Below are 141,059 nucleotides of genomic sequence, written 5' to 3' on the forward strand. Positions count from 1 at the left end.
GACAAGTAAAAGACGGACGACAGGAAATGACAATAGCTCATATTTGCCCTGAGAATTCACTGGTTCTTGCAAACGGATTCAGAAAACAAGTGGCGAGAACAGGAGCACAGTTGGTTCTCATGAGAATGACGATTGTCTTTTGACTACCACATTCGCAAAACATAACCTCTATATAAACCAACCGACCAAGCTCCATCCTTCCGAACAAAACAATACAACCAATAAAAAACCAACTGATATGTAACAGGTTTCATAGTATCTTTAACAGATAAATAATGTCTTAATCAGTATATAATTTATTTACACTATTTTTTATATTTTACATAATTTATCATTTTCTATCCGCCTGAAATATGCCACATGCTATAAGAACCTTTCATGTCATATGAAAACCGGTTATCGTTTTTGGAATCACGTGCCACCATCGATACATGGTATAAATAGGTAAATTCATCGCGAGTAAATCAATACTTTTGACTATTTATCATATTTTTTTTTCATTTTATATACGTTACATTATTTCGTATTAAGTGTAAATACGCTGCGTGCATTGCAACCGAAAAGAAAGAAAATGACGCAGCAAAGAAAAACTCACATCAAAACGCTTCTGCGCTTTATGCAAAAGAAACTGAGCTATTCGCAAACTTACAAATCTTACTATCAAGCATTATATTCCTAAAGGAAAACGAACATTGAATATTTCATTGTGTATTGGTGCCATTATCGAATAAGTAAACGAAATAAAATATGAGCACGGAAAAAGTCTTAACTATTGTGAAAAAGAAGACCAGGTGTTTCATACGTTTTGCAGCAACACTTACAAAACGCTGACAGTACCTTTTAAACACATACATGTCTTTCAAATAAAACCATTAATTATCTCAACGGAAAGTTTGTTCTTACATAAGTAACAACAAAGGAAGCAGTAAAGACTAGACTCTATTATTCCTGGTGTTCAAGACATACATTTAGTTCATTGTAATATGTATATAGTGCATGTATCTTAACACAGAAGCAAACTGTGCAACCTCTAAATCAAACATCACACAAGATGTTGGACAGTTAAGCGGCAACTAGGAACATTTCCTATGCCTTGTTATAAATATTGACATATGTTCATTTTATTTGATACCATTTTCTTACGTGTATAAGTTTTGTGCTCCAGGTCATGTTTTTCTCTGACTGTTAATGACGTCGTTACACTAAATTCATTGGATTTTGGATGTGTACTGATTGATATTTTAGTCGTAATAGCATGATTTTTTTATTAGTTGTTTATGGCTTTGAACTAGCTTTCAGTAACTTTGAGTACTCTCAGATCTATACTTAGTGTCTTTTTGTTGTTGGGATGTATAAATACCCTGCCACGTCCACCTTGTCCTTTTGTTAGATGTATTTCTATTTGTATCCATCTGATGAGTTAAGCCTTTTTCAACTGACTTTTATAGTTCTGATTTGTTCTTATGTTATAGTGTTACACCACTTTCCCAGGTTAGGGGAGGGTTGGTGGCGTCAAACTTGTTTAACCCCGCCATGTTCTGTTTGCTCCTGTTCCAAGTCAGGACCCTGTAATTCAGTGGTTGTCATTTGTTGCTTTGTAACATAGTTGTTTTACGTTCATTATTTTGTACATAAATTAGGCCGTTAGTTTTCTCGGTTGAATTGTTTTACATTTGTCATTTCGGGGCTTTTTATAGCTGACTATAAGGTATGGGCTTTGTTCATTGTTGAAGGCCGTACGGTGACCTCTTGTTGTTAATGTCTGTGCCATTTGGCAATCTTACCATATTTTCTTATTTGTATATTTTTATATTTGCTGTCGTCGTTGATTTTTTAAGCAATAAGAAAGGTGGCACAGTCATCCTATGCTCCCCTAATTAAACATTATTATTGATGAAAAAAATTATTGTTATCTATAAAAGCTAGAATAGTTAAAAGATAATTTCGACAGAACCCTTATATGCAGAAAGTCTTTTGGAGCATCCATGCACTTCGAAAACCTTTGACAAGGTTTTATAGTACCAGGTCGAAGGAGGAGACCATGCCCAATTATTTTATTCTAAAACATTCCTATTGTAAACAGGATTCGGGGGGGGGGATTTTTGCTATCATATATTAGAAATGCACGTTCAAGACCTCGAGCTTTGCTTTAAAGACACTCTTTTTGGGAACAAATTGGACTGTGGTTCCCCTTACTATGTCTGACATGCGTGACAACTACCTCATAAAAATAATCTTAAAAAAATGATAAAAAGTATTAGTAAAGATATTTTTAGAATTTCAAAAGCTTTCTCTGTATTTTTGTAACTGTGAATGTAACTTTTGCCCTATTAACACCAAGAACAACATGCTTTGTCCCTTTTCTACTATCCACCACTGTTTTTTTTTTTTACATCCGAGATACAAATTACACCCCATATTTGTAATTTGCAGTGTATATTTATCAGCTGTGACCTTAACAGTAAGCCTCAAAACCATTAGGGTTCTTTCCTTTCCTTTTCATCTAAATAAGTTTCCTTTTCAAACAACAACAAAATTCAAGTTATCATCCAAAACATTTCTTTTTTTTAGTAATTCTGGTCTTGAGATTAAACCTTTTGGCCCAAAATTAAAAAGGCCTCTTCTACTGATCTATATCTTTCACGGGGATTCATTTTGTTTTAACAAAGCAGGGACCTTCAATATGTCATCCGGAAAGCCTTTGTTTCGAACGAAAGAACAGACAGACCGACATACAAGTTTTGTTATGTTTGAGGAACATAGTTATATATATATGTATTTTGCAATATTATCTGAATTCAACATTCTTCATTGTGTGACAGTGTACAAACATGATAAACTTTAGAGACTTAGTAAGAGTGAATTGTCAACAACAATTTACACGAATTATAAGATTTGTAAAGAATAGTTTTATGTGTATTATTACCTAGTCGATATTGGCTGCCTTTTGAATTTGATGATTGTGGTCCTTTACCTAAAATAAATAAGAGATATATTTAAAAATTATCTCAGTTTATGGAAGCTTATATTTTTTCATCTCATAAATGAGGGTCTGGATGGAGGTTTACATTTCTGTAGTCATTCTTTGCCATTCTTTATATTTTTGCACCCTATTATTCTATATCATTTAACCATCCAGACCCGCACAAATCTAACATTAAAATTAACCAGTCTTGTTCTAAGAAAACGAACACACATTTGTGACTTTATATAAGTAATTGTGTCGTCAAACTCTTCAATAAAAGCAAATGAAATATGGTTAGGGGTAAACGTTGCGTCATTAAAATGTCAACACATTCAAAGGTTGTTATATTCAGGATCCAGCATATCAAAACGACCGTCCCTAAAAATAATTTTACTCCGGGTCTGGACAACTTCGAATAAATAAAGTATTGTTTTTCTGCAAACTCCGAAACAGCGGTTACGTCCTCCTTACTGACGCTACGTTATGATAGTTTAGCGAAGCAACGTCACCACTGTTTCGGAGTTTGGTTTTTCTGGTGTTTCTAGTGCCATATAAGAATACCAATATAACAATAACTTCCAAACAATACTCATTGGTAATCTCAATGTATTAAATTAAGCATATTTTAGCATTATTTCTCATATATAAAGAATTAAAATAAAACACAGACAACTAATCAACTTACAAGAACAAGCTGGACATCCATTCACCTTGTCCACTGAAAAACAATCCTTTGGACAGGTAAGCCAGTCGAGGCCACATGTGTGTCCCACCACCTGAAGAAATATGTTCTTTAAGTTATCTTAAAATTAAAAAGGAGAAAAATCAATGATTGGCAGACAAAAATCATTAAGCTCATCAAAATAAAGTTTTATTTCCCAATAAAAGGCAGCATTTCATTACTGTACATGCTCTTTTTGACAACGTTCCAATGCATTTGATAATAAACGAACAGCTTCAAATTAATTGGTGAATACAATTTCATGGTTAGAGCATAAAATTAAACTATCTGAATGTATGCTTCTTTTTATAAATTGATAGTGTCGTAAAAGGGTTGACCGCGGGTGCACTTTTTGTATAATGCGCTTTGACAACTAGGGCGTCGGTCAATGCTTGTATACCTCATGATGGTTAAAAAAGGAAGCAATTAATTCTTAGTTAGAAATCCAAGAATGTAAACTGGAATATACCATAACAAATCAATTTTGATTTACATAAAATTGGTTGATTAATTAATTAATTCGATATGTCATTTTTCTCTAGTGAACTGGTTGTATCACCAGCCAGTTAACGCTGAGGTTGTGATTTCGAATCCCGCACGGGACAGATGCACTCGACTCGATTTAGAATATCTTTATTGACTAGGATTGTCAGTTTTCCTACCGAAGGTCGGTGGATCTCTCCGTGCACTCCAGCTTCCTCCACCAATAAAAACTGACCGCCACGAAATAGCACAATAGTATTGAAGGGGCACCAAACACCAATCAATCAATCAGTCAATCTAGTGGACTGATATCTTGTTTAAATGTTGGCTAGTGACACTAGAAAATCACCTTTCTGAATTAAGTTTCTTAGAAAAATGTTTTGTTGAGTGATTTTGTCAACTTATAACCTACGGTCTTAATTTTCTTGGAGTTCGGTAATTTTGTTATTATACTTTTTAAAAGAACGCATGGGATCATGCGGTATGGGCTTTGCTCATTGTTGAAGACCGTACGGTGACCTATAGTTGTTAATTTCTGTGTCATTTGGTCTCTTGTGAAGAGTTGTCTCATTGGCAATCACACCACATTTTCTTTTTTTATATATAATTTAGGACTCTAAAGTGCGATGGTACTCTAAAGTGCGATGGTCACGCTAAAGTGCGATGGTCTACGCTAAATTGCGATGGTGTCAGACGCTAAAGTGCGATGGTTGTTTGTTTTTTTAAGTGCGATCAGATGACATGCTAAAGTGCGATGGTATGACATGCTAAAGTGCGATGGTATATGACACACTAAAGTGCGTTGCTTTAACACGCTAAAGTGCGATGGTGTAACGGGAATGGGGTTCAGGTAATAGTTTTTTTTTTTTGCTTTGTTCATATTAGTTTTTTTGTCTATTGTATTGTTTATAAATCATGCCGTTGTCTTTCTCTTTTGAATTGTTTTACACTAGTCATTTCGTGGACCTATATAGCTTGCTATGCGACGTAAGCCAAGGCCCCACGTTGAAGGTCATAATGTTATTAGGTGCATACATCAACAACATTTGGTCTATGGTGGATAGTTGTTTCGTTGACAAAATACACCGCATATTTTTTTTTGTTTTTTTTTTTGCTTTGTATATAGATCAGTTCGTTATTTTTCTCGTTTGAATTGTTTTACACTGGTCGTTTTGATACCCTTTGGTCGTTATATAATATTATCTGCGGGGTTAGCCATACGGTAACCTATAGTTAATAGCCTTGGATAGAAACTTGTCTCATTGGCAATCATATTATGATACTGCACCTCTGGTCGTTATGTTACTGTCTTGTTGACTAGTAATCATCTCTTTCACAGGCATGACAAACCATATTGTAAAAAAATGTTTTATAAAATAGTTCAATTAGAAAATTAAAAAGTAGATTTTATTTCACGCAAGTAAATGACATGGGATTAAAAACATAGAAGGAGTTTCTAAATTAAATTTGGACGGGTTTTTAAAATACTTTGACACTTGGTGTATTTTGCCGTTTTCGCTCTCTCTTACGGTATACACTTTCCCCTAACTATCGTCCGTTTCTATGTTTATGAGAAGTCCCTTTTCCAATATCTTGACAGAAACACGTTTGTCCCCGCCGACACCACGGGATCAAAGGTTTGCATTTCTGTTACTGTGGATGATTTTTTGGGAAATAACTCCTCCACAAACAAACTCTTTTAGCACCGATCAAAAATGTTCCGCATTGGGATCATTTGTTTCTCTTTTCTTGTCTAGTAAAAAACCGTCATCTGCACAAACATTATCGTTTACAGGCATGTCCGTTTTTGTTTCTACATATTGCTATTTAACGTCCATACTTTCGCGAACAAACACACTTTCGCGGAAACACGCACTTTAGCGTATCGCGGCATCGGACTTTAGCGTGTTTCATTAAATAGCACAGATCATCGCACTTTAGCGTATCAAACCATCGCACTTCAGCGTGGGCCACCGCACTTTAGCGTGACCATCGCGTTTTAGCGTCCCCATCGCACTTTAGAATCCTACATATATATAATAGATACAAATGTAAAAAAAATAGGGGTACAGCTGTCAATATTGTGTTAACATTTTAATCACTATAAAAACAAACAAATATGCCAACATAGACAAAATGCCATATATACAAAGCTCATAAGCAAAAATGAAAGACAAGAATAAACAAAATGACCACAGTACGACAACACATTGGCGGGATGCATAAGTCATGTAAGTACCGAGCCACACCTAAAGGATATTACCAAAAATGGAGTAAACAGTAAAGGTTAATAATTTACAAAGACAAATAAAAGAGCACTATAACATGTAATTAAGATGATAAACAACATCAGTACCTAGAATCTGTCCTTCAAGACCATCATGTATTATTTGTGAAGTTGATATGGAATATTTATCAACAAGGTCTTGCTATCTTCCGATGAACTTTTTTTAGAAAAAGGACGAGACGTTCTTTGACATTACCCTGGTTCATTAACTTTCTGCTCAGACAATGGTGACATTTTATAAAGTCTGGGTAGCAGCTATACGCTCTTGAATACCGAATCAGTTAGAAAATGTATATCCCATATACAGGTGAAGTTAGTATACTGCTACTATTGTGGGGAAAATTGATAATTTCAAACTTAAAATCGTCTCGTTTGTCATAGCTTCTGGTATTGAGATGACCTCTTATGTCAAATTACAGGTATACGTCTAAAAATGAGGCGGAGGAACCCACGTCTGCTGGTCTGCTGTTTCTTTAATATCTAGTGCTGGAGGATATATTAATTGAACCCATTCAGAAACGTTTATGGAAAAAAATATCATCAATATTTCTAAATGTGAAATTAAGTAATCTGGCTTATTTGATCTTCTCGTTTTTGACAAGTGTCTGAAAGAACTCCGAGGCAAGGAGAGGTGCACAGTTCCCATATATACATAGAAATGATGAAAATTTGTTGAAAAAGCCTACTTCCAAATTCAACAAATATTTTGTCAATAAGAAACTCCAGCATACAGATCTTCAGTTCATCTGTGTAGTTTGTTTTACTTTTTTGTTCACTATTTACAAAATATGCCGTATGGTATCCCAAAGTAATAAAATTATAGCGTATGCTACCTCTTTTATATTGAGAAGCATTGTGGATTATGTCTTGTAGACGATTTTCAATTTTATATTGGGAACGGTGGTATACAAGGTTGATAAGTTTTGATGGAATTAATTTCAGAGAAAACTATCTAGAAGTTCTTTAGAGTTTTATTTTAGATTTACAGTATTTCAGAAGACTGCGGATAGCATTTTTGCCAATCTAATAGTCAATTCTTTTGTGGAACATGCAGATGAGCCGGCAATGTACCGTTGTTTGTACCGAATTTTGTGAAGCTTAGGTATCCAATACAAACAATGCTGTTCAAAGTAGTGTCCATTGAAGCCATGAAGGACTGATGATTCGCCAAAATCTCATCCTTGACAAATGATATGTTTTTGTATGTTCGATTACCAAAGTGCTCATTTATTCATAATTGTTTTACAAGACACTCGTAGTAGTACGATTTACACACAAAGACAATATAATTTGAAGATTTGTCCGCAGGAACAACAACATATTTATCGTGAAGAGATGATAGACATTTCACAGCTTCTTTATCTCTGAAAATTGATTTTGGTCGATCATTCATACAGGTTTTCAACTTATAAATTAAACGTTTTATCAGAGACCTGAATGTTTTGATTTTCAATCTACATATATTAGGCAGTTTACCTAATTCACAACAACATATTCATAATACTGCCTTTGACCTTCTATATCCAAATTAACATGTTATGAACTGCCAATATTCCCAAGCCATAATTAGTTTATATTTGCAACATGTGCATCCGTACCAAATCTGCAGTACTTTGGTTATGATATTCTTATCGTATTTTAGAAAATAGCGGACAACTGTGACTATAAAAGTAATTATATCCCAGGAAAAAAACTACCTTTTTCCATGTTCTGGTAATTTCTTTTAAAAAATTATCAATACACGTGTTACCGTTATAATTAACATAGATTCGATTCTTCATCTTCTCCACTAATTATAAAAATCAACAAGATGCCATTTGAATATTGTTGTTCCACTTGTCTAGTGGCACCATATTTTCTAAACACTGCGATTTCCGTTTTTGACCATTTTAATTTGGTACATCCTTAAGCTTAAACAGAAAATACGGGAACCTCGTAAGTGGTTGTCATTAATATAACCTAAATGTTTTCGGGATTTTCTGTAGTCTGGGTAACAGTTTCGTTTTGGGATACATAATAAAGAAAACAAAACCAAAATTATAAAAGAAATTCAGTATATTGATAGACAAAGAAATATGCAATTTAGCACAATACAATTTGCATTTCAACTTTCGGAGGTTCATTTATGTAGTATAAATCTCCATTTCACACAAGGATAAAATCTCAGGATACCATCCCTTCACGATCTGTGCACGGACAAATCGTCCAATTGTATTCTTCTGGCAAAACATATTCACGCTTTCTCCCGTAAGACCGGGTCCCTCGAAGATTCCACAGATCCCAGGAAACGATGCACCGTCTAGACCAGCTCTCACTTCAACGTCATGCAACCTGTCACCTGTAAAAACAACAATTAAATCAAATTGACAACTTTTTATCTCGTTTATTTGTAACTGCCCTTAAGAAGAACATTGATTGAACTGTTTTTAATTAAATTCACTGAAATATATATATATATATATATCGTATACAAAACTTCTGGATATAAGTCATCGATCTTTCTTACGATGGCGCTGGATCGTAACGAGTAACGATACATGTACACAATAAATGAATTATATAAACGCCTAAATAAAGGCAACAGTAGTATACCAGTATTAAAAAGTGTACAACACTAATAATAAAAAAAGGAAACATTAAATGTAATTATCTATAAATATTTCGGATAATAGATATCCTTCATCAGAATGATTATGATGTAAAATGAATCACATTAATCTATTCAGATTTAACTATAACAATCTTGAACTAATACAATTAAAACCGAACACAAAAACGCTTGGACAATTCTAAAATTTCAAAAATGACGTAGGTTATATAGGTATTTACAACAGAGTCTGCATGGATAAAATTATGCTTCTAATAAAAATAGTACTGTGCGATATGAACTGGTACATTTCTAAAATTTCAAGGGTGACGACAGTTAAGATGTTACAACAAAGACTGCTTGGAAATACATTCCCAATGAACAGCACTGACCGATCTAAGCTTGTATATTATTTCAAAGGAGTAGGTTCGATAAGGCCCAAAAAATGGCCCCCTTTTTTAGCTTAAATTTCAAATCAGGATTTAATGACCAATATCACAACGAATCATAGCTAATACAGTGACTAGATAGGAAATAAGCCTTTTTGTTGAAGATTTACGTTCCTGCGTTTTATTCACGACGTCACAAATAGTACTCATTTTGATTTTTCACGAAAAAATCAATGAAAATGGTTAAATTTTCATTGATTATTGGACAGAAAACATAGTGCGCATACGTCGACAAAAAAGATCTTCTAAAATAATGTTTGTAAATACATTTTACAAGTCGAACTTGAATATTTAGTTTGTCGACGCCTGCGCTCTATGTTTCCTGGTCCTAAATGTGGTTGAAATTTGGTCGATTTTGTCAAATTTCGCTAATTTGGGATGTAAAAATCAACGCTTTAGAATAAAACTTTGACACAAATAGTTCTATTTAACTTTCTCACATGTCTTTAAGTCAACTTAAAACAATTTTTATCGTGTAACATTGAACTTTATAACCGGGGCCAAATATGGTCCTTACCGAACATATTCCTTTAACAACGTTAAAGTAATAACAACAGAGGCTGCGTATTTAAACATCCCAAATAATAAGCAGTTTGGTAATGAGAAAAACGAAAATTAATTTTGGCAAAGGTTAAGTTATTGAACGTGGCTGCGTTGAATATTCTGCCAAAGGTCAAGGAATGGCAACAGAGACTGCGTAGTAATATGTAATATAACCCAAATGAAAAGCACGGCGCGAATAAAAACTACACCTTTTCATTGATCCCGTTTGGTGCCAAAGTTTTTAATTTTCTTATCCAAAATCTTTCTCGAGCGAGTCTATCCTCCCTAGACCAAGCAGTGTTGTGGTCTTTGATTGTAATGGTCAGTCGATTGAGATCTGCCTTAGTATGGCCAGTGGGTCTCAAATGTCAACTGAGAGGAAGGTCTGACTTGCATTCATAGTCGATACGATGGCCGCTCATTCGTTTGTGAAATGGCTGTTCTGACTCGCCAACATACTGTTTACCACACTTACATTTTTTGTAGAAGATACACAGTAATTGTAGTCTTGCAATTTACATAACAAAAAATGGTGTATTCCGTACCAGTGGAGTGACTGTTAAGAATCTGGGTATTCAGTATTTGTTTGCAAGTCAGACATCGTTTGTGTTTGCATCCCTTGCAATAGCCCACAGACAAAGAGCCTGCTTTAGAGGACAAATCAGCTCTCACCAGCAAGTCTTTAAGGCTTTTGGGACTACAGAAAGCCAGTACAGGTGGCTCGGGAAAGATTTTGGATATTTAGGATGTTTTTCGATTTCTTTCCAATTTTCGCGGATTAGGTGTGATACTAAGTAATTTGTCAAATTTGGGATGGTAAGTGAGCACAAACGGCACTCTTTTGTTAACCTTTTTGTCTTTATATTGTAAAAGTTCATCTTGGTTGATGTTGTTAGCACGAGAGAAACCTTAATCAATGTCTTTTCTTTTGAAGCCCCGATTTTTTTTATGACCGCAAAGTTCTTGTAGTCGGCTTTTTTGCAGTATCATTGGTGTGGGGCAAAACCGTTTTTTTTTTAATGGCCTGGCTGTAGGGAATGCTCTTGGTGCAATGTTTAGGATGACAACTCAAAGAAGAAAGATATTGATATTTATAAGAAATGTGATCTTAGAGTCAGAGATTTCATAAAAGAATTTGGTATTGAAGGCTGAGCATTGTTGGCATGCTGAATGAACAAATTTAGTTCTTGTTTAGTATTATCCCACTTCATGTCAATATCGTCGATGAATCGGAACCAATAGAGAGGTTGATAAAGAGAAGAATTGAGAATTCGCTATTCTAATTTCCCCATAAATATATTGGCATAAGACGGTGCCATCTTTGTTCCCATAGCTGTTCCATTAACTTAGAGGAAGTGTTCACCATTGAATGTGAAGTTATTGCATTTCAATACCGGAGTTAGAAGCTATATATATATAAATTCAAGTACCTCTTTTCATGGTAAACTACAAGTACCTTAACCTAAAACTTTATCTTGATACGAACTGACAATAAACAGGCGAATTGGCGAAAAGACAGACAAACATAATGTCTCCTTTGAGAGGTGAGAGGTTTAGCTAGCTATAAAACCAGGTTTAATCCACCATTTTCTACATAAGAAAATGCCTGTATCAAGTCAGGAATATGACAGTTGTAATAATCCATTCATTTGATGTGTTTGAGCTTTTGATTTTGCCATTTGATTAGGGACTTTCCGTTTTGAATTTTCCTCGGAGTTCAGTATTTTTGTGATTTTACTTTCTACTATAGTAGGCGGGTCATAAAATCTTCATTTTTAAAGCTGCATCAGCATATATATTCACTACAGAGCAAACACCTAATATCATGATCACTTCCCTCACGATAAGATAACATTACACTGTTGTTTCCACTTCTACCAGCTCAACGATTCCGTACTCATCTGAATTCATTTTTTTCCATACATTTATATTCAAATAACCAGACACCATCTAATTATACAATAAGATTAGCTCCAAAGACTGCCGACGATGATATATAACCTGATTTATACATAAAAATAAATAGATAGCGAGCACGTGTAATCGGATTTTCCTTGGTCTGTTTGATTTCATGTTAAAGATATATGTTAATCATCGTTTACCTGTAAAAGAATGACTTATTATGAGCCGGTCAAAGAAATAGTTATTCCTGGTAGCTCCCTTTTTCTCAATTTTCAATGTTGACATTTGGTGAAAAACTTATTAGAGCTTACCTTTATGTTGTTTGTCAAATATTCCGAATCCAAATAAAGTTTTACTTATCTTTTCTTTTAAATGAACGAACCACATGATGAACAGATGCGCACCCATGTCCTCTTTAGGTCAAATTAAAAAGTTGCATGAATACGGATTCAAACGAGTTGAATTACTGACTTGCAAGTGATGCTTTTTAGCTTATTTTGACGAAATCGAACCAAACTAACTGCTTATAGCGAAATACTTTTTCTGTTTTCCGCTTTTATAAATTTGTTGAAACTTTTTTATTCGAATTTGTAGCTTATGCCCCTTAGAGAGTGATACATGAATAAAACAGATATGGGATATTCACCAAATAGACAGCAAACAAAGGCAAGACGTCAATAAAAAAAAAGACTGCCGACAATCATATATAACCTGATGCAAACATAACTAGAGTGATATATGAATAAAATAGACAGCAAACAAACGAAAAGATTTATAAAAAGTTATCTAGAGGGGTCAGTATACGGTCTTCAAGAAAAGACGATTTCGCATGCCATATGTCATCCTCTAAACCACATTAGGTATCCCGATCCGAAACCGCGTAAGGATTTAAATCCGGAGTAGCATTAAATGAAAAGTTTGTAACAGCGGGGGAAGTAAAATCAGAACCCGATTTCCATTAATTGATCCTTGGGATTTGGATCCCTCCGCGGATTTCGGATCGGGAAACACGATGTGTAAACCGCCCTGAATGTGAAGATATGAATAAATGAAGCTATTAGACAACAACTGAACAAACATAAAAGGCATCGAGAGGTCAACAATCGGTCTTGAACCACGTGCCTATGCAATGATAGAGATATAAAATGGTGCTGTAAAACAAAATAAAATTATCTTGTGTATCGTTACCAACCAAATCTTGCCAAATATTTTACCATGTCCATCTTGTCTGTTAACCAGGACAACTTTCTTTATTTGAAACGTATCCCGAAGGTCAATTCTAAGCCATGGTGTAAATTCACCACGTGTATGCGTACACCAGTATCCATTTTGAAGTTTAAGGACAAGTCCATCAGTCGCAAAGGTTGCACCATACGTTCCTACTACTTCAAACGTAGAACTCTGAGTAGCGGGCTTTAACAAAGCTACGTTTACTTCGCCTGATTCTATTTCTAAAAACAAAACAGCAAAATGTTAATGGCCACGGTCTAGTCATAAATGATGGTCTGGAAGGGGGATCCCTCAAATCTAAATTCTTTATGTTTTGCCCATCATTCACTTTTCTTTATATTTTAACACCACATTATTCTCTATTCTTTATTGTTTGTCCATTATTCTGCTCATTATCTCTATTATGTAAAACCCCATCCAGACCCTCGTAAATATTTAATAATATTTAAAAAAGGTTTGTTTTTGCTTGTCTCTTTTAGAAGTTTGCACCCCCTCCCCCCCTCTACTCCAATACGCAACTGAAATTAATTGAAAAATGGATGTCCCTATCAACCAAATTTTCCTATTTAGTAACTACAATATTTTTTTGTCTTATTGAAACAAATAACTAAATCAATGCCATCCACAAAAATTAATTGAACCCAATTTTCAGTAACACAGCGGCTTATGAGGGTCACCGTCACTCTGGATGGAGAACTTTCAGTTTTATCTTTTGTTTATACTGTTGGCTATTATCCTCGATTCTTTATATTTCAACACCCCATTCTTTATCAATTTGTTGGCCCTTTTTCTCAATTATTTATTTTTTTGGTCCATTTCTATGTAGATTTGGTCCATACTTCACTATTCTGTAAACCCCATCCAGACCCTCATTGATGGCTGACACTTTCTTCCTCTACCCTTCTTCATTCTTATATTTTTGGTCAATTTTCATTAACTCTTATTTTTTGTTCATTATTCTTTTAGAAAAACAAAGGATATGGTTCTGTATTCTTGTTATTGCAGTACCTTAATATTTTCTATTCTATATTGTTTTGCCAATTTCCCCGTACTAAATTATCTATTCTATAAACCCCTACCAAACCCTCTTCTATTGACCCATAATCGATACATACCATAAAAATCCCAGTCATGATTTTGTGTGTTTTGATGCTCAACAGCAGACGTTAACCAATTACACTGCTGCGTCTTTTTGTTGAAGAAAACTGATGTACAATTCCAGTATACACTACAATGCATAATACAACTAACAACCGATGGATGAAATAAAACATCACCTTCGATTTTATTGTACCCGAAATCAGATTTTAACATAAATCTTGAACTTGCCTGCACAAAGGATGCATAGATATAAACTGATAGAATTCCGGATTCAAACATGTCACCTATTTGCACAAGCATGTAGACAACGTTAAGACAACATACTCCAAAGGGTAAGTATATATCCACGCATGTCTAAGCTCATCAACGATATGAATATGAATATTTAAATACGATGAAACCGATACCAGTTATTGTCATCCCATCTTTAATATAAGGTGTATGAAATGATTACGAGGTTTCAAAATTTTAATTCTGGAATGGTTTTATTGCGGCGTAAATATCATATTTGTTTTAATTTTTTATGCTCCCGCCACAAGGCGAAGGGGCATTAGGTGTTCACCTTGACCGTCCTTTCGTCCGTCCCATTTTCGTTTGAAAAGCAAGCTTGAGCGGGGGGATTCGTGTTCTCAGACACATTCTTCTTTTTTAAAGATATTTTTCGAACTTTCAATACTATTCAAAATATATATCAGTAGGGTCATTCAAACTCAAAAGTCGAAAATAAACTGACAAAGCCATGGCAAAAAAAAAAAACGTTAAAAATTAACAGATAACAAAACACAACATTATACTAGTTCCCTGTCCTTTATCTAGTTGGCTCTGATACCCGTATGTTGCAAGGGAAAAAAACACCATAAACACAACATGTGGAGTTATGGTGTTGATAGTATCACATTCTACTTTTTTTGGCCCTGTTTCGTTCTTTTTCGGAAATTCCTTGTGTTTTTGATTGGTACTTTCAACTTCAGACATCCCAAGAGGAGAATCAGCAAATATAAAACTGCACATGTTACAAATTTATATCTTGTAAACATTACTTTTTAAATCATATCATAAAAACCGGTTAAATAAACTTGTTATACACATTTAAGAAGGAAGCGGCTAAGAAATTACTTTTTTGTGCAAATAGATGTAGATTGACAACTATCCATTCGTCCGAATGAACCAGGCTCCTGTAAATGGCGTTGGGTTAAGCAACTTTGGACATCTACGGGTCCGTACTGCCTTCAAGAATGAACTTACCTACATCGTAAGGTCAGCTAAAGAAGACCCCGACATGACCAAATAAGAAATATTTCAAACGAAAAAACCAAAGGCCTGATTGTAGACTACCGTCAATAAACGAAAAGCGAATAACAGACAGCAACACGCGATAACCAATTATAAGTACAGGCTCCCTACTTGAGTCAGACACACATCAAATGTGGCGGGATTAAACATGTTTGTGAGCGCTATATTGGTATATTTTCACACCGTATAAAAAAGGACCAAAGGAAGTTCCGAAACATCATCGTCCCAGAAAGGAAAATTAACAATAGGGAACGAAGTCTCTTTTGTCGCAAATTTTCGTTTTGATTTAACATGAATGGAACTGAACTATCAAAATCTTGAAAAAATTATTGTGTTGTTAATATTGGTTCAATTAAGGACATATCCCTCTGGAAAATTTCAGCAGTATAATTACAGAATTCATGATTTTTTAAAGCGAAAATATCATCATGGTTAGGTGTCAGTAAACTTAGCATTTAATGGAATTATAGAAAAGATTTTTACTGAGTTTAGCCTTAACGGTTTTTTTTAGAACAATAAAAGAACAAGTCTGCTATCAAAGGGGCGCAATTGGTGCCCATAGGAATACCTACACTCAGTCGATAAACTTTATGAGCGAAACGTTCATGGATATTGCCGAATAAAAAAAAAATACGGCTTAAATCATCTCGTTGGACCAACTTCCCTTGCAGTTGTTTTACTCGTAAGGAAACTTTTAAAATTCGAATGTGAAAGAGTCTTTAAAATGCATTGGTTTTTATTTTTGTTTATACAATTGAAACCATATTTGACCAATCTTAAGTGTTTTATTTAACTCATTTTCTTATTCAGCGCGACGTTTTCATGTTTAAGACGTTACAAGTTACTACAATGACATGTTTCAAAACATTTTGCATCGAAAAGCACATTTATTAATGTTTTTTCTGAAAGACAAAATATAGTTTTATATCGGATGGGTTGGGTTAGACTTTCCTTTTTGTATATATAAAAAAAAAAACTCAAAGTTCGCTTAAACCCATTAGACTCCCAGCTTTAAGCTACTAGTATCTTAATAGGCATTTTAGTGTGTTGTTATGTTGAGAAGTAAGACATATATTGCCAGAACCTCAACTTGTGAGGATTTCGATTTAAGTGAGGACTGAAGGACTTTTAAAACTGGCCTTTGCATGTACTAATAACTTCAGGGGAAATTTGACTAACCCCATAAAATACGACTAAAATCGAATTTAATTGTGCGTCGAACGAAAAGACAAGTGCATAATGAACTTTTAAGTTGTCATTGCAGGTTCTAACCTCATTATATCATTGTGTAAACGACTCATTGGGTCAAGTGGGAATAATAAATGTGATAACGAGGTACATTATGTGCCAACCAACTTATTCGTATTCTAAATTGGACGAAACTTATCGAGATTTAAAATTATTCGCATATTATACATTTGTAGAAATCAAGCTGATGAAGATAGATAGACAAAACTGTCTCGTTAGATCTACAATAATACACTTGAAATTAGAGTGAAGACATTAACAATTAAAGGAAGATAGATCGAATTGGTAATATAGAGACAATGATCTTCTATTATTCATTCCTGGCAAAATAATCAATATCCAAGAAGGTTCTATGGTGTCAAAGAAACTATGATTCCTTTTTGAAGGGGAAATTAATATGGTTCTCTTTAAAGGAGATATTATGGTGTTCTTTATAAGGATTTATAAATACATTCACAACCCTGAAATGCCACGTTTTGCTTTCGGTCTATATTAAATTATTGTGTTTGTCCTAGACTTCTTGACTCTAAATAATGTTGACATTCGATGGACTCATGTAAGAGTGCTCGCCTCGAGTATGTGGAGGTCGTAGATTTAAACCAATATTTTTGCACTTGATATTTTTTATTCTTCCGCCAATCATGCGACTCGGTAGTAAGAAAATTGTTTCTTAGAAAGGTGCTATGTCTTTCTTCTGGCTGTTACTTTGTGAGCTAGCATGTCAAAATTCGACTCGGCGTAGACATGGTCTAGTAAAAAGCAGGTCATATCTCATTAACATGTTTTCGACCTGGATATGCATGGAATACTTGTCGCTGTGGACGTTAAAAATGCACCAATCAATTTTTCGGCCCTGAACATTCATGATGGAAGTAAACCAAATACGCTAATCGAACACACCTGATGAAAGTAAAATCAAATAGGCTCATCGGACGCAGCAAACTGGTACTTGTCGTTGAATTTTTTAACCAATACATGAGGGTCTGCATGAGGGTCCTTTATTTCTTTATTCTTGAATTTTTCAGAATATTTTTCTCCTTTCTTTTTTTTATTTTATAAAAGAAAGAAGATGTGGTATGATTGCCAATGAGACAACTCTCCACAAGAGAAAAATGACAAAGAAATTAACAACTATGGGTAACCGTACAGCCTTCAAAAATGAGCAAAACCCATATCGCATGGTCGGGTATAAAAGGCCCCGAAATGACAAATGTAAAACGATTCAAACGAGCAAACTAACGGCCTGATTTATGTACAAAATAACGGAGGACAAACAAATGTGATACAACAAACGACAACCATTGAATTATAGGCTCCTGGCTTGGAACCGGAACATACAAAATGTGGCGGGGTTAAACTAGTTTGAAGGAGCCAACCACACCCCCGTCCCCTTACCTGGGACAGTGGTGTAACAGTACAACATTCCCCATTATGCTCTATATGTTAGTACCCATCATTCTCTATTCTTTTGTTTTTGTTTTGCCCCTCTATTCTGCACTGTTTATTCATTATTCTCTAGTATGTAAACCCACTTCAAAACCTCATAATTGTTAAACGGATATTAGATTTTTTTAAAGGGGTTATATGGCGTTTAATGTAAAAAAAAAGTGTGTAATCGGCCTAATTTTCGCGATTTATCCAAGAAGGTTAATATGAATACTGATTCGAATCATATAATCAATGGCGGATCCAGGGGGGGGGGGGGGGGGGGGGGGGGGGTCGGAACCCCCCTTTTTTTGGACGATCAATGCATTTGAATGGGGACATATAGCTGGACCCCCCTTTTGAAAATGGCTGGATCCTCCCCTGATAATTATACTTTAGCCCCTTTTCAAATGTACTAAAATATTTAATTGAGCCATCGGCTTGTATGGGTAAGTTGTGTCAGTAACCGAACGACACTAAAACTACCCGGACACCTAGATATGGCATATGACTTCAACTATGGAAAAAGTCGAATACATCATGTCAAGCGATATCCAAGCCCTGAATAGTAACTTTTATATCAAAGTTTCGAACTCGTTTTCCATTTGAGTCATTTCGGTCAAAACGTCACTTTAGAACCAGAGTAGAGACTTTCAGACAATTTGACAAACTTCAGATGAAGTTCAGCGATTTGTAATGACCAAACTTAATATCCTCAATATGGTACTATTTCAAATCCTGATTTCATAACTAGCAAGCATTTCGTCTCGCATCTGGCCTTTGTTAATATAAATGTTATAAAAAGAAATAAAGGAGACCTATTTGGATAGCACTATATATGGTTGCTTGGTTCTGAATCCGAATAGTCAGTAACTAAATTTGTATTGTATAAGACGTATAGGTTTCATTTCATGATAAATAATGTATACACCAGAAACATTTAATACAATTGTGGCAGTGGCGGATCCTGGGGGGTCCGGGGGTTGGAACCCCCCCCCCTTTTTTTCTTGACGATCAATGCATTTGAATGGGGACTGGATCCGCCCTTGATTATGGTATATGTCTCTGTATACACTTAAAGGAACAACAATGAGGTTGTGAGTTCGAACCCAAAATGTGGCAGGTGCGTTCGACTCCAATCTTAATTGACTTGGAATTGTTAGTTTTTCTGGCGAAAGTCGGTGGTTTTATCGCAGCGGTTTTATCCGGGCACTCCGGCTTTCTCCTCCAATAAAAACAGGAACAGTTTGATGTCGTTGAAACATTTATACAAAGATCTCGTAATGCACGTTTGTTATTGAAAAGAGTCGCTGCGTTTGCGGTTTGGCTCAATCTAGGTTCTTCCGTAAAAACTCAAAGATACATACGGGCCTTTTGAATAAATAAACACGTTGGGACATGAATTCTTAAAAAAAACACAAACAAAGTAACACAACACAACACAAAAAACATCTGTCACAAATTGTCCATTTATTCTATTATGAAGAACTCCACATCTTGTCGTACCACGATGACTCCTGTGCACTTAGGCCATCTTTCTGATTGGTTGAAGACATAGCAAGCGTCTGTTGATAAGGACGCGATTTCTGAAATTAGTAACAGATATATTTAAAATGTTTGAGTAGTAATTCGAAGGTAAATGGTACTATTTAATTCTTTCAATGATTTCATAGTTACTCCAAGAATGAACATCCAAATAAAAAATAACAGAAATTAATACGGAGTTATGCAATATTAACTATTACTTTTTAACATCTATCATGTGTCTATACGGGGAATATAAATAAATTTAAATAATTTCATATGACTTTAAACCGTAGTTCATTTTCAGCATAAACTATATACCGAGACGAAAATCAGTGATAAAAAAAATGATCGATCCTTTTAAAAGGTACTCCTGGTAAATCTATTACATTGTAATTTCAAAATCCAATAGCCTTACCCTACATGTGCAGATCATCCAATCGTGTGATATTCGAACGCCATAAAACTATTTGAAATTATAGGTGTCAACATTGCTGTTAAAACATTATATCTTACCGTTCAACGTACAGATTGGGCACCTGTTTTCATCTATCTTCGAAAATCCCCGTGGACAGTCATCTGGAAACGGTAAACATGGCGTGGCCTCTACAAAATACGATATATAACTTCAGCTGATAAGGTACGTTCATTCAAAAGATCTCATATACATTGTTACAACACTGTTTTGCACATATTGGATCAGTGGCATAAGAAATAAAAGAATATTACAATGTGACAAGTAAAGGAGGGACGACAGCATTGGCAGATCCAGGGGGTTCCGGGAGTTGAACCCCTCCTTTTTTCGATTTTTAAATTTTTCTTATTTTATTTTATTTGTTTAATTATGTGAACGTTTCATGGCGTTTCGGGGGTTGGAACCCCCTCTTTTCAAAATGGCTGGTTCAATGTCTAGACATGTATTGGCAATAGCTCAGATTGGTCCTAGAGGTCAGGTGGTCGAGTAACAAGAACCCGATCACGTTTCGGCCCCACTAGTGGAACCTGTCATGACAAAAAACTCTCCTCCAGCTAGGATAAGCTATAAATTAACAAATGAGGTTTGACAAATGGATAATATCAATGATATGTCACGACAAGATATTACTTGACGGCCAACCAAGTTAAGATGGAATCTAAAATTATAATAGACTTTACTTCAACTTCATCATAAATATTGGTTAGGTGGTTACCTTTTAAGCAGCAATCATTTATCAAGGCAATCCCGACACGAACGTCGAGCTGTGGAATGTCTTTAAAATTGGAGATAAATCCTTCATTTGTAGGTAATGCTACGATTATGCTATATCGAAAATATAAAGTTCAGAATGGGAAATATACCTTCATCTTTTTTGTGGGAAAGATTAGTTCTCTGTATCTTTGTAATAGTTCGAGTTAAGTTGGATAGGTGCGGTGCAATACAGATATATACTCACTCGGTAAAGTTCTATTTGTTCAGTACGAGGACTTTATCTATTCAGCGAGACAGTTATAACAATTATAACAAGCTTCTTTGATTTTTCTTAAGAAGCCCCTGTATGCAGGTTGTCGCATACGGATACAGGAACAAGTCGCGAGAACAGGAGCACAGTTGGTTCCCATAAGAATGACGATTGTCTTTTGAGCAACACATTCCCAAAACCAACCAAAAATGTTGACTTCCCAATTAGCACCTAGCCCCACCCTACCAACCAAACAGCAACCAATAAAAAACAAACATACAAATGCCACAGGCAGTTTCGGATGCATTTAACAGATAAATAATGTATATTCCGATTACCGTGTCTCAGTATAGTACATGTATACTAACAGTAGGTATTTATAGTTTACATCATTTGTAATTTTCTATCGGATGAAACATGTCACGTGGTATTGTCAGAAACTTTTCTATCGTATGAAACTGGTCACTTATTTTGAAGCACGTGCCATAATCGATATCGTGTGGGGGGGGGGGGGGGGGGGGGGAATTACCAAGCACTTCATGCAATTTGCAGCAAATTAAGACGTACAAACACAGACAGTCCCTTTCAAACGCAAACATTATAATAACATCTTACCACAGGAGCAAACTGTACAACCATTATCATCAAATATCACGCAAGATTTTGGACAGTTAGGTGGCAGTGGCGAACATTTCCTCTGTCCTGTTATAAATATGGACATGTATTCATTTTATATCATTTTCTAAATTTGTGTACGTTTCTTTTCTTTGTCTTTGTTTTCGTCATTGTTTTTTAAACAAATAGAAAGGTGGCACAGTCATCCTAATGCATGCTCCCCATATTGCACATTGATGATGCTCAATAACATAATTCTATTCTAAAAATTATTCTATGGAAATTTCAAAATACATGTAGCTATCATATATTAGAAATGCATACTTGCCAGTTCCGTGAGGCAAATGCACCATATAAATATTCCAGGAAATAATCAAAGTACTGAAGTACTGAACATCGGATGACTGCAAGTTCTTGTGGATGGTCACGAGCACTTGTCTCAGAAAAAGATCACATCTCTATACCTGAAAGTGAGGTTAATGTACAGATATAATTTTTTTTCTGAGACAAGTTCGTGCGTGGATGATAAATAAATGACAGGGAATTCAACCTCACCGTAATAAATATGATATTGAAGTGATACAAATCAGTGTACTCTGGTTTGTTGTTATATATTATATTAATATTTGTATATAACAGTTACATATGTATATATATAATTTTCATCCATTTGTATATCATTCTATTCTACTATATTAATAATAGTGCAGTGCAAGTGCATGATGGACACTCTTCTGTAATAATTCGAATTTTCTAATAGATTGGATTTGAGACGGCATTCATATTTTCCCGCCAAACTTTCAATCTACCATGCAGAGTTATCGGTCCTTGAGAGAGAGCGAGAACCGATAACTCTGCATGGGAGATTGCAAACGTTCTTGAGATATTCTTCCGCATGCGTTAACACACATCTTCTGTTCGTGGGCATAGCTATTAAAGATTTGTTACTTATATATATATTTCTAACGACAAAACATTTTCATATTATTAATTCATGTTCTAAAAAAAATATTTTTATGAGTATCCATTGAAAAAATGAATTTATAACAAGCGATAAGGAATGTTATTTTGCACTCGATAATGTCCGCGTATTTATCATGTTTATAGATCGGTTACAATCCCAACACAAAAGTTACGTAATGGAAATCTAGGCGACAGCAATACACCGGAATGCCCTCACGGTCATCCGATGTAAAAAGCTATTGTGAAGAGATTTTAACCAAAAACCAAGATTTATTTTGCAATTCTTTATTGTGAATACTGTAGCGGTTATTATGCAATTCTTTATTGTGATTACTTGAGCGGTAATTATGCAATTATGTTATGTAAATAGTACTGGAGCAGTTGTTATGCAAATCTTTAATTTGATTTAATCGTTTACAATTCGTTTTTGTAATAACTGGAGCGGTTATTTAGCAATACTATCAGCATACTTTGTCGTTTAACAGTTTTCATACATGATCAACTTTAGAGATTTAGTGAAAATGAAATGGCAGCAACAATGTATACGAACTGTATGATTTGAAACCTTCGTAGAGGATAGTTTTATGTGTATTATTACCTAGTTGGTGTTGGCTGCCTTTTGAATTAGACGATTGTGGTCTTTTACCTGCAATAAATTAGAAATATATATATATATATAAATTAGCTCAGTATTTTTAAGATCATCTTTTTTTAATCACATAAATGAGGGTCTGGATTGGGGTCTTCATTTCTGTTGTCTTTAATTTTTAAGCCGTTGTTTTTCTCTATTCTTGATTTTTTTTTTGGCCCATTATTTGCTATTCTTTATATTTTAGCACCCAATTATTCTATATCATTTAATCATCTAGACCCTCACAAACTAACATTGACGTTTACCAGTCTTGTTCTATAAAAACGAACGCACATTTGTGACTTCCATATCAGATATTCGATCGTCAAACTCTTAAACAAAGGCAAATGAAATACAGTTAGAGGTTTACGTTGAGCCATTATAATGTTAACACATTCTATTGTTGTTTCAGCAGCAGTATGATATTGGGAATCTAGCACATCAAAACGACTGCCCCTAGGACGAATATTACTTTGCATCTGGACAACTTTGAACACACTTTGTATCTGTGCTATGTCAGATAAGACTGTCAACAAAACAATATTTTAAAGTCAATATCTTTTATAGTGACTGTATCAAATATAGCTTATCTTAGGGGGTACCAGTAAACAATATTTTGAGCTTTATTTCTCAAGTAAAAAAAAAACTTTCAAAAACTAAACAGAAATAAACTCACAAGAACAAGATGGACATCCGGTTACCTTGTCCACTGAAAAACAATCCTTTGGACAGTTTAGCCAGTCCAGGCCACACGTGTTTCCCACCACCTGAAGTAATATATTCTTTAAATTATCTAAAATTGAAAAAAAAAATTAATATACTGTGATAGAAAAGACAAATGCACGTTTCTAAAAGAACAATTGAATTCGATATTAAAAAAAATCACAAAATTCATTGTTTGAAGATCAGCTTAGTATTCCTGCATGGTACAATTTCTTTACATGTAGATGTTTCACATGATTTTCTGAAATCTTATTGGTTGACAACTATCACGAGGCTTTTTAAAATTAAAGGTTTTACTTCCCAATAAAATGCAGCATATCTATTACTGCACAGGCTCTCCATGACAACGATACAATGCATTGGAAAAGAAATGAAAAGCTTCAAATAAATTCGTAAATTCATGGTTAGAGCATGAAAAGTAATTATAAAAATTGTATGCTTCAATTTGTAATTTTGTAGGGATGTAAAAGGTGGACCGTGCATACTTTTTTAGTATAAAGCGCTCGATCCGGCTGAAAACTGCGCTTCGGTTAACGCTGGTACACCCCAAGATAATTACAAGAAAAAGCAATCAATTCTTAGATCGAAATCACATATAAAATTTGAACTGGAAAATAACAGAACAAATAAATTTTCATTAAAAAAATTGATTGATTGTGTGTTTGTTTTAATGCACTGGCGCTGCACTAAATGTTTGGCAAGTGTTACAAGAAAACCACCTTTTTGTGTTCCACAGAAAAATATTATGTTGAGTGATTCTTTAGAAAAACATTTTTCATATTATGTCCTATGGTCCTAAATAAACCGATGGGAACAATGAACTTAGCGTATCAATATAGAAACTGATAGTTTTCTATCAATGCCAAGGAAAACAGCAGTACCCTTAAAGTATTACATGTACCTTGGTTATCTTTAACAGATGCCTGAACTTGGTTGACTGATCCTTGTATACTTGCAGATCCTCTGCCACTTTGCACACTTCCTTGCAGTCCGCCATTTCCAATCAAATTTGTCATACTTTTAGAAAACGGATTAGTCATCGAGTTCATGGAATTTGAGGCTCCACCACCAGAAAGCATGGTTTGCATTCCATTGCCTTGCTTGGATACTGAAATACTGTTCTGTCCGTTAGAACTACTCCCTATCAAGTTTCCAGAAAGAGGTGTGCCGCCATTTTGCATGTTGGCATTTAAAATCCGTCCCTGCGATGACCCACCTTGTGTATTCATAGAACTCGACTGCCCCGTAATTCCCGTGTTCATGAAACTCAATAGTTCAGAATTTCCCATCGTCATCCCAACATTTTCACTATTAGACTCTGTGTTTTGTTTAACGATGGCAGCCATATTGGATGGGTTATAACCTCCATTGCTGTCGATGCTTTGTTGCTGTTGATATAATGTAGAGGTCAAAGTATTGGACTCTGCCTTCTGACGCAGATTATTATATAGAGTCTGTGATTGTCCGGACTTTTGCTTCTTAAGCATACAAGCTAAGGGTAATCCGTGACAATCTGTCATCATCTGATCCAGGAACAGGCCTGTAAATAAGACGGAAAAGAAGGAACTTGGTGTGTTAAATTTATAACACAAGTCCCTATACACGAACCTGACAAAACTAAGGCTAGGAAAGAAACAGCACTTTTATGGCTGTTCTTAATTTCAAAGTTTAAACGAGGATTCCAAAACTCACAACTCACTGCAAATTTTACTCGGATAGCCCATGACACCGGTTTTAGTTTAAATTGTTGGCTAAATGACGAAAGCGGTAAATCAGTACACTGATTGACGGGCTTAAAATGCCAAAATATATGATGACACATCAAATAATCATTTATTTCTGTTTCGGTGGATCACTTCAAAATAAATGAATGAAATAAAGTGAACAAAAAATGAATGACGGAAGATCAAATACAAAAAGAACGAAATCAAGATGATTACGACTCTTATGAAATAAATATATAAATAACTAATGCAAAATAGAAGGCCCTGCATGCAACTTTATTGGATTTTAAGCCTCACCCTCACCTGTAATGAATGGTTTTATGTCAATCAACCTCATGCTATTACAGGCAAAGTTCCTAATTTTGAAGAAAGAAAACCTGAAAAAAGTGAATCCTGACGAAAAAATTACTGATGACAATTACATTGCTCATGATTTTTCTGTGCATTAATACCTATTATGAAAATGACTTTGAATACTTTTTCAATTATAATCTTACCTGTTACGATATTTAGCAGACATAATACGAAATATATTTGACCTGACATAGCCCTTCGTACTTTTTGTTTTGGATGTGCCGTCACAATATTATCTCCCTTTAACGCGACATCTGCATATATATTATCTAGTCTGAAGATAACAAGGTCTGCTATCGTAAATGAAAGTCATGTATTACATGCCCTGCATTTTATATCAACATTACACTAATTCTTTTTTTTTCTTTTTCATTTCACTAATTCTAAAAAAAGTGAAAGGGAAATCTTGTTTTCCTTTGTTTTTTAGGCAGATAACATTATCAGTATATATAAACCATCAATTGACGATTGATGAATTAGATCATAATGATTTAATCTCAAATGGCAATTTTTATTGATATTTCTTAATTAATCTTTTATCGTATTTATTTTCTGTATGCTATAAAATGTTTTTTTTTTGTGTTTTAAATTATTCTATAGTTTGTATTAACATTAATTCTTTGTTTTGAAGAAAATTTATTCATTCTCGTTTTATGTCTTTGCAAGGATTTTTATGATCTTTTATAGGATAAAAAATATGATCTTTTTTTTAATTTTTCAACATTGGTATATGTTACAGTACCTGTCTAATAAATGTATCATTTACTAACTATTCCGAAATTGTTCACTTCTCTTGAAATAATGAACAATTCAAACAATGTTAATGAATAATTGACAATGTTGATATTTGTAACATATTCCCACGGTTGCAATTAATCATTACGCAAGAATTTTCATGAATGAAGTCTGGTCCATCATTGGCGAAAGGGGTGTGAAGATTTGGAAACTAATGTGAAGTGCTATTTTAACTGTTAACATTTGATTGTGTGTAATAAATATGCCCTGTATATTGATGAAAGAGGTGAAACTGGAGCGTTGATAATCCCAATTTTACAATGAAATTGTTTGAAGTTGAAGGAAGGTCAGTTCCACTTCCCTATCACACGACATAAGCACGTGGGACAGAAGAATATTCCAAAAGGAGTGCTGACAGGTAGATCTGTATTCTTATGCAAATGCTCGGATTGAATTCTTCCAATCAACAGGTGAGTATTTATGAGTACATTTATTAAAACCAATTCCCGCCGTTTCATTTTCGGAATTGACATCTTCCCACGGCTGCTGTTCATTTCCTGTCCGTGAGTCTGCTGCAAAACAGGTCATGGTAGGAAGACAAATATTTAGTGTTAAACATTTTCAGTTAACTGTTTTAACTGACTCTTTGAATATTTATAGAATGGGTGTCGAAAGAATTAATCTGTCACTTTTTACCGCATGATGATTTTATATTGAAAAATTGATGTAGACTAATGTCATGAAAAGAAATTTTGCTTTCTCCTGTTGTAAAAAATCAAGATGGTCCATAAAGTATGAAAATGTGTTTATAGCCTAACATATGGACCGTATATAATTTAGGTGCACTCGATTGAAATAGATATATGTCATAATACATAGTACTGGTAAGTTTATCAACGCGTTTCAATTCTTGGATAAAAATACAGATACGATTCTTCATGCAGTATATTTTAAAGCACAGATATTTTGTATGATTGTTATTGAAAATAAAATTATCTTTATATGCATGTACATGTAAACCAGTTCTCCAATTAATTTTAGTTTTCTTCCATCTTCAAAGTTTTATATTTACCTTTAGCTAAAATGGCTGTGTCTACTCTTGAATACAGACTGGAAAGCTAATATTAAGGCATGGCGTATAACCTAGATAAAATTCTAATGCATTTTATGTTTCAGAAAGGAAAAAAACTTGACTGGATTTAGTTGTGCATTTTTTTGGTACTGCAGAAGATGATTTATTTTTTCATTGTTGGAATTGTCAGATTATTCAATTTTCTATTTTTATATAGTGGGTCTCATTGGGGTGTAAGCGTAATGCGGGATTGGCCAAATTTTTTTGTAAGCCTGACAAGTGAAAGTCAAAGAAAACGGGGAACAAAGTGGGGCAGTACACGTAAAATTACAAGCGCTATTATTACAATGATTAGCAGGATAAGGGATCCAGGATCAGACCCCCCCCCCTTTTCCCCAATTAGACCCCTATATACCACATACCTAACACCACTATGCCTTTATTACCTTCTTTTTGGTGAAATACCATGTACAATCACCATGTAGCCTAATCAATGAAAATAATGGAATCTTGTGGAAATGATCAAATGTTTTGGTTTTGTATTTATGTTTGCAGGACAAAACAGTCAACTTTAACCTACCTGAATGTAATTAAGTACCTGACTTTATTTTATTAGATTATTGCCCGTTTTTAAGATTTTTTTCCAAAAATACTGTTGCAAGTTCCAGAGATGCAAATTAATGCTTTTAGCAGATCTGAAATCTTTTATCTGTCTATGGTGTTTATGCTTGTGCTCTTCAAGATTCAAAAGTATCTGCACCTACAAAAATGAACCATAATCTACGGTTTTGTGTATATTCGTCTTTATTTCAAAAATTTTCAAATGTTGCGGGGGACATAGAAATACAGGGCGTTTTACTGTACGTCCAGTCTTGTTAGCTAACCATGTGTACAATTCTTGTCAGATTTTAATTAAACTGATATCATAGGTTTATATCAACAATGTCTCTGACAAGTTCGAAAACCAGTGCCCTTGGATAGACAAAATATGTGCAAAGCAGGAGACATTGGAACTCTTTCCTTATATTATTATTTATTTTGGTGCTTAGTAAAGGCAAATTTGAATTTTATGTGGTTGTACACCTTGTATGTACATGTATGATGGCTGTAAAGGGGCATTAGCTGCACTTTTTGGACATTATTCTCTATTCTGTAAACCCCATCCAGACCCTCATAACTATCCTCAAGTTTGAAACGACAACAATCCAACGGCCTATTTTGTTAACCTTTGTTTTCCTACTGTTGGCTGTTTACCGACGACTCAAATTCTTATATTTGATTTATAACTACTAAAACGTATATCCAAATTACAATAAGTCTAAAACAATTAACAATGCATGGACTCATAATATATATTAGCATTTCGTGTGTATTTTAGTCTAGACGCCATCTAATTAACCAATGAGATGACCTCTGAAGACTGCTGACGGTCATATAACCCGATATAAACATAAGTATAAATATAAACAGATAGTGACCACATGGAATTGGATTTTTCTAGGTCTGTTTTGATTTCATTAGTCATTGTTTTTACCTGTATAGGATTGAGCAAAATGAATCACCCTTGTTTCACTTTCAGTGTTGACATTGTTTTCCTTTTAATAGCTGAACACGCCTAGTACATGCGTAACCCACCTCCAGCAAAGGGGTTAAATTGAAGTTCACATGAATACGGATTCACATAAGTTCAAATTATTCAGTTGCAAGTCAATTATATATCAGTGATGTTTTTGAGCCTATTTTGAGAGATTTGAACCAGACTAACTGTATATTATGAAATATTATTTAAAAATTCTGCTTTTATTAATACTTGAAACAAAAAGATAAGTATTTTAAATTTTTGTATAAATCATAGCTTATACCCTCTGCTGTTAAATGGGTACAATGGATTAGGAGGAAACTTCATTGGGAAGTAAAAAATAGATTTTCACATATTTAGAACTTGGCATACAGGTTTTCTTCAAACTGCAATGGAATACTTAGTATAAAGGCATTTAATAAAAATAATTGTTTATATCTAACAAAAATAAACAATCATATCAATAGAAGCATGTGACATTATATAAAAAAAACATTTTGAATAAGTGACAACATGCCTCCTCCCAAAAAAACTAATATTAATAATTTGCATTTTTGATCGACAATTTTTCAAAAATCACGAGGCGACGTTGGGGAATTTTACTTAAAATCGAGGGCAACATAAACTTCTCCCTGGAGCTTCTCTAAGAGAGAAGTGGGGAGTCCTAAATGACAAAGTCTCTCACTTCGCCTGGTGTATAATGACCCCTTGATATTATTATATATTGAGAAAAGGGATAAAAAGGAAAGGCTCCCTACCTCTAGCATGCCATGATAATGAAAAAAAATAAAAAAATAGACGTTTAATTTATTTTTAAAAGAATTGAATGATTTTATTGGGGCAAAAAGTGTGGACCGAAGCACGTTGATGGAAACGCCTTATTATATACTCACGACTCATGTGCACACAACCAATACTACAACACTATAAATTAAAGTACAGAAAGAAGCATTCAATGCATATAATTACATTTTATTCTATAAACTTGAAATTACGAATTAAATCAAATCTTTAATACTCTGCTGAACTAGTATACATTTTTGTTTAGGGGCCAGCTGAAGCCCTCCTCCGGTTGCCGGATTTTCTCGCTGTGTTGAAGACCCATTGATGGCCTTGGGCTGTTTTCTGCTCTTTGGTCGGGTTGTTGTCTCTTTAGCACATTCCCTGTTTCCATTCTCAATTTTATTATTGTCTGCGGGAGCATTTACTGTCATGGATGTTTAAATTTATGCAGAAATATAATTTCATTTTCGCTATGGTTGCCTGCCAATTAAAATTACAGATTCCCTTCTGAAAAGAGAAGGTCTTCTGCAAGCTTGACAGTGGTTGTGTTGCAGCAAACTTGAATTTGTCTGGAATTAAATGCACATTATTTATAAGATGAAGAAATATATTTAGGTTGATAACTACATTCACATTTATATTAATATTTCATTTCAATATATATAAAAAAAAAAATTGTTACAAAATCATAGTTTTATTGATATGTGTGTATAAATGTCGTGCTACCCTGTCATAATCACAGGTCCTTAATCAGAACAATAAAAGTTCTTTATTCTTTATATTCTTCAAATTAAAATAAAATTTGTTTTCATAGGATAGGAACTAATGAGATGGGTTGAGCATGTTGAGTAAAGTGGTCTTAAATTCAAATGGTATTTTATTATCTTAACATTAGTGTAACATTCATTTCCTTTTAAAAAAGTTTGAATCTTAGACTTTTATAGATCTCTGAAGCTACATCTGTGTTTGTGATAAATTGACCTGAATTCAACTGAAACATTGCATTTATTTTCACAACATGTCTTCAGATAATAATTTATTGGAATGTAATTGAAGACCACCTGGTTAATTGGTTTGACCATAGGTCAGTGTTATTAGGTGGTCTGTGTCTTCATGGGTTATTGATACATTTTTACATATGGTTAATTGATCAAACATAAATTATTGCTTTTAAAGATATTTTTTTTGTCGACATTAAATTTCAAAAACTCATTATGACCTATGCATTTAATGGTCTGCTTTTATTCTTGATAATTTTTTATTGCTAATCTATGTTTTTGGTAATTTTATAAAAGTTTGAGGCCTATTATTATTTATTTCCTGATAAATTAAAAAAAAAATGGTTATTTCCTAGAAAATGGAAGTCTACCCAATATCGGCCCTTTTCTATTATACTTTTTAAAATACTACATTTATGTCTTGCACAACGTGGTAACATAAGAAAACACAGATATAGATTTAAGCCACAAAAAAACAACCTTTGTTTCAAATAACCCTACCTACTCTTGTGAATTATTTTGGACAATTTTGAACAAGCACAATTAAAGTCAGACGGTTTCCCCTTTATAAACCAGTTAAAAATGGTTTGAAAAATTAAATTATTTGCCTACCTAACCTACCTTATCTATTTTTTTCCAGCATGTTTGCAAAAACACCGACATTTTCTTTTTTTTTTAGACCTTATTATATTTACTATAGATACAATGTATACTGGTAACACTGCAAGCAATATGTGAGAAAAGTAATTGAGAGAAGTTATTATATATTTTTAACCTGTAATTCTAATTTTCTCAAGGAGTTCAAATAAGTATGGGTAAGAGGTCTATGACCTGTCTATTCCAGGAGGGGACTCTTCATTCTTGAATTATAAAAATCCGGGGCAACCAATACTTTACACTGATGCGCTATACTCAACCTTTGACTTTCTTAACAAGGACCTATTATACTTGTAAATTCAAATAGTCCTAGCATAGACCTTTGAACCCCTGAGCTCATTCCCCTTTGAAATATCATTTTTGAAGCAAATTTAGATACAGCAAATACAAGTTTGTATTGATTAGGTCAATCCTGAGTTTTCTTCATTAAGTGCAAGGTAAGCTAAAAGACACAATTTCTATATATTTTTTGTAATTGCCTTATTATCTGTAAAGTGATATGTTAGTTGTCTTTGGCCTTATTTTCATGGTTCAGTGAATGTAATCAATTGTAATTTCAGTTATTACTCATATATATATGTTAGAATTATTTATAAATCAAAATAACTCTTGTCAAATTTTGTTTCTCCCAGTGTAATATTAGGCAAAAAAATATATATATGTGAAACAAACCGGGATGCGGTATTCAGTACGTAGGTGAAACTGGACGATATTTAAACGCACGCAAGAACACCTGTATCGTTTTAAAAGACCCAATAAATTCAAAAGTATCATTTATCAACATCTTAAAAAGCACAATCATCCTATTAAATATTTAACAGTTCAACCTTTAGAAGTAGTAAATAAACAGCCTGGTGAATCTGATTCACGATCACAGAAAATAATTGAATTAAATTGGATTAAAAAATTACAGACAGTCTACCCTTGGTCTTAATGATAATATCATGGGAATTGGTAATATATCAAGAACCGATTCTGTTAACATTTTGGATGTAGTTTCTAAAACTGTTCGTAAAAACCGTTCTCATGGGCGTAGAAAAAATCGCAATCAAAGAAAATTTCAGACCAACCATACAAATATTTCGGACCTTAAATTTCTATTTCAAAAAACAACGGCAGACATTATTTATTAACCAAGCTCTGTTCTTTACCTATAAATAAATAAAATAAAATTTTAGAGGATTGCAACACAATTTCATATTGCAGTCCTAAGTATGAAACCGTTCAAATTGTAATGGCATATTGTTATTCTAAACTGTTTCCCAAAATTGATCGCCCTGAAGATCATAAAAAATATTTTATTAAAATAAAGTATGTCAATAAAGGTTTTGATTTTGTAAATATTGCTGGTATTTTTAACGACCATTCTGTTAAAGAACAAATTCCTGGATATTTTGATAATACTGAACTCCCTCTTATTTGTTATATTTACAAGAAATCTACCCGAAAATTTGTGTTTAATTATAGCCAAGTCTGTAAAGATGTAAATATCAGTGAAAATACACTTCCGTCATGTAATTGTAGTAATTCCAAATACACTTATGGCCCCATTTCCCATGTTATAACAGGAGACCTTAACATCGTTCGAGACCAAGAGTTAAAATCATTCCTCAGTAAAGGACCTAAATATCGTCCCCCGTCAATTATTAATTGGAATGAGTGTTGTAATATCATCCACGAGTCACTTCCTGCTTACTGTTTGAAATGGATAAAACGGGAAAAAGCTGACAAAAAATCTTTGGACTCTTTTTTTTAATTCAGTAATGAAGATTATAAGTTGATATACGTAAACAACATTTTAAAGAACATTTTATTCTTAACCAACCATAAAAATCCTATTTCTCGTATCAAACATAAACTTAAAGAACTAGCCAAGGAATTTGTTTTTGTCCTGGCTGGTAAAGCTGCTAATAATATCATTATAGTTTGACGTAAATTTTACATTGAGGTTCTGCAAAAGGAAATCACGAATTCACCAACATTCCAACTGACTTCATTTTCAGAAAACGATATCTGTAACAAACATAAACTATTAGCTACATATGTACTTCTTTACAAGCAGAACCAAATACAATGAAAGTCCCAACTATGTACTGGCTTCTGAAGCTACACAAATCACCTTACAAATATAGATTTATTTCGTCTTCAAGTCATTGTTCCACAACTAAATTGTCTATTCTACTTACTAGTACACTTGGTACAATCAAAAACCTGATAATAAATTGTTCAAATAAGGCCTTTGAAAATAGTGGAATTAACTTCTTTTGGAGTGTCAAAAACTCGTCGGAAGTACTTGATAAATTGCATGCATATATTGGTGATTTTGAATCTGTTCAAAGTTTTGATTTTTCTACCCTATATACCACTTTGCCTCATATTCTTATTAAGAAAAAATTCACATACCTAATTAAATGGGCATTTAAAAAGTCGGAATGCTAATACATATGTTCAAACTCTTTTAGGTCATTTTTTAGTAGCAACAAACAAAAGAGCTATGTCAATTGGACATGCTTTGATACTATATCTGCCCTTGAATTTTTACTTGATAACATTTTTGTTCGCTTTGGAGATTCCGTATATCGTCAAGTTATCGGAATTCCAATGGGGACTAACTGTGCACCACTTATTGCGGACCTGTTTTTGTATTGTTATGAGTTACAATTTATGACTAAAATCAGCAAAGACCCATCGAAACAACATCTGATACAAAAATTTCCCTTGTCACCATCTTATGGTGTTTATATATCTCAACTTGTACGATTCGCTTGTGTATGTAACAACGTATTAGATTTTAGCGAGAGAAATTTATGTATTACTGAAAAATTCTTACACCAGGGTTTTCGATATCATAAACTAGTCAAAACATTTACTAAATTTTATCATCGGTATAAGCACAAAAATGTCAGTATTCACCTCAAAAGCTAACAAAACCTTTAAACAGACTTATTAAGAAGGGATATAGTTACGATACTGTTGTCAGGTCATTAAAGATTGCATATTTTGGCTTTAATATTGATTCACTTGTAGGGTCTTTGCATTGGAATTAAACATATTTATTCTAAAACCAGTTGTTGGCATGACACAGGTTATGTTCTTCTCATATATTTTATGATGGTATAATACTTAACCCCTAACAGGAGGGATTGTGTCTGATATTCATATGATGAAGACATAATCTTTCAATCAGTTTAATTGAGGTCTGGAGCTGGCATGTCAGTAACTGCTAGTAGTCTGTTGTTATTTATGTATTATTGTCATTTTGTTTATTTTCTTTTGTTTCCTATTCTGACATCGGACTCGGACTTCTCTTAAACTGAGTTTTACTGTGCGTACTGTAGTACGTTTGTTTTTTCTACATTGGCTAGAGGTATAGGGGGAAGGTTGAGATCTCAAAAAACATGTTTAACCCCACCGCATTTTTGCGCCTGTCCCAAGTCAGGAGCCTCTGGCCTTTGTTAGTCTTGTATCATTTTTAATTTTAGTTTCTTGTGTATAAATTGGAGTTTAGTATGACGTCCATTATCACTGAACTAGTATACATATTTGTTTAGGGGCCAGCTGAAGGACGCCTCCGGGTGCTGGAGTATCTCGCTGCATTGAAGACCCATTGGTGGCCTTTGGCTGTTGTCTGCTCTATGGTCGGGTTGTTGTCTCTTTGACACATTCCCCATTTCCATTCTCAATTTTATTTCTGTCTCCTTGCTTAAAATTACTTTATCAACTTGACCTTATATATTTAGATGTACATTTAGTTTGGTATACAAATTAATAAAGAAAATGTCAGGAACATGTAATTGAGACTGCAACCCAACAACAAAAAAATCAAATATCTAGATGTTTGCAATGGCCCCTAGTAAATCTTTTGACTGTAATACAAAGAAAGGATATAGGGTATCCATCCATGACAGCAAAAAACAAAGGAACAGTGCTTTTATTGCTGTTCTTCATCTCAAAGTCATAGTGAGGCCTTCAGCTAGGAGCCAAAAACCTCACCTCAATGCAAGTTAAAGACAGCCCCTAGCACCTGTTTGAGCGGAATTCTATGCAAACTGACAATCACGCCACGACTGTGATTTGAAGAACAAAGCTGTGGAGTATTATCAATAAAGTAAATCTGGCAAAGAAATAGCATGTACTGTCATTATTAAGCCCGACAATTAGTATGTTTAATGACCTGGATACGGTAGACTTAAAACACATTAAATTATAATCAGTTATTCAGGCAACAGGGTTGAAATTTGCTTTAAAGAATAGCCCAGGCCTATTTGAATTTTTAAGTGAAAAGCTCCCCCCCCCCCTGAAGAAATTAATTGGTTCTGTTTAAAGCATTAATGCAAAGGACTGGAGAAGACAAGTCCTGGAACATACTCCCACACTTATTTGAACAGCCTGGGCAAAACATTTCACCATCATTGGCTCTTGTTTATTTTATTTTCCTGAACTCTTAACCATGTTAACAGCCCTCAACATAAAGACTACGAGACAGACACATATTATAATGTTCAATTTTTTTCAGAACTCTGACCTACCAGAGCTTTTAGTGTAAAAGACCGCGAGAGAGAGATTCTTATTTCTTTTTCTATTTCAGAATTCTGATATACCATCCATCAGTGTAAAAGACAATGAGACAGGGCTTCATGTTCATTTATATTTTTCAGAATTCTGATATACCAGCCATTAGTGTAGAAGACTATGAGTCCCAGATTCATGTTTATTTTTATTTTTCAGAATTCTGATATACCATCCATCAGTGTAAAAGACAATGAGACAGGGCTTCATGTTCATTTATATTTTTCAGAATTCTGATATACCAGCCATTAGTGTAGACGACTATGAGTCCCAGATTCATGTTTATTTTTATTTTTCAGAATTCTGATATACCATCCATCAGTGTAAAAGACAATGATACAGGGCTTCATGTTCATTTATATTTTTCAGAATTCTGATATACCAGCCATTAGTGTAGAAGACTACGAGTCCCAGATTCATGTTTATTTTTATTTTTCAGAATTCTGATATACCAGCCATCAGTGTAGAAGACTACGAGGCACAGAATCACTATCACAACGTAGACCTCTTCAAAAGTATAAATGCTCTGTTGAATAACACGCTTGATTTGTCTTCCATTACGGGGATGAATATTCCTCAGGAACAACAAAAACGTAAGTCGTGGAAATATCAAAAAATTTTTGGCAAGACTTTTTGTTGACTAGACCCTATTTTACTGTTTAGGTCGGACTGTTCCTGCACTTGAAACTTGCATTATGTTAGTGTAAATACAAGTATGATATAATTTGGCCTATATGCATTTTTGGATTAAGGTAAAAGCAAAAAAGAAAAAAATGGTAAATTTACTAAGATCTGACATAATTGATAATGTTCTTTTGTCAGAAATTTCTTTTTTTTGGGGGTAAATAGTTTTTGCTGGTACTGTAAATTAAGAAATTATTGTGTGCATGTATTATTGGGATATTTGAAGAATCGACAAATATGTTAGATTAATTTTAGGCCTATTCAATTTCCTAAAAATAAGAACTTTAAGTCCAACATGCAGATATTTGTCACCCATTATGCATGCATGCCAGTGTCCCCGTCTTTTTGCCAAGTACAAGATAAGACCCAATCGTAAAATGCGCAATAATTTCATGCCAAATTACATAAGTGAAAACCATTATCATTCATATAAAACACTTTTACAAGTATATGTCACAGCCTGCAGTGTTAGCCACTAGTCCGATGCCCCAGACTAGTAAAATTTTATTCGGACTAGTAAATTTTTGCAAAACTTTGTTTAAATATATAAGGAAAATTTCTGAATATTTGTCTTCCAGCTATTTGTTGGAAAAGATTTTGGTGAAGACTGGATGAGTCTAAAAGATATTTATTTACTGCAATTTGATAGTTAGAAGAAAAAAAACCTGTTTTGTAAATCCTATTTCACTCGTAATCATAATCTGCTTGAAAATTCCGATTTCAAAACTGAATGATCAATACCTAAAGAATTTGCAATTTCAAGTAAAAAAAATCATTGCAGATTTAAAATGTTGCATTCTATAAATTATTCTTCAACTCTTTTACAAAAAAAAGGTACAAAATGTCATACAGTTCATGTAGCAAGACAATTGATACAGATTTGTTTGTAATGACATTTGAAATAAATTTGACAGTTTGAAAAAAAAAATTCTGGCTCAACAAAAGCAAACTTTGCATTCAAAAATTTCAAAATCCTTGGTGTGGGTTATATGTCAATCAGACAGCAACCTCACAACAGCTGTTGAGATGTAAATACAAGACTTGGAAAGACTATTTTTACATTTTTGTACAAAATTGTAAATTGCAGGAAAAGCTTTTACTTATTAGCTGTAAATTTGAATGTTTATTTTGAATCTTTTGCTTAGAGGAGTATTGTTTACCTAAAAAAAAGGAACAACAGTCTGCGACGTTAAGCGGTAGCCCGAAGCCCCTGTCTAGTAAAAATTTCATCAGACTTGTGCAGAAGCACTGGTGTTTGCCCGACCGGTCTTGTGAACATCTGAAATCGTTTGCGAAATTGTAGCCGGTATTTTATTGAATCTATGAAAAACAAGTTACAAATTTGTCGCCGACCTTGTTTTCTTCCGTTAACTGGTATCCCTATTTAATTATATATGGTTGTTCCCCCTTCTTATCAAAGGGAACCAGTCGTCAACGCGATATACCCAACGAAATCGAGAACGAGGCTCGACCATGTGCTTGCAATAAACACAATCTATAAATACCACTCAATGTAAACAAACAATCAAGGATTCGATCTCATTCGATTCTGAAATGGAAACAGGGGGCTATCCCAGGTAAAACATTGAAAAGTTGAAAATGCCTTCATGAATAACCGGAGAAGTTTCGAGTTTCAAGTTTCGAGTTTAAAAAACCTATGCAGAAAATGATCTAGGCATTTTATTATTTTAAACAAAAGTCAAAATTAACGGCGAAAGTGAAAATAAAGAGGGTGTTGATAGGGGTTTGTGAATAGAGAATAATGGTAAAAAAAACGTAAAGAATATTTGTTTAGAAAAAAATTGACAAAACATAAAGAATTGAGAAAAATAGCATAAAAAATAAAGAATACAGAAATGAAGGCCCCTTCCAGATCAAAAAGAAGTGCCAGAGAATTTACTAAACTTTGACATTTAAGAATCCTTGTTAAGACTAACAAAAATATGAAAGAATATTAGGAATAATTTTAAACTGGTTGGGATCATCCATCAATGACAATGAGGTAATTTTTCCCCAAAAAAGTAACAATCCCTAAGTTGAGTAATAATTTAATAGTGCTTAAAATGTCTTTTTACTTGAAATGGTACGAGTTTATGGAAAAAAATTTTTTTTTTTTGCAAAAGAACTATTTTAATTTTTTATTGGAGAAAATGAGAATTTTACATTTGACCTGGAGAAAAAAACAACAATTTTTGATAAGTTATATTCACTTACAGATACAAAAATATAACCTCAGAATGCAGGATTTTACATCTAATTTTCCAAAGCTAGTGCTTTGAAAAGTTTTTGGCACAGACTGGGAACAACTAAGTAGAATTTGATAGAAATGTTATAATTAAAGTTGTGTAAATTCAGAAATTTGTGTGCACATTTATTATTGTGATTGTTGTATGAACAATGCACACAACGCGAAATTAATTATTGCGATTTCAGGAAAGGCTACATATAAATAATGATATTGAATTTTAAAGTGGATGTTTTTATTTGTACAAAATATATATATCCTTTCACAATTTATACAGTAATAAAAACATGGAAATAATTTATAGATATACAATTGTATAATTTTAATGTCTTTTTTTTTTAGCAACTATGCCGCAGATGCCGCTACAAATGCCACAAACAAGTCATGAACAAGTTCCTGTTTCATCTTATGATCAGAGTCTCTACAACAACATGTCTGCAATATATCCTGGTAACCTTGTTTAAACACTAACACTACTTGTTAGGGAATTTTGTCTTATATGAGGCAGGGATCCAGACTTTTTTAAAGGAAGGTCTGGGATCTGTATTATTATTAGACTATAATGGTTAGGGCTGTTCCAGATTTAAATGCATGGGGGGTGGGAGGCACTCAAATTGATAAATATAAATTGTGGGTAGTTGCATTTTCTTGAAAATTTTGCAAGAATTAAAAGTAAAATGAAAATTTTATATTATAGGTGGTTGGTGCCTTAAAAACTGCCTCCCACCTTCCTATGCAATTGAATAGGAAAATGTTGTTGTCTTATCCAAGACATGGATCCAGCCTTTTTTTAAGGAGGGTCTATGGGATTTGTATTATTATACAAGACTTAGATAATTGTATGTGGTTGGTGGTCTACCTAATTTTTGCCAACTTTTTTGTGAACAAAAAGGAGTTTAAATCCTTGGAACCATCCTCATAACCCTCCAATGCTGGTGCGTATTCAGACAAAGGCGCGCCTCTCCTAAAAAGAAAAAAAAAATGTGATTTTTAGGTAAACTACAGCAAATGTTTAATCAAAACATGGTCCTCTAACTCTTAATTTTAAGGAGCACCCCTAACGTCAAATCTTGGATCGGCACCTGTAATTCTTATATCCTCTTTGGAAAATGATTGAGTGAAGATTCAACTACTTAAAATCAGTATTGACATATATATAAAGTAGAGTGGTTTGAGATGATTTGACTATGATTTTAAATTTCTCATAAACTACAGCTGTTTAAATATTGAAAATATGTAATTTAAAAGCATTTTACTTTTCACAGCTAAAACTAGACTAAAAATGTTTTTACACAAGAGCATAAGAAAGTCACAATATCAAAGATCATTCAGGTTGTGCAATCAACTGAAATTTATTTATAATGCTAGTATCAATCCCTGCATAGTTTTGTCAAATAGATTTTGACAATTTATCCACTAAAAAAGCACCAGAGAATTTTCAATGTGTTCTTACCAATTGTTCTTGTATGAAGCAGTTTTTAGCTCACCTGGCCCAAAGGGCCAAGTGAGCTTTTCTCATCACTTGGCGTCCGTTGTCCGTCGTTAACTTTTACAAAAATCTTCTCCTCTGAAACTACTGGGCCAAATTTAACCAAACTTGGCCACAATCATCATTAGGGTATCTAGTTTAAAAAATGTGTCTGATGACCCCCGCCTGCCAACCAAGATAGCCAACATGGCTAAAAATAGAACATAGGGGTAAAATGCAGTTTTTGGCTTATATCTCTGAAACTACAGCATTTAGAGCAAAATCTAGTGGGGGGGGGGGGGGGGTTAATGTTTATCAGGTTAAGATCTATCTACCCTGAAATTTTCAGACAAATCAGACAACCATTGTTGGGTTGCTGCCCCTTAATTGGTACTTTTAAGAAAATTTAGCAGTTTTTAGCTCACCTGGCCCAAAGGGGCCAAGTGAGCTTTTCTCATCACTTGGCGTCCGTCGTCCGTAAACTTTTACGAAAATCTTCTCCTCTGAAACTACTGGGTCAAATTTAACCAAACTTGGCCACAATCATCATTAGGGTATTTGGTTTAAAAATGTGTCCAATGACCCAGCCAACCAATCAAGATGGCCACCATGGCTAAAAATAGAACATAGGGGTAAAATGTAGATTTTGGCTTATATCTCTGAAACCAAAGCATTGAGAGCAAATCTGACATGAGGTAAAAATGTTAATCAGGTCAAGATCTATCTGCCCTGAAAATTTCAGATGAATCAGACAACCCGTTGTTAGGTTGCTGCCCCTGAATTAGTAATTTTGAGGAAATTTTGCCGTATTTGGTTATTATCTTGAATATTATTATAGATAGAGATAAACTGTAAACAGCAATAATGTTCAGCAAAGTAAGTTGTACAAATAAGTCAACATGACCAAAATGGTCAGTTGACCCCTTAAGGAGTTATTGCCCTTTTATAGTCAATTTTTAACAATTTTTCGTAAATTTTTTTCTTTTTCTTTTACAAAAATCTTCTCTGAAACTACTAAGATGAATTTAACCAAAGTTGTAAACAATCATCATTAGGGTATGTAGTTTAAAAATTGTGTCTTATGACCCCGCCCGCGAACCAAGATGGGAGACATGGCTAATAATAGTACATAGGGTAAAATGCAGTTTTTGGCTCATCTATCTAAACCCAAAGCATTTCGAGCAAATCTTTCAAAACAAAATTGTTCATTAGGTCAAGATCTATCTGCCCTTAAATTTTCAGACCATTCAGGCAACCCGTTGTTGGGTTGCTGCCCCTGAATTGGTAATTTTTAGAAATTTTTTCAGCTTTTGATTATCTTGAATATTATTATAGATAGAGATAAACTGTAAACAGCAATAATGTACAGCAAAGTAAGACCTACAAATAAGTCAACATGACCAAAATGGTTAATTGACCCCTTAAGGAGTTATTGCCCTTTATAATCAATTTTTAACAATTTTCATAAATTTTGTAAATTTTTACAAAATAATTTCCACTGAAACTACTGGGCCAAGTTCATTATAGATAGAGATAATTGTAAGCATCAAGAATGTTCAGTAAAGTAAGATCTACAAACACATCACCATCATCAAAACACAATTTTGTCATGAATCCATCTGTGTCCTTTGTTTAATATGCACATATACCAAGGTAAGCGACACAGGCTCTTTAGAGCCTCTAGTTGGTTATTATCTTGAATATTATTATAGATAGAGATAAACTGTAAACAGCAATAATGTTCAGCAAAGTAAGATCTACAAATAAGTCAAACATGATCAAAATTGTCAATTGACCCCTTAAGGAGTTATTGCCCTTTATAGTCAATTTTTAACAATTTTTCTTAAATTTTTGTAATCTTCTGAAACTATTGGACCAAATTTAACCAAACTTGGCCACAATCATCATTAGGGTATCTTGTTTAAAGAATGTGTCCAATGACCCCGCCTGCCAACCAAGATGGCCGACATGGCTAAAATTAGAACATAGGGGTAAAATGCAGTCTTTGGCTTATATCTCCGAAACTAAAGCATTTAGACCAAATCTGACATTGGTAAAAATGTTCAGCAGGTTAAGATCTATCTGCCCTGAAATTTTAGATGAATCAGACAACCCGTTGGGTTGCTGCGCCTCTGAATATAGGTAATTTTAAGGAAATTTTGCAGTTTTTGGTTATTATCTTAAATATTATTATAGATAGAGATAAACTGTAAACAGCAATAATGTTCAGCAAAGTACGATCTACAAATAAGTCAATATGACCAAAATCTTCAATTTACCCCTTATGGAGTTATTGCCCTTTATAGTCAAATTTTTAACAATTTTTTTTCGTAAATTTTTTTAATCTTTTACAAAAACCTTCTCCACTGAATTTACTGGGACAAATAGAATTAAACTTAGCCACAATTTTCAATAGGGTATCTTGATTGAAAAATGTATCCAATGACCCTGTCATCCAACCAACATGGCCGCCATGACTTAAAATAGAACATAGGGATTTACTATAGAAGTCTAAGGGAAAATTGTAAAAAAAACAATTTCAAATGGTCACAACTTGAAAACTACTTTAAAAAATGATAAGGGGTCTTCAGTAACTACTGTAAGTCTAGTTACTAGTGGGATGACCTGCTTTTAATGTAACTACTGGGCCAATTTAAACCAAACTTGGCCTCAATCATTATTAGGGTATCTAATACTAATTATTATGATTTAAACCTTATTTTACATGATTTCCAAAACCACCGAAGATACAGGTGAGTGACACAGGCTCTTGAGAGCCTCTAGTTATTACCCTTAAGGCCAAAACAGAAATAACAAGTTTGTGTTAAGGGTTTCCTTATCTACTCTTTTGTATGCTTTAAAATAGTATTTATTGATACCTGTAATAGAAGAGGGCCTGGATGGAGAGTGTTCATTTCTGTATTCTTTAATTTTTAGCCTTTATTCTCTATTCTTTATTAGTTTTGCCCAGTATTCTTTGTTCTTTAATTTTTTTGGTCTATTTTTTTTTCTTTTTTCCTTTTATTCTCTATTTTTGCACATTTTTCTCTTTATTTGATAACATTTTTCTGTTATGATCTGTAAACCCCATCCAGACTTTCACAGTGCAAGATGACAAAACTTCTTAATACTGTTAGTAAAAGAAGATAAAAATTAAAAAAATTAAGATTCTACCCACATACCTACATTATTTTGTTTTAGGAGGAAAATCTAACGCCCATACTTACTGTTTGGTCTAAATGTCAAAGTGGCTGACTAGAAATTAAGGTATTTCCTTTACATTAGTTCCTGCTCAAGGTAGTCGGTTGTCACTGGGCTCTCTGGCTTCCTCCACCATTAAAAACTGACCGCAACGAAATGGCCAATAGTGCTAAAAGTGGCATTAAACACCAACCAAACAATCAATCATCCGTTACATTAGACTTTATACAAATTGTGAAAGCTAACATGACTTGAATATTAATGCAATCATTTTATAATTTCCAGGTTTACATTTATTTTCTGTACCAGCCTCCCAACAGCAACAACAGCAACAACCCCAAACAGTTCCTCAATCCTCGTTATATAGCTATAAACCTGCAGACATGTATCAGACACCACAAAAATACTCTAGGGCAATCAAAGGTCCAGATAGAAGCCCAAGTACACCCAGGTAAGCTTAATACAGCAGGTATGCATTCGGCACTACAGAAACTCTAGGGCAAGTAAAATAAAGTAAGCTTAATATAGCAGGTATGCATTAAGACACCACAGAATTCAAGCCCTAGTTCACCTAGGTAAGCTTAATATAGCAGGTATGCATTAGACACCACAGAAACTTGAGGGCAAGTACACCCAGGTCAAGTTGATACAGCAGATATGCATTAGACACCACAGAAACTTGAGGGCAAGTACACCCAGGTCAAGTTGATACAGCAGATATGCATTAGACACCACAGAAACTTGAGGGCAAGTACACCCAGGTCAAGTTGATACAGCAGATATGCATTAGACACCACAGAAACTCTAAGGCAAGTACACCCAGGTAAGCTACCAAAGAAACTACAGGACAAGTACACCCAGATAAACTTAATACAACAGGTATGCATTAGACACCACAGAAACTCCAGGGCAAGTACACCCAGATAAGCTTAATACAGCAGGTCTGCATAAGACACCACAGAAACTCAAGTGGGCAAGTACACCCAGATAAGCTCAATACAGCAGGTCTGCATAAGACACCACAGAAACTCGAGGGCAAGTACACACAGATAAGCTTAATACAGCAGGTCTGCATAAGACACCACAAAAACTCGAGGGCAAGTACACCCAGATAAGCTTAATACAGCAGGTCTGCATAAGACACCACAGAAACTCGAGGGCAAGTACACCCAGATAAGCTTAATACAGCAGGTCTGCATTAGACACCACAGAAACTCGAGGGCAAGTACACCCAGATAAGCTTAATACAGCAGGTCTGCATAAGACACCACAGAAACTCGAGGGCAAGTACACCCAGATAAGCTTAATACAACAGGTATGCATTAGACACCACAGAAACTCGAGGGCAAGTACACCCAGATAAGCTTAATACAGCAGGTCTGCATTAGACACCACAGAAACTCGAGGGCAAGTACACCCAGATAAGCTTAATACAGCAGGTCTGCATAAGACACCACAGAAACTCGAGGGCAAGTACACCCAGATAAGCTCAATACAGCAGGTCTGCATAAGACACCACAAAAACTTGAGGGCAAGTACACCCAGATAAGCTTAATACAGCAGGTCTGCATAAGACACCACAAAAACTCGAGGGCAAGTACACCCAGATAAGCTTAATACAGCAGGTCTGCATAAGACACCACAGAAACTCGAGGGCAAGTACACCCAGATAAGCTTAATACAGCAGGTCTGCATTAGACACCACAGAAACTCGAGGGCAAGTACACCCAGATAAGCTTAATACAGCAGGTCTGCATAAGACACCACAGAAACTCGAGGGCAAGTACACCCAGATAAGCTTAATACAACAGGTATGCATTAGACACCACAGAAACTCGAGGGCAAGTACACCCAGATAAGCTTAATACAGCAGGTCTGCATAAGACACCACAGAAACTCGAGGGCAAGTACACCCAGATAAGCTTAATACAGCAGGTCTGCATTAGACACCACAGAAACTCGAGGGCAAGTACACCCAGATAAGCTTAATACAGCAGGTTTGCATAAGACACCACAGAAACTCGAGGGCAAGTACACCCAGATAAGCTTAATACAGCAGGTTTGCATAAGACACCACAGAAACTCGAGGGCAAGTACACCCAGATAAGCTTAATACAGCAGGTCTGCATAAGACACCACAGAAACTCAAGTGGGCAAGTACACCCAGATAAGCTTAATACAGCAGGTCTGCATAAGACACCACAGAAACTCAAGTGGGCAAGTACACCCAGATAAGCTTAATACAGCAGGTCTGCATAAGACACCACAGAAACTCGAGGGCAAGTACACCCAGATAAGCTTAATACAGCAGGTCTGCATAAGACACCACAGAAACTTGAGGGCAAGTACACACAGATAAGCTTAATACAGCAGGTCTGCATTAGACACCACAGAAACTCGAGGGCAAGTACACCCAGATAAGCTTAATACAGCAGGTCTGCATAAGACACCACAGAAACTCGAGGGCAAGTACACCCAGATAAGCTTAATACAGCAGGTCTGCATAAGACACCACAGAAACTCAAGTGGGCAAGTACACCCAGATAAGCTTAATACAGCAGGTCTGCATAAGACACCACAGAAACTCGAGGGCAAGTACACCCAGATAAGCTTAATACAGCAGGTCTGCATAAGACGCCACAAAAACTCGAGGGCAAGTACACCCAGATAAGCTTAATACAGCAGGTCTGCATAAGACACCACAGAAACTCGAGGGCAAGTACACCCAGATAAGCTTAATACAGCAGGTCTGCATTAGACACCACAGAAACTCGAGGGCAAGTACACCCAGATAAGCTTAATACAGCAGGTCTGCATAAGACACCATGAAACTCGAGGGCAAGTACACCCAGATAAGCTTAAACAGCAGGTCTGCATAAGACACCACAGAAACTCGAGGGCAAGTACACCCAGATAAGCTTAATACAGCAGGTCTGCATAAGACACCACAGAAACTCGAGGGCAAGTACACCCAGATAAGCTTAATACAGCAGGTCTGCATAAGACACCACAGAAACTCGAGGGCAAGTACACCCAGATAAGCTTAAGACAGCAGGTCTGCATAAGACACCACAGAAACTCGAGGGCGATCAAAGTTCCAGATAGGACCCCAAGTATATCCATGTAAGCTAAATACCACAGATATGCATAAGAAACCACAGAAACTCCAAAGTAACCAAATGTCCAGACAGGAACCCAAGTACACCTGGGCAATCTCAAAATAGCAGGTATGCAGTAGACACCACAGACATACTCTAGGAATGTCAAAGGTTTATATCGGAGTCCCAAGAAAACCTAAGTCAGCTCAAATTAGCAGGTATATATTAAACACCACAGAGGTACTACGGGACTATCAAAGATCAAGATAGGAGCCCAAGTACACCTTAGTTAGCTCACAATAGCAGATACTGTAAATTCAGAAATTAATATAAATAAGAAGATGTGGTATGAGTGTCAATGAGACAACTCTCCATCCAAGTCAAAATGTATAAAAAGTTAAAATTATAGGTCAAAGTACGGCCTTCAATACGGAGCCTTGGCTCACACCGAAAACATGCATGTATTCCTTATTGTCGAGCCTTCGACTTTTGTTGAAAAAGCGAGACATAACGATTCTTCATTCTGTTGTTGTCGTCGGCGTCCACAAATATTCACTCTGTGGTTAAAGTTTTTGAAATTTTAATTACTTTCTTAAACTATCCTGGATTTCTACCAAACTTGGACAGAAGCTTGTTTATGATCATAAGATAATATTCAAAAGTAAATTTTGTAAAAACAAAATTCCATTTTTTCCGTATTGTACTTATAAATGGACTTAGTTTTACTGCCAGGAAACATTACATTCACTCTGTGGTTAAAGTTTTTGAAATTTTAATAACTTTCTCAAACTATCCTGGATTTGTACCAAACTTGGACAGAAGCTTGTTTATGATTAAAAGCTAGTATCTAGAAGGAAAATTTGTTAGAATTTTGTTCCATTTTTTCCGTATTTTACTTATAAATGGACTTAGTTTTTCTTCCAGTTAACATTACATACAGTCTGCAGTTAAATTTTTTAAAACTTTTATTAGATTCATAAACTAACCTGGATTTTTACCAAACTTGGACAGAAGCTTCTTACAACAAAAAAAATTGTATTGAGAGGAATATTTTTATTAAATTTTATCCTCATCTCATTTTTGTTGAGCCTGCGATTAACAGCAAAAGTAGGCGAGACACTGGGTTCTGCGGAACCCTTACGAATTTTTGTGAATTCATCGACCACTGATAAAAATATGAATTTCAAATAAAGTAATTTAAAAAAATTTATGAAGGAAAATTGCTACTGAAATTATCAATTCAAATTTTGATTACTGTCACATTATTCCCACTTGTAAAAACATCGCAATAATTTCTGAATTTACAGTCTGCTTGAGACACCAGAAGAATACTTAAGGGCTATCAAAGGTCCGTCATAATTCATCCTGAAAATGAATTAAATATTTGAAATTAACTGCTAAGCAAGCATCAATCAATCATAGAAGCCAAAGTACACCAAAGGTACCTGAAAACTGCAAAATAGATAAATGGCTTTTCATGATGTTCCTCTCCTAACAGTTCAACAAATAATGTCTTGTTTACATTTTAGTGATTATGGGACGTACTCTCCCAACAGTTCAGTGAACAATGTCTTTACATTTCAGTGATTATGGGACGTCCTGAGAACTAACAGTTCAACGAATAATGTCTTGATTACATCTCAGTGATTATGGGACGTCCTCTCCCAAAAGTACAATGTATAATGTCTTGTTTTTCAATTCAGTGATTATGGGACGTCCTCTTCTAACAGTACAATGATATAATGTCTTGTTTTTCAATTCAGTGATTATGGGACGTCCTCTATTAACAGTACAATGAATGATGTTTTGTTTACATTTCAGTGATTATGGGACGTCCTCTCCCAACAGTTCAATGAATAATGTCTTGTTTACATTTATTACATTTCAATGATTATGGGACGTCCTCTCCTAACAGTACAATGATAATGCCTTATTTACATTTCAGTGATTATGGGACGTCCTCTCCTAACAGTACAATGAATAATGTCTTGTTTACATTTCAGTGATTATGGGACGTCCTCTCCTAACAGTACAATGAATAATGTCTTGTTTACATTTATTACATTTCAATGATTATGGGACGTCCTCTTCTAACAGTACAATGATAATGTCTTGTTTACATTTCAGTGATTATGGGACGTCCTCTCCTAACAGTACAATGAATAATGTCTTGTTTACATTTCAGTGATTATGGGACGTCCTCTCCTAACAGTACAATGAATAATGTCTTGTTTACATTTATTACATTTCAGTGATTATGGGACGTCCTCTCCTAACAGTACAATGATAATGCCTTGTTTACATTTCAGTGATTATGGGACGTCCTCTCCTAACAGTACAATGAATAATGTCTTGTTTACATTTATTACATTTCAGTGATTATGGGACGTCCTCTCCTAACAGTACAATGAATAATGTCTTGTTTACATTTCAGTGATTATGGGACGTCCTCTCCTAACAGTACAATGAATGATACCCTATCTCCTGTTGAGAAGATACTGTATTCTAATTTGATATCAGGAAGTCGTAGAAGTACATCACCAGCTGACTCAGACACAAGTGGAATTAGCAGTGAAGGTTCAGAGGCAGCACTTATTGATATGATGGTATAAATACTTAATGCATTGAAAGAAGAAAGTAGGCTAATATTTCTGTTCTTCATTTTGAGGGTTGTTTTAGTCAAACAGTATTTCCAACACCACAGCCTCTCTAGAGTTCTTCTTTTAGTAGCAAATGTTAAATAACGATATAGAAATTGATCCACAATACACTATATAAAAAATTATAGAAATTGATCCTCAATACACTTCATAAAGCACTATAGAAATTGATCCATAATACACTATATAAAAAACTATAGAAATTGATCCTCAATACACTTCATAAAACACTATAGAAATTGATCCATAATACACTACATAAAACACTATAGAAATTGATCCACAATACACTACATAAAATACTACGCTGAGCAATTTTGTTACTGTAAAACAATTTTTTTCTTGGCCTGAAATTTTTAGATGTAGTTGAACAATTTATTGTAAAAAAACAGCTAGAATAGAATATTTTAAAGGAAACAAAATAAAAATTTCTAGAGAATGGATATAAATTCCATAAGCAACAAAACACTAGACAGTGATTATCATGTCTTATGCATTTATTTCTATATATAGTCATTGTCTCTGTGGTCTGGTAGTTCACTGTTTTAGAATCTAAGGGACTATGGGTAATTTCATTTATCATACACCAAAACAAAATGAAAATATTGTCAATTCATTGGTTGTATTTCCATTGTTTAGAACATTTTAACCAATGATAACAAGTTGGTGTAAGTATTTGATGATATTACCCAGAATGCATTAGATAATTGGCAGGGAGTCCAGGAGTGTGCTAAATAGATTTCTTCACATTTTTATCATATTTAGCATGTTCAAGTAAGTAGGAAATAGTCTTACAACTGATTTCATAGTCTTAAACCTGCCAGTAATATTTGCTACTGGATGTTAATCTGCCATCATTCTATCATTCATTTAATTTTTAGCACTCATTAAATATGGGAAACCGAACTAAACAACAACAGCAGCAGCAACAACAAGTCCAACCTCAGCAAACGCATGCGGATGTGGCAGCACAATTATTTCAAGCCCAGCAGCAACAACAAGCATTGTCAACCCAACAACAGTTGCAGGCCTTACAACAACAAAGGGAGGGAACTGGTGCAAGTCAGATGGTACAAACATCTAGAGGTTACTCAGTTATTAATCCTTTCTTAATGGCAAATGTGGATCCATATGCTATTGATAGAGCAGCAAGGTTACATAGAAATGCAGCAGGTCAGTGGATCAAATAGCAGGGTCCTATTGGGGGGATTCTTGATTTTATTAAGCAATTTTTCTCTATTTTTTTTAAATTTTTTATTCCATTTCACTCTTTTTCAATTCATTTTTCAATTGTCACATGCCTATTTTTTCTAAAAATAAGTAAGTCAAAGTTTTCTGCAGACGAAGTAGAAAGTTGTGTTTTTTAACTGGTGTTTCCATATGAAAACGCCGGGACCTGTAATTAAAATGATGAAGTATTTTAAAGAAGTCCCCAAATATCTGAAGAAGTTGATGAAAATTCTATACCAATGAAAAACTATGCTACCAAGCCAACTCTCTTTTACCATTGCAAATTGTATATAAAACAGATGATGGGTTTTATCCAATGTACTTGCAGTTTGTAAGTAAATAAACCAAGAAATAGGAGAAATTGCATTTGAATACATTTGATTAAAGATGAAGTTCATACAGATTCCTAGATTTCCATTATATTCAGTTTTAACCAAATTTGTTCTTTTTTTCAGTTTTAATGTTCAGTACTTTTATATTCTATTCAGATATTTTTTAAAATTCCAAATATCAAAAGAGTAAATTGATATTTGGTATGTTTGTCCATATTTATAAGTTAACATAGTAACACTGTTGATATATTTCAGCAATGTGTGAAGCCAGTTGTACATGGAGTGGACAACTACCTCCAAGGAATCATAAGAATCCAACCTACTCTTGTAAAGTTTTTCTAGGTGGAGTACCTTGGGACATCACAGAATGTATGTATACATATGGGGTATATAAGGGGTATAGAGCAATCAGACAGCACCCCCTCCCCCCCTACCCCCCACCCCCCCAAAAAAATGAAAATACATCACACAATGTATGTATACAAAGAATGAAAAAGGATTGATTTATTGTACGTGTTTTACACCACTTTAAGTTCACTTGGCTTAGCAAATTCCTCATTGCGATAGTTTGTATTTGTGGAAGAAGGTGGTGACCTTTGGCAAGAAAACTGTCAATTCTAGTCAATACTGTAAATTCAGAAATTATTGCGTGCATTTGTTATTGCAATTTTTGAAGAAAGGACAAAAATGTGATGTTAATTATTGCAATTTGAGGAAAATGAGCGTACAGATATATGGATTGGACATCCGAATGCGAGTTCTTATTATTGCGATACTCCACCAGTGACATAATTCGCATTAATAAAAACCTCACAATAATTTATAAATTAAAGGTATATAAAGAATGTGTGGGGTATAGTTTAATCAGACAGCAAACCAAAACAAAACAAAATGAAGTTAGTATACTGTGGATTCATTATTATTCGTTGGATACCAATTTTCGTGGGTTTCGTGGGTACAGGTGAACCACGAATTCAAATGTTCAACGAATTACAAATTTTCCATAGGCTTTGTATGCAGAGATTGGCAAAACCACGAAATCAAATATCTACGAAAATGCGAGTTTTCCTCAATCCACGAAAATTGATACCCACGAAAATAAATGAATCCACAGTATGCACAATGAAATGTTATGCTTCGTGTAAATAGGAAAACATTTCAAAACTAAATTTTGTCAGGTCATACAATGAACATTTTAGATTTTGATATATTCATAAACACACCTATTTTTGTGTGTGTAATTATAAGTAACAGTAAAATCTGTATCATGAGGCATCTATAGTAAATACACGAAGAGTAGAGATATCTGTTTAGCAAGGGTTCAAATCTTCAGATTTTTATTAAGTGGTAACATAATCAGTTTATTTGTTATACTATTATTTACAGCTGGACTACAGACATCCTTTGGTAAATTTGGAGCTTTTAAGATTGAATGGCCAGGAAAAGATGGTAATATAACATTAAAATTAAATTTCAACAGAATTATTAAGGAAATATGCAAATTTTTTAAATTTGATATGCATGAATATTTACAGTCCTTTGTAAAGGAGAGTTCTAATTTGCACTGCCATTTGCATCTCCTCTGCTTCAAATTTTGCAAAGATTTAGGTTATATTAAAACGTAAGTGTTCACTTTGCAGGTCTTTTGTTTACATTTTCAGCACCATATGAGTAAGTCCTTTTTAGAATAAGTACTATGACTGACTTTTCAGTTTGTATGCAAACGCAATGGGAACTTCATTTCCATGCAGTATATGAGCATTTTTGGTGTTCAGAAAATATATAATCTTTTCCATCCCACATGGTTCACCTGACCCTAGCCTCATTTTCATGGTTCTTTAGGCGAGAGTGTTTGAATTTGTTGGTTTACGAATCTGCCAACCCAATTTTTCCAATTTTCAGGATCAGAAATGATTACACATTGTGTTCTAAAGAAAGAGAAATAAAAAAATATCGGTAGTGCACTTCTAAAATAAGACAATTGAAAATGACTTTGAAATGTTGTTTGTGCAAATATTTTTTATTTTCCTGTTTTTCCGTGGACATACCCCCTTTTTATACGCCCGTCAAATTTTTGACGGGACGTATTATGGTATAAAAATGTCCGGCGTCTGTCTGTCCGGCGTAAACATGTCGCACCGTAACTTGAGAATGACTTATCCAAATTTCATGAAACTTAACATAGTTGTTTCTTATGATGGTCAAACGATCTGTATACTTTTTGGTGAAAATAAGATTAAAACTTTTTGAGGTACGGGACTTAGTAACTAAAACAGGTGTGTGTTTTTTTTCACATGTCGCGCCGTATCTCAAAAACAGTTTATGATTATTGCTTAAAACTTTACACACTTCTTAGTTATATTAACCTTAAGATCTGTATACTTTTTGGTGATGATTCAAAATTTTATTTTTGAGTTATTGAGTATTTTGTAAAAAAAGGGGGAGGGGTTTTTCACATGTCGCGCCGTATCTCAAAAACGATTTATGATTATTGCTTAAAATTTTACACACTTCTTAGTTATATTAATCTAAAGATCTATATACTTTTTGGTTGTGATTCAAAATTTTATTTTTGAGATATTGATTTTTTTTTTTTTTAAAGGGGGGTTTTCGCATGTCGCGCCGTATCTCAAAAACGATTTATGATTATTGCTTAAAATTTCACACACTTCTTAGTTATATTAATCTAAAGATCTGTATACTTTTTGGTTTTGATTCAAAATTTTATTTTAGAGATATTGAGTTTTTTGTAAAAAAAAAAGGGGGTTTCTCATGTCCACGCGTATGTCAGAAACTATTTATGCTGATGGCATAAAAATTCACACACAAGACGACGGGCATATCATGCGCTCATGGCGCAGCTGTTTATTACAACTTGTATGATGATTGTGTGAATTGCATGTTTAAAGTTTAAAAAATAATGTAAGTAAGCTGAAACATATTTTTTTATATAGATATTTATGTCTTGTAAGATTTTTTTTTTCCGCCCGACTGACCGACCGGACGTTTTCACATAAAAAATCTGTAAACCTACAAATTGAAAAACTCTTGCCTTAGCCAATGTTAAGTGAGGTAATTCTGTCAGAGTCTTAGTAAGTGTAGTATAAGAATAAGCGAAATAAAAGTTAACTATGAAGATAATGTATGCTCTACATGTCTGTCAGATCAATGTTTGATTTTTGTGAGACTGTGATATTTTCAGTTGTTATATATTTAAAAAGTAATACTGTAAATTCAGAAATTATTGCAATGTTTTTTTATTGCGAAAATCAGACAGGGTTGTAATCGGAATAATTTAAACTCACATTTTGGATTTTTTTTATATGAATAAAGCAGGATTTTTCTCAGTATCACAAAAATTTCTGAATTTATAAAAGATCAGTATGCACAAATCTGACAGGGAATCTGACAATATTAACCTTTTGTTTTCAAAGTTTGAAATATTGTGTTTGGTGCTGAGTTTGTTTTTATGCCCAAGCCGCTAGGCGAAGGGGGCATTAAGTGTTTAACCTTGTCAAAATTGGTTTCCGTTCTCTAAATTTAGTTTGCCTCAATCAAATGTTATGAAACTTATACACAATGTTTATTACCATAAAACATGGATCAAGTTCAAATTTGGGTGGTGTCACTTTTACAATTCTATAGTTTTGTCCCTTTATAACATTATATGCAAGCTGGGGCATCATCTGTGTCCCATGGACACATTCTCTATTTATTTAAATTCCTTTATAGTTGGACCTTATTTGTATATCAATGACACATGAACCCCTTCATTTTCTCCCACACGATTTGACTAGCAAAATGTTGATCCAGTTTGATAATTTGGTATGATAGAATACATAAAAGAACCGCTTATGTTGTCTTTGGTAGCATTATCCCCTCAAGTGAAGGAGGTTTTAGGTTGGATCCCCAGCTATTAGAAACAAATAGTTGAAAATTGTAATTTGATGCTTCTTTCCTTGGAACGCAGCATTTAGGAGTAAGAGGGATGACGTAGTTGTCCCTGATTCAGAAAATATTATTCGGGTAGGGTGACATGTCTTCTTACTGACTGTTACCTAATCTGACCTAGTACCTAATAAATTGGTCTCAAGAGTGTACGTCTAGAAAAAAATATATTGATATCACATTAACATGTTCTCTTGCTGAATATGCATTTAGTTTGCCACTTGATGTGAAACAGCCATCCATCGTCAACTTAAAATAATTTAGATCTGAACAAAGAGTCTAAAAAGTATATGATGTTTTAAGTATATGAGATGGCAGCGAATCGACACAAAAACAGAATTGAGTGGGGGAAAGTTGTTTTATTATACTTAAATATTTTTACATGTTATGCATAATTATTATTATACCCAGGCTTTTTAAAGTAAATTGTAAATAGTGATGTATTTGGTCTAGGATGGTAGTGGCCTACAGTGCGAGGGCTTAATAGCCAATCAGGGTTGTAAAACACACCCAACCGGAACCAGGATGGTATATTATTACATTACTGTTTTATTTTTACAGGTTATGTATATTTATTATTTGAGTCAGAGAAAGGTGTAAGAGGACTATTACAAGATTGTACTCACGACTTCAGTAGTGGAGACTATTATTACAAGATATCAAGCCGTAGGATGAGAGCTAAAGAGGTAACATTGGGCGTTTTCAAGCGTAAAAAAATTCATATTGCACTTCCCTAGAGAAAAAGAACAGTTGAATTGCACTGGAATACCACTGATATTCCATTGTAATTTCCACTGGAATTCCAGTGATTTTCAGTGGAATAATTTGGCTGGAATTCCACTGGAACTACATTGGCTTTCCACTGGTATTCCAGTGGATTCCAGCCAAAATATTCCACTGCATCCCTGGAATTCCAGTGGAAATTACAGTGTTATATCACTGGTATTCCAGTGGAATTCCAGCCAAATTATTCCAGTGGAATGCAAATGTAATTCCAGTGGTATTTTGAACACACAAACTGATTACTGTGGATTCATTATTATTCGTTGGATACCAATTTTCGTGGATTTTGTGGGTACAGGTGAACCACGAAATTAAATGTTCAACGAATGACAAATTGTTTATAGGCTTGTATACAGACTTCGACAAAACCACGAAATTAAATATCCACGAACATGCAAGTTTTCCTTAATCCACGAAAATTAGTAACCACGAAAATAAATGAATTCACAGTAACTAATATAAAAATTATGTGTCAGATATAAACTTCTCTTCCTTTCTGTAATTTAAAACTAGCTGTCTCTGTACTTCCAACTAGAATTGCCGAATAAAGGTACTCAAATGGAGTCTGCATGAAATCTGTTTCATATCATTGCTGGCAGCTCATATTTAATCCCCTAACAGTGCAAAAATATCCACAAAGAATCAATTGTTCAAGAGGTATTAATGATTCTATGAAGCAATAAATTCAATAGAAACAGTATTATGCATATATATTATATATATCATAATCTTACATTCATTGGAAGCCTAAACTCAAATTAAGTACCCCCCTTTTTTATCCCTTGAAGATAAAACTGGCGACCTATAATTTTCACCAAGTTAATTTACACAATTTAATTTATACATATCAGATTATCATATACCATTTACATGTCAGATTTATGTCTGTTGTCAGTCTGTTATGAATGTGACAACAATATATATATTCATTACATTAAATTGATTAATTGTCTGTCAAAACTTTCTGATGTTTTGCTCAGATTAAAATCCTAAATGTTTTATAGTGCCTCAACAAATTGTTTTTTATAATTATCATATGTAAAATCAAATACTTATCTGAAAACATTTGCGTTTGGATTCTCCATTTTGTTTATCCAGCGTAATCATATTTTGATGACGTATGTCAGTGCGTTTACGTCAAGGTGTCAATCTCGCCCCATATAATATCGGCCCAAAGTTGATTCGTCCCCGTAACGGTATTCCAGTGAAACTTCCCAACGACCACAAAAAAGGCTTATTTGCGGGGGTTGCCGGTTTGTTGAAATTTGAAATCACCAAGAGTTACTTCCCTTTAATATGGGTGTTTGAGAATATTTGAAAATGTATTTTACCTTAATCAAAATATACGTTTTCCTTTGTGAATTTTAGTTTTGTAAATAATATCTATCGTAAAATACAGCTACAACTTCTATTTCACTTATTTGAAAAAAAAATATTTTGCAGGAATAAAAAATAGAAATACCATACATTAATGATATACCGTAGAAAGGCTTGTATAGTTCGCAGTGGTACATAGTCCGCACCCCCTTCTCCCCACGAAATTTTAGGAAAAAAAACTTTTTGTAACTGTTAGAAAAGGTCTAATGAAACTCCGGTAATTTCAAATCCTGTGCGGTCGTTTGCGGTATTTTCTTGGAAAAACCTGTTTTCCATCATCAAACAGAAGCTGAAACTGCTTGTTAATGATTCTAGAACGCTTCATGATTGTTAAAATAAGTTTAATTCACTTAAAAAACAATTTAGAAACTTGTGTATGTTTAAACAGGAAGTTTAAAAAGCACGTGTAAAAGAAGAAATTAACCGGTGAGAGTCGAAATCCGTACATAACAGATATCACTATAATACGACTTTGAAAGCAAAACAGTTCCATCCTTTTGTAAAACAGTCTTTAATATATCTATCACATTAATGTTTGAAGGGTCTTAAGCTAATACAAACCATATTAGTCAGTATGAAACACCAAAACGGAACGAACAATAACCGATTTCGTTTTGTAGTTTACAAATTCTAAGCTGGTTTACGGTTGTCTTTTTCACTATGTTTGTATCGTTTCAATCGAGCAGATACCAGTTTATTTCAACCAATGCATTGAAAAGAAACGAGAAATTTGTAATGAAAGGTTTAGTTTTTATATTTATCAGTATTAATTTGATATTGAATAGAAATAACTTATTAATATGGATGAGTTAAAATTATTAGTTTGAAAATGATAAGAGCGCCCTCTACAATAGAAATAACAAAGATGGCGGAACGTAAACAAACCACCTCGACCGCGAAATTGAAATTTTTCTCTTATTTCTTGCTTATTGTACTCTATAGTCCGCACCCCGTCTGGAAGGTCCAATTTTGGAGAATAAAACCGCGGACTATACAAGCCTTTCTACGGTATCACAAATAATTAGTTAAAATGTTCTACTGACCCACAATTAACTGACCGTGCAAGGACTGTATAGCCAGTCTGGGTCTTTAAAAACTTCCATTTGTTATTGACCCACAGTCTAATCAGTATTCACGATACTGTTTCATAATTACCTGTACGTAAGTGTGCTGTAAGTGTAATTGTTACAAACTGTCATAACACAATGAAAGAAGGTATTGAAACTAAATTGACAGGTGAACAGTAATCACAGCCTCGGAGTATTCAGTTGACCTGATTGACCGGACGATCTGAAGGTTACATTACAAATGATACGTACTGATCAGTGATTTCAGATTACAAGGCCCGTTTTATGAGGATGAATTTTATTGATTTTAATTATTTTAATTATTTAAATACAAAAATACCGGCCAGTTCCCGATTTCAAGGAATAACCATTTAATTAAACGCAAATCTGCTGGGTCTTCTTGATTTGGCCGGTATGGTGGGAGAACTGTATTCAGATCGAGAAATTTCAATGTATAAGAAACAAATTAGAGTGTTGCATTAACTTTTTTCAACAGAATGGCAATTTTATTTTTTGGCTTTGCACGTTGCTGCAGAAGGTGTCAAAGCAACAATTAAATAGCCTTTCAAGACATCATAATTATTTGGACTAGGTACAAATGAATTGTACTGATAATAGCTATTAGAATTTAATATAAGTACTTTTTTCTACCAAAAATAATGCCCATCAGTATCTTAATGATAAATCACGCAACCCTGCTTTTAATTTTTGAAAACAATCTTTTAAAGTGCACTCAAGATTTGTTCATGGTTTTTCATCACTAAATTATCAAACTACTCATGAGCTTTTTTTATGTACACTTGGTTTTCCAAAGTATTTTAATATCATGAAAATAGTTATAAATGCATGTATATATTTAAATCAAGGAACAATGTATTCCAGTGGAATTACAGTTGTAAAATTTTCCAAAGTCATTATTACAGTGGAATTACAGTGGTAAAATATTCTCCATATTTTGCTAATAAATGAACTGATTTTTTGGCAGTCAACATTATACTTTTACACTGGTAGCAGCAAAGTCGGGCGAGGGACACGGTTCCCAAGGATCCCTTTCGAACTTTTTGTTAATGAGTTGCTCCCACTTGAATGAAAAAAAATCAAAATTTTCGACACTGGGATACATTTTGCTGGCTTTAGAAGGGAGATAACTGATCACCAGGACAAATAACACTTAATATTATGTCAGCATGGACATGTGAGCATATTACACAATTGCAAATGAAGATCATCAGACTTTATATATCACCAACGCTTGTCACATATTTATAACACCTGCACTGATAATGTGTGCATGTTCCAGTAGATTTCACATATATAATATATAATTCATTATACAGATTTCATACATTTATTAAACAGATAAATTAAGCAAACTTTTGGGTGGACATATGAATGAAGTTAATTAGTTAATTATATTTTCTGTAGCATGTTTTAAGTATTTTAACCTTTCATTTCTTTAATTCTTATTGCTCAATCATTTGATTGGCCGAGTTTTATTTTCAATATGTTCAAAATGTTTGAAAATGTTACTATCCAAGTGCATTTGTATCGAATCATGCAAAACGAATAATTAAAAAGTATCGGGATTGGCACGATTATGAAAGTAGATATGCATCAATCTGATTTTACACAATGTTGTAAAAGTATTTTTATTTTTGAATATCATTATTTTGCAGATTTCATAGATAATTTCAATATTTCAAATCCCAATGCAAAGACTTTATTCCATCAATGTATTATGTGTAAAACTAGAAAGACAATTTGAAAATCCCTCGACTAGGGATTTTTCACATAAATGAAATATATATATCCAAAAATAAAAATCATTTATAAAATTCATTATTCAAATAGATTTCTTTAAAGTTGATACTTTGTGGTAATTTAAAAATGAAATTCAGAAATAAATGTATTTTCAAATTGCATGAATTAGTTAATTTCATAAATAGATGCATTCAAAATAATTAAGGATAAGAATATAGCATTCTATAGTATGTATTTATATTGAGGAGAAAATAAGTTGTGTTATTGCATGATTTTTATTTAGTTTTTGAATTTTAGACATCTTTGAAATGGAAAACGGTAAGAATCGTCCTTGTAGATTAGAATGTTGTCCTATTGTAAAAAGTGTGCTGTCAGATGTTCTGGAATATTGGTAAACATCAAATAATAATGAATTCACAGTATATGGTCAAAAGAACCTGTTAACCTGAACATTTTGCAGGGGTTAATTTTCTTTTATTTTCCTGATCATGTAAAATGCATGAATCGCTTTTTGTAGAAAGGAACAATATTGGCATGACGTACTAACTAATGGTTTGATGCATGATTTTAACCCCTGCCCAAAAAAGTGAATGCATTGAAATTGCTTAAATTATCACACTTGCAGTAAGTTGAACTTACCAATGAGACAAGGATTCATACAGTTGAACAAGCACTCACATTGTTGCTGCAGTGATTGCACCATAATTTGAAGAAAAAACTATTAATATAGATGGTAGTTAGGCAAGATTTTGTTATGCTCAACCTTAATTTTGAAGGTTTATAGGAACAAAAGAGTGTTAAAAAATTGTAGTTTGAACAAAATCTGACAGCACATTTTCCAGATACTGAATAAATATGTCAGGATCTCTAGATGGTTTTATCACCATCAAGTTTAGAATTGACTCCCTTTTGCCATCTGGAAATCCTGGTATCAAGAAAATTGTGGTGGATTCTGTAGTATTGTTTTTATTTATCAGTTTGTTTTGTTGTATTATATATAGATTAGTATTTTTAGCATTATATAGAGTAGTAGTAGTGGTAGTATCTTGTTTTAGTTATTTTGACTGCATGATATATCTTTTCATAATTATAGTTCTATTTGTCTTGGGTATATGGAATTTTAAAGGACGTTTACAGAGTTCTCGAAAGTGCAATTTTGGTATTTTGCAATAAAAATAGCAGATTTTCATCAAGGACCATTACGGGAAAAAAAGATTTCAGGAAATCTGCATTTAAATTTAATCTGATTAAAATAAAGATCCTGTGTCAACTCTTTGCTTACAAGGATCGGACAGCACTTGGTTCTACTTTCTGTTCTGGTGACTATACATCAGCCAATGAAATTTCAGCCTTCAAATTGTTGAAGGTGTGTATCATTATGACAAAACCAGAGGATCCTGAAAGCTTTTTAAAACAGAAAGTAGAATAGAGCATTGTCAGATTCTTGCAAGCGCTCAGGTAGATTTGTAGGTAAATTACTCTTACACATGATATCTAAACCATTAACCCAGGTTTACTGTTGGAGGGATTTATTACAGTCTTTCTAGTTTTAAGACCTAGACAAAATGCCTATTTTTGGTTGTTAAAAAATTGGAAGGTAGGTAAAATACACTACAAACCAGTAAAAGTCTGAAATGGCCTATATCTGTACTCGACTACTGATTTTTACTCAACCAGTCTGAATTGGTCTGAAATTTACTTGATAATACTCGACTGTAGTCTGAACCATACTTAACAGTCTGAACTTGTACTCGACCCTTACTCGACCAGTACTTAACCATTTTATACGTGTCTGAACCATGCTCGACCTAGTCTGAACCATGCTCAACCTAGTCTGAACCATACTCGACCTAGTCTGAACCATACTTGACCAAGTCTTAACCAACCTAGACCTATTTTTTGTATCTATCTATTGTATTTCATCAATTTAGGAACTGTTTTTAACAACAGCTATTTCCCCTGGCTAGAAATTTGAACAACAATTTGAAATTAAAAATGTATTCAATATAGCATTGAAAACAAAATTTCACAATAAACATAATATAACTTCATCACCATATTCATCAACACTTATATACATACATATATATCACCTTTAAAATAAAAATAAAACAAGCTGATCATATAATCTCAAAACTGAATTGTGACTAATATTTTCAATGTTATTCAAAATTTTTTGAATGATTCAGATATATTTTATGGTTACTGGACAATTTTCACCATTAACTTAAGCCTCGTATAAATTTATGGTGTCAGTTGAGTTTAGTTAATAATGCAGTGAACATTTTTTTTATTAAAATATATATAAAATAGCATATAAAGCAACTTAATAAATTTAAAAAATGACACCTTTGTTTTGTTAAACCAAGAATTTAATATAATCATGATAATAGAACTTCTATAATAATCCTGTGATAAACTTTTAAAAAAGGAAATGCGTTCCAAAGTTAACAGTAAAAATTTATTTCAATTAAATTTAAATAATTTGTGTCAAAATTAAAGACATGGCATACAAGAAGCACTTTAATAAGGTTGAATTACCTCAGTACATGTGTGTTTTACAGGTAAAAAGAGAGCCCTATTTTTCTTAAACTTGTGTATTACTTATCTAGTGGATTCAAAAGGCCTTGCGATTTAAATTTCACAGGATGTTGCAATTTTGAATGAATGTTATTTAGAATTTAATACTCTCTGACCAGGTGTGATCTTTTTCATGAGTTTGCCCCAAGCAGGAGGTATTACTTTATACTTGACCACTAATCAGAAGAACAATTTTATTAATTTCTTTAATTTTTATCCCTTTTTATACGCCCGTCAAATTTTTGACGGGACGTATTATGGTATACAAATGTCCGGCATCCGTCCGGCATCCGTCCGTCTGTCTGTCCGTCCGTCGTCTGTCTGTCCGGCGTAAACATGTCGCACCGTAACTTGAGAATGACTTATCCAAATTTCATGAAACTTAACATAGTTGTTTCTTATGATGGTCAAACGATCTGTATACTTTTTGGTGAAAATAAGATTAAAACTTTTTGAGTTACGGGACTTAGTAACTAAAACAGGTGTGAGTTTTTTTTCACATGTCGCGCCGTATCTCAAAAACAATTTTATGATTATTGCTTAAAACTTTACACACTTCTTAGTTATATTATTCTTAAGATCTGTATACTTTTTGGTGATGATTCAAAATTTTATTTTAGAGATATTGAGTATTTTGTTAAAAAAGGGGGAGGGGTTTTTCACATGTCTCCCCGTATCTCAAAAACAGTTTATGATTATTGCTTAAAACTTTACACACTTCTTAGTTATATTAACCTTAAGATCTGTATACTTTTTGGTGATGATTCAAAATTTTATTTTTGAGTGATTGAGTATTTTGTAAAAAAAGGGGGAGGGGTTTTTCACATGTCGCGCCGTATCTCAAAAACGATTTATGGTTATTGCTTAAAATTTTACACACTTCTTAGTTATATTAATCTAAAGATCTGTATACTCTTTGGTTTTGATTTAAAATTTTATTTTTGACATATTGATTTTTTTTTTTTAAAAGGGGGGGTTTTCACATGTCGCACAGTATCTCAAAAACGATTTATGATTATTGCTGAAAATTTTACACACTTCTTAGTTATATTAATCTAAAGATCTGTATACTTTTTGGTTTTGATTCAAAATTTTATTTTAGAGATATTGAGTTTTTTGTAAAAAAAAAGAGGGTTTTCGCATGTCACGCCGTATGTCAGAAACTATTTATGCTTATTGCATAAAAATTCACACACAAGACGATGGGCGTATCATGCGTTCATGGCGCAGCTGTTTATTGATATATATTGTATACAAGTAATAGCTTTTCAAAAAAAGGCTAGCCGTCTCTTAGCTGATGAAAATGGAAAGTGTTCTCGCTTTGTAGATTAATTCATTCAGAATAGTCTTGCATATCAATCAACAAATTTTACCACTCACGTGAGGTCACACGTTATGAAGTAGTATATCGTTTAACGTTGTGTGTGTTTACAAAACTCCAGAAGATTCGGCTATTTATAGATAAAAGTTTCCTGTGTACCAATCTCATGAATATGCATGATTAATGACCAGGCAAAATCTAATTGCTAAAATAGAGAGGACAAATCCGATACTCTACGGGATTGAAAGACATTTACTAGGTTTGGATTGTCCTAACCAATCAACAAACTTTGATTATTCACGTCTGGTAATATCTTCCAATCAGGTAGTAAGAGGCATTCACGCACTGACTGTCCATCATTCAATTCTTAATAACGTCTCCCAGGAGATGTTAATAATATATCCCAAATTATAATAATAGATATATTTCTAAAATAAGGTTAAATAATTTCAGTGATTTTTGTTGGCTGTTGTTACCTCATTAAAAAGATAATTATATAACTATTGTACATTTTTTGTATTTAACCATGAAACCTATGTAATTTTTATTTAGGAATTTAGGAAAATTAATTTAAAAAAAAAACACATGCCAAACAAGAAGCACCTTAATAAGGTTTAATTACCCTCAGTATAGGTGTGGTTTTTAGGTAACAGAAAATCTTTTTTTAACAAAACTCTAAAACTTTAAAATTAATATAATTAAATTATTATATAAGATAATTTGATTTAACTATCTATTCGATAAATCTGAGAATCATGTAAGAATGTAAAAATCTGTTTTTTATAATATATCTTTATTTTATTGTGGCTGTTGTCATGTCAGTTAAAAAGAAATTTATTTTAACAGTTGAAATTTAAAAAAAGTAGAGGTTATTTGGTCAAGTATGGTTCAGACTAGTCAAGTATTGTTCAGACCTTTGGTCGAGTATGGTTTAGACTGAAAAAATTTGGTCGAGAATGGGTTCAGACTGTTTCAGACTGGTCGAGTAATAGTTCAGACTATTTTCAATGGCAAAGATAAGGGTCAAGTACAAATCAGTACAGTCGAGTACAGATATAGGCCATTTCAGACTTTTACTGGTTTGTAGTGATAGTTTCAATAATATTTCATATAGTATTTAAATAAATATAAAGATGACTATGTTTTTTTTTAAATTCAATAATGGTACACTGTAAATTCAGAAATGCTTACTAAATTTTCATTATTGCCTAAAGAGTGAAGCAATAGGTTTCACAAAAATGAAAGCTCCCATTTTAAATTTTGAAAGCATTATTTGTATGCAGAATTTCCTGAAATCACAATCTCAAATTTGTGTCCCATTGTTTGAATAATCGCGATTATAAATGCACATGCACAAGGATTGATTGATTGTTGATGTTTAACGCCACTTTCAGCACCCTTTGCTATAGTTTTTTATTGGAGGAAGCCAGGGAACCATCAACCCTATGGAGGAATACTAGCAATCCTAGATGGTTAAGATTGTAGTCAAATCCCCCTTGACATAGGCGGGGTTATAACTTGTTAACTTAGTTTTGACAGGCTAGTGATTACTAGATGGACCACATGGCCATAGAAATTTGCATAAATTTCTGAATTTATATTATGCAGTACTTGTTCAAAGTTTGCTGAGTAAATAAAAAATCAAAGGCTCATGACTTCTTTTAATTTTCACTTTTACATGGCATATTATAATTTTATTCCTTGGAATAGAATTTTTTCCATTGATTTCCCCCGATAAGTAACTTTATAAATAATTTTTACTATGAAAGTTTACTATTCATTAGTATAGAGGCTTTTTAGTTATACCAGTAAACATTAAAGCATATTCATTAGAATAATGGCTTTTCTTTAAAAAATGTAAATTAAATAATCACATTGGTTTTCTTAAAGCAGGAATATATAAGACATAAGACTACCACACAACATGAACAATAGATTTATTATATTCAACTTGCATGTTTAGATTAAAAAAATGGCAAAAAGATCCAAAAAAAATTATTCTCCTTGAATTCAAAGAGAATCGGTACCCCACACAAAATTGAATCCACAGCAATATACCTGATATAGGAATGGAGAAGACATTACTTAGTTGTAAAATGTGTGTCTCATCGGTTTGTTTAATTTTTGAACAATAAAATATTTTTATACTGAAGAAATTGAATTAATGCTCTGTCTGTTTTCTACAGGTTCAGGTGATTCCTTGGGTTCTTAGTGATAGCAATTACGTCCGCCAACCGTCCCAGCGTCTAGACTCCAACAAGACCGTATTTGTAGGAGCACTCCATGGAATGATGAATGCAGAGGCACTGGGATGCATCATGAATGATCTCTTTGGAAATGTAGTGTATGGCGGTATAGACACTGATAAACATAAATATCCAATTGGTAGTGGACGTGTGACATTTAACAGTAAAAAGAGTTATATGAAAGCTGTTCAAGCTGCTTTTGTAGAAATCAAAACTCCAAAGTTTACAAAAAAGGTAAATATAAACTAATAGTTTTCTTAAAACGTAAATATAATTTAACAGAATAAATCCTGTACTTATAGGAGACCCTGTTCTTTAGGGTTAGAGATTGTTTTAGGTTAATTTAAGTTTTTGAGGGTATGGGTCAGTTTTAGGGTTAAGCTTTGGTACCCTAAAATAAATTGAAGGTTGACCTCTTCACTAGAATTATTTGTAATAGTGGTCTCCCAATACTATACTTCCTCTGCTTATTAGGAAAAAAGAGTATGAAGTATACATATATTAGTTCTATAAAATGATGGGATCTAAACAATATAGAGTTACTGTGGATTCATTTATTTTCGTGGGTACCAATTTTCGTGGATTCAGGAAAACTTACATGTTCGTGGATATTTAATTTCGTGGTTTGGCCGAAGTCTGCATACAAGCCTATAGAAAATTTGTTGTTCGTTGAACATTTAATTTCGTGATTTACCTGTACCCACAAAATCCACAAAAATTGGTATCCAACGAATAATAATGAGTCGACAGTATCTTATTTTGATTCTTGTATCTGGAACACTTCCTAAAACTATGACCTTATTTTGATGAAACTTTCACAAAATCTAAAGTATTGTATTGCATTGCGAATCCATAATTAATTTATGATCCAAATGATTTCTTTTAATTTCAATAGTAAAATATGAAATTTTCTATTCTTCAAAATGAGTAATCGCCAGTAATCCTCCTAAAACAATGACCTACTTTTGGATGAAAATTTAATAGAATATGCCTCTTTTTACTATTTTTCTACAAATGGGAAAGGAGTAAGTTCGGTAAAGGCCATATCGTTCTAAGCTGATGGAAATTTACTCGTTATCATTGAATTTTCGTTGAAAATCAAAATGAGTGCTCTCAGCATAGATGCCAAGCATTATGATTTGTCCGTAAATGTTACAAATTTTGGACAAAAATTACATTGTTACAATTACCAGTCTATTTGTTACGGATTCACGTTCATTACATGTCCAGAACAGTTCTCCGTTTATATATCCTTTTTATCATTGTGATTTTTGTTAGAATTCTGTAACATTAAGCAATTGGGTTTCTCAGGACTATCTACCAGTATAAAAAAGATCTCTCCATTTCTTGTTCAATTTCAAATAATTAATGCAATGTCTGGTGGAACAATTAAATTTCTAAAGCAAGGAAAGAAAACTCGGAATAACGAAATCGGAAACCGGAACATTATGCCTTTTGCATATATTGTGAACAAGACTTGTGCGATGGTCGGTGTTCCTCACTTGCTAATCAACTTTAAATCGTAGTTCTGATAAATAAAGGAAATCAATTATTTGTCACTGTGTGCCAATCCCAAGGGTGACTGGGTAATTTGAATATGCTCACTACAGGTCTTCTTCCGACCGGCAGTGAACCCTTGCTAATGTGGGGCGTCTGTTTGGCTGTGCAGGATGTACAAGTACGCAGCCACGTCTGGTTAGAATAGGAAATTAAAATCCTATGCCTCGTGTAGAAAAGAATGTCATGCTCTCTGCACGTTGAGAACCATTTTAACAATTCTTTGAGGGATCCGTAGGTGGCCTGTTGCAATGCAAAATAGCTGTCCCATATCCAATATACCCTCATTTTCCAGTGGCAGTCTAAATTTCCCCAACCTGCACCCCAGAAGGCCTCTATTAAAGGACCTACCTATTGTATTTATTGTTAATTTGTTCTCATCATGAACAATCATGAAATATTTGCCACTGGACAATAAGCAACCAATACTCAATCAATGATATCACTGTGTGCTTAGTTGTTCATATGATGATTATAAAATTTTACAAAGAAAATACTGTTACTGAAAAATGACACAAATTACTGATTGCATCAAAAGGCGGTTGGCATCTATGTATCAGTGACATCCTGCATAGGATGCAAGTACGTAAATTTTCAACAAAAAAACATATTTCCTATCTAGTTATGAGAAATTGTGATATTGGTCAATAAATCCTAATTTCAAATTGTAGCTGGATATAGGGGCCATTTTAGGGCCTTATCGAACCTACTCCTTTGTAATTTTATGCAATGTTATGAATTTCAGATTCAAATTGACCCATATTTGGAAGACTCCATGTGTAGTTCATGTGGAATACAACAAGGACCATACTTTTGTCGTGAAATGGTATGCTTTAAGTATTTCTGTAGGACTTGCTGGTATTGGCAGCATGCTTTGGATAGTCTACGTCACCACAAGCCGGTCACTAGGAATACAAAGACATCAAATATCATTGCTGCTGCTTCTATGTAAGATATAGTCCTAATATGTGGGGGTTGTTATAAAAATAAGATGTGGTATGATTGCCAATGAGACAACTCTCCACAAGAGACCAAATGACACAGAAATTAACAACCATAGGTCACGTTATGGCCAGTTTAGGGCAGTGAGCCATCTACTGTTCTTGAGTTATGTTCTTTTTTAACTTGAAAAATTGCAAAGCTTGAGTGGGGGCATTTGTGTCCTCATACACATTCTTTTATTTTAACACACAATAGCCATGTAATGGGTAACATTTTTCTAGGAAACTACAAATAAGACCTTCCTCAAATTTGTTATCAGGCTTTATGTGAACATGTTATACCATGTAAGGCAATTTCATATCCATTTCTTTTCAACATCTAGTTTGGTGGGCTCAACTCCAATCTTAATTGACTAGGATTGTCAGTTTTCCTACCGAAGACCGTGGTTCTTTACGGGCACTCCGACCTCCTCCACCAATAAAAACTGACTGCAAGGAAATAACACAAAAGTGCTGAAAGTGGCGTTAAATACCAATAAATTAATCAATCAACATCCTGTTTACTGAACATTAAATGGGGGATTTTATTTTATAAGCAATAGCTAAGTTCTACTGTTATACCGTACGAAGTAGCCAGGCTTTCCCATTTGACCTTGAAAACTAGAAAAAGCCTGGCATACTGTGTCAATTGTTGTAAGCCAGGAAATGCCCTTGAAATTTGCTAAAAATGGTGAAACCAAAGAAAAAACCCATGAATTTCTTAAGATGGGTAGCTTGTTTTAAAATTCATGTTATTTCCCTTTAGCTATACTTAACTGATGGCAGTTCAAGATAAAATCTGCACTGCACTATAATTTCTGTTCAGGGAGGCTTGTCGAAAGTAACTAATAGTTTTTCATCTATATCTTATGATACCAGCTTTGAGCCCTTGAGACCTACTGGGAAAACCCTTTAATTGTTGTTTCAAAAAGAATGGGAACCCTTAGTTGTTCAGTTTCCATTTCTGATGATGACTTAAATTGACAGGAATTTGAGGTGGTTTATTATCTCCCATTATTTTCCCCTAGTGGTAGTATATGGAATGATTGTAAGGTGTACATGTCCAACTGGTAGGTGTCATCTGACCTTTACCTCATTTTCATGGTTCAGTGGTCAAAGTTAAGTTTTTGAGTTTTGGTCTTTTTTTCTAATACTATGTGCAATAGGTCAACTATATTTGGTGTATGGAAATATTTTATGATGTACATGTCAGTCTTGCAGGTTTTATTTGACCTGAACCTCATTTTCACAGTTCATTTCTCAGTGTTAAGTTTTTGTGTTTTGGTCTGTTTTTCTTCAACTATAAGCAATAGATTAACTATATTTGTTGTATGGAAGGATTGTAAGGTGTATATGTCTGTCTGGCAGGTATCATCTGACCTTGACTTCATTTTCATGGTTCATTGGTCAATGTTAAGTTTTCATGGTTAAGTTTGTTTCTTAGATACTATAAGCAATAGCTCAACTATATTTAATGCATAAATTGGTTGTAAGGTGTACATATCTGTCTGGCATGGTTCATCTGACCTTGACCTCATTTTCATGGTTCATTGGTCAATGTTAAGTTTTCTTGGTTAAGACTGTTTCTAAGAAACTATAAGCAATAGGTCAACTATGTTTGTTTTATTGAATGATTATAAGGTGTACATGTATTTCTCGTTTGGTTTATCTGACCTTGACCTCATTTTCTTGGATCATGTTAAGTTTATGTGTTACTTGTAGTAAAGCTTTATATTTAGGACTATCAACATAAAATCAATGGTTAGTAAAGAAGGTGAGACATTTCAGCTTGTGCATTCTTGTTGATGAAGTTGAAGTCCAATCAACTTGAAACTTAGTACACATGTTCCCTATGATATGATCTTTCTAATTTTAATGCCAAATTAGAGTTTTGACCCCAATTTCACGGTCCACTGAACATACAAAATGATAGTGCGAGTAGGGCATCCGTTTACTATGGACACATTCTTGTTCTATTTGATTTGGTATCTTTTTTATTTCAGAAATGGAATAGACATATAAAGACATTTCCCTACGGACAGCAAAGAAACTTGAGTTATTCTGAAGAAATAAGTGCTATATTTGTATAAAGTGCTAAAATGTACAATAGTGCTTTCAGACATTTGGATTCATACTCAACATTTAAGACGGTTACAGAGGTTTTATGTGAATTTTATGAAGAGAAGTAAATAACATCAAAAAAGATTTAATTCTACAACTTAAATTTTTAAATAAATATAACGGTTAACAAAAAGTTCAAGATATTTTATTGGACCCTTGTTTTTTTCTGTTGTCAGATTAAAGAATATCTTTAAGAATTGTTTTAGCTTCAAATTCATAAAAACATAGAAAATTTTAGTTGAAAGTTTAATGAATGAACATTTAAGTTTTAAAACATCATACCTGTTTTGCTCATTTAATGTCGATCATTAAATTTTTAAGAGAAAAATCAAATTGAAATTTGAATTCAATTAAATTTTAGTAATTACTGAAGGAAAATTTAATGTTGAACATTAAATTTTTAATAAATTTTGCAAAGGTCAGAATAGGCTCTTGTTTTAGAATAGGAACAATAACAAGAGAAAATTTAATGTAGATCATTAAACATTTTTTTATTAAAGAAGGAAAGTATTAATAACTTTTTTAAGTATGAAATTAGAGGGAATATAGCTGTTAAATTTTTAAAGAAAGTAAATTTGAGTTTTAGAAATAGATGATTGTGCAATTGTCCTTCATTTAAAGAGATGTACATATTTTATTGTATGTGTAAGATGCAATTTTAAGAATATGAAAGAATTATTTACCAAAGACGTAACTTTTTCTCTTGAAAAACAGAGTACCAATAACGGACATTACAAACCAGTTGAAGATTATTGAGGCATTTTTGAGGTGGTCCATATTTTGTCATTTATATGTACATATGAAAATTTCTTATTTTTCTACATATGTTTGAACTGTTATGATGTAAACGTTCAAAATGGGTTAGTTAAAAAAATATAAAAAAAAATTTGAAAATATGCTGTTTTTTTACTGTTAATGTTATGTTGTTCAGTGTTTAGTATTTTATAACAAATTTGGTCTCGGAGCACCAATTTTTTCTTTTTTTGATATATTTGTATGTATATATATGAATATTTTGTTCAGAGTACCTGACTTAATTTTTAAAATACCATTTAATGGTATATGTTTTTGCTATTCTTGAAGCTCCCTGAAATTCAGAAAAAATGCACATGTAATTTATGTAAAATTTATTCAAATTGAATATTTTATTTAGAATGTGCTGTACAAGTCTAGATTTTTTAAAATGATTTATTTATATCTGAAAACGGAGAGGAAAATTGCAATTGACATTAAAACTTAAAAGTGACACAATGGCTGCCTTCATTATAGAATTTGTATTTTTTGTAACAATATCTAGATGAGTTTTTCCATCACATTTTAATGATCTGATAGAAGATGGATTTAATGGTTCTGACATACAAAAAACAACTCCAATCTTCTCTTTCCCCCTGAAATTTTTGAACTAAATGTAATGCAAGGTGAACAAGAAGCCAACTTTTAGTAAACTGCATGCATTCAAAATGTTAAGGGTCTTTTTAACAGCTCAAAAAGACCAGAATGGGCCTGTTGCATTTTTCAAATATTCTGGTCCATTTATAGTTAAAAATATACAAAATTAATGAAATATACAATTTGTTCTTGTTCTCATAAAATTGATTAACTGCCAAAGGTTGTTATTCTCTCCAGGGACTCCAGCTTCCTCCACCATTAAAAATTGGCCACCAGTCGCAAGGCTCAGCATGCTGAAAGTGGCATTTATAAACTGCATCAATTAATCAATCATTCAATTAAAAATGATGAAGCAAGTATCATTTTTATGAAATCTAGACTTGTTTCATTTTTAGAGTTCTTGACCTAAGGTTCTTTATCCTTTTATTTCATGTGTTGACTTTTTACTGTGATTCTCAAAAATGTAACTTTAATAGTTTTTTAAAATCTTTTCTTTTCTGTAATCTAGATTTTATCCTATTTAAATAAAAAGATTTTGCATATGATAAAAAAAGTTGACAAAATTAATTTAATTAATTAAGATACTAGACATGATAAGCTGGAAATATTTGTAATAGTATAAATTTTGAAAACAGAAAATAAATTCAAAGCTTGCAGTCTGATTACATGAAATTTTCCAACAGTCGGTATTTTAACAAGATCTTTGTCATATGCAATATCTTATATATTTATTTATCTTTGCAGTATTCAAAAATATTTTTATTTCAAGGTACAAGGCTTTGCAATGAATGAATACAAAATAACATGTTAATATTTTTTTTGCAAGTCCAATGAGATTTTAGGCCCGAAGTATGGGGCTCATGAAATTTTGAATGCTGGATCTTTTTAGATTTTCTTTAAATGACATTTTATTCAATTTTGTCTTTCATTGTCATTTAGGATTTGCTATAGTTCTCAAATATTCTTCTTTTAACATAGAATTTTCTTTATATAGTTTAAGAACATTTTAAACATAGGAATATAAGTTTAAGTTGCGTTTTCATAAATGCCAAGAGGATTTTATAAAGCTACAAGAAATGTTTGCATCTATTTATAGATTTTATTGCAGAATTTCTGAAATTTAGCTTAAAACATAGTGTAGTTGTTAGTTTAATGTTGCTTTCTTTTAATTCAGTAATTTTATTTTGCAATGTAACAAGAAAGGAATAGACAATTTTATGTTATTTATAATTTATAAGAAACGGGTAATTTAACATGAAGTTTTACTCTATAAAATGAAAAATGTAATTTTTCTCAGTTGTATCTTAAAAGTTTAAAAGTTTGTATCACTGAGAGAGATAAATGTGTGTTCAAACTCGTTTATATATGTTGAATGGTGAGAATATTTAATTGGATGCAGCTATTTATAATACAAGAGATTGGCAACTAGCCAAAGTCTAGTGATTGCGGCCCTTGAGATTTCATTGAAAGTGTTGAAATTTGAGTTTGAATCTTAGAGCTATTTTCCTAAATCTTGTAGTTTAAAGGTTTGGTTGGCTTGCTTGCTATGTTTGTATAAATGTTTGCTCAAGTACTGTAATTAAGATTGACATCTGCAATCAATAGATAGGCGGGGCTTCAGCTTGTATACATTATACTTAAATGTTATTGGATGTTAAGTATAATGCAGAGTATAAGGTATACAAGCTGAAGCCCTGCCTTATCTATTGATTGCAGATGTCAGTCTTAATTACAATGCTTGAGCAAACATTTATACAAACATAGCAAGCAAGCCAAATAAAACCTTTAAACTACAAGCATTGGGAAAACAACTCTAAAATCTAAAAATTTTAATAATACATGTATACCCTACTAGTATTATTAAGAAATCATTCAGGTTTTGTTGTTTTATTGCATAACGACTATAACAAACAAAAATAACGTATTAATTTCTCCAACCCTATCCCTTTTTCTGTGAAACTTAAATTTTCAATATGTTGATGTTTATTAAATCTTTATTTTACAAAATGCATTTTTATCTATTTTTAATCATATTTGGAGAATTTCTGAAATTGAAAAAAAAAAAGTTGAACTAAGGAATATGTCAGTTTGTTAAGAAGTATATGATTTGAACGTCAAATTGAATTGCCAATCTCTGGTATAATATTTCTCCAAGTAATCTTCTTTTTTGTGTATTGAATAGGTTAAATTTTGCGATGAGTATTAAATTAGAGAGTTTGCTTTTTAAACATGTTTGATAATGTGGTTTATGTCCACACATGTAGTTTTTTCTCATAGGTAATGAATGTAATTTAAGGAATTATTGTGAGGATTTATTTTGCTAATTTCACAATTTTGAAGATTAAATCTTAAATAGATTTGTTCTTTAAAGAAGATCTATATAACTTACAACAAAAAAAGCAAAAATAAAACCTGGCAAACCGGTATTGCATGGCAAAATCTAAACGATGTGATAATAAGCCACTCTACTGTACTATTGAATGACTTTTTGGCAACAAACTTAAAATTAAAACAAAATTGTATTTAAAAAAGGATTTTCTCTTTTGATCAACTTTGGCTGCATACAACTTTTTAAATTTTTTTTATTATTGTTTCATAAAAAATAACCAGATGCTGTTTAAATTTTAGATAATGTAACAAAATAATGAATGTTTCTTTGATCACATCATTCAGAATCATGCATCTCTCAGGCTTAACTCAGAATTTATTTTAAGACTTTCAAAGTAACCAGTTAGAAAAAAACAAAATGTTCAAACAGGTATGTTATTATGGACTGTTTGAATTGAGAACTTATCATTGAGATTATATTTGCTGTTGACATACTCCATTTAGTTGTAAAACGTAATTTTATCATTATTTCGTAGATTTGAGTATGAAATGTGACTATTAATTGTCAGTTCAGTACTGATTGCTAATGCTTAATTAGAATCAAATTTTACTCTTGAAATGGAGAATTTTTGTTACCTTGTCCAATTCAATGCAGTGTTCAATTAACTAGCAGGGAGCTAGGATTTTTTTGTTATTCACTCAGGGAGAAGTCCTGTTTTTGTAATTTTGATATTATTTATTTTGTTTTGCACTGCACTTATTTGAGGCCTTTTGTTTAAAAATATATTTTTGCAAAAATAAAACATTTTTTGCAAAACAGATTGTTGTTAAATATTTTGTACAGCGCAACATGTAGCCAAATTTCCTTGATAGTTGTGACAGTAGGTATTGACTTTCTTTGATACCAATTTTTGTCTCGCTTGTGACATAAGTTGCAGAATGCAAGACATTGGGATTACTATCCGCTGGCAGCGGTCACAGCGTAAACTATTTGTGTACAGCTTTATATTTAGAAGGTAGAAGACCTGGATGCTTCATACCTTGTATGCTGATGCAGTCTTGGCATATGTCCATTGTCATGGACCTTGTTTTTCATGGTACAGTGACTGCTTAGAAAAAAATGCATAGTTCATTTGTCATGTGAAATACTTGCATACTAGACATTTTCGAAAAGTAATCCACACGGACACTTATACCGACACCGATACCTACACTGACTAAAAAAATAGAGGGACCGTATCAAAATGTCAACATACACTAAATGAATTTGATTTAACATTTATAACTATATTAACGAGGTAAATTATGTTTAAAAATAAACGCATAAATTTTAATATGGCGACCCTGCAAATAGGATGGATATCCCATAGAAGAAAAAGACTCTCCTCGTAAAACTTTGTTTGACTCAGCAGAGGTAGAAAATAAATATAAATTCATTATTCTTTAGTTGGTTTTATATAATTTTTAAAATCTGAGCTAGAAACACAAAGTCCTCTCATCAGTTTTGCAATTCTTTTAGTGATGATTTGTGATATTCCAACTGTTTTCTTCTAATTGTCGAACTATACTGATTGACCTTTTTCAAGCAGTCAATTACATTTCATGTAGTTTTTGGGGTAAAATAACCAAAATGGGTATTCATCTTATCAAAAGAGAAAATCTGGTACACCTTTTTACGTTCAAGCGTGTTTGAGTTGACTCTTTTGTCCTGAATACGTATAAAGCAAAAATATTGATACATCAGTCTCGCTTCAGATCCATTATTTTTTTTTATACATTTAGGCTACATTTTGATATAATAACATTACACATTCACAGTACCAAAAACAGGAAATATATGGGTCAAGTGAAATATCTTTCTAACAGAGTAGGTGTGTTTGAATAAAATAAGAAAAGCTTCGTGCTATTTCAAATGTTTAAACTGGAAGTGTATTTCTTAGTTGTATTTTGTTTTACTTTCATTCACTCATTTTTTAGTGAAAAATTTAGGCATATTAATTATTTTATTTATGAAATGTATAAAAAAAAAGTGTGACAAATGTTGTTCACAAACTCCTCCTTGGATTTATACAAAAAGTCCATGACTTTATAAGTGGATCTTAAAAATGCATAACTGAAAAAAAAAACAATCTAGGTTAATTATTCTTCAACCTCTGCAAATGTTTAGTCTGCCCTTCCACGTAATACTTAAATAGAATTTTTTTAATGTTTTTATTAACTTTCAAATTTTCCCCCCACAACCAACCAGACAATAGTTTTTAGTTGACAAAAGTCCTAAAAGTACATGAGATGCTTTATAGCTAGTAGTAGATACATTTATTTTTTAAAACACAACTGTCATGTAAGGATCGTAATTATGCCAAGTGGTTAACTTTATCGGTTTTCAAGAGCTAAGTTGACAGCGCGGGTCATCCCTACAATGGCTTCCATTTTCACGATTGAAAAAATTAATCGGCGTTATTGAGAGATGATTTTGACGAAGTAGAATCCTGACTTTCTGTGGAAAGTTCTACTAATTTACACAAAGCCAAGCCCCCTTTTTTATAAATTATATGAAGATCGGTCAATTCTCAGCTTCTAAGCAGAGCCAATAAATCAACAAATCATTGAAAATATTTTTTTATACAGTATTTAAAGTGTAAATTATATATATATTTTTTTATAAATGCCTGTGCTCATTGTACACCTTGAGATGTCCCACATAAAAAAGTTACCTGTCGTCCTAGGCATAGGTGTAAGCGTCAGTGTCGATAAGTTTTCGAAAATGTCTATTATGAGAAATTGCACAACTTTGTCTGGTATATGGGATCCTTGGAAGGCCTACATGTCAATCAGACCAGTTTCACTTGACTTCAACCTCATTTCATGGATCAGTGATCAAAGTAAGTTTTTGTGGTGAAGTCCAAATCTCGGATACTATCAGCAATATGTCAACTATATTTGGTGTATGGAATTATTGTACATGTCAAACTGGCAGGTTTCATCTGACCTTGACCACATTTTCATGGTTTATTGGTCAATGTTAAGTTTTTGTTATTTGGTTTGTTTCTCGGATACTATAAGCAATAGATCAGCTGTATTATGTTAAGTTTATGTGATATTTGTAGTAAAACCTTCATATTTACTTTCAATCATAAGAAAAGCAGGCGAGACATTTCAGTGTGTGCACACTTGTCAATTAGCATCTCCTCCACTTGAAACCAATTGACCAAACTTCTATTTCAAAGTTATACATGTATACCCACTCACAAAATAGGTGATATGTTGCAACTGTACTTCCCCAAATTATTCATAAGTGTCCAATTTATACACCCACTCGAGGACCTTGTCCATATACCCACAACTTTTGTTACATATTGAGCAGCTTCTGTATTGATTACTTGAGAATTTGTTTTTCATGTAGTCTGAAATTTGATGTTGACGGTCACTAACTTCATTTCCTATTTGATAACACTTTGAATAAAATGTAATACCCACTGAGATGGAATCATTTGTCAACGTCTAATTACCTATTCCGTGATCTCTTATCCTCCAGTCCAGAAGGTTGTGTTTCAATTCTCTGTCAGGTCAATCGAGACTTGAATTTAGTATCTGCTGCTTCTCCCCCATTCAAGCAGTATTAAGGAGTAGGATTAGCACAGATACTGAATACTGTAAATTCAGAAATTATTGCATGCATTTATTATTGCGATTTTGTCATTTTAGACTAAAATGCGATTTTAATTTTTGCGATATTGAGAAAAATCCTGTTTAATTTATATATAAAATTTCAAAATGCGAGTTTAAATTATTGCGATTATAACCATGTCGCATTTTTTGCAATAATAAAAACATCGCAATAATTTCTGAATTTACAGTAATAATTTGTCCGAGAAGTATGACATGTCTACTTGCAGAATGTTGTCAAAAATACTTAAGCAGTAGGTCAAATATATTTGGTGTCTGGAATGATGGTAAAGTGTACAAGTCTGTCTTACAGAGTACATCTGACCTTGACCTCATTTTTATGGTTCATTGGTGAGTGATGTGTTTTCCTGGTTGTAATTTCTCAGATACAATAAGAAATAGATTTGCTATATTTGATGAATGGAATAACTGCAAGGTGCACATATTAGTAATAGTCTTACCTTGACCTCATTTTTTTGGTTAAAAAGTCAGCATTATGTTTTCATGGTTATGTCCGTTTCTCGTATACTCGAAGCAATAGGTTAACTCAATTTGGTGTATGGAATGATTGTAAGGCATAAATGTTCATCAGACTTGTAAGTCATTTTACATGGATCATTGATAATTTAAATTTTATGCAATAGACTTAGAATTAGTCCTCTTCACTTCTTGTGGAACATAGAGATGCCAAAGTCAATTTTAGGCTATTCTTTTTGCTTCACTCCAGGTATATCCAATCTCCTTCAGTTCCGTCAGCCTTGATCTCCAGCTGTGAAATGGTCTCCAATGTCCTTGAGGGTTCCATTCTAAAGCCTGTCTAGTGATAGTATCAACAAGTTACCTCAAGGTGCGGCTAATCCATTGCCATGTTCCATTTAGCTGATTAATTGCAGGTTCTGGGTAGGCACGTTCCCATAAGCTTTCAATACTAATTGTTTTGGGCCACCAAAATTTATAAATTTGTGGCAGGCATTTGTTGATGAAAACCTGGATTTTCTGTTGTACTCAAGCTGTAAGTTTCCAGGTTTCAGCTCCATAAAACGACTGATTTTACATTGGTGTTGAGGATTAAGTAAAAACACATCCGGGTAACAAACTAAAACCAAGGGAAACACATCAACATAAGAGGAAAACACATCAACTATAAGAGGAAAACAACGGAACAACAGAAACACTGAACTACAACAAAATCAAATGCCAACATACTGCCATATTCCTGACTTGGAACAGGACATTTTAAGAAAAAATGGTCCGTTGTACCTGGTTTTATGGCTAGCCAAACCTCAACAAAAATGGCAATGTTAAAAATACCGCTAAAATGACAACACTAAGTGACAGGAATACAGTACAAAGGCCATCTTCGCTAGCCAAGGGTTACGATCCACTTCCCTCCACTCCCCCCTTGGCAGATTAAGCCAACATTTGTGATAACAATGTTGTGCCATCTATCGGTAGATTAAAGTCACGCCTATTCCAATTCATTATTCTAGACCAATGGTAGCACTTCAACTCTTCAATTTAGAGGTAAAAACACGGTAGCGTCTAGATTCTACACACTTGGTAAAGCAGGAAACGAAAATATATGTGACATTCATGCATTTGTGCAAGAAACATACACAGGAACTTCTATTAGTTGATTAAAAACATAAATTGTCACTAAATATAGTCATATGTTTAGGGATGTAAAGACTTGTTGCAAAATAAGCACGTGTCAATTGTTTACATACACTTTCTACATTTACACGTGATCATGTTATAGGCACTTTTTGATTGGATGCAGCGAGTTTCGACTGCAACCAATGAAAATCATTACCTTGTGTCTCCGAATTTCTATCTCAATCCGCCAAGGGTGGAGAGGAGGGAAGTGGATCGTAACCCTTGGCTAGCGAAGATGTACAAAGGCAAGAACACTCAGCAAAGAGTATAAGTGTGAAGTAAGTTCCAAATCACTTGGTCTTTGTAGTTTCAGATAACATTTATGAAAATTGCCCTAACAGTACCAAAGATTGCCTCTTGTGGCAATGTTTTAGTCACATCACACAAAATGAGGATTGTTAAAGAGAACCATACATGCCAAGTTTGGTTAAAATTGGTTGATGTAGTTTTACAAAAGAGGAAAATTTACAAAAGGTCAGGTTAAACAATGATGGACGCCAAGTAATGGCAATAAGTCATAATTCAGGCCAGTTGTGCTACAAATACAAAACGAAGTGGATAAAATAGTTTATTGTAAATATTGAGATATAACAGTATATAGATATAACAGTATCATGGTGTTAACAAGTAACAGGTAGTATAAAAATACCGTTGAAATTTCATTATCAGTCTTAACAATTTTATTCAAAGTCCTCTTTCTCATTTGTTAGATTTAAGGTGGTACATAACACTACAGGGAGATAACTCTGTAAAAATCAGCTGAACGTTTTAATCATGTTCTATTCTTAAAGAAATATTAATCTTCTCAATGATCAAAATTATTGCTTGTCAAACTGCTATATACCCAATGAAATTTTTCGGATAAAGTGTGAAATTTATATATTTTTGTCAAAGGGTCAAAGTAAATATTTTGTCAAAATTTTATGAAAATTAAACGAGTCAGATTAATTTTAGTCGAGGTGTTTGGTACCACCTCAACATGTTTATTTAGTAGGTATTTTAACAGGAGTTCTACATGTAGTTCATAGAACCTGTGACCACAGACTACAGACACTCATTCAATCTCGTGTGTAGAACACCTGCAGAACTTGTTCCTCCCATACTTTTATCTTAATCCACCTATGAAAACTGGTCATCATGTTATGTTTGGGGCACTGATAGTTGTTTTAAACACAAACAAACAATACGTTATTAAATAGTAAATCTTCAATGGTATTTTTAAACACAGTGTAAGCTATTTTAAATTAAATAGAACAAGTGTAAAGTATCTATTCTGTAAATTATCTCCCTTTTAATATTTCATGTATCACAGAAAAGTTAACTGAAAAAATTGTCTTCAGAACACTGCTAAATTGATTGTAACACTATAACCAAATTCCATACAAAAGAGGTAAATTTTAAAAAGAAATTGAAGAGAAATAAATAATTTTTCCAAAAATTGTATTTTGGTGGGTACTTTAATTTGTGGTTTGGGCAAATTCTGCATATAAATGGCCTATTGGTAATTAGTCTTGTCCTGGCGCAATACCCTACAGGGTAGCTGTCATTAATCCAAATTAGCATAGCATAGTCTTGTTTAATACTAAAAATGTATGGTTGACCTTTACCCCTATTTCCACACAAACTAGTATCCCATGAGTAATAATAAATACATAGTACTTGCTTCACAAAATAACTAGAGGTTCCCAACAGTATGATTACAAAATAGTAACACAAAAATAGGTTTCTTGTTTACAATAAACATTTATAAAAGTTAACAAAAGTGAAAAAAGGTTTATTTTTCAGTGTGAACAATTTAATATCTTTAAATTTAAAAAATAACAATAATTATTTATAACAATAACCAACATTTTATACTTAGTCTAAATTTACCATAAAAATCAAGTTTGTTTGTAAATTTCAAAATAAATAAATATTCATAAATAAATAATAATCTGCTAATGCGATTTCTTATGACAACCAATTATGCTGACTAATAAGCATTCAGCGTTTTCTTGTATGAGTACTTGACTTACAGTTTTTAATTATAAGGTATACTTGACTTACAATTCTTAATTATAAGGTATACTTGACTTACAATTCTTAATTATAAGGTATACTTGACTTACAATTCTTAATCATAATGTGTACTTGCCTGCTTGACTTACAATTTTTAATTTTTATGGTAAATTCCAACAAAAGCATATAACAACAAAGTTGGAATGTATTACAATTTCTCTTCATGCAAGACAGATAAATACTACACAAGACATTAACGACACATGAATATTTTACTTTTAACCTCCATTATACGAAAAGTCACAATTAATATTAAAACATGCAAAAATTCATATTGTTAAAAAAAATTGAAAAAATTAACTTGAAAATATTCAATCTGAAAATATCTAATATATGGATTTAAATATTGACATGATTTATTGCACTATAAGATTGCAAAATTAACGTAATTACCCATAATTCAACAGACATTTTCATGTTAGTTAGTTGTAGTCCTACTTTTCCTTAGTTTATATAAATGAGGGTTGTTTTTTCTCTGATATAAACAACCAATTAGACTGAACAAAGTGCTTCCATCAAAAACCAGGAAAAAAATTCCACATGATTTTTTTTTTTCCAATTTGATGAAGTAAAACAAAAACACTAATTTATTATATTTACTTATATTGATCTCATAATCATATAAAATCTATCTAAAAGACTTTTGACAATTAACAGGGAATTACTCTAAAAAGCATCCTATTGTAAAGAAAGATAACTCCTTTTAATAATTACTATTAGGGATCAGTTACATTTGAGGAAAGACATATGATCCTGTAAAAATATCTTCATTTTTCATGGCATTAAGGATTTATGTACATGTACGGTGACCTATAGTTGTTAATTTCTGTGTCATTTGGTCTCTTGTGGAGAGTTGTCTCATTGGCATTCATACCACATCTTCTTATTTTTATATATGAGGATTTTCTCTTATTTATTACTTCAAATTCACTTAAGTTAATTCCCTTTTTCTTATCTGTCTTTTTTTTTGGTGAGAAATTTTGAAGTATGATAATTTGCTTGAAAATCTCTAGTTACTTAAAATTTCTCAGGTATTAATTTTCTCAAATAAATCCATATTTTTTATGAAAAGCAAATATTAGTTATAAAGTAATGGGAGACAACTTATGGAATTAAAAAAAAATAGGAGTTCTATGAGTATTGAGTAGGACCACATCTACAATGGCATGGTTTATATTGACACGATAAAATTTTAACCTGTTAGCAAAGCATTGATTATTTGAATATAGTTAATAAAATATATTTTGTGTTATCATACGATATTAATTGATAATTTGGAATAACTACTGTGTATTGATGATCATCATTCTGTCTAGATCTGTGGTACTACCATTTATTCTGAATCAAAGACTATTTAATTTCATTAATACGTTAGCATTGTGACCAAAGACTATACTAAACAAATATTTAGTTTCTCAAAAAAATGATAAAAAAAAAGGGAAACTCTTGAAAATTTTGATAGTAAACAGAATACATCATGAGCAAGTGCAACAACCAAATTAGTGATTTTTTTTCCTGTATTAAAAAAGGCTGTAAGCCAACCCCTTTTTTCATGGTAATATGACCCATCTTAATTCAGAATATATATATTACTATGTTTTACTATGTTGATATAACTAAATTAAACCTACTAATTACATAATTTTGTAACCATCACCTTTTAATATATATATTTATTTATTTAGTATACATGTTTATTTGTGGCAACTTCATTAAATATATTAAATATACTATTAGATTTTTATAAAATCAGCGGAACAAAATAACAAAGATATTAAATAAAATGCTCTCATTAATTTTCACAGACATTTAAGAAAGTTGGGGACTAGATATTTTCAGCTATCACAAAGATCAAGTCTAATAATAATCAGAATTCATATTCTGTTCAGCATTGAGCTTAGAAAATAGTTATATTATGGACTATGTTGGCATTGCCAAAACAGCAAGCTCAGTGTTTGTTAGCATTACCAAAGCAATCTTCATCATTCAATCAGATGATGCAGTGAGGGTGTAGATCAAGAACCAACAATAACAGTGCTATGGGAATGTTACTTTGTCATCACCATCACTCACTGAATTCAATACAAATTAACAAAATTATTTACACAACAATTTTTCAATCTTTCTGGGCCACCACAATTATTGTACTGCAGTTTTACTGATAAACAATTCTTTGAACGTAAATACAAGGATCTAAACACTCTGATGATGAAGTGGAGGTGTATGTAGATGGAGAAACAAAAATCGTAGTACTCATAAAAAAATGTTACTTCATCTAAGTCATCAGGCATTTAAAATTTTTATCCATACTATTTCTTCACAATTATATCAATGTATGAACTCAGTTCAAGATGGTACAAATGTATCACCATCACTTACTCAGTTCAATTTAAATTGACAAAAATTTTTACACAACAATATTTCCGTCTTTCTGGACCACATACAACTAAACCTTTATAGTGCAGTTTTATTGATAGAAAAAAAATCTTTGATCTATACATTTTCTAATAAAAAAATTCTTTATAAAAATAAAGAGATATGGTATGATTGCCAATGAGACAACTATCCACCAGAGTTATGTTCAGCAGTTTTATTGATAAAAAAATATTTGTCCTCCACTTTTTCTTTATACAAAAAGGGGGATAACAGACAAAATTTTGCAGAAAATTAACAAATAAAGAGACAATTTTTTTCTGCTCTTTACTCTTCAATAATCTAAAAAAATAACTCTGTACTTTTGGTGCAAAGCAACTGTTTAAAGCTACTGTGAATTATGCTATTATACAAGCATAGCATGTTCTACATTTAATATTTTTTATATCATTAAATTCTGTTTCAATATACCATTTCAAAATATCCATTAAAAAAATATAACAAATTTATGAACCAAATGCACTCATGTGTGGTTTTATTTGTGGACACTTGTCTGGTTTGCACCCAGAAAACAAGGAAATTTAACATCTTCACAAATATTGCTGTAAAAATATAAAATTACAAAAAAGCAAGAAAAAAATCTCTTCACAACCAAACATCTGATCCAACAAATATTATGTTTTCATTTTATAATTAACAATATGGGCTATTCCATTTTAAAGAATGTGGTAGGGTAGGAAGGTTAGTATTACTTTTAGTCACAGTTTGTTGGTCATTCACGGTTGTAAACTAGTTGCAATGTGCAAAATTATTCAAAGAATGTATGTTGGTCATCCGGGGAATTATAAAAATCCATCCCCAAAATCCATTTTAATGGAATAGTCCAACCCTAACTGGACAGACCTCCAATAATAATTATTGGTAGTCTTAAACACAACCATAACATGTGTATTTGTTTGTTTTCAGAAAGAAATAAAGGTAACACAAGGTATAATTCATCAATGCATGGGACAGCAATTCTAATTTTTCAGTAATCAAATGCATTGTATTTATAGTGAATTTTATTTACATATATATATATATTACCCAGTATTCTAAAATCTATATGCCTAAATCAATTCACTTTTTCAAATCTAATGTATTGAATGGTAACATTTTTGTTTAAATCACAGTATTTCATTGCAACCAATGTAATTAACACTTTTTAATAAAAATCAAGCTCAATATATACAGGCATAATGAAAATAAAATCTGTACAACCATTGCCTTAGAAATCATTTAATGACAGACATAGGTACCGTATGCCCAGACCTCTGAGTTTCAGAAATAAACATTGTGGATAAGTTTCATAACATTTGATTGAGGCAAACTAAAGTTAGAAAATGGAAACCAATTTTGGGACGTACAGACGGACAAGTGTAAAACTTAATGCCCAGTTGCCTAGTGGCGGAGGCATAAAAAGACTATTAGACAGAGTGAATTAGGTGTTATGTATTGATTAAGAAATAAAAATTGCTATATAGATTTAGTATTTTGCAAATAATTGTGCAATCATTGTGAAATGTCATATAAATAGGTGTTGAGATTATGAATTAAATGTATATATCTTCTAGAATCCTAATCAAAAACTATAATCTAGCTGAGCAAAAGCTCATCCATGCATAATGCATAACATACAAATACATAAATATAAACTTAAACAACAAAATATTATGTAAAATGTAATTCTTCAGATCAACAAAAAAGAAATGGAAGGATTGAATCTCTACCTTAGACAAATTCTATGAATCTTTACCTTAAACAACTTCTATGAATCTCTACCTTAAACAACTTCTATGAATCTTTACCTTAAACAACTTCTATAAATCTCTACCTTAAACAACTTCTATGAATCTCTACCTTAAACAACTTCTATGAATCTCTACCTTAAACAACTTCTATGAATCTCTACCTTAAACAACTTCTATGAATCTCTACCTTAAACAACTTCTATTTCAATGACAACAAGAAATTAAAAAAATTTAAGATAGCATTATGTAAAAAAGATTCTCAAATTTTCTGTGGATCCTTTGTAAAAGATTTCTCTTGCAATGTCTATGAAAAGAAAAGGTACAGATCTATAAATAGAATAACAGCACCAAACTTCAATAAAGAACAACTTCTGTTTATAGGGTTACCAGAAACTGATAAACCTTTCCTGTCAAATGTCAGTTTGTACTTCATATTAAGATTCATAGATCCTGACAAAAAACTCCCAGGAATTTGTCCAAAAAAATGCCACAAATACAAATTTACTATAATGGATTTGCTGGTTTTATGAACGAGACGATGCAATGCAAAAACTAAACATTAAACTTGTATATAACATGAAATAGTTATAGAAAACAAATAACAAAAGTAAAAGCAATAAATCAATGGATTTCTGACTTGAAATTATATCAACCATCAGGTCTTTATAAATATTAGGAACGGTTTTTATTAATAAGAAATAAGCAAAAAACTAAAAAAAAAAATCAAAATGGCAAAAACTTTCATTATTATGAATGACATTATCATACTGTAAATTCAGAAACTATTGTGAGGTTTTTATTAATGGGAATAATACATTTGGGTGAGTATCGCAATAATAAGAACTAGCACTCTGATATTCGATACATGTAAGATGTATGCAGTTTTTCCTGAAATCACAATAATAAATCTCGGATTTATGTCATTTATTAAAAATTAGCAATAATAAATGCAGGCAATAGCTTCTGAATTTACAGAATTTCAAATACTTGACAGTAACTGGCATGGTATCAAGTGACTCTAAAAAATAGAATTGTTTTACTCACAACGATACACAATACAAAAAATAATAAGAAATATTCTAGGCTACATCCTTCCTCAAAATATCTTAAAACAAAACAGCTTATACAACCAAATAATTTCAATTTGAACAAAGTGCCATGCCTAGTGAAGCATGATACAGCACCTAATTGACGGGGATTTCTAACAAATTCATTTATCTATAAATAAGTTATGCCGTCATATTTCTGAAAACTCGTGCAATTACAAAATGAACATAAAAAATGTTATTACATGATTAAAGATCAGAATTTTTCTTTCAATACAATATATTAGTTCATTACGAATCATTATTATGCTTATTGCCTTTTAGAATTGATGGCATTCTGAGAATTATTATCAAAAATGTAAACAAAAAATTTTGATTGGCTATCAATGTCCTAAACAATGAAAATTCAACCAATGACATGACTTCATTTTCATTTGGGAGTAAAAAAAGGGAAATCACCAGTAGCCCATCAAATTATAAAACGGCTAATAACTTAACCTACAAAGAGTTGAATTTATAAAAATTTGACAAAAAAAAATTCAATTGTGGTCTAAACAATGTCTCTAAATCAATTAAAATGGTACTCAAAGATATTTAAATAAATTCAATCACACCAATCTATTGATTATAATATTCAGCCCCTATCCAAGTTATACCAATCATTTGTAAAGTAAACTATTTTATTGTAGTTAACCAGGTAAAGTGGTTGAATCTGTTTCTCTCAGTGATTAAATGGAAAAGTTGAGTACATTGTTTGGAATGGAATGTATTTGACAGGAAATTATAGGAAACACATTTTAATATGAAAATGTAAATTTGAACAAAGGGATGTGGCCAATATCTATTGAGGGGGGACCTTTTTCTGGACGTCATGTTTGGGTCTTTATTTTTACAGAATTCAGGATTTACACTGATCAGGACTCAGTAATTAATAATTAAGTTGTTTGGGATAAATTGGGGAAAGAATGCTTTATTTTTTCAAGAATTCTGGATTCATCATCTATTTTTCTGAGATTGGGGATGACATCCTATCCAGTATTATGCCACTGCTCTCCTACCGTCCCTCCTTCCAGAATGACAATTATTTCAAAATAGGTCAGAATTTACAGAAACACTGTGTTTCATCACAAAAAAGAAGACCTGTGCTATCATGACTATACCCCATCCAAAATAAAACTAATCCTATCATGCTTAAGATGAAGTGAACATAATATCAATATATAGTTGTGGTTGGTTCAACAATTCATGCTTCTTGAAAAAAAAATCCATTCAGGAGGCAGATTTTTAACAGAAGTGAAAGGCACCTGAGAAGGTAGGCATTAATTTTTTTTAGCCTTATCTTAAATGACTTTTTTTTCAGCATTTTGTGGTTTTTTTTTACAAGTCCTAATTTTCTAACATTAGAAAATTTATTTCATTTTCTAACTTCACTTTTGGGATCACAATAGATAACAAGTAGTTTAAGTAACATTGTGTCACATCATGACAAACACCACAGCGGCCATTTTTCTAACATCCACATCCACCTTCACCTGCTTCGTCCATATGGTAACCATTCATCTGAGCTTTACTTCTGATCCCTGGCAGTTGAGATTTGTCCACACAACTCTCCATCCTTAGCATCACCATGTCTAGCAAACATTCTATAGACTTAGCAACATTCTGACCATTTGCAGCACTTGTCTCAAAATATGGAAGACTGAAAGAATCAAAACATTATATACAAAAATGGAATTTGCCATTTCAGAACCTGAAGTATTCTAAAAAATATATTCTTATGCATATACTGTTGATTAATTCATTTTTGTGGATACTTATTTCTTGTATTAAAATATAAACAATACATGTAGTAGAATATTTTCAAATGGCCAATGAAATTTATAAGAAAGTCCAAATTAAAAACTTGTCGATTTCGTGGTTAAAGGTGAACCACAAATTTCTACAGGCTTCTATGCAGACTTTGGCAAAACCATGAAATCAGTATCCACGAAAATAAATAAAATGAATCTACAGTCTATGTATACGATGAACTGAAGTACTAACAGTTCATATGCCCGACTGACCCTCATATTTTCAGATTTACAACAAGAAACATAACATATTTTTTTCTAGGCCTTACTAAACATTTTTGCTAGATTCTTACTCAAACTATTAAGTTGGATGAATTAGTGTTTTAAAATGTCCAGTGGCAAATAGTACATGCATATCAGGACAAGAACATGTTGATGTGACTTGAATATTAATATGAACCCTGTGAAGAAAATTTGAATTATCTAGACCGACACTCTCAACAGGTTTTATAAAATGCTACATCCTAAGGTAGCAGTTGGCAAGAAGACATCCTCTCTACATAAGTGTGTTTTGAGTCTGTGTAACAATTCTTTCGAAATTATTCAATTTTATCATATTTTCATGATTTTAGTCAAAAATCGGCATTTTTGGCTGTATATTTATCTAAATTAAAAAAATGTCATCAGTGATCAGTTTCTAAAAAAAATGCATCTTTTCTCGATATGTCACAGTTTGACGACGTGAAAAATAATATTTTACGTTAGTGACGTCATTACCTCCCCTGTAACTGTATCGTATGCCCTTAATTTGAATGTGTAAATCTTGAAATGACTCAAGTACAAATACAATATTTAACCCAAATGTCAATAACCAGTCAATAAAAAAAAAAAAAAAAACAAAATCTGAATCTTTCATTCTCTTACCCAAATTTTTCTGCAGTTTCTCTCGCTCTCTCATCAGAAATACATCTATGATCTTCAAGATCCGACTTATTACCACAAAGTACAATATCAGGGTTTTCACAATAGGCATGTGTCTGTAATTGACTGAGCCAGTTCTGTATATTTAAAAATGATTGCTCATTGGTTAAGTCAAATAATAGAAGGAAGCCCATTGCATCTCGGAAAAATGCTGTTGTTAAACTCCGAAATCTGAAATCACAAAGAAAAGAAGAATAATGAAGCATGATATTAAATTTCAGAGAGCTCTGATAAGTACTTCCTGGGAAAAATGTAATTAAAATTAAAAACCAAGGCAATTATGATTTGATTTTGATTTTTGGTGTTTTAACGCCACTTTTAAGCACCGCTTTTGAGCTATTTCGTGGCGGCCAGTTTTTATTTGTTGAGGAAGCCGGAGTGCCCGGAGAAAACCACCAACCTTCGGTAGGAAAACTGACAATCCTAGTCAATTAAGATTGGAGTCGAGTGCACCTGCACGAGCGGGGTTCGAACTCACAACCTCAGTGTTGACTGGCTAGTGATTACAGTAGTAACTACTTAGACCACTCGGCCACCCAGGCCCCTCAAGGCAATTATGTGTAGCATACATAAATTATATTTATTATAAATTAGGTTGTTAGTTTTCTCTTTTCAAGTCGGAGCCTTTTATACCTGACTGTACGGTATGGGTTTTGCTTGTTGACATTGTTGTAGGCTGTAAGAAGACCTATAATTGCTTATATCCAAGTTATGTGAAATCTGGTGGATAGTTGTCTCATTGGCAATCATACAACATCTCCTTATTCTTATATAAGTACATGTATTGGTACATGAAGTTGATAAGCAATCAATTTGAAACACAGAATAGCATGCTCAGAAGAAGCTTGAAGCCAAATTTCAGGATACTTTGGTTTGCAGTTCCTGAGAAAAAGTACAATGAAAATTTCATGGAGTGGACAGATTGGTGCACACGAATAGACAGAGATGAACCGGCCCCTTTGAGCAAAGATATAATAAATGAAAAATAAGAGAAAAAAGCATGCATGATTTTTATACATTATAATTTTTTACATTATAAAGACTTCTGAGCAAAAACCAGCTCATATTTTCAACATGTGCTTATCCTTTTGTAATTCTCAAGACTTTTTCCTTGAAAAAGATATTAAACCTACTACACCTGGTAACACTAAACATTTAGGCACATCATATTCCAAAGTATGTGCAAATAAATGGGGAATGTGTCCATGGGACACAGATGATGCCCCCGCTTGCATATCACATAAAGTTATAAAGGGACATAACTGAAGAACGGTAAAAGTGATGCTACTCAAATTTATACTTAATCTGAGTTTTGTGGTAATAAGTATTGTGTTTTTAGTTTCATAACATTTGGTTGAGGCAAACTTAAGTTAGAGAACAGAAACGAAAAGTTAGCAATTTTTTCATTTGTAAAGGGGCATAAGTCTGAAAAGGTTAACGTGACATCACCAAAATTCAAACTTGATCTGTATTTTGTGGTGTTAAGCATTGTGTATAAGTTTCATAACATTTGGTTGAGGCAAACTAAAATTAAAATTAGGAAACGAAAATTTCAGCAATTTTTCCTTTTGTAAAGGGGCATAACTCTAGAACAGTTAATGTGACGCCACCAAAATTCAAACTTGATCTGTATTTTGTGGTGATAAGCATTGTGTATAAGTTTCATAACATTTGGTTGAGGATAACTAAAGTTAGAGAACGAAAACGAAAATTCAACAATTTTTCCATTTTTAAAGGGGCATAACTCTAGAACGGTTTAAGTGACGCCACCAAAATTCAAATTTGATCTGTGTTTTGATGTAATAAGCATTGTGTATAAGTTTCATAACATTTTGTTGAGGCAAACTTAAGTTAGAGAACGGAACCCAACATTGGGACGTATGTACGGACAGACATACGGACGTACAGACGGACAAGGGTAAAACTTAACACCCCCTCCACAATGGCGGGGGCTTAAAAATAGAACAGACCTAAATGATATTCAGGAATCTGTGACACTTAAGCTTTTCCCCAGAATTAAGACACTTATACTTTTGATATCACAATACAATTACTTTCTTTTGTACCTCAACATTTTACAGAGGAGTTGTAATGTTCAGTAATGATGAATAATATAACAACAAGTAATGATAAGGTCTATTGGGGGCCTGTTCATATAAACATCTTCTGGGTGAAACTTTGCAACAACCTTCACAGTGAAATAACACAGAAAAAAGTAATTTTTACCTAATCCATCAGGGATAGAATTTTTTTTTTAAAAGTGGGCAAACACTTTTCAAATTTCACTTGCCCTTCCAGACTTTTACAAGTCCTTCAAAATTGAGAAGAAATTACCTTCTAGATCTGTAGTTACCATATCAAAATGTTTTTGTGATAATGAAAATTAATGACACATTTTATTAGGTTTTGACATGAAAATTTGTGGACTTAAATATCTTTGGAGTTTCTGTATAAAATATTTCCTGTGTATTTTTCATTTTCATACATGTCATATATCTGTATATCCTTTGGTTCAATTCTAGAGTTTATATTTAATAGCTGTATTTTAGCCTTAGGCTGAGGCCAAAAAAATATATATGTGTTCACTATCACGCGGTGAAAAAAAGGGTTTGTCAGTGGGTCACTAATTAATTTTTTAACAATTCATTTGTATTTGATCGGAAAATCATGAATTAGCCTGCTCACCTTCCAGAATCAGGCCCAGTATTGCATTTACCTTTCTTTCTGGTTTATAGCGGCCATTTGTCTCAATTTTTTTTGTCGGTCAGATATGTGTTTACTCTGATTTACATATTTTCGACATTAAACTAGCAGTTCAACAAGCAGAACGTCGCTGTCGAGAACAATAAAGACAAAAATATAATTTGCCCAATTTTCAATATAACTACTTCCAGAAGCAAAGTAGCCGGCAGGCAGATGTCCCTAAGAATCTACAAGCCCATCATGAAACTTAGAGACCACAGGCCAGCTGGAAACCGCTTATTTAGAATCATGATTCATCTTTGTACAGTTCTCTGAGTTTAAATACAGTAAATTGAGTAAAAGGGAGCTATTATAGCAAAATGTGTGTAAATTTTGTACAGTAAATTGAGTTAAAGGGAGTTCCTATGGGAAAATGTGTGAAAAGAATGGCAATGAAAAATGATTATAAATCTAGGAATTATTCCATTCAAAAAAAATGTTATCATGGTCATTATCATCATGGTTTTTCTTTACCTATATAATAAGGAGCTGTAGTATGTCTACAAATGAGTCAACTATCCAACAAAGTCCAAATAAAGCGGATTTAAGGAACAATAGGTCACTTTAGGTCATGACCTTCAGAGGTCATGAAATTTGTTTGTATTATGTCACCTTACTTCTGATCTTTTAGACACTTCAATTTTTTGTACCTTTTTGTTTGTTTTAAAAGGGTTTTTCTGTTCAATATCTTGTAACTGTTTATTTATAAGTATCTTTGCTTTAGTTCGAAAATATATACAACTAATTCAAATTAAAAGTCCTGTTAATTAATTATGCTTTTTACCTTTCCTGACCAGCAGTATCCCATAACTGTAAATGTATTCTGTTACTCTTCCCTACAGCACCATCAATACCTGGAACTCTATGTACCTAGAAAAGGGGAGATGAATCCATAAAATAACATGCAAGGTAATATAATTACCCTATATCATTTTTTGGTTGTTTTTTTTTTTTTCGCTTTGTTTGTGGCAGCTGAACATGCTAAAGAAACACAAAATTTGACCCATCATAAATTTCCTTGCATATTCTAAGATTTATCGCTGTTTCATACATTATGCTGTTAATTATTAAGTATACACAAATATGATTTGTAAACTCTTTTCACCCTAAAGTTGAAATAACATTATATATAAAATCAGTCTTTTGTGTATGTGTATTTTAGTTTTTAGGGTCCTATTAATACGTAATCGATAACCTGTTTGTCAATCAAATTTATGTTGTTTACATCTTTAACAAGATGATACATTTATTTTTTCCAGCACATTTTTCATTTAGCAAAAAATCATACACAGTGAAAATTCAACCTGCCCTTTTGTTATCAAATCGCGTAAACAGACCCAATATACTGTATGCTAATCAGGAAATTTATGTTTAAGTTGAATATTATTGTTTTGGTCTTTATCACAAATTGTTGCGACCAAATACAAGCCTATAGGGAATTTCATCTATTCCCACGAGTTCCACGAAAAATTGGTACTCTATGAATAATGATGAATCCACAGTAATCATAATATTTTTGTCTCTTTTCTATTGAGATATGATACGAAAATATTCTCAAAAGCAAATTTAACTGCCCCAAAACGTTTTTCTTTTGTTTCTTAAGGTGTTACATATCTCTGTAAAAATCAGCTGAACGTTTTAATCACATTCTATTGTTAAGGAAATATAAAGCTTCTCAATGATCTAAACTAGTGTTTGTCAAACTGCTATACGTGTATATCCAATGAAATTTTTCTGATAAAGTGTGTGGTTCAAGTTTTTTGAAATTTTAGTATTTTTGTCAAAGGGTCAAAGTAAATATTTTGTCAAAATTTTATGAAAATTACACAAGCCAAATTAATTTTAGTCAAGGTGTTTGGTACCACCTTAAATTATGTTAAATATATCATTTGTATATGAAGATCTTCTTTAAGATATATACTAGAAGTCTTTACTTAAGAATCTGATTATTGATTGCCGATTGTCTTTTAGTAACATGAATTGAGCAAATTTCAATAGTTTATAACTGGTAAGAATGCTCAGGTTACATGTAATTATGTCTGTGTATAAATTAGAGATTTTATAAAAAGGTACAAAACTCTGCATTTTTCCTGTCAGAGTAGATTGATTTATTGATTGAGCGGGGTTTAACGCCACTTTCAACACTATTGTGCTATTTCGTGGTGGTCAGTTTTTATTGATGGAAGAAGCTGGAGTGCCCGCAGAGAATCACTGACCTTCAGTAGGAAAACTCACAATCCTAGTCAATTAAGATTGGAGTCGAGTGCACAAGCCCTGTGCAGGATTCGAACTCACAACCTCAGTGTTGACTGGCTAGTGATTCAGTAGTTGGACTACTTAGACCACTCGGCAACCAAGGCCCCCTGTCAGAGTAGATAGCTGGGCTCTTGGTTGGACATATCATCAATTGATTAATTTTTACTTCACCCTGCTTTTCCCTCAGTAAATGGCATGAGGATAATCATAGCTGGTCAAGAGAAGCTGTGAATTGAAGCAATACTTAATATCGACAGCAAATTCCTTAACTCCATTTTGTTTGTAAAATTTTGGCTAGAAAAACCAAAATTGTGAACTTTAAGTGAAATAATTTTAATGAGTTGGAAACCTTTCTACTTACCACCCTCTTCTCTTTAAAATCAATGCCGACTGTTGAGATGAACTTTGAACTAAATGTGTTGTCAACATACTGATGTAAAAAACTAGTTTTACCAACGCCAGAATCACCTACAGTGAAAATTTGTCTATTATAAAAATTATTACCTTACATGAGAAATGTCCAAACAAGTTCATTACCTCACATGAGAAATGTCCAAGCAAGTTCATTACCTTACATGAATAATGTTTGAATCACATAGTTTTTACCAGTTGTAATGGAAAGGTTAGTTGGTCATTACTTTTGATATCATCTAATGATCATGTTTCTGATTAAGATCTAACATTTGTCTAATGACTATTCGAAATTTAAGGTTTTGGTGGCAAGTAGATTTAGGGGGGCGGCCCAGGGAGCTTGGGCCCCCTTATGGTTAATCCAGACATTTTACCAATATTTCCCCAAATTTTGTCTAGTTTTGGGGTCTGCAGGCCCCCTTTTTCAGAATCCTTGATCCGCATCTTGTGACAAATACATTTCCCATAACCTTTTAGATCATCAACTTAAATAAAGAAAATCACACTTTTGCCAAGGATATCAACATTTTTTTAAGAGTTAAAACGCAGACCCATAGTAAAACTATTGTGAAATCTCATAGTATAGGGGTCTGGGTAGAAGTTCTGAAATGTCAGAATCTCCACCCATGACCATGTAACAAATGTATGTTCATTTTATACTCCCACAGAAAAAGTTAGTGGTGTCAGGATTGTTCACTAAAAATATACACGGGACCCAAGGAAGGCACTTCAAAATATCAACTATGGATGGGTGTTTTTGTACAGTAAAAGTCTTAAGAGAAATTCTAAAATTGCCTCTAACATGTCTAAAAGATGATGATTAACCCATTTTCCAATTATCTTCCTTGGGTACCATGGATGTTATAATGAAACATTCCTCACCTGATTGGCCAGGTTATTGAAATTTATGATGTCAAGAAACTTGAGTGCTTGTGAGCACTGAAAGAGTAAAGCATGTTTTCAATGTGCATTGTGAACATAAAATTGAACATTGCATTGAATTGTGAATTGAGTTATTTCCCTTTGTCCATAAAAAATATCAATTCATTTACAATAAGGATCTGAATGGGGTTTACAAAATAGAGAATAATAGACTAATACTACGTATACAGATTGATTGATTAATGGTTGTTTAATGCCACTAAAATACTACAGAACAATGGGCGAAAATAAAGTAATAGGGAATAATGGGGTGTTAAAATATAAACTCATAAAGAATAGAGAATGATAGGCAAAATATAACGAACTGAGAAAAATGGATTAAAAAATTAACAATTACAGAATTGACAGACACCCATCAAGACCCTCATGTCTAACATTGCACTTCCTGCAACTTGTGTGTTTCTAATCTTCTAAAATAAAAAAGTTTCCTCGAAAAGTATGGTAACACACATTTTTTGGTGGGGTTCGTGTTGCTTTAGTCTTTAGTTTTCTATGTTGTTTCATCTGTACTATTATTTGTCTGTTTGTCTTTTTATTTTTGGTCATGGCGTTGTCAGTTTGGTTTAGATCTATGAGTTTGACTGTCCCTCTGGTATCTTTCGTCCCTCTTTTACTTTGTATATTGAAAGTCTGAACATATATATCAATTGATTGCATGATATGGCAATGAACAGCAGCATTCTTACTCCTATATAAGGTCTGATGGGTACAGTTTTAAGATGAAGGACACATTAAGGTGTTTTTTTGGTTGAAAAAGGACAACTTGCCCATGTTTACACAAAAAATTGAAATATTGAATAAATCAATGTAGTTTTGGGTTGTAAAAACTTTTTTAGTATGTAGCTGAAATATTTTATTTTTGCTTTGAAAAATAGAAAGGCAGAGATGTGTGTACTTACCAACCATAGCTAGAGAAAATGTTGAACTTTAATCTTGCTAATTAACCAGGAACAGGAGCAGAACTTTGAAAAGGGAAGGGAAGGGGAATCACAGATTTTACAAAAAAATTGGCTGATTTTATGCTTAACATAAAAAACCCTATTAAAATTGAGAAACAAAAGATTTTTTTTGGGCCGATCAAAGATGGGATATCCACCCTCTACGCCCCCTGCTTACAAGACAGTGTCAGTAGGTGTATACTTTATACAATCTGTCAGCAGGTGTATACTTTATACAATCTGTCAGTAGGTGTATACTTTATACAATCTGTCAGTAGGTGTATACTTTATACAATCTGTCAGTAGGTGTATACTTTATACAATCTGTCAGTAGGTGTATACTTTATACAATCTCAGCAGGTGTATACTTTATACAATCTGTCAGTAGGTGTATACTTTATACAATCTGTCAGAAGGTGTATACTTTATACAATCTGTCAGTAGGTGTATACTTTATACAATCTGTCAGTAGGTGTATACTTTATACAATCTGTCAGTAGGTGTATACTTTATACAATCTTTTTCTTCTAACTACAATACTTATGGTACTCAGGCAAGTGGTCCACATCTTGTGGCCTTTTTGGCATGTTTTGACTTTTTGGTGTCGATGAATGGGTTGACAGCTGCCATATTTTTTTTTTCATGATTAAAAAAAAATCTGACGAATTTGGTGTTCAACATGCAAAATGGACTTGTGTTATAAATCTATCATACTATGGCAATACAATTTAACAACTAATCATTACCTAATGTAAGAAACTTGATGAGATAATCATAGTCAGTGGTGCCATGTGTTGGGGTGGTATCACCCATTTCTAGCTCTGAAAAAAAAACATGTATTTCATTATTCAGTATAGATCCATACAGAGATCATCCCTGCCTAGCTTCTCAACCAGCATTGCTCAGAACCTCCACAAGTTTTGTCTCTTTTCTATTAAAATTAGTTTTAAGAATTATTTTTAATTCAAAGTATTTTATTGTTCAAGTACCAAAAATACATTTAAACAAAGGGATGAATTGGACAAAAGGCAAATCCTTTCCCACATGTTCCATGTAAGATAGAATGAATAACTTATTATATATATATTTATTTATATAATACACCATTTTCTACCATTGTTTGTCTACATTAGGAAATGTCTGTACCAAGTTAGGAAAATGACAGTTGTTTTCCATTCGTTGATGTGTTTGAGCTTTTGATTTTGCCATTTGATGAAGGACTTTCTGTTTTGAATTTTCCTTGGAGTTCGGTATTTTTGTTATTTTACTTTTTCTGATAATTCATAGATCATTCATTATTGCAGCAAGTCAGGGGAGACAACCTCCCTCCCCCTTCTTGAAGAATTAATAAATCCTGAATATTACAGACTGACAGGCATGTATCATTCATCTTTAGTAGAAGAATGATTCTTTCTCTGGATAAAAACAAAGTTTCGGAATATTTTTTTCAAAACAGACAGAAACAAAAGAAAATTTTTTGAAACTCACAATGTTTTTCTCTAATTTTCAATGGAAACAGACTATTTTTTCACTTCCTTTCTGAAACATATATATACATGTATATATATTGGGGTTTTTTAAACTTAGAATCAAACATTTTGTTTTAACTCATACTCAACCACAAAAGATAAATGGTTAGTATTATTCACATTGTTTATAATGGTAAACTCAGCTACATACATTTGTATATACATGTCAGCTTAACATACATTCTGAAGATATCCAGAGTTACTCAATGCATGGTATTAAATATAACAATAGGTCTTCAGGGTCCAAATATTAGCAGAATTCCCAATGAAAAAATTGCTTAATTTTTCCAATTTCAGTCTCAGAATTCCAAAAGTCAATGAAAGTTGTGTGACGAAATTGTAATTTCACATGCACATTAGATGACAACTCTTTCAAATCATTTTCTAGTCATTCAACCACTCTGCATGTGTGGTTCTTTGGTTGCCATGGTAACAGGATAACAAACCACTTATATCTGGTACACATTTTCAGTGTTTTCCATAAGAACCGGCTGCTGGCCAAATTGTCCGTTTCAAACAGTTTTTTGGCCGGTTCAATCGTCATCAGTAAAAAAAAATATGGGTGCATATTTTACTTATTGGATTAATTTGAACCTCACAATTATTATCATTGTTCTTGGTTTATATTTACATTTGAGACTTCCGGTTAGTATTGCTGTCGGAACACTTGGCCATTATCCATTGAACGAGATTTCTAAAGAAAAACTCGAGAGATATCGAGTATATATACAAAGCCGTGCCATGTGATGAATGATGAAACTTTCAATTACAGATTTTTTCCCCACTAAGCGACACAAAGGTGTGCATTTTTCCAATAATATATTGATAACGTTTGCATGCATGACATGAGTTTGATTGTTTTTCAATTTGTTCTGTTGTGTTTAGTTTAATTCGCGAATGAATCAATGGCATGATAATTGATTTGCATTACGGTTCGAATTGACCCACCAAGGCCTGAAAACTTCAAACGAATGCGGAAAATTTCCTACGATGAAGGAATATTTACAAATATTTTTTTGAAAAAAATACTGCTAATAATATGTCCATTTGACAAGCATGAAATCTTGTCTTAGAATTCACCAGATGCCACAATTTTGAGTCTAGATGGCCACAGACCACAATTAAACTCCTCTAATAGTTCTTCATAACGTTTTGTCTCAAGAAAAAAAATCCACCTAGTCTTTTTGTCAAATCTTTTGTGTGTGTATTGTAGAGTAAAATATATCCAACATTCAGAAAGATTGCACTCCAGCATCTTACAAATTTAGCCAATAGACATCCATACCCCTATGGACGAGTCAAGAGATGTTCCAAAAACTGTAAATATTACAAAGTTGTTTTTTTACTCACAATCATGTATTGAATATTTTACAAAGAAGAAAAAGATTGTTCTGCTTTGGTAAAACATGTAAAAACTTCTTTTAAGGCATGAACAACATAGCACTACAGCTCGGGTGGATTTTGCTTTGTCCACTGGTCCACCATGGGAGTGGGCACCGGTTGGGCAAAATTTGTACCTTGTCCACTCTGCCCACCTGTCATGCCTGTAGGAGTGGGCATTCAATTTCTTTTGTTTCATCTAAAGACTTGCAAGTACAATCACTTGAAAAAAGCAGATAAGCATTTGTAATCAATATTTTTACAAAAAAGAGATTATAGCTAGAGTGGGCACGAGTGGACTGCCCACGGTGGGCCGGTGGAAAAAGTAAAATCCACACGGGCTGTTGTGTACATGTACCTTTTTGCACCTGCCCTAATCACTCTTTCCATATCAAAATCAGTTAAAATACAACATCCAATCATTTATTTTAACTCTCTTCTTTCATTTCCACCCCATAAAAACTAAGAAATGAATGAGAAAGGGAAAGAAATAAATTAAAGAAAAAAAATACACTTTAATTAAAGGGAAAGACAACGAAAAGCGGGGTCATTAATTGTGGTCTCGAGCCAGATTTCAAAAAAAAGTTTTGGGAGGTAAACCCCCCCCCCCCCTGAATTTTCTGTGACCGCCTATATAATCATTTTGGCCTCTTAGGCCCAAATGAATGGAAAATGTCCTTTCTTATTTATGTCTGGAATCAGATGGAACCTGTTCAGAACACGCCAACTGAGCGAACCCCTAGTACTTGTCAGGAACAGACAAACCAAAGAAATGTCTGCAAATTCATTACCAAATGAGGTCTCCAAATTACCACTCCAGTCTGGGTACCATAGATGTGTATGGGAGACCTTTCTATAAACCGAGTCAGGATAAAACACTGGACTTTCAGAAGTAAAGCCATCGGTCTTAACCATTAGGCCACGAAACCACAACTATAACACATAGACTTACATGATGAAAGAAATAACTGGCCAGCATCGTACATGTCGTACCTGTAAGGCGTCCCAGAATAAAAAATAAAATAGCTTTCAAGACGTCATAATTATTTGGACTAGGGTGTGACATATTAAAAACATTTTAAAGTTAAAACAATCAATCTTAAGAAGTAAAGCTGTAGTTAAATGCATATCGATAACCTATACACTAAAATATTAACCTGGAACAGACAGTTTGCAGGATGAATACTGTATAAATATGTCATTAAACTTGCCAGCAAAACTTTACCAATATTTATACTGTTAGAGTTACTTCCCTTGTCACAATCGGTGAAAAGGAAAATATTTCCGGTTTTACAGAACGACAATCTGTTCCGACAATAAAATGCACGAAGGATTTGTATAGTATAGTGTCTTACTATACGAATCCTTGTTATAACTATTTAAAATTTATAGTCTTTTCACTAGCAGGGAATTTTAAATAATTGAAGGAGTCATTAATTCCAGCGACACAACCGGTGAAGTACTAAGGGAGCTACCATTTGATTTTTATGGGGGGGCTAGGATGAAATTTGAAAAAAAGGCAGGACAGGAGTTTTGAGTAAAAACAAAGGCAGGATGAGACACTTGCAAAAAAAAGTCAGGATGACAATTTAGGTAAAAAAAAGTCAGGATAAACTTTTAAAAAAAAAGGCAGGAGCAAATAGAGTGAAAAATAAAAAGGCAGGACAGAGATTACAACTAAAGAAAAAGTCAGGACAAAATTTTTCATCCTAGCCCCCCATAAAAAACAAATGGTAGCTCCCATAGTACTTCACCGGTTGTGTTTTTCACAATGGGAAAAAGTTCAAAACCGTATAAGAATTTGAAGACAATCCAAAAAATATCAGGACAAAACACAACCAATAAAAGTGCCGGGGAGCGTCTTTTTACCACAGAACACCACAGAATACCACAGAACACCAAAAATATACCACAGAACTTCGAAATATAAATACTTCAGACATTATATTATTGTTATTGTTAATTCTTTTTATAATTTGACTTTTTATTATTCAAATAAATTTAATTTTTCTATTTAGGGTCGACTCACTATCGCTACGCCCCAAACTGAATTGGCCTACAAGTTACTGGGTCTATACCAAAAACACCTACCGGTATTAAAACAATTGTAATTCTGTGGTATTTATCGTTGTAGTTGTCATTTTTGTTTAATTTTATGTTAAGAGTTGTTACAATATGAATAAGTACATGTATATTATTAAATATTGAATAATAGTACTTGGAAAACGTTCTCTGACAACACTAGCGGCAACTCAGATGGACATCACAAACTAGTAAATTAGTTTGGCTTTTGAAACACTGAATAGATTCTTGATACACTTGATGCAGTTCAAAACCAAATACTGTCGGCAAGTCAGATGAAACATTGTATACACATACTTTACTTGAGATGAAATAAAAGTCATTGGACAATATTTCAGATTTTTACATAATTTTGTATGCATTTAGAAATAGTTGAACTGCATCTAAATATGTTGAACAGTGGCAATGCAATTTACAGTCAGAGAAAGCTTTATCTGGTAAAGGTGGTAACAAACTTCGAAAATATAATTTATTTAAGAACAGTTTTGAAACGGAAACTTATTGTGCAATTCCAATGTCATTTTCACAAAGGAGTTCTTTTGTCAAATTTTGATGTGGTGTAGCACCACTAAGAACCGAGACAGGGAGATTTGAAAAATTACCTTTAAAGGAGCGAGTCTGTGATAGTTATAAGGATATTTTAGAAGATGAAGCCCATGTAATTTTATCGTGCCCTTCAGTTATATGACGATTTTAGAAAAGAATTATTTGATGAAGACATGATACATTTTAATAGTGATTTTATGTCTTTTGATGATAAACAGAAATTAGTGTTTTTATTTACAGATGTTAATATGATTCTGAATTATTAGTTTTGCATTTTGTAAAGTAATTCAATGTTCTGTGGTATATTTTAGTAGTTTTATTGTATTTTGTGTAGTTCTGTGGTATATTTTGGGTGTTCTGTGGTATTCATTGGTGTTCTGTGGTATTCTGTGGTGTTCTGTGGTAAAAAGACGCTCCGAAAGTGCCGTGGTGCATTTCACATGTAGCATGTGTTTGGTTCCTAGTTAATCAAGAAATGCTGCGAGCGTGATGTCTGGTAATGTTTCTGGCATTAAAACCCGCTTACAGCAAATCCAATCAAGAGCATATATCTGTATTGAAAAGCGCACATTTTGAATCTTGTTGTTAAGTCCACTATTCTGTAAGTCAGTTGATATGGTTTCTTTGAGGATTCTCAGCTGTATGGTTGACTTGCTGTGTCATCATGGTCATTAAAATAAACCCCATACCCATTTCCTTTTATTCGTAAAGAATTTAAAATCTGGGACATTCGAACATTGAAAATGTTGAAGGTACCAGTAATCAACTCAAAAATCTGTAGTATAACTTAGTGTAAGGCATATTAAACATTATTATGATGAAGTAAAATAAAACAACAGTTACTGCTTTTATTTTTAATAGATTCTTTTTTTTTCAAATTGCAAAACTTCAACAGCTTCCCCAGACCCCCTGCCTCGGTTATAACAGAAGTCAAGCTACGTCACTGTACGTTCTAGGTGCATTGGTATTCTTGTAAATATCAAAGTTTTTTTTTCGTCCTTTGATCAAGGATCGTCTGCGTGTGGTTTTTCAAAAGCTTTATTTATAGACGAGATCATTATACAGAAAACATAGCTTTTGAAAAACCCCACGCAGACCCTCCTTGATCAAAGGGCGAAAAAAAACCTTAGATATTTACAGAATGGAGAATATAGACAATAAGTTCAGAATAAATGGCAAAAAAATGTAAAGAGTAAAGAAAAGTAGGCCAACAAATAAAGAAAGAGAATAATGGGGTTCTGATACATAAAGAATAGAGATGGATCAAAATAAATAATGTGCAGGTCATTTGTAACCTGAAGGGATTAGGGGGGGGGGGGGGATTATGGGGGTCTTGAAAAATTCGGCAATTGAAAGGGGGGTCTCAATTTTTCAATCCTTAATCAAAGGAGGGAATAAAATTTTGTGTTTTGGTCTGTTTATCAAATGCTAATTGCAATAGGTCAGCTATGTTTGGTGTATGGAATAATTGTAAGCGGCCAAGGTGTTCATGTCTGTCTGACAGGTATCATTTGTCCTTGACCTTATGTACATGGTTCATTGGTCAATGTTAAGTTTCTGTAGTTTGGTCCTTTTTTTTTTTTTACTATAAGTAATAGGTCAACTATATCTGGTGTATGGAATGTTTGTAGTGTTTACATGTCTGACAGGGTTCATCGGACTTTGACCTCATTTTTACGGTTTATTGGTCAATATTTAGTTTTCCTGGTTAAGCCTGTTTTTAGATATTATGAGCAGTATGTAAACTATATTTGGTGCTTGGAATGATTGTTTTATGTACATGTCTGTCTGTCATGTACCATCACTGGACCTCATTTTCATGATTCATTGTTCAATTTTAAGTTTTCACTGTTTGGTTTGTTTCATTGATACCATAAGCAAAATGTCAATAATATTTGGTGTATGAAATGATTTTAAGGTGTACATGTATGTCTGTAAGGCTTTATCTAACCTTGACCCAGTTTTCATCGACTATTGATAATGTTAGGCTTATATGATTCTTGCAGTAAAATCTTTATTTTTAATACTTTCAACCAACCAATCAATCATGGTCAGTACAGCAGGTGAGACATTTCTGCATGTGCACTCTTGTTAAATAAATATATTAAAACAATTTGAACAAAACATATTTAATAAGGTTTATGTAGAGACATATAATACAATACATTGGTGTCCAAGAGTTGCTTCTTATGCGGAGAAAAATAATTTGAGGACTTACAAATTGTTTAAACATGATTATTGTATCGAATTTTATATGAAAAATATTCTGCAATTTACATAGATGTGTTTTGCGCGTTTCAGATAGTGAGAAGTTTATTTTTATCCAATTATGAACATGCATGTGCTACCTATGTTGCCAAAACATGCAACAATAGTTTGCTTTTCTTTGTTAACATAGTTGTTTGTTTTAATATTGATAAGATTATAACACAATATTGACTGCTGTACCCCAATTTTTGATATTTTTACCCATTATGTCTGTTTGTTTTGCTCACATATAGTTGTCAATATAATAGAATTTTAAACGACTGTCATACAAGTGTCTGAGAGGTTTAACTAGCTATGAAATCAGGTTTAATCCACCATTTTTTACATATGAAAATGCCTGAGGCTGTATAAAGTCAGGAATATGACAGTTGTTTTCCATTCGTTTGATGTGTTTCAGCATTTGATTTTGGAATTTGATAAGGGACTTCTCGTTTTGAATTTTTCTTAAAGTTCGGTATTTTTGTTATTTTACTTTTTATTGAAGAGCAGCAGTATTTTATATAAATAACTTTTAAAGAAACACAATATTTTACAAATCAATTTGGAAGTCATAATATTATATGCAGATGTGTTAAAACTGTTCATAATTTATACATCATGTCTTAACAGTCTTTCCAAAATGTGTTTTCTTGAGCATTGTAGATTGAACATATGATCTTCCTTCAGAAAATAACGGGTTCCACTAGTGAACATGATCTGTTTACCCATCTGGATCACTTGAGATCGCCCCCGGTTTTTGGTGGGGTTTGTGTTGCTCGGTCTTTGGTTTTATGTGTAGGGTTTGTGTTGCTTGGTCTTTGGTTTTATGTGTAGGGTTTGTGTTGCTCGGTCTTTGGTTTTATGCGTAGTGTTTGTGTTGCTCGGTATTTGGTTTTATGTGTAGGGTTTGTGTTGCTCGGTCTTTGGTTTTATGTGTAGGGTTTGTGTTGCTCGGTCTTTGGTTTTATGTGTAGGATTTGTGTTGCTCGGTCTTTGGTTTTATGTGTAGGGTTTGTGTTGCTCGGTCTTTGGTTTTATGTGTAGGGTTTGTGTTGCTCGGTCTTTGGTTTTATGTGTAGGGTTTGTGTTGCTCGGTCTTTGGTTTTATGTGTAGGGTTTGTGTTGCTCGGTCTTTGGTTTTATGTGTAGGGTTTGTATTGCTCGATCTTTGGTTTTATGTGTAGGGTTTGTGTTGCTCAGTCTTTGGTTTCATGTGTAGGGTTTGTGTTGCTCGGTCTTTGGTTTCATGCGTAGTGTTTGTGTTGCTCGGTCTTTGGTTTTATGTGTAGGGTTTGTGTTGCTCGGTCTTTGGTTTTGCTCGGTATTTGGTTTTATTTGTAGGGTTTGTGTTGCTCGGTCTTTGGTTTTATGTGTAGGGTTTGTGTTGCTCGGTCTGTGGTTTTATGTGTAGGTTTTTTGTTGCTCGGTCTTTGGTTTCATGCGTAGGGTTTGTGTTGCTCGGTATTTGGTTTTATGTGTAGGGTTTGTGTTGCTCGGTCTTTGGTTTTATGTGTAGGTTTTGTGTTGCTCGGTCTTTGGTTTTATGTGTAGGATTTGTGTTGCTCGGTCTTTGGTTTTATGTGTAGGGTTTGTGTTGCTCGGTCTTTGGTTTTATGTGTAATGTTTGTGTTGCTCGGTCTTTGGTTTTATGTGTAGGGTTTGTGTTGCTCGGTCTTTGGTTTTATGTGTAGGGCTTGTGTTGCTTCGTCTTTGGTTTTATGTGTAGGGTTTGTGTTGCTCGGTCTTTGGTTTTATGTGTAGGGTTTGTGTTGCTCGGTCTTTGGTTTTATGTGTAATGTTTGTGTTGCTCGGTCTTTGGTTTTATGTGTAGGGTTTGTGTTGCTCGGTCTTTGGTTTTATGTGTAATGTTTGTGTTGCTCGGTCTTTGGTTTTATGTGTAGGGTTTGTGTTGCTCGGTCTTTGGTTTTATGTGTAATGTTTGTGTTGCTCGGTCTTTGGTTTTATGTGTAGGGTTTGTGTTGCTCGGTCTTTGGTTTTATGTGTAGGGTTTGTGTTGCTCGGTCTTTGGTTTTATGTGTAGGGTTTGTGTTGCTCGGTCTTTGGTTTCATGTGTAGGGTTTGTGTTGCTCGGTCTTTGGTTTCATGCGTAGTGTTTGTGTTGCTCGGTATTTGGTTTTATGTGTAGGGTTTGTGTTGCTCGGTCTTTGGTTTTATGTGAAGGGTTTGTGTTGCTCGGTCTGTGGTTTTATGTGTAGGGTTTGTGTTGCTCGGTCTTTGGTTTCATGCGTAGGGTTTGTGTTGCTCGGTCTTTGGTTTTATGTGTAGGGTTTGTGTTGCTTGGTCTTTGGTTTTATGTGTAGGGTTTGTGTTGCTCGGTCTTTGGTTTTATGCGTAGTGTTTGTGTGCTCGGTATTTGGTTTTATGTGTAGGGTTTGTGTTGCTCGGTCTTTGGTTTTATGTGTAATGTTTGTGTTGCTCGGTCTTTGGTTTTATGTGTAGGGTTTGTGTTGCTCGGTCTTTGGTTTTATGTGTAGGGTTTGTGTTGCTTCGTCTTTTATTTTATGTGTAGGGTTTGTGTTGCTCGGTCTTTGGTTTTATGTGTAGGGTTTGTGTTGCTCGGTCTTTGGTTTTATGTGTAGGGTTTGTGTTGCTCGGTCTTTGGTTTTATGTGTAGGGTTTGTATTGCTCGATCTTTGGTTTTATGTGTAGGGTTTGTGTTGCTCAGTCTTTGGTTTCATGTGTAGGGTTTGTGTTGCTCGGTCTTTGGTTTCATGCGTAGTGTTTGTGTTGCTCGGTCTTTGGTTTTATGTGTAGGGTTTGTGTTGCTCGGTCTTTGGTTTTGCTCGGTATTTGGTTTTATTTGTAGGGTTTGTGTTGCTCGGTCTTTGGTTTTATGTGAAGGGTTTGTGTTGCTCGGTCTGTGGTTTTATGTGTAGGTTTTGTGTTGCTCGGTCTTTGGTTTCATGCGTAGGGTTTGTGTTGCTCGGTATTTGGTTTTATGTGTAGGGTTTGTGTTGCTCGGTCTTTGGTTTTATGTGTAGGTTTTGTGTTGCTCGGTCTTTGGTTTTATGTGTAGGATTTGTGTTGCTCGGTCTTTGGTTTTATGTGTAGGGTTTGTGTTGCTCGGTCTTTGGTTTTATGTGTAATGTTTGTGTTGCTCGGTCTTTGGTTTTATGTGTAGGGTTTGTGTTGCTCGGTCTTTGGTTTTATGTGTAGGGTTTGTGTTGCTTCGTCTTTGGTTTTATGTGTAGGGTTTGTGTTGCTCGGTCTTTGGTTTTATGTGTAATGTTTGTGTTGCTCGGTCTTTGGTTTTATGTGTAGGGTTTGTGTTGCTCGGTCTTTGGTTTTATGTGTAATGTTTGTGTTGCTCGGTCTTTGGTTTTATGTGTAGGGTTTGTGTTGCTCGGTCTTTGGTTTTATGTGTAGGGTTTGTGTTGCTCGGTCTTTGGTTTTATGTGTAGGGTTTGTGTTGCTCGGTCTTTGGTTTCATGTGTAGGGTTTGTGTTGCTCGGTCTTTGGTTTCATGCGTAGTGTTTGTGTTGCTCGGTATTTGGTTTTATGTGTAGGGTTTGTGTTGCTCGGTCTTTGGTTTTATGTGAAGGGTTTGTGTTGCTCGGTCTGTGGTTTTATGTGTAGGGTTTGTGTTGCTCGGTCTTTGGTTTCATGCGTAGGGTTTGTGTTGCTCGGTCTTTGGTTTTATGTGTAGGGTTTGTGTTGCTCGGTCTTTGGTTTTATGTGTAGGGTTTGTGTTGCTCGGTCTTTGGTTTTATGTGTAGGATTTGTGTTGCTCGGTCTTTGGTTTTATGTGTAGGGTTTGTGTTGCTCGGTCTTTGGTTTTATGTGTAATGTTTGTGTTGCTCGGTCTTTGGTTTTATGTGTAGGGTTTGTGTTGCTCGGTCTTTGGTTTTATGTGTAGGGTTTGTGTTGCTTCGTCTTTGGTTTTATGTGTAGGGTTTGTGTTGCTCGGTCTTTGGTTTTATGTGTAATGTTTGTGTTGCTCGGTCTTTGGTTTTATGTGTAGGGTTTGTGTTGCTCGGTCTTTGGTTTTATGTGTAGGGTTTGTGTTGCTCGGTCTTTGGTTTTATGTGTAGGGTTTGTGTTGCTCGGTCTTTGGTTTTATGTGTAGGGTTTGTGTTGCTCGGTCTTTGGTTTTATGTGCAGGGGTTTGTGTTGCTCGGTATTGGGTTTTATGTGTAGTGTTTGTGTTGCTCGGTCTTGGGTTTTATGTGTAGGGTTTGTGTTGCTCGGTCTTGGGTTTTATGTGTAGGGTTTGTGTTGCTCGGTCTTGGTTTTTATGTGTAGGGTTTGTGTTGCTCGGTATTGGTGTAGGGTTTGTGTTGCTCGGTCTTTGGTTTTATGTGTAGGGTTTGTGTTGCTCAGTCTTGGGTTTTATGTGTAGGGTTTGTGTTGCTCGGTCTTGGGTTTTATGTGTAGGGTTTGTGTTGCTCGGTCTTGGTTTTTATGTGTAGGGTTTGTGTTGCTCGGTATTGGTGTAGGGTTTGTGTTGCTCGGTCTTTGGTTTTATGTGTAGGGTTTGTGTTGCTCAGTCTTGGGTTTTATGTGTAGGGTTTGTGTTGCTCGGTCTTGGTTTTTATGTGTAGGGTTTGTGTTGCTCGGTATTGGTGTAGGGTTTGTGTTGCTCGGTCTTTGGTTTTATGTGTAGGGTTTGTGTTGCTCGGTCTTTGGTTTTATGCCAGTGTAGGGTTTGTGTTGCTCGGTCTTTGGTTTCATGTGTAGGGTTTGTGTTGCTCGGTCTTTGGTTTCATGCATAGTGTTTGTGTTGTTCGGTCTTTGGTTTAATGTGCAGGGTTTGTGTTGCTCGGTCTTTGGTTTTATGTGTAGGGTTTGTGTTGCTCGGTATTTGGTTTTATGTGTAGGGTTTGTGTTGCTCGGTCTTTGGTTTCATGTGTAGGGTTTGTGTTGCTCGGTCTTTGGTTTCATGCGTAGTGTTTGTGTTGCTCGGTATTTGGTTTTATGTGTAGGGTTTGTGTTGCTCGGTCTTTGGTTTTATGTGTAGTGTTTATGTTGCTCGGTATTTGGTTTCATGCGTAGGGTTGGTGTTGCTCGGTATTTGGTTTTATGTGTAGGGTTTGTGTTGCTCGGTCTTTGGTTTCATGTGTAGGGTTTGTGTTGCTCGGTCTTTGGTTTTATGTGTAGGGTTTGTGTTGCTCGGTCTTTGGTTTTATGTGTAGGGTTTGTGTTGCTCGGTCTTTGGTTTCATTGTAGGGTTTGTGTTGCTCGGTCTTTGGTTTTATGTGTAGGGTTTGTGTTCTTCGGTCTTTGGTTTTACTTGTAGGGTTTGTGTTGCTCGGTCTTTGGTTTTATGTGTAGGGTTTGTGTTGCTCGGTCTTTGGTTTTATGTGTAGGGTTTGTGTTGCTCGGTATTGGGTTTTATGTGTAGGGTTTGTGTTGCTCGGTATTGGTGTAGGGTTTGTGTTGCTCGGTCTTTGGTTTTATGTGTAGGGTTTGTGTTGCTCGGTATTTGGTTTTATGTGTAGGGTTTGTGTTGCTCGGTATTTGGTTTTATGTGTAGGGTTTGTGTTGCTCGGTCTTTGGTTTTATGTGTAGGGTTTGTGTTGCTCGGTCTTTGGTTTTATGTTTAGGGTTTGTGTTGCTCGGTCTTTGGTTTTATGTGTAGGGTTTGTGTTGCTCGGTCTTTGGTTTTATGTGTAGGGTTTGTGTTGCTCGGTCTTTGGTTTTATGTGTAGGGTTTGTGTTGCTCGGTCTTTGGTTTTATGTGTAGTGTTTGTGTTGCTCGGTCTTTGGTTTTATGTGTAGTGTTTTGTTGACTGCTGCTCGTCCTTTCGTCGTTTCTCATTTTGGGCATAGTATTGTCCGTTTGTCTTTGACTTGACGTGTTTTCTTTATATCCTTTATATCTTCCGCCTTTTTTTATGAAACTATATATTAATAAATCTTATAGTTACAATAAAAACTCTATTAGCTAAAATTGTGAATGGAAATGGGGAATGTGTCAAAGAGACAACAACCGGACCAACGAGCAGAAAACAGTCGAAGGCCAACAATGGGTCTTCTATACAGCGAAAAAATCACACACCCGGAGGCGTACTTCAGCTGGCCCCTTAACAAAAATATGTACTAGTTCAGTAATAATGGACGTCATACTAAACTCCGAAATATATGAAAGAAACTAAAATTAAAAATCATACTAGACTAACAAAGGCAAGAGGGGTTTAGTATCATACCATAATAAAATATATTACAAATAGAATCTATATCGAGCCCTTTTATGATAGTGTTCAACCGTACAACAAAAGTTTCATCAGTAACAGTTTATTGTAAAATTACATATATTAAGCACTTCATTTTCACACTTATTGTTCAGCATCCTGTTAGATCAGTGTTACACTTAACAATTCAAAATTTTCAAAAGTTTGTAAATTTTTTTTTTTTTTTTTATTTTTGGTAAAATATGAACATTCTAAATTTTTGAAATTTTATTAAATTTTGAAAATTTCCCCAAATAATTAAAATTCTAAAATTCGTTTTAAAATTCAATATTTTTAGATATTAATTCAAACTTTAAATACTAAACATAAGGTGCAGTTTTGATCATTTCGCTTTAATTTTGATAGTTTGAATCCTAGATTTTTTATTAAAATATAAGAAAGGACTAAAAAGTGGGTACCTGTAAAGGGCAAAACGGATTAAAAACGGAACGGAACGAAACAAAATATACCAAAACGAAACAACGAAAAGAATATTTAAAAAAAATAAATAAATTTAATATAAAACAAGAGGCTAACTTGTTTGATCTACAGGGTGAAAATGAGAAATTTGTCAAAAAAATAATTAGGAAGACCTGATTTTGACACACTTTGATTCTCTAAATAAATGAACCATATGCAGAAATTACTTGTCAACTTTGTGATTACTGCTCTAAATGTGGTAATCAATAGTATATGTCTGTATATTTGACTTAGATACCTCCACGAGGAGCTTCAATAATGGTACATTTTTGATAGCGAATATAATAGCGAATAAAAGGTAACGGAATATTCGCTTTTTGTATTAAGGGATAGTTCAGTATTTGTTATTTGCACTTTTGTAAGTTATCTTAAGACAATCAACTTTGAGAAAAGTATAAGTACACAGCCACGTCCGGTCAGAACGGGGCGTGTAGAGAGAGTGCCACACTTTCAGCACGTTAAGAACCCTTGCAACAACTCTTTGAGGGGTTCGTTGGTTTCCTGTTGCAAGACAAAACTTCTGTCCCTATTCCATATACTCTCATTTCCTGCGGTGGCAGTCTGAATTTCCCGACCTTCATCCCAAGCAACGTTAAGCAACCAACAATCAATCATCCAAAACTGTCCGTTTATGAATTTAAAAATTATAAAGAAACAAAGGTTTCAACTCCCTCAGGCAAAGTTGAACTTAGATGGATTTTGCTATTTTTATGTCCCTTTTGGTCATATAGCTCTTCAATTATTTCGGTTCTTATACATCCTTGGCTTTCAAATATTCAGCTTTGAGTGTTTCGGATGTAGGTAAATTCAGAAAAGCGCGTTGGACGCATGCAATCAAGTGTTGTTTTCATTTTTATTGTATATTCCACTCAATTCAAATCATTATTGTCAATGGAAAATAGTACATGGGCGGATTCAGGTTCTTGTTATTGTAATTTTATGTTTTGCGGGGAAGCCTCATTTAGTAGAATATTTGTGTTAATATTGAATTTTTCTGATTTTTCACTGCTATTCCTTAGTTTTTGTACCGCTATTTTTAAAACTCAAGAGTTCGTCACTGTAATATATATCAATCATGAAAATTATTGACTATAAACACAAAGGTAGCATGACATGAAATTGAAAAGATTATGAGTCCCCTGTACTCGGTTCTAAAGACTGTTTTAAAAAGCACCCTGTGAAGTCTTATATATCGTAATACTGCAAGGTTATTGTAAAATGATTTCAGTACAGAAAATTAGCATTAAATCGAAAATGGTTAAATTTGATCAATATTGTAATATGTTTAGTGATTTAATGGAAATATTTACTATTGTTCTTCACTAAATAACAGTTATAATTTAGAATAATATCAGTTTTAAATTCCAAGAATGTCTTCTTTCTTATTCACATTTAAAAAAACGGCCCATTTGTTAAAAACCAGGACTTTTTAAAATTGTTGCTCTCGAAAAAATCCCGGACAATATAAAACGCTGAATATTAAGTGAAACTCGAAGAAAGTGTGCCTAGTTTGGGCCTACAATATGTATAGTATCCAGAATAAGATGAACAATAGATAGAAGAAGATGTGGTATTAGTGCCAATGAGACAACTCCCCGTCCAAGTCACAATTTGTAAAAGTAAACCATTATAGGTCAAAGTACGGCCTTCAACACGAAGTCTAGGCTCACATCGCACAGTAAGCTATAAAGGGCCCCAAAATGACTAGTGTAAAACCATCCAAACAGGAAAATTAACGAACGAATAAAACCATTATACTTGCGAAATAGCAGTAAAACGATCTGATCGCATTTAATATCACTCGAAAAAACACGATCTCAGCCGGTCACTATACCTACCGTGTTACATGACATGATAGAATGAGACAACCAACGACTTAAATTATGCTAAAACTATAAAACTATAAACGACAAAAAAAACAACCTAAATAGTTTACCATTAAGATTGGTCACTTCAACTTGCTAATATGTACATATCGGTGATGTGAACTTTTAAAACATTAGATTAAATTACGGTTTTGTTTAACAATGTGTTTTTCTTTTTTAAAATATAAAAGATTTGATTGGGCAACAGGCTAACCATCTGCAAGCCTCTCCAAGAGAGAGAAAACATCGCATATATACACAAACTTGTGACAACACAAACACATATTTCATTATCAAAACTACACATGTAATTATGTAATGTTGCTCATGTTATTAAAACTGATGGCACGCATTAATCAAAAAGCCCACAGCTACATATAGAAAGAAGGGCGAGATGGATATTCAGGCTGAAAAAAAGAAGAATTATGTAATAAAATTATATTTATGTGGTCTTTCATAAGACTATCACGCTGAGTTGGATATTGTTGGTCAGTTTTTTTTACTGTTCTCCTATATGATGAGCGCTTTATCAAGCAAGTGACGTTTGGGAGACGGATTTATAAAAAGTTTTATAAAAATCCCATATTTGAATTTCATGTAACATTGTAATACTTTATTGTTGTAATTTTTCATTAATAAATACTGTTTAAACTAAGTGATGTTTGGGCAAAAGTTTAGAACAAAAACAATTGTAAAATTGGAGTAAACTATCCAACCTAGAATTCCTTTTGTCCATTACGACCAATGGATTCGAAATTCGCTGCTATCTTTGATTAAATGTTAAAACCAAACAGTTCTGAATAAATTATTTCAAACGCTTAGCTTCTGTTAGAGATTTTTAACAAATGCAACTTTAAAAAGGTTCGGAAATTGTGTGTTTATTTAAGAGATATAAAACCTTAAAAATTTCAGGATACTGATATCTCATGTGATGTCCGATTTGTTTAAAGAAATACAGCTTCTTTTTTAAATATTTCTTTTGCAATTAAAAATGCTTCAGTTCGTGTTGTTCTTTTTTTTTCCTACCTAAGAATGATCATATCAAAATGGTTCTTTTTTTTAAATTAAGTCTCCGCCTTTGAGAAATATTTGTTTGTTTACTCAATTTTTCTCCGCTTTGATCCCTGTCTGCCTCTTGTTTTATTTTTTACATTGATTTTTAATTAAAAAATGTTCATTTCGTTTCGTTTTGTCATATTTCGTTTCGTTTCGTTTTGATTTTGCAAATTTCGTTTCGTTTCGTTTCGTTCCGTTTTATTTCATTTCGAACTTTACAGGTACCCAAACGTGATAATGATACATATGTTCTCTTTTCGTCCGTTTTCTTCTTTTGATATTTTAATAAAAAAATTAAAAAAATCAAACTTTCATAAAGAGAAATAATCAAAACTGCACGTTGGGTTTAGTATTTTTAAAGTTTGGTTAAATATCTAAACTATTAAATTTTAAAACCAATTTTAGAATTTTAGATTCATCGAAATGACCTCCGAAGACTGCCGACGGTCATATAACACGATATAAACATAAATATAAATATAAACAGATAGTGACCACGTGGAATTGGATTTTTCTTGGTCTGTTTGATTTCATATTGTAGGTTTAACGTATGATTATCATCATTTTTACCTGTATAAGAATGATTGAATCAGTTAACCAAATCAGTGGTTCATCCTTGTTTCAATTTCAATGTTGACATTCTTTTCCTTTTAATAGCTGAATACATGCGTAACCCATGTCCAGCTAATGGGTTAAATTGAAGTTCACATGAATACAGATTCAATGAGGAAGAATTATTCACTTGCAAGTGAATAATTCATCAGCGATTTTTTTTAGCTTATTTTGACAAAATTGAACCAAATTTTAAACGGTTTCTTAGTCTAGTATTTTTCAATTCAACTCCGAAGTACTGCATGATAGGTAAACATGATACATGTAGTCATGAACAAACTTTCAGTAAATGCAATTTTTTAACGTCTTCTACTTTTCCCATATAATCTATATAATATAACATCTGACACATTTATTTTTTTAGGCTATCGCATATCATGGTGACGTACAGGGAATTTACAGGTAAATGTGTACCTAAACAAACTTTTTAAATACAATGGCTGATAGCAAGGTAGGTATCGTTGTAATGTTGAAATCTTCAATTAACAGTTATTTCAAGTTTAACTTAATGTAGATATACTTGTAAAAATCAGAAGTAAGGGATCCCCACCCCAATGTCGTCAATACCAGCCAATTGCATTGCAAATTGAATCATATCATGTATACCAGACATTTATATTTGGCCATTTGGGTTTCTTTTTTGTTATAAATATAATAATGTCATCTATCATGGTTAGTCGATAACATAAATAAACCTGCTATTATACATGATGCATGATGATTTATAGCGTTAGGCTTTAATACGAGTAACGTGACATGCAGGTTTCACTCGTGAAAAAGTCTACATTTATTCTTTTACAACTTATGAGTTCACCTCGGTTTAAGTTGAGTTCTAGCATGTTCTGGTTTTTTTTCAGTGGCAGTCTAATTTTTCCTCCAATTATCCCAGTCTACACGCTCTGCAAAACTTACCTATTAGATTTTAATTGTTGATTTTTCGTCTTTGATTGCATGTTTTTTTTTTTGGTGTTGAATTAATTCACACTTTTAAAAGATGACGTAAACCATAACACATTGCATATACATAATGTCTATTGTTGAAGACTGTATGTTGTCTTTCTAGCGCATGGTTATTTTTGTCGCACGCTGGGTTGCTGTCACATTCACGAATACCATGTTTTTAATATTCATATGTGTATATTGCTTTTATGAATATGATTATTTTACTTTTAGTCGACCACGTGTAATTTTTCCAAGATCTGTGGCCAAAATGTCAAGGTTAAAGCAGACACTGCTGAATGGAAACTTTCATACTCTGGAGGAAGATTATTCACATCTCAACCGATCATAGCCGGAAAAACAATTATTTTCAACCTCTTCGGCAGTGGACATGTAGAATTTGGCCTCTTTTGTGCAGATCCCGATCAACTTATAAATGTTTCTACCATTGAAAACCGAAATGAATTCAAGTATTTGCAGACCACCCGAGTACACAAAATTGGTGGGAAAATACACGTGATCTGCTCAGAAGACGGCTCAAAAGTAACATTCAGACGAGACAGTCAAGAATGTTGTTCTAACATAGATGCTGAGAAACAGACGTGGATTACAGCCAATCTTTTGTTCGGAAACATAACCGCTCAAATAGGTCAGTGTAGATATTAAATAAAACTATAGGCTCTAAAGAGTCTATGTCGCTCACCTGCATCTTCAACAACGGGCCACTTATAATTTAAGGTCAATAACTCCAATAACGATTCCACTGAAGATTTCTGCCTTATGGCTTATTTGTAGATCTAGTCATTCTGATCAATTTTGCTATTTAAAATTTCTACCTATCTATTAAAGTTTTCAAGATAAGGGGACGACCATTTGATATTCTGGGGGGGGGGGGGGGGGGGGGGGGGCAGGAGGATTTGTTGTGGATCGGTTATTTATTTTTGTAAACTAAGAGGACAGATTATCTATTTTCTGCACTATTGAAGCAAGATTTTTCATTTTCATTAAAGCAAGGGACTGATTATTTATTTTCACAACTATATTTATAATATTCGAAAACATACAATTTTTAAATTATTTGTATTATAAATAATTCATGTATAGTCAAGTCATTATGTACCATTTAATCAGAATTAATTATTATCCTCTGCAGAAATGAATCTTTTTATATCCCCCAATGCATATACCTGTATTGCATACATACACAGTTTTAAAGTTTGGTTGAAACTAAGGCTCTTCTAAAAGTATTGGCAAACGTGTTTCGCCGAGCGGAGCGAGGCAAAATTTTTTTTGAAGGGTTTTTGAACCGCTGAAGGCCCAAGAAGCTATAGAACAAATGATGCAAAATCATGCCTTCTGGGTGTTCCCCAGACCCTTTCTTAAACTGAAAATGCAAGTTCTGTTTTAATAATTTTATGACAATATTTTGGTCTCAAAACAAAATCACGTTATAGATTCAGTGTAAGACTTAAGTTTCTAGGAACAACATCAAAAGACAAATATGCATGATATTAAAAGCAAAAATGTAATTCACATAGTTAAGTCTGTGGCTGCTGTGTTTTTTTAAACTCATGATCAAGTTAATAATAAAACTACTAAATTACAAAATGAATGCAACACTAACAGAATACAGAAGGGCAATCAATGAACAAAAGACAAATAAATAAGAAATATTGATCCCGAAAAATCAGGGGCTACGTCTGAGGGAGAACAGAACTTGCTTCTTGCAAGGCACTCACGGTGAACACAATTTGATATGGAGACAAGCGTTTGGTTTTGAAATTTCCTACATGAGGCATTTGTCTCAATGTAGTTACGGCCCTGATTTAATAAAAGTGAGGTAAGTGTTCCTGAGACAATTAACCTCAAGTTAAATGAAACCAATTTTCTGACATTTCAAGTATATTTAAATAATATTTATACTTTTATTATTAAAAGATATGGGAAGTGTTTCCCGATTTTTTTTTTTTGGAAAAAAGATTAATTTCTGAAGAATCTGGTGCCATCTCATACTTTCGATTAGACCTGCTGAGTTATTTATTTTCAATACATTGCAAGTCAGGTCATTTATTTTCAAACTACCACAGAACAAACCATTTATTTTTGTGATTATCTAGGCTGAGTTATTTATTTTTAAAATCCTCCTGCCCCCCCCCCCCCCACCCCAGAATATCAAATGGTCGTCCCCTAATAGGCAAAAATGCAAACAAAAAAAAAACAAAAAAAAAAAACTGGGAAAAATCATCATTAAAGGGCTAAAACTTCAATAAGTTGTCGACTGACGATTTCGATCATATTGACTTATCTGTAGATCTTGTCTTGCTGATAATTTTTGGTATATAAAGCATCTTTCTATCTATAATAATTGTCGAGAAAATAGGCAAAAATAAAAAAGACAAGTGGTAAAATTCTTCGTTTAAGGACAATAACCCCTATAAAAAGTCTTCTGACAGTTTTTGTTGTCAACAGACAGTAGGTGCCGGCCCCGTCAGATTTTCTTTATCTAAAGTGGTATCAAGATAATAGACAAAACGTGCATTTTACCACTATGTTCTATTTTTAGCCATGTCGGCCATGTTCGTTGGCAAGCGGGGTTATTAAACACATTTTTAGAAATAGATACCCCAATGACGATTGTGGCTAAGTTTGGTTAAATTTGACCCTGTAGATTCAGAGGAGAAGATTTGTGTAAAAGTGGACGGACGACGACAGACAACCGACGACAAATGATGGTTAAAGAGGGCCAGGTGAGCTAAACACTGAGGTTCCAACTCCCTCAGGCAAAGTTGACCTTCGATGCATTTTGTCATTCTTTTAGGCCCCTTTTGTTCATAAAGCTCTTAAGGTGTTTAAGTACATCCTTGGCTTTCCATTTTTGGGGTATGGGCTCGATCGTGATGAAGGTTAATCAGGAAAGCGCTTCGGAAGCAATACATTTATAAAGTGTTCAATCTTTTCATTTTTCATTTATTGTTGGTAAAATGTCGAAGTTATGACCTTCGATTCATACTATGCATTGGAGAACATTCCCGGTTGAATATTTCAAAGACTGGCAACACCTAAGTTTCAATAGTTTTCTCTATCAAAGATAAATTGAATGAACAAACCATGGCCACGTTAACCTTATAACTTTCTTTCGTCTCTTAAAATCACTTGTGAGTACCGATGTCCGCGTGCTTTTAATATAAGACATCTATAATACATACATGTAACAAGCATTTTTTTCGCATTGTTGAAGGCCGTACGATTGCATATAATTGCTTACATCCACTTCATTTGAACTTTAATGGAGAGTTGTCTCATTGGCAATCATACCACATCCCCTTGTTTTTATAATGTGAAAAAACAGTATCTAATCAACCAATGCCTACATACGTGTCATTAATATATTTTCTCATATTTTAGAAAACTTATATATGAGTTTCCACCGGGTAAAAGGAGAAAATATTAACTTAACAGACAACAAATCTAAAGCCAATTTAAAGACAGTCAACCCATCAGCAGTCTGTTATATTCCACACCGACTTCATACCAACGACCAAATACAATTACATCTAACTCCAGTCAAATTTGATGACCGTCCACCTAGTGTATATTTTGTCAAAATGGCGGTCAGTGATTATGACCCAGAAATATTCATGAAAAATTTGAAACCTATCCACTGTTTGGAAGACCTTCCGGTCAATATTATACCTGCAGATGTTTGTTCTTCAGAAGGGGATATAAATGTGAAAATATGTGACAATAAAGTGATTATGAAACAAAGTAATTTACCAGAAGTTGTTGCAAACACAGGAATCGATTTAACACAAGGCTTCTATTGTTTGTTCGAGCTTTATCGAGTAAAACTGTCGTGTCTTAGAAATGGACCAGCTTTAGAGTCAAACATTTCTTCACAAATTATGTCCAGTTCTAATCTAAATGGACTTTCACCTAGTAATATAACTGACGGATTGGACCAAGAAGACAGTCATGGGGTAATAGGAACAAAATCCGAAAGCGAGAAAGAGAAATTTGATCAAATATTTGATATAATCGAAGTACTGGAAAGAGAACACTATGATAAGTTAGAGATAAGAGAAGACTTTGAATGCGTAAAATGCAGATTAACTGAAATCAAAAATAAATTGACTTCACCGTCAATAATCCATACTCAGATTCCGGAAAGTGAAATAGCGATGAAAATTAGAGAAAACTATTCACGACTTTTGATTTGTATTGATCCTTTGCCATTGTCTGATCATCTTTTTCAGGAGAATATGATATCTTTTGATAACCACCAGCACGTCCGAAACAAATGGCAAGTAGACCCAACAAATGCAAAACGAGACCTACTGGCAATGTTGATGGTCCGTAAATTGGAAAAGCAAGTGCTAAGAAAAGTGTTGTCAAATTGCAAACTGGAACATGTTTATGATATTCTTTTTCCAGAAGATGCAATGTAACACCAATGTTTGTTGTATAAATGAGTTTTATTACGACAGTGACTTTCCCTTTTTGGTTCTTGGCATTGATCTAATCCCAAAGTAATTTCATTATATTCACCTAAATTAACCGGATATTTTTGTACTTTGCTGAACGTTCAGTGGCACATATTTCATAAAATTGAGAATGGAAATGGGGAATATGTCAAAGAGACAACAACCCGACCAAAGAGCAGACAACAGCCGAAGGTCACCAATGGGTCTTCAATGCAGCGAGAAAATCCCGCAGCCGGAGGTGGTCCTCAGCTGGCCCCTAACTAAAATTGTGTGCTAGTTCAGTGAAAATGGACGTCACACTAAACTCCAAAACATATAAATAAACTAAATTTAAAAAAACATACTAGACTAACAAAGGCCAGAGGCTCCAGACTTGGGACAGGCGCAAAAATGCGGCGGGGTTAAACATGTTTTGTGAGATCTCAACCCTCCCCCTATACCTCTAGCCAATGTACTATAAAGAAACACATAGCAATACGCACAGTAAAACATGTATATTCTAGACGTTTTTTTGAAAAAAGAGATGCAGGGAATACATTAATGAGACAGCAACACAACGACAAAAATCACAAAAAGACATCTTAGGCCAACAAACCTATAAATAGCACATGAAAGACATTTATTTCTGTAACATCCTTCAAAAAATATTAAAATAAAAATCAAACACAGTACTGGAACATTGCAGTAAAATCTTAGACCGAGTCCAGATTAGATGCAAAGCCACATTTAGAAAATGACAATCGTCTAATATCGTCTTTTGGGTTATCAGTTACTTTGAAAATATATAAAGCTACAAATGTACTATCTGCAGAATATTTTGACACGGCAGGCGTGTAATATTTCGATGATTAACACATAATATATCATATGTGACGCTCAAATATGCAAATAGGGGGGAGGGGGCTCTGTAGACGAATGGTCTAGATAGATCAACAACAGGGATCACTAGCCAGTCAACTCCACTGTTGGGAGTTCGAATCACGCTCTTAATGAGGTTTGTTTACGACACCGATGTTAAGTGATAATGAAGTGCCAGTTTTCTTGCCGAAGGTAAACGGTTCTATCCGGGTACCCTGGCTTCCTCTACCAATAACAAACTGGCCGCCGTGATATATCCAAGGTCGCTGAAAATGGTAAATAAATCGTCATACAAACAAACAAATATGTAAATGCATATTATCCAACCCACAGGTACTTGTGGACAGGATACCCTTTGGGTGCCCCTGAGTGGGAGTACCCCAAATGACCCCTCCCTCCCCATGTAGTTTAATTTTGATTTATTTTCTATTAAACGTTTATTTAAATTGTTTTCACTTGGAATATATGTCGAAGTTACTGACAAACAGCATTTGGGATTTTTGCCGGTCGACTGATATAAATATACTTGTTTAACAGATTTATCCCATTTTGACATGAAGCGCATGACTAATTAGACCGGGTCTCAAGTGACCAGTAATAAGAGATCAGGAGCGGATTCAGGATTTTAGGTTAGGGGGGGCGCTAACTTGAATTTTTGAGGTAAAATTATCGAAATATTCTTTATTAAGCTGAGGACAACCCATGCTTTGCAAATTTTAAGAAATGTAATATCAATGGATTGCATTTGCAATGTAATAAATATTAGCAATTCATAAATGACCAAATACATGTACCTATAAGTATGGAGACGTTGTATTTTCTATCTGGTTAAAGTGACCAGATCCAATTTTCAAACCAAAATGTCTTTACTGAACTCTTTATCTGTGTTATTCCGTTTTCAGGTCACTAATAAATGTAAGAACTTTTTATTTCTTTTATATATGGGATGGTGTATTTTTACAATGTCCACATAGCAGATTTTTCTTCAAACGGCATGCAATGCATAATATTGTTTATTGAAATCACACAAAATTTTGTCGCCGTTTTATTAGTTTTAAATGTGTTATGAATTGTCTATACACAAGCTAAGTTCCTATAATAGAATTATTTCAACAATTGAGAAGATTTTATTGGAAGAATTTATACATCCCCGGTTGTCTAAATACGAATACGCACTTGCGACAATAGAAGGGAATATTAAATTGGAATTGCCTGTTGAGAGATAAAAAATGCGATGTTCATTTCAGTTCGTAAAGGAATCTGAGATTAACCTCAGGCGAGCTCATTGCAATCAGGTCGTAGATGAACTCTTGTAAGTTAAATTTCGTACCCTGCCTAGTACGCCTTTATTCTCCAGATTCAGTCAAACGAGTTCATCCCTTCTTCCTTACTACCAAATTTTCAGATCCTGCCAATTATTCAGTTGTTCTTATCCAGAATTCTTACAAATTATTTGCCACGTTGAAATTGAGGTGGTATAAAACAAAAAAGCAACAAAAATATATAAAGTCGAAGGGAAACCGACAACCACTCTACAACACACTACATAAAACACCTAGAACTGAGCAACACGAACCCCACAAAACATAGGGGGTGATTTCAGGCACACCGGAAGGAACACAAAATTCTAAAACTACCAATCTAAGAATTTTGAAATGTTCCTGTTCACAAGGTACACGAATAAGAAAATATATAAATACAAAATCGTTTTTCCGAAGACATTTAATTAAAAAAATAGCTAAAAAAAAAGAACAATAAAAGTTGTCCCATATGTTGTTCACGTTTACTTATTGTGTTTATCGAAATACTAGTAAGTATTTCCACAGTGAATGTTTCGAAAACATTAAATGAAAGTAAATCAGTAGTCTGGGAAAACAAGATTTATTCATTAGTTATAATTGGCTTTGAACTAGCTTTCAGTGTATAACTGCTAAGACTCTTATTTCGGTGCTTTGTGTCTATTGTTTTAATGTTAATTATGTTTGTGCCTCGTACCCATCTTTTGAGTCAATCCCATTGTAATTGAATTTTATAGTTTGTTCTTGTATTGTACTGTAACACCACTGTCTCAGGTTAGGGGATGATTGAGCACTCACAAGCATGTTTAACCCCGCCACATTCTTTATGTGCCTTTCCCAAGCCAGGAGCATGTTGTTCAGTGTTTCTCGTTGGTTCATGTCTGTCATGATTGATTTTCGTAAATTGTTTTGTTATAAATTAAGCCGTTAGTTTTCTCAATTGAATTGTTTCACATTTTTCATGTCGGGATCTTTTAAAGTCGACCATACGGTATGGGTTTTTCTCGTTGTTGAAGGCCGTACGGTTGACTATAATTACTTACATCCAATTCATTTGAACTTTGGTGGATAATCGTCTCATTGGTAATCATACCACATCTGCTTATTTTTATAATCATGAGAACTTGAAACAATCACTGGTAATTTTTAGGAATATTATGTGTGTGTAACATCTATCAATTTCATTCATATATCCACAACGTTTTTTTTTTTGCAATGTTTTATTTTGTAAAGGGTCCTATGGTGAGTGATGCATGCAAAACAAGAGACGATTACTCTCTCGACGTACCCGGTCTCGCTCCAACTCAACTCCAACTGTTAATTTTCTCTCCAATTATTCAAGAACGGAACAATTAAAAAAACGTTTCAACCAGGCGAAATAAAAGTAACAGACTTTTGACAAAAAAAGTAGTTTCCATTCATGAAGGTGAAACATTTCGAAAACTAAACATCTTTTGCCCTATTTAACTTCTTCTGTAGATATATTAAAATTTAAATTAACTTCGAAGCTATAAACAGCATTGAAGAAATGTCCTGTCTTACGATTTCGCTCATTATGTCTGGAGTCCGTACTGGAATCTGTATAGTTTTTTTTCTCTTTTCTTATCTTTGGTGGATAAGTATAATAATTCTTTATTGTCATATATAAGTAAAACATGATACTTGTGACATAATACAAATAATAACAACAACAAAAAATTAACTGATTTGAATACATACATATATATATACATACATTCGGCTGTTGTCTGCTCTATGGTCGGGTTGTTGTCTCTTTGACACATTCCCTATTTCCATTCTCAATTTTATACAAGGAAAAATAACTAAGAGTCCCCTGTCCTCAGCTATAAAGACTGTTTTATAAAGAAACCTGATTTTTTTTCCACTTGGTTTATATTTGAAGGATTTAGCATAGCAGGACTACTAGTTTTTCAGTATCAGACATATTTGGAAATATAGGATTATCTATTGCGATGTCATTAAAAAGTTTTATACATAATATATTATTAATTTGACAGTAGAGGAGAAAGTGGTTTTCATCTTCTAAGGTTTTACAAGTTAGACATGTTCTTTGGTCTCGAGATAATTAATACTTAGGTTGAAAATCATTTCATTGCATTGGCAATTATGCCACATTTACTTATTATTGTATTAAAAGACAGAATAAATGATTTATTTTGGAGGGTCTGGATGGGATCAAAGATAATAATGGGCCAATACTACAGAAAAATGAGCCAACACAATAAAGAATAGAAAAAAATACCCCCCCCCCCTCCCCCCCCCAAAGAAAAAAAAGACTAAATGATAAAGCATAGAGAATAGGGGTGCTTTAATATTAAGAAAAGAGAACATTGGCCAACATTTATAAAGAATAGGCCTAAATTTAAAGAAATAGAAAAAAAGACCTCATTGTTTTGAATTAGATGCTAAATTTATTGTGCGTCGTTATATTTGTAAAACTCTTATGTCAACAATACAGGTGAAGGTATATCCCAAGGTTGATGTGTATATTTAGATAAAAAAATCCAACTATACAAGTGTATTCTACATAAAATAGTTATTTAAATAGTTATTCTCCGAACTGAGTGGTTGACGTCACAAAGTGGATAAAACCCTCAAATAATGGCTGAATCATCGGAACAGTCGGACCTAGTAGCTGTAAGTTATATTCTTATTTCAATGTTGCATGCAGATCTGTTTCAAAGACCTTTTACAACAAAACAAACACAGTTTAAGATAAACCTACTAGCTGATCGTGTGGTATTTATATGTCTGGGCTGAGGAGAACACACTCATGCATAAACATCTAAACTGAAATTAAACAAAATAAAACGGAAGTTATTTATTCAGATGTTGCCCATCAAAGTGTTTTGTTTATATTAGTTTGTATTATTTAATTGACAATAGGCATACAAATGCTAGATTTTTGTACTTAAATGCTTTACATACCCGGAAGTATAGGCTCACATTACAGTACAGACAAATCAAATCGGACATTTTTCTTTGATTACATTAGAAAGCTGCTGATTTGCGGCATTTGAAGATTCATGCAGCTCCTCTGGCAAAGTTGACCAAAGATGGTTTTGGCTGTTCTTATGAAGGTCTCTTTCTCATCTAGCCCAAATTTGAGCCGCCCATGACTGTCTTTTTTAGCGTTCCTGATGAAAAGCGTTAGGCTAACGCAAAATGTTTAGTGCAATTTTGTTTTTGGGGGGAGGGGGGTCATGTATTTATTTGCACTAAAATGAGAGACCCAGGTACTGCTACTAAAGTTTTATTTACAGTTATATCATATTATTAGTGTATACTTGGAGGGTATCAATTTCAAAACACATGGCTAACTATTTTTTACAGAAAATGCAAACTATCGAGTAACCCTTCATAAAACTATAATTCAATCAGGGCGTGTTTTTTAAAGCGCACTAGAGATCAGCCTTACTGCGTTTTTATATTCATATACGCTAATTTTTTTGTCGGTATCGTTTTACAGATATTCAATCGTCAAACATTTCCTGATTCCAGAAACCTACAACAAAGATAGTATAATCTGCAGAGGTCTGTCGAAGGAGAGATATTCTGTAGAGTTTGATTTCACGTTAAACACCTGTTTTAACAATTAAGTACAATATAATCTCGTTAAAATTAAATCTTAATTACCATGTACAAAAAATAAGATATGGAAGTACAGACACTGATATTAGAGTGTAGGATGACATGATTTCATACCAGCTTTTTAAATACTTAGAGTGTACTTTCAGTAATAGAAAGAAAGGATTATTTATTATCTAGTATATCCTATTCAATAAGTAAAGTGTTTTTTTATTGTTTGTATTGTACTTTCTTTTATGTATTTATCATTCCACCGATCAATTCCGCTGATTGAGATGAGAAAGGGGAGGGACTAAAAGTCTTTATTTACGTTTGATGACATAATGCGAAAAAATTCAGACAAAAAAAAATAGGCAAACGACCTGATGTATGTAAACAGTAATTAAATGAAGAACAAATATGGCAGAAAACAACTTGCTACATTTCTATGTTGTAGGACATTTCAAGTGTTCAAAAAGTGACGGTTTCCATTTTTAAAATACTAATTATTTTTGTCCTAATACTATATTATGCAGATTACTGCTCCCTTTTGTTTTTAGGCATTTATCATGTTTATGTTACACTGTATTTGTTTAGTTGAAATCAATATGCCATATCACACCTCGGGAGATAAACGTGCATCTGTTTATTTTAATAAATAAATAGATTATTGTTTTAAGAATAAAAGGAAATAATGTGTATTTAAATGATGTAAAATGTTATATAGAGGAGGGTCCGGATGTGGTTTACAGAATAGAGAAGAATGGACAAAAAGTGCAGAATAAAGGAAAAAAAATAAGAATAGAGAAAGAATAGGTCAAAAAATAAAGAATAGAGAAAGAATAGGTCAAAAAAACAAAATGAAAAATAAAGAATAGAGAAAGAATAGGTCAAAAAATAAAGAATAGAGAATATTGGACAAAATTTATAAAGAAAAGAGAGAAAAGGCAAAAAAATTAAAGAATACAAAATTGAAGAACCCTCCCCCATCCAGACCCTCATAAATGATAAAGCATACTGGTATCAGATATTACTTTCACGTAGTTAAATCAACAAATTTGTTTTATTATCTGGATGATGACATTAAAAGGAAAGCAACATTAACAACCGATCGATGTCGACTCTTTACTTTAACATGTTTAAAACCTCAATTTTAAAAATTGTCAGTGATTTTTTTGCCATGATTTTGTGCAGTAGGTCATGACTTGTTTAATGCACTCCCTCATACGATTGTCTCTGTTTTTTTGTGTTTCTTTTTTTTTTGACAAATGAGCAAATTAAAAGAAATATAAATGTTTCAAGCAATATTTACATACACAAAAAAAAAATTATTATTTACATCGAATGTTCTACATTGAAACTAATTTTGTAACTAACATAGCAAGTAAGGCAAACTATCAAAAATTGTCAGGGTTTACATTTGCGTTTGATATGATTCTGTAAAGTGCCCAGAATTTGTCATTGTGTGTATCAAGTGTGTCATAGTTACAAATGTAACACCAAATTTACACATTCTTGTTTCACGTCGATGTTGATCATAAATGAATAAAGGCGTCCGTAGGTCCGTAGAAAACACAATCACATCAAATTTATTAATCAGATAAGTCGATTCATTACCCGATTTGGTGGTAATTTCTATGGCAAGCTTACACACAGATTTGTGCGCACTTTTTATGCGCATATATCTAATTAGCATACATACTCAGGATCTATTACAAGATTAAAACAACTAGGGGACAGAACTCTTTAGGCCGTCAATTTGGCGCCAAACGTTTTATAAAAAACATTAGCAATACTACGTATAGAAAAACTACGTTATTAAAGACCAATAGAACAAGAAAAATACCCACTTACTCTCATTATAAAATATAACCAAATGTTGAAAAACTTTATTAAAATTATAAGAAAACATTGGAACAATCTGCAAAAAGACAAACAATGCAGTCAAATTTTTACCCAAGTGCCTCTTATAGCATACAAACGTAACAAAAATATAAAAGATTACCTTGCGAAATCAGGGTAACAGTTGAAAGACTTATGAAAAGGGACCCATGCTTAAACAGTTTTAAGCAAACAATTCCGATACACTGTTAGTAATAATCTAAATTATCGTCAACAAACTTATGAATATGAGTTAGCAAAAAACGATGTTAAGTCTTGAAACTTGTTACGAATGTTGGTTGAAGGAACGGTATTTCATTATAATGAAGAGAGTTCGGGAGATCAAGATATTAATCTGTTGAATTATTCATCTCATGAATATTCATTAGTAATGTGCATATTAATCTCAGTGTGTATTTTTAAAATCCCAGTGTGTAATTAACAATTCTCAGTGTGTGTTTTTTTAATTTATTTCATCTCAGAGTGCCTTTTTAAAATCTCAGTGTGTAATTTAAAATTCTAAGTGTGTGTTTTTCATTTTTTTAAATCTCAATGTGTAATTTTAAAATCTCAGTGTGTAATTTCGATTTCTCAGAGTCGGCGTTTTGCATTTGCGCCGATCTGCATTTCACTTGCGCCGATTTTTTCTTTCACTTGCGCCGATTATTTCTTTCATTTGCGCCGATTGTTTTACGGGTAAATTACAGGTGAAAACTTTTTTTATTTATCATTAAACTCTTCCGCTAGCCAGTTATACATATGTTATGAATTATCAATTAAAACATGCATTCCCGTTTGAATGGTTTTACACTAGTAATTTTTGGGGCCCTTTATAGCTTGCTGTTCGGTGTGAGCCAAGGCTCCGTGTTGAAGACTGTACATTGACGTATAATGGTTTACTTTTATAAATTTTGACTTGGATGGAGAGTTGTCTCATTGGCACTCATACCATATCTTCTTATATCTATATAACTGTTGCCCCCTGCCCACAATAGGGAGGTGGAAGTAGGATTTCGAGCATAAAAAGTCAATTTTAAGGTTAAAAGCACTCTGTTTACACGGTTTAAAATAACTGAGTGTAGCAATAAAATATCAAATGATATAAAAATCTATTTACAGCCTTTAAAATATCAAAGGACAATAAAACCTCTTTACGCCATGAAAAAAGCACAACACTAAAATGCAAAAAGGAGCAAATGGAACTTGAAAATATGGAATCGGCGCAAATGAAAGATTGAAAATTTATAAAATCGGCGCAAATGTCATACGCCCCTCAGTGTGTTATTTTAGGTTTTTAAATCTCAGTGTGGTTTTTTGAATTCTCTGTGTGTAATTTTTTTTCGAAAAAAGGTTTTAAACATAGTTTTGACGAGAACGGCTTGCCATAAATATCGGTGAACAGGTAAAAACAGAACTAAACAAGGTTGAAGTGACGTACCCGAACTTATCTGTGTCATACTATTACCGTTAGAATTGATAATTTAAAAAATCGCATTTACAACAAAGCTGCCTACAGGAACGTTTTTCTCACTGCACCTTGTCATGAGCTACTGAACAAAACCGCGGCAAAATAAACTGCACTAAACATTCCTCTGTATATGACAATGTTGTTACCGGACTGTGTATTTGATCTTTTAATTATCTACTTATATTCTGCATATATAGGTCAGAAAAAGCACTACTGTTCTTACAACAACAGATATAATATCTATTACAAATACTATATAAGGAAATGAAATCAGTATTGGTAAATGTAAGTCTCTGCACTGCTTGCTCCTTTTTGTTAAAAACATTCAAAATATGCGTTATCTCTCATTAATCTCTAAACTAAATGAAAAATCTATAAACGTCCCAAAGGGGGGTGGGGGGGGGGGGGGGGTGGGGGGACAATACTATTAATATATGCGGTGGTCAAGTATAAACTGCCGAGGTGTGCCGAATACATCATATCCACCAGTTTTCATAATTATTTTTTCTTCTGCCTAAGCTAAGGCCACCCTTTAAAAAAATCTTTGTTTGATGTTGCCTACCCGTGTTTTGTAAAGTTGGGTAGGTAGGATTTTTTTTTTGGCAAACAACTAGCCTAGTCAATTTGGCTCTAAAATCACTCAACCTCCAACTAATTGCAACACAAGGTTTTTTTAGTGCAAATTATAATATAGACTTGTACTAACAACATACTAAAATTATACATTGATATAATTTGCGGAAAAGGTTATTTTTGGGTGAAATATGTGGTCTTTAGAGAAAAAATGCTGAAAACAGGAAATGAAGAAAAATTGTTATTTATGGTTACATTTTTAGACCTAAAGCTTGTTGAAGACAGGAAACCTGATCTTAATAGAATATTATGTAGTCCTCTAGTTATTATTATTCATATTGAAGTAATTTTGAGGTGAAATGAGTGATTTTTAGTGAAAAAACGTCGAAAACTGGAAACGTAGAAAATGTCCGTTGTTAATGGTTAATATTTTTGAAATTTGATCTATATAGAAAAAGTAACATACTATTTTATGTTTATTTGGTGAATTCCTTTAGTTATCAATATTAATATTTGGGTAATTTTGGTTGAATATATGTTTTAAGACAGAAAACCCACTAACTGGAAATGAAAAAAAATATCGGTTATTGATGGTTAAAACTTTCGAATTGGGATTTAAATAGAAAATAGAAAATACTATCTGATATTTATCTTAAGGAATCCTATAGTAGTTAGTATTTTAAAAAAAATTGTAATTCTTGTGTAAAATGTGTGATTTATAGTTTAAAAATTGTGATAAATGGAAATAAAAAGCTCGGTTATTCATGGTTAAAACTTTTAACATAGGATCTTTATAGACAGACTATATTATCTTATGTTTATATGCATATGTATTCCTCTTGTTATCGATATCAATAATTATAATCAATTTGTTGATTATCTTCTTTTTATATGCATATTTATTCCTCTTGTTATCCAATCTAATTAAAATATAGAACTCGGATTTCGTTATACTGCATTCGTATGCAGTATAACGAAATCTGAGTTCTATATTTTAATAAGATTGCTTGTTATCGTTATCAATAATAATCAATTTGTTGATTATCTTATGTTTATATGCATATGTATTCCTCTTGTTATCGATATCAAAAATAATCAATTAGTTGTGTGAAATATTTTGTTTTACGAACTAATTACAAAACAAGAATGTGTCCATAGTACACGGATGCCCCACCCGCAGTATCATTTTCTATGTCCAGAGGACCGTGAAATTGGGGTCAAAACTCTAATTTGCCATTAAAATTAGAAAGTTAATATCATAGGAAGCATGTGTACTAAGTTTTAAGTTGATTGGACTTCAACTTCATCAAAAACTACCTTGACCAAAAACATTGAACAAAAAACTTTAATCGAAACGGGACAGACAGACGAACAAATGGACACACAGACCCTAAAAACATAATTAATACCCCTATGTGAGGGGTATAATAAATGAAAATTTTAAAATCTTGGTTTTTTCCAGTTTGATTTTTAAAACGAAAATGGAGGATGGAAACAGGGAATGTGTCAAAAAGAAAACAAGACCACTATAATGGGTCTTTACAACAAAATTATTTTCATTTACCTGTGTTTAAAGTTATTGCAAACGGCTGATATTTTTGTTCGAGCAGATTGTTTTTCTTTAATCGTTTAACATTTCATACCGATATAACATGTTACTTTTATTATTCTTCCCTTAGTTTATTTATTTTGTATTTACATTGTATCATAGGTCAAATTTATTTGTTCAGTGTATGTTCAATGGTGTTAAATATGTCCTTTGATTGAGTTAAGCTATTTCAGTTGATATTTTATAGTGTGTCTTTCTATGTTGTGATTTTACACTATTGTATCAGAAAAAGGGTGAAGGTTTGGTACCATTAAAACTTTAAAACCCGCTGCATTTGTTTGCACCTGTCCTAAGTCAGGAATCTGATGTTCAGTAGTTGTCGTTTGTTGATGTGGTTCATAAGTGTTTCTCGTTTCTCGTTTTTTATATAGATTAGACCGTTGGTTTTCCCGTTTGAATGGTTTTACACTAGTAATTTGGGGCCCTTTAAAGCTTACTGTTCGGTGTGAGCCAAGGCTCCGTGTTGACCGTACTGTGACCTATAATGGTTTACTTTTATAAATTTTGACTTGGATGGAGAGTTGTCTCATTGGCACTCATACCACATCTTCTTATATCTCTTTAACATAGCAAGTAAATCCGGCACACGGAGGTGGGCTTCAGCTGACCCCTTAATTATTGTGTATACTAGTTCAGCGAAATGGACCCCCCCCCCTTGAAACTCCAATACATACAAATAAACCAAAATTATAAAAAAAAACACACAAGACAAACAAAGGCTAGAGGTTCCTGACTTGGGATAGGTGCAATAATTATGTGACTGGGGTAAAACATGTTGTGTGAGAACTCAACCCTCCCCTAGTTTCTCTAGACAATGTAGAATAAATAAACACACAGTAAAACTCAGTTTTAAAGAAGTGCATTTTGTGGAAGTTTGAAATTTTTATCTTATGTTTCTGTTATGTATTTATAGTAATTATACGTGTAGGTATAATAAACAAAAATTGCTGGAAGAGTTATTTTTCTAAGTGTCCTTGCATCGTCATTGATTGTAGTCCTTTTTTGTATGTTTTTTCAACATTTGAATTGCATAAAGTCGCAGTTCAACACGGACCAATTTTATTTAGCAAGCTATATCAATATCCACGTTTAATTTCAGATATAAGCTTTTTAAATTTGGGAACATACACTAGTTCACTGAATAAGAATGAAATGTAGATCTGATATTGTTTAAGGCAGTTTCAAGGGAAGCTTTGTCAATATAATTATAAGTTTACCTCAAGAGCTTGAATTTACATATTGCTTGTACCAAAGTGGTCAGATTTTGGATGTTGAAAATGAGATAAGCACTGTTGAATGAATTGATGGGATCACTTCCTGCAGAAAGTGTTAATAGTTACAGCGCCTTATGTGTGTACCCTGTAAACCTGTATGTGGTGGTCTGAAACATTAATCAAATGATAATGACAAAGAACTAACATGGGTTGTCTGCTGTATGAAAATATTATGGTCAAAGTTAATTGTCGAAATCCGGATATGGTGTACAAATTTTTGCACCTCATGTTTGTGGTATACCATCTTTTCCACAAGTTTATTGTTTTCTGTTTGGTATTAAATTAATATTAAGATCCATTTTGTTAGATCTGGTGATCAATTTATTTGGCAATCGCCAATGGCAGTCAGCAGGGTTTAAGAACATCAGTTGTTCGACCTGTTAGTCAAATGCGTTTTGTTAAAATAGACTTTTTCACTTTTTTTGGTCTTTTGGAAATTGTTGTTTGTGCTGTATTTAGACCCCTCTACCACGAAATTTGTTTTACATGCACACGTATATATATATAAAGAAAAGCATTACCAAGTTCCTTCTTTAAGATATCTCATTGAATTAATTAAATAAAAGGTAATCAGCTTTAGCCTAAGAACTGTAAAAAAGTGGGCGACTTATGGTCAGAGATAGCGATTAGATAGTCATATCTAATCTGAAAGTATGTCTGTTGGTTTTTGTTAGTCGTTTGGTTTGCTTTCTCGTTGACTTTAAAAACATCAAATCTCTCTTTATTCATAATTATATTCTATTATATAAATTAATATCAATGTTAAAGACGCGGTTTTCTGCTTCCGGAATGTGCTGAACTGTATTCAACTCATTTGAACAAAACTAAAAAAATATTTAAAGAAATACACCTCATGCCTAAAGAATATTAATGTTTAGCTTTTAAGGTCCACTAAACTCTTTCAGTGATCTCTTGGTAGTACTATGTTTGATCACTAATTGCCAGTGAAACCATAATTTATAATTGTAAAATCTCCCCACTTTAAAAACATTAGAAGATGTTGTATGATTGCCAATGAGAAAACTTTCCACAAGAGATAACAATGATGTGGGTGTGGATATTAACAACTACAATAGCTCATCGTTTAAATTATAAAACTGTTAAGCCAATAAATGGAAAAACAAATATGATCGACAGCAAACAATAACCACCAAGTAATAAAGGGCAACTTACTTGTGATGATAATATTCATAGTGTGCAGGGTTAACCATGTTTGCGAGCACTCAGCCCTCCCATAATCAGGAACAGTTTTGAAATAGCAAACAACATAAGAACACATTGTAAAACTCAGTTTGAAAGGGCTCGACTCAAAAAGATCAGCACGGAGTATATAACCAATTAACAAAATGACACCGAGTTCCAATAGCTAGTTCAAAGCTAATTACAGTTGATGAATAAATACTGTTGGCACCGACTAAAATATAAATCAGTACACATCCGATTAGCAACCAGTGAAAAGTGGATTCATTGTTACAGCCAAAGCTGGTGTGTGAGTACTGAGATCGTCGCTAATTACATGAGTAGCTATTTGCTTCGAGGAGCCTGAAATTTTCATGTGTGAAAAAATATTTAACATACAATTATTTAACACTTATCATTCTTATTTTTTTTTATGAAAAAAAAAATGTTGAATTCTAAATCTTAACATGTTTGTTCCAGAAGGAAAATGAAAAAAAAAATGTTTTATCATAAAGGACAAAACATGTTTTTCGAAAACACCTCCGACCCCCATCTAAAAATTAACTGTCCGGCAGCCTTTAACACTGGGGCAGAATTCTTTCAAATACCGAGTAGGATTGTGACTAAGTTGGCTAATCTATCTCAGTACAGTTTTCCATTTATAGGTTTCTTTCCAACACTGTGATGGAGAATTAGATTCTTGGATTGTAAAATAGCAGAACACAATCTCGGTCTATATCTTTATTCAAATATACAAATTTTGAGACAGGAAAGTGATGCATTTGTAATATTATTCTTTTGAATTGAGATAATTATGTATTGTATTGTATTACTACAAAGTGTTTTAAAAAATACAGAACATTTTTTGTATACATTTATTTTTTTCAACTTTGGCAAATAAGGGGAAGCAACTCATATAACCTTACTTTTACTACAAAATATTTACATGAATTACACCACTTTCCGCAAAATATATTTTTGTATAGTTTTAGTATGTTGTTCATAGATAGTAACAGACTTGTTTTTTAGAGAAAAACTTTGTGTTGCAATTAGTTGCAGGTTGTTCACTAAATTGACTAGACTAAACATGTTTAAGACAAGAAAACGGCATTAAGGCAGGAACATTTCTTTTAAAAAAAATTTGAAACGATTTGTCTCATAATTTTTTTTACGGGTCGACTACTTTTTGGGTGGGTTGGGCAGCATCAAACAATTTTAATTTTATTTTTGGCCTAACTGTAAGGGCTCAATTCACAATCTATCGGGTTGGCTTCATATAAACTAAAGAGTGTATGGAAATTTGAAAAAAGGAAATCAAAAGAATCATAAGGAAATCTGTTGTTTTATTTTAGGACCCCGAATGCTCATTTTCATCTCACTGCGGTCGGAATGTCATTGTTGATGGCCAAACAGCTAGATGGAACAGTGTCGTCTCCGGGGGCCGCGTCTTCATAGACAAACCAATAGCTCCCGAGGCAGAACTTAAGATGTCGTTTGATGGCAAGGGGCATGCCGAAGTTGGAATACTCACCAAAGATCCTGCCTCTATATCCGACATCAGCAAAGTGGAAAATATGAGAGAACTGACGGTCATACAAAGTGCAAGAATCTACAAACAAACGGGTACTGCCAACATAAAACGATCATCCTGCGGGAGGAAAATTATAACAGAAGCAGACAAAACTTCTAGCATTAAAGTTGGAAGGACCGATAAAGTATGGGTTACTGTTAATATTATATTCGGAGATCTGGAAGTAGAAATAGGTGAGTAATCTGTAGAGCAACATACGTCATACTTCGTATATCAGTTTTTTCTTTTTACGACAATACGATTGGCTTATGTATTTAGACAATCAAATCGATTAAAGATTGACGGTCTTTTTTAAACCTTTGATGATACTTTATACAATCATATTTTTTTTTAAATTCTATACACATGCGGTCAATTAACATTCCCCAATCAGCTGGGGTTTTTTTGGTAAAGACATATGGTAGGTAACCTTACCTTATCCCGTTCGTCAGTCGGAAGTATGCTGAAGGGTCGTCCATTGGCTGTGGGGGTGTATATAAACGTTGCAATGTCTGGTCGAAATGGGGACGTTAAATTCGACACCTCGTGTTGGGAGAGTGTCATGCTCTGTGTACTTTAGATTCAATTTCTGTCCGTATCTAACACACCCTCTCTTTTGTTGAAAAACTTCATTATATTTTGACCATTACTGACATTTCGACGACTTCTTATAAGTGTTGTCTCTGCATGAAATCTGAACAGACTCTGTTAAACGTCAAAAATCGATAACCGTAAGTCGTAATTAGAAACCTTGTTATGGAATGACATCTGAAACTATTGAAGGGTCATATTGTCTTCAACGTCGACACCTTGAAATGTGACCTTGATAAAAGTAAAAGATCAAAGGTCAATATCACCTCTGTCAAACCTGTCTTCAAATATATACCTTAGAAATCATATACTATATACTTGAGGATGAGAAGGGAAACATATTATCAATACGTACAATTTTTAACCAAAAAGGAAAAACGTATCGTACAACTATATATATTTGGTCCAGTAAAGCATGACTTTTCTCATAATACAATTTTCATCAAAAAGGGTTATTGGTTTTAGAAATTAACTTCAGTTGGCCTACCAATTTTATTGATTCTTGAATTGTTTTCGTCCTGAATATGTATTAAATATATGCTATATACGAGACGTTAAGCAAGCAACAATCACTTAATCAATAAATCGAAAAGCTAGGGGAAAATCGAGATCATTGATATATATACCACATTTCTGCTTTTACTCATACTTATCATGGACTATAAACATATGCCGAACGAATAAACAAAGTGTTAGAACGGAACTGTAAGTTTTTTGGTCTGGAAAGAGACAGGATGAAAGTGAATATTCTGCATCACAAAACGCAGCAAACAAATGGGTTCAAAAGTGAAAATAAAAATAAACTCTTTAAATAGCAGTTATTTCCTCCTTTTCTTTTGTCAGGAGACGGATTAATAAATGGACAATTTTGTTACCGAATCCTTCTGTTTATTAATGCTTTCATATTTTGCATGTCATTATTTTCAAATAATATTTGTTTATACTTAAAGCTACAACATCAAAGAAAAATGACTAAAAAATTATTTTAGTTAAATTTTTGCCATCAAATTAACCTTAAATCGATCATATCCGTGAGAAGTCAGTGTTAATTAGGAATATTTGAATCATTTGATTAAGAGTCAAACAAATCAAGACAACTGTTAGATCACTTATATATCCTGAATTTGGCCTTACAATTGTACAGTAAAGGCCCAAGTGATTGTACAGTAAACGCAACTGTATAGTCAATAAAATATACGAAATTGAGATAATGAATATGATTAAATTTCTACTGGGACAATGGCTTTTGAACTTTCAGAGAGGTAAGACTATATATCAGAAAAGGAATATGTGAAAATTCAACTAACAACGATAGATTTTTCTGGCATTTTTTGTCGCTGTTGTGTGACAGTTTTGATCGATCTACTCGGAGATCCATCATTCTTAGGAAAACATTTGGGTGCATAAGTCGTTTTTGGTTATTTTATTGGCATATATGTTCATGTAGAAAATGTTTTCGGTACCAAATCTTAAAGCAGAAACTTTATACAGTTACATGTGTGTACACCAAACCTTCCATTTAGAATGGCCGAGCCCCGCTTGACAGTCTTTTGAATGACCAAAACATTGAAAAAAACCCTGTACAGTTCCGTTCCCACAATGTAATTAATGAACTAGGCTTATTGTAAACTCTTATTAATTCTAATACTGTTCACGAGTCTTGTGGTGGAAAACATGTAGAATGTTCTGTATTTCTATTAGGTCTCAGTGGTACATTAAATCCTAATTACTTTTCTATTTTCAGAGACAGAAGGTTACAATTTTTCAAAAGAAAGTGGAGGAAACATAAAACTCGAGCATTATGACACATGGGCGAATTTAAAATCTCCAAACCCATGTGCCGTATGCTTTGTTGGAACTCCTATCAGGCGAATGGAAGCTTTAAACTTTCAGATTGATCCCATTTTAAGAGATGGTAAACCTTCAAGAAATTTCAGTATTAAAATAGCAATATCACAGTCTAATCCAATTGACATTATGTCAGGAAATGATATCTATTATGATATTACGTCACTTCCTGTCATTCATTTCGATGAATTTCCAAAGAAATGCAAAAACGAAATTCAGATTGGACTATCGGACAACGGAACTGTCCAAATCAACTACGAAAAAGGGACACTTAATAAAGAAACAAATAACGAACATATATATTGCATTTTCGAACTTTGCAGAATAAAACTTCATTGCAAAAGTAAAACAAAACTTAACAACCGCGTAGACTTTCCACCATCTGCCGAAAATGTTCAACGCAAAAGTGAAACGAAACAAGACAACCGCGATGACGATACGCAGTTATGGAATCGTTCTGCAGAAAATGATCAATACAAAAGTAAAACAAACCAAAGAAAAAACGAAGACGTCCTCATGTTACAAAATCGTTCTACTGAAGATCTGAACGTAATCGACGCCATTGTCGTTCCTCCCAACTCAGAGTATGTTCGCAGTAAAAAAATGCTAGAATCTATAAGACATGACGCTGAGAATATATCGATTCACACGGATGATTTTAACTCAGATATGGAATCCAGAAATATCGATTTTTCTCTTGTCACGGTCAACAATGATTCGAATATAAACAACACGGTGGAATCTGGAATCCGCAACAATGAAACATTGCCATCAGGAGAAAATATCGCATTGCTGCATAACAAAATAGAAGATTTAAATTCAAGACTGCTGTCAATTGAAGAAACAATCGTTAACCGTGAAACCGGTAAAGAGGCCATGCAACAATCTCAATTTCAAGAATTAAAGTTAGAAATTCAATCCTTAAAGAAAATACTGCGTGAAACTCAATCATCGGGTCAATATCCAACAAATTCTAAAATTAGTACTGAGAAGTCTCTTGAAAAAGTTATACAGAAGAATTATGTTATCTTAATCAAAATGATAGACCCAGTTCCTTTGTTGGATCTTTTATATGAATCAGATTGCATAAGTCACAACGATTGCGACAGAGTAGGAAAACTTTTCCAAATTGACAGAGAAAATGCTAATCGTGATCTGTTGGGCATTATAATACGCAAACAAAGTTTTGACCTTGATCACTTTGAGAGTGTTTTATTTCAATCAAAACAGATTGGAGTTTTGGCAGTGTTATTTCCAGATAAATATGGCAAGAAAAAATAAAATTAATCACAAATCAGTTGTTTTAAAGGAAGCGTGCCTTGATCTCTTGGCCTGTCTCAAAGTCATAATTCCTTCCTCTCGGTTTTGTCCCTGATTTTATCATGAGCGTGTTGTATATGGAGTAGGGAAACGAATGCTTAACTTGTTAGAACAACTTAGAATTGACGTTTTGTTTTGCTTAAAGTTGGCGCTCTTCATAATTGTAATGATTGTGGTACATCTTTTCTTTTTTTCGTCTGGCGATGACCTTTTTTTATTCAATTAATTTAATGCCACTTACTATTTTTATAGAAAGTTGGCAAGAAAACTCTTAATTGAAAACTAAATCATTTTTCTGTTGCTTTGGTACGTATTGTCAGTTCTCTGAAATTTATTGACATACAGCCATAAATGTGTATGAAGATGTATCTTTGAGATTAATGTCAAAACATGAAGATTAAATGACATATGGTTAACTGTCTCCCCAAGATGAAAGTAAAAGGACTCATGTATAATGATTTTCCCAGCTTTAATTTCTTTAATCAAACTTCAAAATATTACTTGCTAAAAAGATTCCATTTGATCTATCACATTATTACTTGGTGTGCGTATGTATCGAGGAGAAAAGAACAGAATATCATGAATAAGCTATCAGTCTGGCCTACATTTTACATTTCAATACAAGGAGGTGACAACATTTCATTGACAAGGACACTGTTTCATAACTGAATATTGTCCTGGATAGTATTTCATTATGAAAAAGTGTCCGCGGACAATATTTCAGGGGGGGGGGGGGCATTATTTTGTGTTAAATCACAACGGGATGAAATGTGGTCAATTATGTGACCTATAATCATTAAACTTGGTGTAAATATATACCAAAAAAGTATCAAAAATAATACAGTAATACATATTATATTAGTTTTAATTTTATATTAACTTAACATTTGGATTGATTGTTGTTAGGAAAATGTTTAGTTGCAAACTTTTCATGCATATATAAATACAGGAAGAGAATGGATTTACATA

General features: G+C 33.3%; 4 protein-coding genes across 10 annotated transcripts; 3 read left to right on the forward strand and 1 right to left on the reverse strand.

Annotated features, from left to right (window-relative positions):
• Positions 1 to 27,447: 27,447 nt before the first annotated feature.
• On the forward strand, positions 27,448 to 71,407 carry LOC127721577 (cytoplasmic polyadenylation element-binding protein 1-like). Its single transcript, XM_052228350.1, has 12 exons — positions 27,448 to 27,531; positions 37,040 to 37,193; positions 39,872 to 39,979; positions 44,484 to 44,649; positions 49,731 to 49,902; positions 50,838 to 51,129; positions 51,774 to 51,887; positions 52,905 to 52,967; positions 56,028 to 56,152; positions 66,542 to 66,835; positions 68,904 to 69,106; positions 71,142 to 71,407. Exons 1-12 carry the CDS (start codon positions 27,529 to 27,531, stop codon positions 71,158 to 71,160), a joined length of 1,713 nt encoding a protein of 570 aa, XP_052084310.1. The 5' UTR covers positions 27,448 to 27,528; the 3' UTR covers positions 71,161 to 71,407.
• A 9,445-nt stretch (positions 71,408 to 80,852) lies between these two features.
• LOC127721588 (ras-related protein Rab-27A-like) lies at positions 80,853 to 101,778 on the reverse strand. 7 transcript variants are annotated; one of them, XR_007991325.1, is made up of 7 exons: positions 101,692 to 101,778; positions 98,372 to 98,446; positions 95,696 to 95,802; positions 93,863 to 93,948; positions 90,280 to 90,507; positions 86,655 to 89,264; positions 80,853 to 86,576 (listed from the first exon to the last, which is right to left on the reverse strand). XR_007991325.1 is itself a non-coding variant. In XM_052228362.1 (6 exons), the coding sequence occupies exons 2-6, from the start codon at positions 98,436 to 98,438 to the stop codon at positions 89,075 to 89,077; spliced, it is 678 nt and encodes a 225-aa protein (XP_052084322.1). In that variant the 5' UTR covers positions 98,439 to 98,446; positions 101,692 to 101,778; the 3' UTR covers positions 80,853 to 89,074. The 7 variants fall into 7 exon arrangements, 1 of the variants encoding a protein (XP_052084322.1); XR_007991323.1 differs by having other exon boundaries at positions 80,853 to 86,602; XR_007991324.1 differs by having other exon boundaries at positions 80,853 to 86,524; positions 86,629 to 89,264.
• A 14,204-nt stretch (positions 101,779 to 115,982) lies between these two features.
• LOC127721583 (uncharacterized) lies at positions 115,983 to 121,035 on the forward strand. Its single transcript, XM_052228356.1, has 3 exons — positions 115,983 to 116,064; positions 116,787 to 117,201; positions 119,958 to 121,035. The coding sequence occupies exons 1-3, from the start codon at positions 116,050 to 116,052 to the stop codon at positions 120,995 to 120,997; spliced, it is 1,470 nt and encodes a 489-aa protein (XP_052084316.1). The 5' UTR covers positions 115,983 to 116,049; the 3' UTR covers positions 120,998 to 121,035.
• Positions 121,036 to 125,732: 4,697 nt separating this feature from the next.
• LOC127721575 (uncharacterized) lies at positions 125,733 to 140,064 on the forward strand. The gene is made up of 3 exons (XM_052228346.1): positions 125,733 to 125,847; positions 136,114 to 136,525; positions 138,667 to 140,064. Exons 1-3 carry the CDS (start codon positions 125,812 to 125,814, stop codon positions 140,049 to 140,051), a joined length of 1,833 nt encoding a protein of 610 aa, XP_052084306.1. The 5' UTR covers positions 125,733 to 125,811; the 3' UTR covers positions 140,052 to 140,064.
• The last annotated feature ends 995 nt before the right edge of the window (positions 140,065 to 141,059 follow it).

Source organism: Mytilus californianus, unplaced genomic scaffold (genome assembly GCF_021869535.1).
Source record: "Mytilus californianus isolate M0D057914Y unplaced genomic scaffold, xbMytCali1.0.p SCAF_12, whole genome shotgun sequence".
In the NCBI taxonomy this organism is placed as follows: domain Eukaryota; kingdom Metazoa; phylum Mollusca; class Bivalvia; order Mytilida; family Mytilidae; genus Mytilus; species Mytilus californianus.

What these genes read in the sequence shown, in the direction of transcription:
- LOC127721577 (XM_052228350.1), top strand. An exon ending in CAGCACTTATTGATATGATG is followed by an intron (nt 49,903 to 50,837) that starts GTATAAATACTT and finishes TTTAATTTTTAG; the next exon opens with CACTCATTAAATATGGGAAA. An exon ending in GTAGGATGAGAGCTAAAGAG is followed by an intron (nt 56,153 to 66,541) that starts GTAACATTGGGC and finishes TGTTTTCTACAG; the next exon opens with GTTCAGGTGATTCCTTGGGT.
- LOC127721588 (XM_052228362.1), bottom strand. Translation starts at nt 98,438, where the DNA reads ATGGGTGATACCACCCCAACACATGGCACCACTGACTATGATTATCTC. An exon ending in CATCAAGTTTCTTACATTAG is followed by an intron (nt 95,803 to 98,371) that starts GTAATGATTAGT and finishes TTTTCACTGTAG; the next exon opens with GTGATTCTGGCGTTGGTAAA. An exon ending in GAAACTGCAGAAAAATTTGG is followed by an intron (nt 89,265 to 90,279) that starts GTAAGAGAATGA and finishes TGATTCTTTCAG; the next exon opens with TCTTCCATATTTTGAGACAA.
- LOC127721583 (XM_052228356.1), top strand. An exon ending in AAACATAACCGCTCAAATAG is followed by an intron (nt 117,202 to 119,957) that starts GTCAGTGTAGAT and finishes CTCATATTTTAG; the next exon opens with AAAACTTATATATGAGTTTC.
- LOC127721575 (XM_052228346.1), top strand. Translation starts at nt 125,812, where the DNA reads ATGGCTGAATCATCGGAACAGTCGGACCTAGTAGCT. An exon ending in AACAGTCGGACCTAGTAGCT is followed by an intron (nt 125,848 to 136,113) that starts GTAAGTTATATT and finishes GTTTTATTTTAG; the next exon opens with GACCCCGAATGCTCATTTTC. An exon ending in AGATCTGGAAGTAGAAATAG is followed by an intron (nt 136,526 to 138,666) that starts GTGAGTAATCTG and finishes TTCTATTTTCAG; the next exon opens with AGACAGAAGGTTACAATTTT.